Source organism: Fundulus heteroclitus, chromosome 21 (genome assembly GCF_011125445.2).
Source record: "Fundulus heteroclitus isolate FHET01 chromosome 21, MU-UCD_Fhet_4.1, whole genome shotgun sequence".
Classification (NCBI taxonomy): domain Eukaryota; kingdom Metazoa; phylum Chordata; class Actinopteri; order Cyprinodontiformes; family Fundulidae; genus Fundulus; species Fundulus heteroclitus.
In genome coordinates, this window is record NC_046381.1 from 6,570,680 (window position 1) to 6,714,858 (window position 144,179).

Below are 144,179 nucleotides of genomic sequence, written 5' to 3' on the forward strand. Positions count from 1 at the left end.
TGTGAAGATGATCAGAAACAGAAGTCTCCATTTTTTCTTCACCCTTCTGCAAAATGCACGTTTAATGGATGCAATGCAATTTGACTTTTACAAGATGAAGTATTCCCAAAACAGATCCAGAACTGCGTTTTACAGTGAAACGCTTTGGTGAGGCCACACACCGCGATTTAATACAGTAAAATTCCCCAAGTAAAATAGACAAAGCTTTATCAGATGGCATCAGCCATTTCTATTACTCATTAATGCCTGAAACAACAAAAAATGACCAGCAAAGGATGAGCTAAGAAGACCTCAGCTTGCTCAGCTTGAACCGATTCATGGGCCTACCATTTTCACCAAACCCAACCCCCACAACACTTACCATCCCATCAGAATTCATGAAGGGGACAAATGGAAAACTGCATTCAAAACTCCTTTATGGCATTTTGAATATCTGGTCATCCCCTTTGGGCTGACACACAATGCCCACAATTTTTCAGTCGTTGGGCAACGATGTTATACAATATTTTCTGAACCAATTTGTTTTTGTGTATCTTGATGTCATCCTAATTTTTTTCAAGGAATCTGTTAGAACAACACGTATAACAGGTCCTCCAACACCTACTTGAGAACCGTTTCTTCCTTCACATTTCTGGGTTTTGTTCTTGAGAGCAGGCAGGTGAAGAGTGACCCAGCCAAGAACCAGACCATCCTCAACTGGCCCACTTTATCCTCTAGAAAGGAGCTCCAGCGCTCTTCGGGCTTCGCCAACTTTTATAGAAGATCTATTCAGAACTAGTCAGACAGCTACTCCCCCACAAGTTTAACACACAACAACAACAAAAAAATTCTGGACACCAGAAACAATGCAACATGCATGACTGTGCAAGCAAACAAAAAGAATAGAATATATACATATTACATATATTAGATATACATATCCTGCGACAGACTGGCGACCTGTCCAGGGTGTACCTCGCCTCTCGCCCAGTGAACGCTGGATATAGGCACCAGCAACGCTCGCGACCCCATGAGGGATTAAGCGGTTTGGAAAATGGATGGATGGATATATAAATATTGTCAGGAACGGTTCTAAAGATGGACGCATGTGCAGACAGGCAGGCAAAAGCAGCAATGTGAATTGCAGAATTTAGTGAAAAACAAAAAGCAAAATTTACTGATGACAGCAAGGAAACAAAAAACAGCTGCATGAATATAAATCAGCTTGGTGTGGCATGGCCAAAACAGACATGGTAACACAAACAGTATAATCCAGCAATAGGAGTTTAAATAGCAAAGAAAACAGGACCTGTTGACAAGGCCACAGGTGAACTGAATAAGTTTAATTGGTTTGGGCTATAGCAGAAGCTGACAAACATGGATGGAGCTGAATAGATAGACAAGGACATAATATGACTGAAAACACAAGACTTTAAGTAAAAATTAATGCAAGAAACAACTAGACAATGCAGTAACTAGGAAAAACATCAACAATCTAAACCGTGAAGATGTGAACCTTATGGCAAAATCCAAAAGGCAAAAATAATAACTTAATATGGCGAAACCTGAAGAACATAAATAAATGACAAGAAAAACATAAATCTAAATCAAAACCAACCAGACACCTCCAAATCATGACACATATAGAAACACAGAGAATCCTCAAAAATAAAACAAAATTAAAACCTACTCACAGTTAAATATGGTGGTGGCAGTATCATGCCGTGGGGTTACTTTTTTCAGATGAGACTGGAGACTCAAACAAATATAATCTGTTTCCAATTTGCAGTTAGTTTTGACACAACCTATTCCGGTGTCTGACACACGGGACAAACGACGCCGACACACACTCATCCCTGAAGGCAATTTAGAGAGGACAATAACTCAAACCACAAAGTGCTTAACATGAAAAGTGAACCAAAATAAAGACCCAAAGCTAGCTTTAAAGAGGCTTGATGACCACTGTCTAAAACACCCCGACTGACTGACTTTCTAAGAGGACAGCAGTCTGGACCGTAGAAAAATCAATGATGGTGATAAAAGAGGGAATTCAGGTGACTAGAACAAAGCAACAGGTGATGAGCTAGACTCCAAACCAAGGTAAAGGAGGACCTCTGGTGGCAGTGCAAGAGACAGAAGGAAAACCAAACATTCTTGGCTTGTCTCAGTTTATGGGCTAGCCAATTACGGTAGAGCGGAGCTACAAGGGCCAATTCACCACTCCTTGAAATGTGTCCTTTTCTCCGATTTGAAGGATAAGTCCAGTGCTTCCTTCATGGCCCACCCTATCCCCATGATTCATTGCGGGTTTAAGAGAATTGTTCCTGTGGAAACAGCAATGGCAGAGAGGAGTGAAAAGATGTTAATAAAGTTGGATATATTATGCTTTCTGTGACTTTTAAAAGTAACTTTCAAAAGTTATTAGGCAGAAGTTCGCTATGTAAACCCTAAATATATGCTCGGTGTGTTGGCATGTAGCTTAAATCTTGCAAATTAAATTACAAAAACAAGGATGTTTGTGTGAAACCCACACACAAATCCTTGTTTTAAAGGTATACTATGCAACCGGGGTTGATTTTCCAGCGAGGCTCCCCCCAGAGGGTGAAAGTAAAAGTGCACTGTCGTAAAGATGCTCAGCTGTTCTGGTTTCTCCGTCAAGCCAGGCGCGGTTGTTTTGAGCTTAGCAGACAGGCGAACGCAACGAAAAGTCGAAAAAACGGCAGTACAAACAATGACTAACATAGTGAAAGTATGAACATCAGGGTTTACCGCAGCGCTATCTTGGCGAGGCGGCCGCCTCATGCGACCACCTCGCCAACATAAAAAAAAAATAATAATAAAAAAAAAAACCTCGATATGCTTGCATGTTTATTTGAAGTTAACACGCGGTTCTTTGTTGCTTTCGCGCGTGCATATAGCGAATAGCAGGGCAAAAACACATGGAGTTCTCGCCGTAAAGCAAGACCGACTCTCGCGATGCACCAGACTTCTGAGCCTGTGGGTGCGGGCCGAGGGCTCCTGCAATGGCGTACCGCGCACGTGACGTCACCGACTCAAGAGCAACGCCCCTTTTGCCGCTTAGGTAGGGCATACAGGTAGAGAACGCCCGTAGCAACCAGCTATTACACGCACAACAGAACCAGCGATATGACCGACTTTGCAGCCATTAAACTTTCCCAAGATGATGTCCCAGGCGCACGGTTTACTGGTCGCACTGTCAAAGAACACACCAACCATCAGCTCAAACGATGGCTTGAGTGTCGAGGGCTTAAAAAGACCGGAAAACGGGCCGAGTTGATCGAACGGTAAGCTTTGTTGTTTTTTTTTTTCCTGCGCGGCGGTCATGGCGTCATCGGCCGTTTTTTTTGTTTGTAATCACCGTCCAGGGATCGGTATGTGTTTAATGTTTGTCTTATTTGAAATGCTTTTGAGTAAGCTATCCTGGTAGCAGGGTATCAAGTTAGCGCCTGCTACCATGATAGCCTATATGCTATCATGGTGGCAGGCGCTTCATTATTAACATGTCGGCCACCGAAATACTCTTACCTGTTCACTACTTGATGTCGCTGGAATTGGGTCAGGATGTTCTTCGGTTGTGCCCTTTCCTCCAACAAAATGCTTGCTACATATGTAGGTGAATTTGGTAACTTTTTCTGGGTTGAACTGTTGTGTAGGCTGACCGCACCGGTGAACCCAGCGCACACATTTCTCCTTGGCAGTCTTGAAGAAAACATCCTTCATATGCGGCTGATCAGCGTACCTCGAGTCGCTGTTGCACGTTCCATAGCAACAATGTTTAAAAACCATGGTTTTAGATTTGGAAAAAGCAGTCGTTTACCGAGTAAAACCAAGGGTAACGCACGTCTCTTTTACAGCGACACAGCGGCGGACTATGCAAGCTTGCCCTACTGCGTACCACGTGATGTGACGTCATCGTGACGTTACGTTTCTAAAAATAGCTCGCTCGCGGTACGCCATTGCAAGTACGGTATTTCCCCCACAGACGACCAGGGCGGCCGAGAAAACCGTTGTTCGACCTGAAATGACTCATTTAATCTTCTAAAACGGTATGGAACACATTAACTGAAAAATGTTGCATAGTATGCCTTTAAATACAAAGTGAGCACCTTGCCTTGACTTCTATACTTTCATTCATTTTCAACCATTTCTATCACCTAACCCTGAACCTAACCCTACACCCACCCAAACCTTTACGCTGACACCTTAGTTCTAAACATAACCCCTGGCCCCCCAAAAAGTGAGGACCAAAAACAGTAATAACTTTACATCAAAATTCTTACCTTACTAGTAAATGAGCAAAAGTGTTCTCACTCAGCTGCAAGTACAAGTACTCACATACATATACACTGTCACGAACGAGAGATTGAGGATCCAGTATTCAGCCAGACAAGAGAGGTATAAGTAAAAAAAAAAAACAGGATTTATTAATAAACAGGGACAGGCAAGGCTCAATGGTCAAAAAGGCAGTCCAAAATCCGGTACACGAAAGGCAGTCCAAAACAGGCAAAAGTACAGACAAGGACAAGGCAAAACTCAAAATATCCCAAGGCAGGTCCAGGTCAGAGAAACAGGTAAGCAATCATACAGGGCAAGAAAATCAGGTTCAGGGATCAGGCTGGCTCAGAATCAAAAAGGCAATTGGGTCGGTATCAACAGTGCTATCAGAATTCAATGCTGGATAAGACTCACCAAGTGGCTCGAATTGATCTGGCCGATTGCAGAGGTTTGTGGCAGGACTATATAGGGGAGTGAGCAGGTGAACAGGAGTGAAGACTAATTACAAGTGAGCAGGTGGAACTAATCAGGGCAAGGGAGCTGACTGATTGCTGAGGGGAGAACAAAACCAAGCTGATAAAGTGACAGGTAAATAACAGTTAATCTAAACAGAACAACACGTCTAAAACAAAGCCAAAACAAGAAAGAACCCAAAAGCAGAAACTTAACTAATAAAACGGATAACCTGAACCAAGACAAAACCCAAATCATGACATACACACGCACATCCTTCTTTAATGTGCATAGTGAGGTCCGTGCCTTTTCTTCCATAGGCTTTTATTCATCTTCCAACCTTTTTATGGCCTGACCCCTTTACTGGTTTATACCTAACCTAAAGCTAATTTACACCATAGTGGTAAAACTAACCCCTAGCCCAGAATAAAGCGAGGAGCAACGACAGGTCCTCACTTTACTTGTAAAATTAACATAAAGTCTTCTCTCAGCCGCAAGTACAAGAACACAACACACAGAGAAAAAAACAAGAAAAAAAACAAAGGTATAGACAATGGGACAACTTAGTGTATCAATTGTATTCAAGCATCTAGCTAATTGCATGTGTTCTTATGTTACACACGTGCATCAACTAAACACATACAGCAGAACCTTTATCTAAATAAAAAAGAATGAAAAAAGAATTCCCAGCTACACCTTTTAATATCAAAAAGACATAATCTGTGTTGATCTGACCCACAAATACTAAAGGATTTTAAGTTTGGTCAAAAAAAAAAAAAAACAAGAAACCGAAACAAAACATGATAAACTGTTGCACAAGGGTGTTTTTTCAATATCACCAGCAGGCCCCACAGGGTTTCGCTGTGTCAGAGGCACACGCCATGAGGTGAGACCTGTAACACAAAAATGAGCAGAGCATGAGAAGATTTAAAGATGTTTAATCAGTTTTTATTAATCATATTTTACTCACTGAGTCACAGGCGAGCACCCATAACCGATCCCTTTGTCCAGCGCCATCTTCAATTTTCGTAAAGATTCATTTGAGCAGTTTGTCCTGAGAGAATATAACATTCAAACTTTTTTTTGTTTTTTTTATCTGTGTATCAGGATACTCAACAGGTCAATAATGTTAAATCAGGCAACCATATTAGATATAAAGAGAAAATCTTACTCTGAGTTCTCCTGGGTGACCAGAACAACAGTCAAGTGTGTCACTCTGGGAAACTTAAATCTTATCAACTCAACAGTGGCAAACATACTGAGGGCAAAAATAAGAGGAGACATTATTAAGAGTCGCACAGCATCTATCCATCCATCCATCCATGCTGAGACTCTGCAGCTATATTCTACTGCAAAAAAAAAAAGAAATAGATGAAGACCTAAGTTTTTGTTTTCATCACAGACTGTGTGCAGGCTTTCACAGGAGGTTGTTTTGGGGGAAGCCCCAACTTTGTGGACTTTTGCAGATCAAGACTATGTGCTGCTGCATGGGTGAAAACAGAATGAAAAAGGGCTTTATGAGGTTGTGAATAATCAGTTCTAACATCACCAACAGCTGGTGGAACAGAACAGGTTTGCTGTCCTTACTTTGATTGATTTGTATTCCTAAGTGAACACATTTAAAAAAATCTAATTTACTTGTAATAATTGTAATAATTGGTTTCAACTGCTCACTGATTAATTGCACCAAGCTTTATTTGGTGCAATTACTATTACTATTACTAGTAATAGTAATAGTAGTAATAGTAAGTAATAAAGGGGGTTGTGGCCGAATGGTTAGAGCAGCGCGCTTGCACTCAGAGAAGGATGCAAGTACCCGGTTCGATCCCCAGTGCCGGCACTCTGGGTCCCTGAGCAAGACCCTTAACCCCAGAACGCTCCCCGGGCGCCGCACATGGCTGCCCACTGCTCGCCACTGCTCCCCAAGGGTGATGGGTTAAAAGCAGAGAACAAATTTCTTTGTAATGTATGATTCAATGTATGTTTCAATGACAATAAAGATGATATTACTATTACTTTAATAAAAGATAATTCAGTGAAGGTCCATTTAACCTCAAACAATACGACTTTACCAATGCCTGTTGACATGTTACGTTAAGTACCTTTACTGAGAAAATCTTTGGTTGTACAACTAAACATCCAAAAATAGACAATCCCTCTATTGAGACTTTCAGACCCACCTTCGTTCATCAAACGGTGTTGTGCTCGAACCGTCTAGCATCACGGTGACGGCCCCGCAAGCAGAATCTGCAAACTGCGCACAAAATGTACTTTAGATTTACACAACACACCCTCTTCATAGTATTTTAGTAGCAACATTTTTAAAATAACATTGCTGTGTCTTCTTGATTCTTCTTGTAGATATTTCAATTTAGCAAGTAGTTATGAAAAGGGATACGTTAACAACATTGTCAAATTTATGTCACATTGAATTCTGACCATGTAACTGGAGGACAACTCAAAAGGGGTTTGTGAGCAAAAGAATTTCACACTTTCAGGCTGAGACAGCTTCACAGCAGGGGTGCCCCTGGTGTTGAGCTAGACCACTCCCCACAGAGGATCCCTTCAGACTGCACCTCTCAGCTCCCTTCACAGTCTTCACTCCACTTCTGCCTGGGACATCTGAAAGAGAGGGGCTGGGGAAGCCAGCCACGCTGACCAGGCCACCATGGGACCTCATGGGACCCGAAAGACCCACAAGCTGAGTAAAAATTAGCCTCTCTGAAACTTTACGCCACCGCGCGTTCTGGCTGGAAACGCGCGGTGGCGTAAAAAACGCGCGCTCGCGTAAAATACGTGCGGTGGCGTTAATAACGTTTGGTGGCGTTTTTTGCATATTATATCATCAGGAGGTTGTCTTTTATGTGCTCAGCCATTAGATTCAAAGGTGTTTTACCCAATAAGAGCACTGCAGCACCAGACACAACCAGGAGATCCCTGATCGTTGGGGAAAGGCAGAAAGAAGATGCACCTTTCTTTCTAATCCTGTCTAAATCCTGCTTAGTTCAATAATAAAGTCTGATATTACAAAAAACTCACTCTGCTTGTTCTCCCTACTTATGCCCTTGGAGCAGAAGATAGATGAAATCTTTAACAGAAATGTTATTAATTCTGAAAATATTATGTGAATAAAAATACAAAGCATACAGAAAATGCAGCTTTATTAAGTGACCTGGTTTATTTTATTTAGCTTTTAATTTCTTTTCAACATTTAGTTCTACTACTTAGCTTGTGCTTTGGTAGTTTAATGTTTAAAATGACAAAAGAAATATGAAAAACTTATGGTCGTCAAGTTGTAGTTACTCTCATATGACAGCAGATGGCAGTGAAAGCCCAAATTCATTAGATTAAATGTTTGAAATCAATTTTTAAACGTCTGTCTACCACTTTTTTGTGATTAGAATCATCAGTGGCCAGTCTAAACATATAAAATTTCCAAGAATGCAAAGTGAGCATGAAACCATACCATTTTCCACCGAATAAACAGTATTATGTGACGCTATCCCTGCGTTCAGCAGTTGTTGAGCACTATGTTTTCCACAGGTAACAACAACTACAAATGCAATAAAAATATTGAAGGAGATTTTTGTTTGTTTGGTTGTTATAATTAGAAAATGAAAAGACGAGTGTGTTTTTACACATTTTTTAACTTACAGATTGGCCAGCATGGTGAAACAATATATAAGTGGGTTCAACTCATGTGGTGGTTTCTGGCAGGTGGTGGAAAGACACTGTATGCAGTTTCTCCCTGTGTTTACAAACGTAGGTGAGAAACTTGGGAGAAGCTGCATGCAGTCTCTCTTCACCATAAAATGGAGTCCACCTGGAAGCAACCGCAGGGAGGCTGAAGAGCAGACCATTTTCTGGTGGGATTGGTGGCTGGTTGCTATTCAAGGTAATTTTACACAACTGTCCTTAATTTGCATTTGAATCAATGGTCAGGAACCTCTTCCTATCCTTCTACAGATGGAGAAGTAGACATCTCCTTTGAGCAAATACTTGTGTTTGTGTCAGGGGCGGATACCATTCCCCCGCTTGGGTTTTCACCAAACCCATCAGTTGAATTTTTTGACCAGGAACCAGGAGAGCAACGCCTGCCATACTCCCCTACCTGCAGCATCACCCTTTTCCTTCCAAGAGGAGTGGAGTGTGAGAAGCGATTTAAAGCCATGATGGAAATCAAGGGCTCACATGGCTTTGGAAAAGTCTGATAAAAAAACCCTGGTGATAATAAAAGTTTCAAAGGTTATCTGTTTTCTGACCTTTCTTATGGTTCTCTTAGATGTATACTGTAAACCAGTTTAAGGCTTTATATTATGGACTCGTTGAACCATACTATACAACATTGCTGTGCACTTAAAGATGGCCCATTGTTTGAGATGCAACATATTCAATTCAATTCAATTTAATTTTATTTATATAGCGCCAAATCATGAAACATGTCATCTCAAGGCACTTTACAAAATCAAGTTCAATCATATTATACAGATTGGGTCAGATTATACAGATTGGTCAAAAATGTCCTATATAAGGAAACCAGTTGATTGCATCAAAGTCCCAACAAGCAGCATTCACTCCTGGGGAACCGTAGAGCCACAGGGAGAGTCGTCTGCATTGTACAAGGCTTTGCTGCAATCCCTCATACTGAGCAAGCATGAAGCGACAGTGGGAAGAAAAACTCCCCATTAACGGGAAGGAAAACCTCCGGCAGAACCGGGCTCAGTATGAACAGTCATCTGCCTCGACCGACTGGGGGTTACAGAAGACAGAGCAGAGACACAACAAGAGAAACAAAAAAGCACAGAAGCACACATTGATCCAGGAATCTGTTCTACATTAGATGGTAGTAGCGGGTGAGCCGTCTTCTCTGGATGATGTCACAGTTAACAGAACGCCAGACCAGGTGTACCTACTATGAAGAAAAAGAGAGAGCAAAAAGTTAAAAGCTGAAATGACGACAGTCATTTCAATGTAATACAATGCAAAACTGGAGAACAGTAGACTGAAGAACAGTAGAAATCAGTAGAGTGAGAAAATTAGACCCTGATGTCCTCCAGCAGCCTAGGCCTATCACAGCACAACTATAGAGATAGCTCAGGGTATGAGCCACTCTAACTATAAGCTTTGTCAAAAAGGAAAGTTTTAACATTAGTCTTAAAAATAGATAGGGTGTCTGCCTCACGGACCAAAACTGGGAGTTGGTTCCACAGGAGAGGAGCCTGATAGCCAAAGGATCTGCCTCCCATTCTACTTTTAGAGACTCTAGGAACCACCAGCAGACCTGCAGTCTGAGAGCGAAGTGCTCTGTTAGGAATATACGGGGTAATCAGAGCTCTGATATATGATGGAGCTTGATTATTAAGGCTTTACACGTGAGAAGGAGAATTTTAAATTCTATTCTTGATTTAACAGGAAGCCAATGAAGGGAAGCTAAAATTGGAGAAATATGATCCCTCTTGTTGATTTTCATCAGAACTCTTGCCGCAGCATTTTGGATCAGCTGAAGACTTCGAACTGCATTTTGTGGACTTCCTGATAGTAAAGAATTACAATAGTCCAGCCTTGAAGTAACAAATGCATGGACTAGTTTTTCAGCATCACTCCTGGAAAGAATGTTTCTAATTTTGGCGATATTCCGGAGGTGAAAAAAGGAAACTCTGGAAACCTGTTTAATATGGGATTTAAATGACATATCTTGGTCGAAAACAACACCAAGATTTTTAACTTTATTACCAGAGGCCAAGTTAATGCCATCCTACGGAGCCCCTAAAGGGACATGGAGGAAAAAAAAACTATTGCGAGATCTCGCAATAATTATTGCAAGATCTCGCAATAGTTTTGCGAGATCTCGCAAAAGGTTTTCCTACGTCATATATATATATATATATATATATATATATATATATATATATATAATAATAAGGTCTGATGCCTTCACGGAGTAGATGCAAGTTTGGAGAGACTAAGTCACAAAAACTTGGACGTGTAGACCTGTATCTCTCTGTCTTAGAAAAATAACATTATAATATAAACAATATCTTTTAATCTTACTTGTGAAAAGTTAGCCCTCGAGCCCTGATGTCAATAGTCCGTCGATTTAAACAAAAATACGCCGCCCAGTGCTGAGGTATCATTAGTGTGTTCAACTTGAATCAGCAGGTTAGGGTAGCAGGTCGACTGCCCCAAGATGGCGGCCGTAATTCCTACGCCGCGACAGTCAGTGCGGGGTCTACTCTTATATTATGTCTATGGTTTTATCCTTTTTACTTTGCACCTCCGCTGTTGTGTGTCTGTTTTACGTCCGGTTCACTGAAGTAGGAAAACTTTTTCTTTTAATCTTTTAAAATGTCTCTCACTAATGTCAAGTCCATGTCTGTAGCCAAGTACGGATTTAATGTCTTTATATGTCAGGCCAGTACTAAAATAGAAATCAATAAACTTCTCCCATGGATGACGTGTTTGCGCCTCCATTGTTTTGTGTCTGTTTACAACTTCTTTTTCTATTTAATGGCGGTTGGCAAACAACTATGTGGTGACTAACCAGTAATGAGTGTGGATCAGGTCATTTGTTTTACTTCCGGTTCGCTGACATAGGAAAACCTTTTGCGAGATCTCGCAAAACTATTGCGAGATCTCGCAATAGTTTTTTTCCCCTCCATGTCCCTTTAGGGGCTCCGTACCATCCAGATTAAGTGATTGATTAAGAACTTTATTTTTTGAAGACTCTGGCCCAAAGATTACAACTTCTGTCTTGTCAGAATTTAAAAGCAGGAAATTCTGCTAAGGAGTAAAATTGAAGCATGTGTGCAAATTAAGCATACTCTACAATATAACTGAGGCTGATCCACAGGTTATGAGCACCAAATCAAGAAAAAAACATCAAGTATAGAGCAGTGCAGATTTATTTTTGCTCACACAGCAACATGCTTTGTAAGTTTGCATCAGTCTGATTTTGGAGCAACACTGTGATGATAGACACAGATCCTTCTTGCATAGTAATACATTAAATACGTTAAATGAACTAAATCTAATACATTTTGTTTGACAAATTGTAACAATCATATTGGTGAAAAAAATAAATGAAGCTTTCGATTGCAACCTGAACAAAAATGGCCTTAAGAAAGCTGGTTGGTAGAACACATGATGTGAAGGACCTGGAGTGTGTTAGGAAAACAGTAATTAGTCCACTCAAGATTTATCTTTGTTCACTCAGCAACTTGCTTTGCACATTTGAAGTCCGACCGGTTTTAAGCCATAGCCTTGATCTCCACTACAATAAAACAGTTCATAAACAAGTTAATGAATGCTATGTTTATGAGGTTTAAAATGGATATAAAGGAGGCAGAACTGAAATTCTCATTGAAACCACTGGAAACAAAATAAAGTTATTTGGACAAATTGAAACATTGAAACTATAATTTCATCATCCAAATAAAGTGTGTAAATTAAGCAGACAAGTGTAATTAAGGTGTAATCTGGACAAAAATGGCCTCAAGGATGTGTTCGATAGGTGAGGAGCAGCAGAGCTGGTTGGAGGAACACAGGAGGGAAGATCTTGATGACCTGGGGTGTGTGAAGGATTAGGGAACCAAATATTTGAGCTAGTGCTTACTCCTTGTCAATTTGTAAAACTTAAATTAGTTGGAAATTGTATTTTTTGAATATCAGCAAGCCATACAGTATTTGGTGTGACAATTTAATTCAGGATTCTGGCTTCCGGAGCTTTGTTAGACTAACTTACAGTCTGCAAAATTAGGTTATAATAAAAACAGTAGTACTGAGGCATTTAAAGAAAGACACGAAGATAATAAAACAGTACATACAGACAAATAAAAATGAAGCATAGCGTCACATAATACTGTTTATTCGGTGGAAAATGGTATAGTTTCATGCTCACTTTGCATTCTTGGAAATTTAATATGTTTAGACCGGCCACTGATGATTCTAATCACAAAAAAGTGGTAGACAGACGTTTAAAAATTGATTTCAAACATTTAATCTAATGAATTTGGGCTTTCACTGCCATCTGCTGTCATATGAGAGTAATTACAACTTGACGACCATAAGTTTTTCATATTTCTTTTGTCATTTTAAACATGAAACTACCAAAGCACAAGCCAAGTAGTAGAACTAAATGTTGAAAAGAAATTAAAAGCTAAATAAAATAAACCAGGTCACTTAATAAAGCTGCATTTTCTGTATGCTTTGTATTTTTATTCACATAATATTTTCAGAATTAATAATAACATTTCTGTTAAAGATTTCATCTATCTTCTGTACCAAGGGCATAAGTAGGGAGAACAAGCAGAGTGAGTTTTTTGTAATATCAGACTTTATTATTGAACTAAGCAGGATTTAGACAGGATTAGAAAGAAAGGTGCATCTTCTTTCTGCCTTTTCCCAACGATCAGGGACAGACCCGGCTGCAGAAACAAATTACAGGGGGGGCATTCCATTTTTTTAGGGTGGCACACTTTAAAAAGAAAAAAAAAATTATATATATATATATATATATATATATATATATATATATATATATATATATATATATATATATATATATATATATATATCAGTGTTCCCAACCAATTAGGCTTTTGAACACATTGAGCTGGGAAAAAATAGCTTATGGGCAGATAAAAAATTTCGGAACGTTTTCATAACATTTGTTGGGCTTTTAGAAAGAATTACTAACAAAATATATCAAAATAGTCATTATCTATTTTTTAAATAAGTTGAATCTGTCGATCTGACATTATCAATGATTAATTGTTATAATGAATAATATTGTTATAATAAAACAAGAAAAGAATAATGGTTAATCAAGTGTTTGGTCAGTGTAAACACCCAAGAGGGGTTTAGTTCTACTTATCAACTTAAAAATATTTCATGACTGCGTGTAAGAGAAATGTTTAATTGAGCTATACTGAGAGAAAGTACGTTTATATTAAGGTAGATTTACAACTCATGTTGGGAAGCTATTTCTAACTTATTTTTTTCCGGTTGATATATCCTGATTGGTAAAGAGATCTTGTGTTATTTGGTTGTCTGATTGTACATTTTGTTTGGAGCCCATATGCGCAGTTTTTTTCTTTGCTTCGGCGCAGTTGTGTGCTAATGGCATGTTCTTATGTGTTTAATAGTTCTGTGCTTTTAACATGAGAGAGTTTGAGATTTGGGCTTGTTTTTTATTTTAAGTTGGGCAAGTTTTATGCTGGTTTGGGTTAATGGAAACTAACAGTGAGATAGGGTAACCTGTAGTGCTGTGTCTTAACTTAAAAGTCCAGCATAAGCTACACGCTAATAAACATGAGCGCTGGTGTCAGGCTGAACACTGACTGAAGTAACAATTCTGACTAGAACAGGTTCTGTAATTACAGCAGCTATGAGAACAAGGACCAGAACAGCTTGTGCTCCTAGCTGTCCTAGCTGACCCTGCTAGCTGTCTAGCTAACCCTGCTAGCGTTAATGTTTACTCCAGTTTAGACTTCAGTGCTGGCATTTCAAACTGAAATTAATAACACTCCTTCCAGCTCCCGCTCTGCTTCGTTGTCACTTCTTGTAATTGTTTGGTAATCAGACCAAATTTTCATCCCGCTCTACCGACACCAACGGTGACCACAACCAAACTGCGGCGGCGGCCGGCGGTGACTGAAGGCTATGACTCGGTGTCCCGCCCCACTCCAGCTGTGATTGGCTAGCATGCTGCCGTCAGTCGTTGATTTGATTGGTTAAATTGTATGATTGGCACATCAAAGATAGTACTAAAAGGACGATGGCCACTCCGAGGTAAAAAAAAAAAAAAGAGACAGCTTCCAGTCCAGGGCGGGCACAGCTGTCTCACAGGGCGGGCACGGCCCCCCAATGCCCGCCCATGCCGCCGGGTCTGATCAGGGATCTCCTGGTTGTGTCTGGTGCTGCAGTGCTCTTATTGGGTAAAACACCTTTGAATCTAATGGCTGAGCACATAAAAAACAACCTCCTGATGATATAATATGCAAAAAACGCCACCAAACGTTATTAACGCCACCGCACGTATTTTACGCGAGCGCGCGTTTTTCCAACCCGTCTTTTACGTGAGCGCGCGTTTTTTACGCCACCGCGCGTTCTGGCTGGAAACGCGCGGTGGCGTAAAAAACGCGCGCTCACGTAAAAGACGGTTTGGAACCGCGCGTTATTGTACGGGCGAATATTGGCCCTTTGCGCTTGCCATACCCCTCGACCACGTTTCGGCTAGTTCATAGCCGCATAGCCGCATGTCTGCTGCTGAAATGACCAACGTTTTCCGCTTTCCACTGCTCTCTTCCTTCGGCCAAAGTGGACCGAACTCTCACGAGGCGCTGACAGGTTCAGTAGAGAAACCACAGGGAACGTTACATGGTTTGTTTGGAAAAGTTGTGTAATGCGTATATGGTGTTCTTAAACACAGAGAGCTAACGGACGTAGCTCATGCTAACATTCTGTATCAGGCCATTGCCGTTATGATTCAAGTGTGTTTTATGGTTATAACAAACGTTTTCTCCACAACGGGTTTCTTACATCGATATTAATGTTTATCTTATCCGGCTCACTCATTATGATAAGCATAAAGCTTGCTCATTTCGCTCCGCCATCGTTCGATAGTGCTATGAGCGTTATTACCGCATTAATATGAAATTGATGTCAATTTAAAGGCGTTTTGTTTAACTTTAGGATTAGCTGATTTTAGCGACTGATCGCTACAATGACCCCTAGCCTCCCGGAGGTATAATCGCATTAATAAAATCGAGCGTTTCTAAAGTAAATGATCTTAATGAGCAAATCATTCTTTAACATGTTATTTCCTCTAATAATGTTTTGTGTAACTCGGGATTTGCATTGTGAATGGGTTGAAACAAATGCCAAATGTGGTTCTGAATTAGTGAAGCTAATTTCAGCTCTTTCCATGTTCTTTAAGGTCAACCTTTGTTCTTTAACTTAGATAAAATATTATTTCATCAAATAATGTTTTGTTTAACTCAGGATTTGCATTGTGAATGGGTTGAAACACATGCCAAATGTTGTTCTAAATTAGTTAAGCTAATTTAAGCTCATTCCATGTTTTTTAAGTCAGATCTGCAGTGAACCAGGATTAATATAATAATTATTGAATTATTCTGATGATAATCAAACACTTTTTGTCTTTTGTGTTCTTTTGCATGTGCATAGTTCCTTAGCTTAGCTTCTTTCTATCTTCATTTTGCTTGGTAGTTTAGTTAAGTTTCACTAGCCTAGTAAACGATTAGTGTTAATTCAGATAAACAGCATTATACAGAGATGTTCTCTAGATGTTCATTTTATTTCAGTTAATAAATTCTTGAACTTGAAGAGAAGTTGTCACTCCTTTATTCTATATGTGTGCAGAGTTTGCTGTTAAAAGATCGCCAGTGCTCAAGTCATCCCTTTTAACTATTGTCCTGAACAGTTATTTAAAAGATCATGACATGGCAAAATGGACGATTTACTTTTAAATGAAACTAAACATGTAAGTATAAAAAACAAACCTATGGAGCCCCTCAGTCATGTAACATCTTTAAATAAAGAAGAAAAACCATTTGAAAGTTTTCAAAGAAACACAGTTTTATACAGAGGATCTCAACTGTCTTGAAAACACAGAGAACTCTGTTGCGTTGCATTGTGTGGGCTCGACACACGAGATGCGACATCTCTCACTCTCCATTAATTTCCTGTGGAACTTACGCAATGAGACGACAATCGCTTGCCCTCCTTCAGAAATTCGAGCATGTGACATTTCGAGCTCGTACACGTAGATGTGCATACATTGGCTTGTGGTGCCACATAAGTTGAAAAATATTCAACTTTCTGTGTCACTGTCATGTGGCACTGCAGCCAATAAGTGAGGGTTTTATTGATTAACCAATGAGAGGACAGTATGCTACACATGGCAGTCCTCAACCATTTTTATCATAGAAGAAAGCATCATTTTAGCTGTGGCCAACTTTCCCATTTTGGATGACACCTTATGCAGTGATTATCAAGATGCACATAAAAAAAAAATCTGGGAAAAGAAAGATATCAGTCAATTCCCGCTAATTTTCTGTCACAAACCGCTTTAATAATGTCAAATGTAAAGAGACTATTGTTCAAATTTGAGTGCAGGATATAGTATTTCCATTTAAAGCAACAGCTCTCACTCAAAACTCAAGAATCTTAAAATGCTCTGCTTGAAGGACAACTTTCTGATTCTCCTAAAAGATTGTGCAGGCCTCACCACTGACGTCTTTAGCCTGCCCTCCCAATTTTAAATGCACTTGAGAACAACATGCAACAACACAACATTTTGTCATGAAAGACATGAGAGACAGAGGGACCCAGTATTCAAGCTAGACAAGTAGGAGGTAAGATCCAGAGGGTTTAATAAAGCGATCTTGACAATAGAGAGGCAGGCAGGCTCAGTGGTCAGAATGGCAGTCCAAAAATGGTACACAAAATAGCAGTCCAAAATAGGAAGGAATACAGACAGGGATCAGGCAAGCTCAGATAATCCAGTGGCAGAACCGAGGCCCCGTTCTTCATACGTTGCTTAAAACAGTCCGAGATCAAATGACACATCCAAGGTGATTTCATCCGGCTAATCATGATCCGGCTAATTGGGTTCTTCGAACACACCTGTTGTTTATGATTAGTATGGGTGGATTGAGTTATCTGAGACAACTGCGCGTTCATGCGTTTGTTTAAAAGGGGAAATGTGTCGATAGTAGAAACAATGATCAGCAGCGCTGCTATTGGCTGTTCAGCATGGCCAAAGAACGCGCAAATTTTTTTTCCCAAGCAGAACAAGAGCTTTTAATGGAAGGTTAGGCCGAATTTGAGTCAATAATTAAAACGACAGGGAACACCTCAAAGTCTGCTAAAGCCAGGAGAGAGGGCTGGCAAAAAGTAGCAGACAAATTAAATGCATAAGTAGTGTCCATGTTAGATGTTTCGATCACTTTCTACAGTATGTATTTTTGCTTTTTAATAATTTCATATTTACTTTGTTCTTTTATGTCAGAGCCTCCACGGGACCCACTAGAACATGGGAACAAGTAAAAGTGAAGTACAAAAATGTTCTACAAAATGGTAGCCTTTAATTATTATACTTTATTTTAAAAAGCCACTTGTTATGGCAGCAGATCCAATATCGGTGTCATTCCTTAGACACTGGAAGTAAAGGACGCGTGCAAACCGGGAATTTTAACAAAAAATTCTTTATCTCTAAAAAATTAAGTTTTTCCTTTTCCAAGTCATCCACAGTTTATGCAGTCAAAAACTGTATTGCTCCGTGTCTAGATAATCCATCCATAGTTTTTTCTAATACAATATACGGCTCGACAGGAAGCAAGCCTTTCAAAGTAAAACTAAAATTCACAATAAAATGGCCTGAACAAATCTTCTTACTGAATATGATAAAAATAAAAAGCAAACCATCATACAAATAACTTAAATATTTTCTATTTATGGCCCTAACACAACTTTTTCCTCTTTAAAAGCCACTGTTAAATGATGTGTTTGTCTGTTTATAACAGCCACCAAGAAAAATCTCTCTACAATTACACTGTCGCGCTGCGCTGAAGGATCCGGTCTATTGCGCAATACGCGATTAATTCGAAAAGCTCTGAAAATATTCTTGCACCTTCCGCAACAGGTTGCAGTTGTAAAAATGGACAAGACATGGCTACGACAGACTTCCCTATCTCCTCCGCTTATAAAGCTACGATCTAATCTTGTTAACATGAAATAAGCCTGCTCGCGAGCAGGTTTAAGCTTGCGCACATGTTGCTATGACAACAAGTGCAGGATGTCTTTCGAAGAACCAAACGATCCAAGATCATGCCAAATCGTCAACAATCAAATCTAGCTAACTGAGTTAGCAACGTACGAAGAACGGGCCCCAGGTCGGCAAAAACGGGTAAGCAGTCATACAGGGCAGGAAAAACAGGTTCAGGATTCAGGCTGGCTCAAGGCAAGGCAAGGCAAGGCAAGGCAAATGTATTTGTATAGCACAATTCAGTACAGAGACAATGCAAAGTGCTTTACATGATTAAAATGTATGAAAATAAAACAGAATAAAAGCAAGTAGGAATAAAGTGTAGAAACAAAATTACAACATTAAAAACGGTTGGACTAAAAAAGTTGAACTAATGTTTCAGTAGAACTGTTTAACTAGAACAGTCAAAGGCAATCCTAAACAAATGTGTTTTTAATCTTGATTTAAAGGAACTCAGGCTTTCCACACTTTCACAGTTTTCTGGAAGTTTGTTCCAGATAAATGGAGCATATGAACTAAATGATGCTTCTCCTTGTTTAGTTCTGGTTCTGGTTCTGCAGAGAAGGCTGGAGCCAGAAGACCTGAGTGGTCTGGAGGTTGATACACTGATAACAAGTCTGATGTATTTAGGTGCTAAGCCATTCAGGGATTTATAGACTAACAGAAGTATTTTAAAGTCTATTCTCTCAGATACAGGAAGCCAGTGGCAGGACTTTAGAACTGGGGTGATGTGCTCTACTTTCTTAGTCTTAGTGAGGACACGGGCAGCAGCGTTCTGGATCAGCTGCAGCTGTCTGATCCACTTTTTAGGCAGACCTGTGAAAACACCGTTGCAGTAATCAATTCTACTAAAAATAAACACATGGATTAGTTTTTCCAGATCATTCTGAGACATTAGGCCTTTACTCCTGGAAATGTTCTTCAGGTGATAGAAAGCCGACCTTGTAATTGTCTTTAGATGCTTTTGGAGTTTCAGGTCTGAGTCCATCACTACACCCAGATTTCGGGCCTGATCAGTGTTTTTTTAGCTGAAGCAGCTGAAGCTGTGTGCTAACTTTTGATCTCTCCTCTATTGGTCCAAAGATTATTACTTCAGTTTTGTTTTTATTCAGTTGAAGAAAATTTTGGCACATCCAGGCATTGATTTCTTCTAAACATTTCCTCAGTGCTTGAACTGTTTCACAGTCACCTGGGGTCCGTTCTTCGTACGTCGCTAACTCAGTTAGCAGGATTTCATTGTTGACGATTTGGCATGATCTTGGATCGTTTGGTTCTTCGAAAGACTTCCTGCACTTGTTGTCATAGCAACAAGTGCGCCAGCTTGAGCCTGCTCCAGAGCAGGCTTATTTCATGTAAACAAGATTAGATCACGGCTGTATAAGCGGAGGAGATGGGAAGTCTGCCGTAGCTATGTCCATTTTTATGACTGCAACCTGTTGCGGAAGGTGCAAGAATAATTTGCAGAGTTTTTCGAATTAATCGCGTATTGCGCAATAGAGAGGATCCTTTAGCGCAGCGCGACAATGTAGAGATTTTTCTTGGTGGCTGTTTTAAACAGACAAACACATCATTTAACAGTGGCTTTTAAAGAGGAAAAAGTGGTGTTGGAGCCATAAATCTAAATTTTAAGTTATTTGTATGGTGGTTTGCTTTTTATTTTTATCCTATTCAGTAAGAAGATTTGTTCGGGCCATTTTATTGTGAAGTTTAGTTTACTTTGAAAGGCTTGCTTCCTGTCGAGCCGTATATTGTATTAGAAAAAACTATGGATGGATTATCTAGACACGGAGCAATACAGTTTTACCGTGTAAACTGTGGATGACTTGGAAAAGGAAGATTTTCATCTTTTATGGATAAAGATTGTTTTTTTTTTTTTTGTTTTTTTGTTAAAATTCCCAGTTTGCACGTGTCCTTTACTTCCCGTATCTAAGGAATGACACTGAAATTTGGATCTCTTGACATAACAAGTGCCTTTTTACAATACAGTATAATAATTAAAGGCTACCATTTTGTAGAATATTCTTGTATTTCACTTTTACTTGTCCCCATGTTCTAGTGGGTCCCGTGGAGGCTCTGACATAAAAGAACAAAGTAAATATGAGATTATTAAAATGCAAAAATTAATACTGTAGAAAGTGATAGAAACATCTACCATGGACAGTATTTAAGCATTAATTTGTCTGCTGCTTTTTGCCAGCCCTCTCTCCTGGCTTTAACAGATTTTTAGGTGTTTTAATTAATGACTCAAATTCGGCATAACCTTCCATTAAAAGCTTTTGTTCTGCTGGGAAAAAAAACTGTGGGCGTTCTTTGGCCATGCTGAACAGCCAATAGCAGCGTTGCTGATCAATGTTTCTACTATCGATACATTTCCCCTTTTAAACAAACGCATGAACGCGCAGTTGTCTCAGATAACTCAATCCAGTGATACTAATCGTAAACAACAGGTGTGTTCGAAGAACCCAATTAGCCGGATCATGATTAGCTGGATGAAATAATCTTGGATGTCTCATTTGATCTTGGATGTTTTAAGCAACGTACGAAGAACGGACCCCTGAAGTCAAAAAGGAGGCGATTGGGTTACGTCAACAGAACAGACAACAAGGACTGCTGGACTAAACTCACCAAGGGCTTGTTAAGACAACGATCTGGCCGAGTGCAGGAGACAGATGCAGGTATAAGTAGAGGAGTGAGCAGGTGAACGGAGTGAAACTAATTACCAGAAGGGGTGGGGCTGATCAGGAGGGAAAAAGTGGCTTTTACTGGAAGTAAACTGAAGCTTATTGGATGGTGACTGGTGAAGGGGAGTGACAGGCAAACAGACAGGTTGTTACTGAGATGTGAAACTGATTGACTGGCAGGTGAAAAACAGATAAACTAAAACAGTTTCAGGATAAATCAAGACAAACCCAACCTAAAAACAGAAACTAAACCTATGACAGAATTTGTTAAATGAAGAGAATCACTAAACCAAAACAAAAACTTAAACTAGACTAATCCAGAAACAAAATAACCATAAAGACCAAACCTAAGCTAGAAAACTAAACTAAGACACAAGCAAATAATAAAAACCAGAGCTAATACTAAAGACAGGAGAGAGAACTAATAATCAAATAATAAACATAAACCATAACAAAACCCAAATCATGACACATTTGAGCAGGTGGAGGCGGGCTTGGGGTCTTTTCACACCCTTGTTCTTTGGTTGCCATCCGGAATTTGAGGCCTGGAGGAGGAGTAGGCCACCTAGCCGCGGTCTGGGCTGGAGTTGGGTCCTGTGTGTCGGCTGGAGCCGGCACTTCTGCTCACCCCGGGAATAAGGTGTGGGATTCTGGCATGGACGGTTGGGTTGGATGGCATGCGACCTCGGTGGGGAGGCCTCCAGTGCCGTGTGGGGGAGGTGTGACGGCTGGTCAAGGCACCTCTGGCTCATGGGGTGGGCTCTGGGTAGCTGGCTCGTACGGATTGTGTTGGTCCCCACTCCGGATGGATATGTTCAGGGATTCTTGGAGCTAGGATCGGGTGGGATCGGGTGGGGCGTTGGGCTATAGACCAGGTATGCCCAGTTTGGGGCAGGCCCCAGAAGCTTTGGCACAGTGTCTGGCACAGTGCTGGACGACATCAGGGTCTATTTTTCTCACTCTGCTGAGTTTTCCTACTGTTCTCCAGTTTGCATTGTTTGTTGTTATTTAAACTTTTAACTCCATGTTGTCTCTATCTTTATTTTCTTGGTCTGGTGTTCTATTAGCTGTGACATCATCCAGGGGGGGATTGTATGAGGGATTGCTGCAAATTCATCAACAATGCAGACGACTGTCTACTGTGGCTCTACGGCGCTCTTTCAGGGGGAATGAATGCTGCCAAGGCTTGATGCAATCTGCTGGGTTTCCTTACATAGGAAACGTTTTGACCAATCTGTATGATTTGATTTAATTGAATTGAGTTTGTAAAGTGCCTTGAGATGACATGTGTTGTGAATTGGCGATATATAAACAAAATTGAATTGAATTAAAAAAGGAAATATTTTTTCCCAAAATTGTGAGAAAAGTTCAGTATTTTTTATTTCCATCTAGATACCCAGCTGCTCTCACTTAAACTCTGCCAACACAGTTAAGATATTATGTGTTCTTGAAAACCTGCTCCATTTCTATTAAAACTGTGTTATTGCTCTCAGATTTGGTATTGCTCAAATACATATACTAAGTTCAAACAGTGTTTGAATTCCACTCCTGTACTAACAGGTTTAATTGAGTTTAGTTTAGTTTAATTTATTCAGTTGACTTCATTAAAATAGAGCAATATTAACATTAGCATGTTGTTAGTAACAATATTATTCTGAAGTCACTTTGGCCTCACGCCACTCGGACATGTGAACATGGGCCCACTGATTGCAAGGCTGAATGCTGCGTAGAATGATTATTGTCTAGGATAGATGTCTCTGTTTTGTCTCATGCCAAGGCCACTGTGCAGTATTAGGGAAAGCCGAAAAGCGAGACAGGCAGAGACAGGGCGGACCGTGGGGTGCGATTACTTTCCATCTATGTGATCTCTGCTCTGTTTCTCAATAAAAGAGCTGGAACTTCATCACCACCGTCTCTTCATTTACTAAAGATGGGAATTCAGTTATTATTGTTTAGAATTTCATCCAAACATGTATCCTTCAGTTCCTTTGGAAATACTCATCTACTCTCAGTCAAAACTCTTTATACACTTTTTTGCAAATTTCAATGCTTCACCTCAAAAGTATGCATCTGCAACAAAGATTTACAGCTGCTCTCGCAAGTATCATATGCTCTGATTATAATACTGAGTACAAAGATTTGTGGCCAACAGACTTATCAAAAAAATAAAAAATAAATAGTAAGGGCTGGCACAGGCCATACATTGTTTCATGTATGTATCAGCATTAACAGTTTTCCCAATATACAAGCACTTATAGAACTTGGGCTAGTGACCTAAAATGGCAAAGACATATAAATAAATGAAAATGATAAATGATTTTATGATTAGTATTAAAAGGTTGTTGGGGGTAAACAAACCAGCCCAGAAGAATTATAATCCGATTTATAGAGTGAAGGCTCTCAATGTGACAACCCCAATTCCAATAAAGTTGTGTAAAATGTAAAAAAACAAAAAAACAATGATTTGCAAATCCTTTTAAAATTATATTCGATTGAAAAGACTACAAACACAAGATATTTAATGTTCAAACTGAAAAACTTCAACACGGTCCAAAGAATCTGGGAGAGTGGCACATTGATGACCGGTCGCCGCAGAGTGGCAGCCCACTGCTTCCTAAGAGGATGGGTTAAATGCAGAGAAAAAATTTAATTGTAATGTATTTTACAATGACAAAGATTATTATTATTATTATTATTATTATTATTATTATTTATTGTTTTTTTTCTCATGCAGTTGTTCACAAAGTGGTGACTCTCAATCTATCTTGCTTGAGAAGGGTTGAACCTTTCAAAGATGTTCCTTTTATACCCAATCCTGACACTCACCTGTTTCTAATTATCCTGTTCACCTGTGGGATGTTCCAAACAGGTGTTTTTTGAGCATTGCTCAACCTTCCCAGTCTTTAGCTGCACCCTGTCCTACTTTTTTGGAAGCTGTTGCAGGCACCAAATAAAAAATGATTCAACTAATGAGTGAATGTAAAATTTAGTTAATTTAATAACATTTTGACTTATAATTATACCCCTTGCTTGTTTTCAGTTTGTCTGAGGTAGATTATTGTTGTGTCTTCGCAGCCAAACCAAAGCAGGGCCCCTCTGAATGTGTGGGCTGCTGCTCACTCAGGAGAGAGCTGTGCAATGTGGCTCCATGGAGACCCAAACAAAGCCTCATTGATGAAGGCCTTTTTCTGTTCTCCTCTTCATCGTTATCAGGAGGGAACTGCAATGCCACGTTGAGTGAATGTGTTGTGCTCACCACCGATAAGCACTGCAGCTGTTATAGTTTTTTGAGGACTAAAAAGATGATATTTTTGACTCACCGCAGCTGAGGTTCTACTCCAAAATGAGCGAACAGGGTTCTTCACACACTCTGTCCAATTAGGGCAACCAGTGGTGAAAGTTTCTATAACAACAGCAACAATTTAGTCAGGTTCGGACATAAGAACAGACAACACAGAATTTAGCACCAAATACTACACAATGAACAGAAGTAGTGAAAAATATTAAATATAGAAAAACATTTGTTTAGGCTCCTCTTAGGAGCCTAAACAGTCCAGCAGTAGACTGTCCATATTTAATATTAAAAAAGGAAATAAGAGTATATTTATGCATGAAAGTTATGAAAACGTGTTTAAGCTGTCTGATAACATATAAGCACTTGTTCAACGGGTCCCCTAGAAAGTCATTTAACCACTCACTTGAAAATGTAACTTACAAGAAAATTACGGACATAATCAACTTGAACATGACATATTTGATGCTGCCAGATAAAACAACTGTTGTAAAAAAAAAAAAGCAGAGAGATATTAGAGTCACGAAAGCAGAGAAATAACAACAAACAAAACTGTGGCTCCTTCCTCGAAATCCTATCTCCCCACCAAACGTCAGTAGTCTTACCATTGCTGCCCTTCTTTCCACACCAGACTAGGTCATACAGGACCGATCCCAACAGGAAATCCTCCAGAGTCTTAAAACAGTTGTTTTTCCTAGTGAAGTCATGGACCACATCCTTTGTCTTGCTCCAGAACATGAACTATTCACAAACACAAACATCATAACACTGACTTACTGTGGCCAAGCTCTTATCAAGCTGTATTAGGATACATAGTTTCATCAGTTTTACTCTGTTGCAGGCAGGTTCCATAGGAGCTTCAGCAATGACGGGATCGTAAGCCTCTGGGGGAACTTCACAAGGATCTTTGTTAATGTAGGCCTGTTGAAATTTGTCCCATATGGTTTGACACTTGGATCTGGAAGGTTTGGATCTGGAAGGTAAAGTTCAGAGTTTAGCTTTTAAGTATCATGGAGACACATTTTCCAGTGCCAACAGAGGTTGGATTGAGTTGCACACCAAACTTTCAGATGTATATGTGGAAAATAATGTAATCCACACGTTGTTTTAACATAGAAAATAACAATAAAATACATTGAGGGTTGTAATGTAACAAAATGAGAAAAAGCCTATATGAATACGTTTGATGATACAAAAGATGATACAGACGGCTGAACAAATTGCTGTTCCATTTTATCCTTAAGAGCGTTCCTTTTCCATCTGTCATGGTCATGGCTGGGTGGAGAAAGGTTTGCAGTTTAGCATCTAGGTAGGCTTTGTTTACTCTCTAGGAAATACCCAAACTGTGGTTATATTTTGGCCTGCTACAGCACTGGCCACAAATGCAAGATCTTAAAGACAGTTTAAAAGTGTGCAGTCTGTGTTTATTATGTCTTTTTTTTTAAACAGTATTATCTGAGGATCTGAGGAGCTGCGTCTTCTGTCACATACTGTGAGAACACATGGGTGACGCCTCTGTTTAAATACACTGAGTTAAGAACCCAGAGAGTGAATTAATTATGCAACACTTCTAACAGAAAGTCTGAGCTTTCTCCCCACAAATATTTAGTTGGACAATTTGTATCCTAAAATTTAGATATTACAGCAGATAATTATGTTTTGAGGTCTGCATAGGAACATCAAACAAGGAGCAGTAATCTGATCAAACCCCCAGACTACATCAGCATACATCAGCCGATCCAATGTAATCTGGTGGTTTTCTTAAAGAGCCACGATTCCACTAATTGCGTTTTATGATCTACTGTAATCGGTTGCATTTAATTATAACTGGATGAAGCTGTGTTGAATGCAGCTGTGTTTTGTTATGGAAATATATAATCAGGTTTTGCATTAATCATGTATTTTTATTCAAGCAGTAAGAGTTATGTTATGATTTGGGTTTTGTCTTGGTTCATGTTATCTGATTTATTAGTTCAGTTTCTGCTATTGGGTTCTTTCTTGTTTGGTTTCGATTTAGACGTGTTGTACTGTTTAGGTCACCTGTTTCCACCTGTCACATTATCAGTTCAGTTTGGTCTCCCCTCAGCAATCTGTCAGCTCCCTTGCCCTGATTAGTTCCACCTGCCTTCTTGTAATTAGTTTCACTCCGTTTCACCTGTGCACTCTACTAGTCCTGCCTCAGCCTTCAGTTCTCTGCCAGATCATTAATGAGCCTTTTGGTGAGTTTTTGTCCAGCATTCCCTTCTGTAATCCTGTTGACGTTAACCCAACTGCCGCCTTTTTGACTTCTGAGCCAGCCTGATACCTTATTCTGATTTTCCTGCCCTGTCTGACTGCTTACCTGTTTTTCCGACCTGGACCTGCCTAAAGATTATCTGAATTTGCCTTACCCCGGTCTGTACTTCTGCCTGTTTTTGGACTGCTTTTCGTGTACCGGTTTTTGGACTGCCATACTGACCATTGAGCCTGCCTGTCCCTGTATTATCAAGATTTGTTTATTAAATCCTGTGTTTTCTCATACCTCGCTTGTTTGGTTTGAATACTGGGTCTGCCTGTTTCCCATTCTTAACAAGTTACCTACGTTTGAATTACTATTGTTAAACTTTGTGGCCTGGAGTCCACACCGTATGGAGTCTCTAAGGTCACTAACGGGCTATAAATACACCCAACCTTCTTGTGGGATACTAGGGCAAGTAAAAGTCACATGATGTTTTATGGTTGGTAGGCTTAACAAAGGTTTATGGTTTTAAAGCTTTACAATGTTTTGGGATGTTTATCCTAGAAACATCTGGCAAGTGCGGAGACAAGCACAGATAAAAAATTAGTGTGTATGCCCCCCCCGACATCATTCATTCACTTACTCAGTGAGGGGCCCGACTATTACTACATGCGCCCCAGGGTGGCTCTTCAGACACGCGCATGCAGCCGACGCAGGAAGGTAAACTCCTTGTTTTACTACATGGGGGCTTTAGGATAGAGTTGTAAGTGCGTGTCTCCCCTTGGAATTCCAATTGTAATTAAATATATGTATTGTTGTTGTCAGAATTGAACTAAACCCACTCCTCCATCCTTCTCTATTTTGGGTTAAAGCTCAGACTAGCTAGGGTTTTAAAGACCTCTGAATCTAACGAGTATTACCCTGCTTAGAGTTCCTGTGAGACCTTTTTAGCTAGACAAGTAATACACAACTGATCTGCTAACCACCTCCCTCCTAGGGCTCCACTCTTTTTCAGTAGACAAGCTTGGCAACCTAGTAGCGTGAGGCCAGATATTTCCTGTCCACCGCCCTGTCTACATGGAATATGGACGAGTTCCCCACACCACCGATTTGTGGCAACTTGACAGATGGAATGGGAGATTCGCACCATGGAAACCGACAAATCTGCAGTATTTGTGTGATGCTATCATGTCAATATTGACTAAACTCTCTCAGGAATGTTTCCAGTACGTTGTTGAATCTATGACATGAAGGATTAAGGCAGTTCTGAAGGCAAAAGGGGTCCAACCCGGTATTAACAAGATGTACCTAATAAAGTGGCTGGTGAGTGTACATAATGCTTTACAGATTTTTATTTATAGAATAAAAAAAACTCTTTTTTTCCTTCTACTTTACAGTTATGTGTGACCTTGTGTTGGTATTGCATACTCTCCCAATAAAACACGTTGTAATTTGTGGTTGTAATGTGTGGGAATGCACAGTTTAGCATAGATCTGTATGTTCTCTTGCCACTGCAATAACACCAGCTGAAGCAAGTCCGTTAACTTCAATATTACCCATTTATTTCATCATCAGTTACGTACCAAATATAAAATATTTGTACATTATTAATGGTTAACCTTTTACACAGGAAATCTGTCTGAGTAAAATTTACTGAAATGTAGGAAACGGATAACATTCTGTTCCTCTCAAAACAATTTTCTTCAATTTCAGTGAATTGTACTCGGACAAATTTCCTGTGTAGTGCCTTAGAATGATGTGCCATAAACTGATAGCAAACATTGGTATTTTTAATCTTAAATGAACACAAAGCACTGAGAAGTCTGGAAAATTAAGACTAGAAAATTAGTTTGTTTGCATAATAAACATGTAGGTACCCTGTTAAATGAACAGAAGTCTTGTTTGTAAAAGACACAATTATTCAGTTATTCTTTTTATTTTATTTTCTGTTGTATTGGATGAATTTGTTGTTTTAAATATCCTGGGAATATAATTTGAGGGTTTTCAGAGAATTTGAGAGAAGATTTATAACCTTCAGCATTGTATTATCAATATTCGTTTGAACGGCTTTGATTACGGATGGCTATTTCCAGAAATATCAGTTTTCTTTTCCGTTTTATTATATTCATTACGAACATTTTCCGTTTTTTCCCCCCTAAATGCACCAACTGACAGCATTTACTTTGAGGCACATTTTTGAGTTGAGCAAACAGCATATTGTTTTAGGGACATGTGTTTTGATGCAAAAAATAAACAAAAAAACAAGTTAACATTTATCCAGCATTTTTTGTTGGATTTAAAACAACATCCCCTGTTAAACAAGCCGCAGCACTGTACTATTAATTTTTAGTACAGGTTTAGTACACTATTCATTTTTTTATGTGTTACTGATCTTCAGGTTTGGAATCAGAATGGCAAAAAACGCTAAATCAGAATCAAACAGGAAAAGTCTGAGTGTATTCAATGCGTGGATCGGCTTAAGGCCCTACTTTAATGTATGCAAAGAAAAGAAAGTAAACCAAAGCACAACTAGCTCAATGAGGATATTCTGCACTTGGTTAAATCAAAACTTTTCTCAAAGGTCCCTCTGTATGTTTGTATATATATATATATATATATATATATATATATATATATATATATATATATATATATATATATATATATATATAACAAAGAAAACACCCCAGCATTGTTTATTCAATAGATAATTCCAGTCAGTGTTGCAGAGAAAAATAGCTTTCTGACATGGGGAACATTTTCATTGCATGTTGCAGTCCTGCAGGAAGAGCATGGAGATTTTTTTTTAACACTGTTGATCACAGTTCTGCTCAGACAAGATATCCTGCAGAAACATCTGAATTACTTTGAGCTTCTGTCGCAGCAGGTTTTTCACGAATGTGAAATGCAAGATGTCTCTGCCATGCATCCACGGATACTTCTCATGCCTTAAATAATATTTTCAGTCATCGCTCTACTACGGAGCCCGTCAAAGTGTCAGCAGGTTAAAAAATTAAATAAAGCGGGTAGAAATCCGTGCTCACCCTCCGTACTCGTGGTTCATGTTGAATGTTATGGAATAAAATGTGCAACTTAGTTTGCCCAGGTCTCAAGTTGCTTCCGGGTGTACCTGCAGAACTGCACATTCTGAACTCCAGCCACGCGCTCAGAAACAACACTCACCCATTGAACTTCTGACATCTCTTCATGAACGTGCCCTTAAAACCTTTCGGACTCAGAGTCACCCCCAGGGTAATGGCGATGACAACCACGACAAGCACTGCTAAGATAACGGCAATAATAACGTTGCGTCTCCCGCACTCCATGTCTTCAACCCTCTATAGCGACAACTTTCTGGGGGCAAAGGTTCACTTCTCTGTTGCTTTGTTGCTGCGGTCTGGGTGTCTATCGTGACGTCTGCGCTCAGGAGTGACGGTGATATGAAACTGAAATTAACCACTATCTTTTTGCAGAACGGCCTAATATGAATATAGGTGTTCCATGTGTTCTTACCATTAATATGTTTTACATTTTTCCACACGAATGAGCCATAATCGTAAAAGAGGCGACATTTTTGTATTAAAACTGTCCCATGTGGGATTAAAAAGAGAAATAACTTAACGGGATTTAATTTTTTTGAACTGTCCCATTTACAGATTCCATTTGTTATTGCTTATTTGTTACACAACATGTTTTAGATCCCAAACAGGACTAATCATATCTGATCAAGAGGGTTCTGTAAAATATTTTTGGACTGAAAAGTTAAAATACTAGGTCAAACGTTACTGGTCGAAAGTAACATTTGTGTATGTAACCTTTGGGGGGAAAGATGTTCAGCATAGCGGTGAGAGGACCTTTAATTTTTTGTTAAGATAGTATTTTTTTGGCACACACACACACACACACACACATACATATATATTGTAAGGCAGTTTAAGCTGTTATGAGCATAAAAGAATGTTTTTGTATTTTGTTTGATTTCTCCGAGCCTAGTGTTAAGTCAGTAAATGCAGCACAGTCATCTAGATAACCTGAGGTTATCGCGAGAGTTGTTATCTTTTGTTAAGTTGTAAAGGCACTCAATGCTCGCTGTATGGACACTGCTAAAACGCTGTCTGTGCCAGAGCGAGAGGCCAAAACAACGCAGTGTATCGACCGCCAGCTGTGTCTGTAACTCACCTGTTGCCGGAGCAAGTAAAGTTCAGTTAAAGAAGATTCCTTGTCGTGTTCTTCATCAGAACATCCACGCACCTCCATGCCACCGCAAGGTAAAACACGACAACTGGTGTCAGAAGTGAGATTTTAAAACTTCTATCTGTTAATCCAAAGAAAAAAAGAAAAAACTACATCCTGAGGCATTCTGAGCTAATAAGCCAAGTTACGCTACGACTTGTAAGGCAGAAGAAATAAGTAGTGAAGTTACCGAAGCGCATCCGCGCACAACTTCCGGTGCGGTCCTTTCACAATAAGAGCATAACAGGAAGTGCAAGAAGACCTTAAAAAAATAAAATAAAAAATGACAGAAGAATTGCAAGGCGCTACATCAGCCCCGGGAGAGGCAGAAACAGCTCCTAAATGGTTACAAGCTCTCTTGGAAAATCAAAATCAACAAACAAGAAACCTGCAAATGATGCTGGCCCCTGTCATTTCACACATTACAGGACAATCAGCTGCACAACAACCCACACCATCACTTATTACTGCCAATGGGGGGACAAACATAATCCCAACACAGACAAGAGAAAGGCATGCACCTGAGCCAAGTGTCTCTTTTGATGTGACTACTAGACCAAGGGATAATGTGTCCTTCGCAGCTGAACTGGAGGTCATAAATCAAAGATCTCGAAGCACAGGGCCGTCAAGGCGGACTATAGGTTCTGAACCTGACAGTAGACGCAGGGAAATAAGAGACTCTGAGCATGAAGCCCAAAACACACCTGCTTACCATGATGATAGGAGGCAAAATATTTCTGCAGCCCATTACCATACATTGCCAGAACCCCAGAGGCCTAAATTAGCTACGTTTGATGGAAATGAGGATTGGGACTCATTTTTGATGCCGTTTGAACGTCAAGCCAGGAAGTATGGGTGGAGTGCTGTGGAGCGAGTGGACAGACTACATGAGTGTTTAAGAGGAGCTGCAGTGCGGTACGTCTGCTCATTACCAGAACGCACAAGGGAAGATTATGTTCTGCTCGTGGAGCAACTCGCTCAACGCTTTGGAAAAAAAGACCCCCCAACCACCATAAGGAGGAAGCTTGGAGAACTCAGACAAGGGCGAGAAACATCAGCTGAGTTCGCAGAGGAGGTGAGACGCCTTGTCACACTTGCGTATTCAGGAGTAGACCTCCAATTACAGGACCAGCTAGCAACTGATGCTTTCCTCAAAGGCTTACGAAACCAAAAGGTGGCCTATGAAGTAATGAATCGTGATCCAAGTTCCCTTGTTGAGGCCCAAAAGTTGGTGGAGGCCCATGAGCATAACTTCAAAGCTACTGTAGGCCGTGACACTGAGATAAAGAACAGAGCAAGACGCATCTCGTGGGTTGACGAAGAAGACAGGTGTGAAGACACTGCTACAGTGTCCCGCAGGGTCCAGACCCCCCACTATGTTACATCTGACCAGTTTGCTGCATTAATGGAACAAGTTAAGACTCTTGTTAACACGGTTGGAAATCTACAGCTGCAGGTTGAAAGTCTCCAGCCTGGCAACACAAGAGCCCAACAGCCAAAAGCAGCCCAGAGCTTTGTACCAGAAAGAAAGCAAAGTTATCAACAGGTGCAAAACACCAGAGGGCGCTCTCAAACACCAAGCCCAAATCGTGGAGCAGCTGGCCCATGTTTTAAATGTGGAGAGACAGGACATTTCAGAAAAGACTGTGTTAGGCCACCCAGCCCTGTGGCTGCATGTAATCATAATGAAAAGCCTACAGACCACATGCTGCAGTCAGATGGAGCCCCTATCACAGATCCCCAATTACAAGGGCGGCAGATTGGCTGCACCAAGAAGAGAGGTGAGAGTTTACAAGTTCCTCTGATCATAAATGGCATTTCAACACAAGCCGTGGCAGACACTGGAGCTCAAACAACTGTGATATCGGAAGAGCTATACCAAAGTCTCCTGGAGAACAAAACAGCACCTGTAGACCTTCACCAGACCTACCTACTGAATGCAGGAGTTGGAGATGGCATGAAAGCCAAACATGGACTCACAGTGACCTTTCAAATCGGATCAAAGTCTTTCAACTGGGATGTGCATGTTGCTCCAATAAGAGACTCTGTTCTCCTAGGATTGGATCTGATGAAAGCCCATGATGTTGTCATCTATACACGTGGAAAGGTTTTTATTGGAAGTGAACAGGTGCCCTCAAAAATTATGCGTGACAATGGTTCAGACTACTGTGTAGCTAGAGTGACTCTTGGGGAAACCATCATCATACCAGCTTCATCTGAATGTGTTGTTTGGGGGGAAGTGGAGGACCCAAAGCCGGAAGTTACAGCTGTGCTAGAGCCTGCAGACATTGCAGAAAATGTGGCTCTTGCAAGTGTCGTTGTCACAATGAAAAAAAAGGTGCCAGTCAGGGTGTGCAATTTTTCAACCAAGAGAACAGCTTTACCAAAAGGAGCATGCCTTGGAGTCCTTGTTGAAGCTTTTCCTGAACCCACACGTGAACCGGAGCAAAGCACTGAGCCTAGTTGTGTGAAAGAGAATGCATCACCATTGCTGGTAGGAAGAGTAGCAACAATCTCTGATATTCCCGAGCACCTCCAAGGCTTGGTTGTTGCTTCAAGTGAAGCTCTAACTGAAGGACAACAACAGCGGTTTATTCAACTACTACTCTCATACCAGTCCATCTTTGCTAAAAGTGAGACTGATCTTGGTTACATGTCTGCTGTGACGCACAAGATTGACACTGGGTCTGCTAAGCCTGTACGCCAACCTGTCAGAAGAACCCCTCTGGGATTTCAAGGTGAAGAGGAAGCACATCTTAAAGCTATGCTGGAAGCCGGAGTAATCATGCCATCAGTTTCTGAATGGGCTTCTCCAGTGGTCCTGGTACGCAAAAAAGATGGAGGAGTAAGGTGGTGTGTAGATTACCGCAGTCTGAATAGTTTGACTATCAAGGATGCTTATCCGCTACCCCAGATTGAAGAATGCCTTGATGTTGTCGGTGGAGCTACCATGTTCTCTACCCTTGACCTTCAGTCTGGTTACTGGCAGGTTGCAGTGGACAATAACGATCGTGAAAAGACGGCATTCATCACCAAATGGGGCCTTTATGAATACACCAGAATGCCATTTGGACTCTGTAATGCTCCGAGTACATTTCAAAGGGCAATGGAGCTTGTCCTTAGAGGCCTTCAATGGGAAACCCTTCTCATTTACCTGGATGATGTCATTGTCGTTGGAAACGGAGTAGACCAAAGCTTAGATCGTCTCGAGCAGGTTTTTCAACGGTTTCAGAGCCATGGGCTCAAGCTAAAGCCATCAAAATGTCACCTGCTTCAAGAAGAAGTTCTCTTTCTCGGCCATATTGTGAGTGGAGAAGGAGTCAGACCGAATCCAGCTCTTGTCAAAGATGTACAGCTGTGGAAATCCCCTGACAATCTGCAAGAGTTACAAGCTTTCCTGGGGCTATGTAACTACTATCGCAAATTTGTCCCACGTTTTGCAGAGCTGGCAAACCCCCTTCATCATCTTCTCAAAAAGGGGACTGTGTTTGTATGGACAGAGGAACATCAGGCTGCTTTTACTAAGCTCAAAGAGAGACTGACTACCGCACCTGTGCTGGGATATCCCCGTCCTGAAGGCAAGTTTATTCTCGATACTGATGCCTCCAACAACAGTGTCGGTGCTGTCCTGTCACAGGTCCAGTGGGGAGAAGAGAGAGTTTTGGCCTATGCCAGCTGTCAGCTTACACCAGCTCAACAAAGGTACTGTGTCACCCGTCGTGAATTACTCGCTGTTGTGCGTTTCACACGCCAGTTCCGCCACTATCTTCTAGGAAGAAAGTTCCTACTTCGGACTGACCATGGCAGTCTCACCTGGCTTTTTCGGTTCAAGTGCCCTGAAGGACAGCTAGCTCGCTGGCTTGAGGAGTTGAGCCAGTACAACTTCCACATTGAGCATCGAGCCGGTAAGCAGCACGCTAATGCAGATGCCATGTCAAGGCTGCCAAAAGAAAATATGGAAAAATGTGACTGTTACCAAGCAGGGGTAAATCCTGCAGATCTGCCATGCAAAGGGTGCAAGTACTGCCAGAAGATTCATGAGCGGTGGGAAAAATTTGAGGAAGATGTGGATGATGTTGTGCCACTGGCTGTGCGTTGCATAGAGCCTCAAAGCTTTATAAATTGCAATGGTACTCAGTCAGTGGAGGATCAGCCATCTGCACCCTTCTCAGAGAACCCAGCGGTTAACTGGCTAGAGTCGCTTAGTCCTGAGCAGCTGGCTATACTCCAGAAAGCAGATCCTGTCCTCGGCACCCTTCACACATGGAAGGAAACAGGGACGCTCCCCAGCAGAGACGAAGTGATGCTTGAAAGTCCTGCGGTGAGAAAATTCTGGCGTTGTTGGCCCCAAGTTACACTGAGACAAGGAGTCCTCTATTACTCCTGGGAGAAAATTGGGAACCAGCCCCCAACTTTGCTGTTACTAGTTCCAACAACTATGCAGAAAGAAGTCATACAGTCATGCCATAACCCTCCATACTCTGGTCACCTGGGAGAAGCCAAAACCCTGGAGCGCGTGCGCCAAAGTTATCATTGGTATGGCATGGGTGGAGATGTTCACCTTTTTGTTAAAATGTGTCCACACTGCAGTGCATGCAAATCTACAGGACCGAAGAAAAGAGCAAAACTGCAAGGTTACCAGGTCGGCGCACCACTAGATCGTTTGCACCTTGATATTCTTGGACCATTCCCTGTGTCAAGCTCTGGCAACAAATACATTCTTGTCATTATTGACCAGTTCACAAGATGGGTCGAAGCCTTTCCTATTCCTGACCAAGGCGCGGAAACGACTGCAAAGAAACTTGTCTACGACTTCATTGCCAGGTTTGGGGCCCCCCTAGAACTACACACGGATCAAGGCCGTAATTTTGAAAGTTCGCTGTTTCGAAATGTGTGTAGGCTCCTGCAAATAACTAAGACCAGAACTACACCTTACCATCCCTCCTCTAATGGGCAGGTAGAACGGTTCAATAGGACCTTGCTGCAGATGCTGCGATGTTATGTGGACCGGAATCAAAAGAACTGGGATGAACAGTTACCTCTGCTGACTGCAGCCTACCGCAGTTCACAACACATGGTAACAGGATTCACACCAAACAGACTCATGCTTGGAAGGGAGGTCCACCAGCCACACGATATCCAGTGTGGTGCTGCAAGACTCAAATCTAATGCAATGGAAGTTGTAGATTATATCTACAAACTTGAAGAGAGCTTAAAGGAAGCACAGAGCCTGGCAAGAAGTCATCTTCGCACTGCACAAGAACGACAGAAAAAGGTGTATGACCTTCGAGCAAACGAACATTCCTACGATATTGGAGATCTAGTGTTTGTCAAAGATGACACAAAAAAGAAAGGACTAAGCCCAAAGCTTCAAGCGCTATGGAGGGGTCCCCTGATTGTTGCAGCACACCGTGGTCCTGTACTGTATGAGATCCAAGGCCCCAAGCACAGGACAATAATGCATCATGACAGGCTCAAGCCCTATAACAGTGATGTGATACCAGTCTGGATTTCACGTCAAAGGTGTAAAATACTGCAACAGTGCCAGGATCCAGATCTCCATCTAAATACAGAGGATGCTCCTTTAGCGCCGGTGCTACCATTGCCAGACGATCCGGACAAAGCATCACAGTCTGAAGGTCCAAGCGAGTCTTGCCAGTCTGACGGTTCAGGTCATGCGGTTCCACCCAGAGGTCCAGTGTACCAGCCGGGAAGCAGACAAGGTGATGAAGAATCTTCAGAAAAGGCTTTTAAAACATCAAGTGGTCGCATAGTCAATCGACCAGAGAGATTTAGACATTAGTTATAAGTTATACTGAGCTATGGTTGTTGGCTAAAACTTAAATGTTAAAACTAAAAGTAACCAGGGGATTGGTTTGTTTTATTGCCCCATGGTGTAAGTTTTTTCAGTCATTTCTGTTGCGTTTACCAGAGTTACATAAGTCCGAATCAGACTTCTTTATGTTATTGATACTGAAGGGACTCAGTAGTCCTGAAAAGGGGGGGTAGTGTAAGGCAGTTTAAGCTGTTATGAGCATAAAAGAATGTTTTTGTATTTTGTTTGATTTCTCCGAGCCTAGTGTTAAGTCAGTAAATGCAGCACAGTCATCTAGATAACCTGAGGTTATCGCGAGAGTTGTTATCTTTTGTTAAGTTGTAAAGGCACTCAATGCTCGCTGTATGGACACTGCTAAAACGCTGTCTGTGCCAGAGCGAGAGGCCAAAACAACGCAGTGTATCAACCGCCAGCTGTGTCTGTAACTCACCTGTTGCCGGAGCAAGTAAAGTTCAGTTAAAGAAGATTCCTTGTCGTGTTCTTCATCAGAACATCCACGCACCTCCATGCCACCGCAAGGTAAAACACGACAATATATATATATATATATATATATATATATATATATATATATATATATATATATATATATATATATATATATATATATATATAGATAGATAGATAGATAGATAGATAGATAGACAGATTCTCTGCGACAGACTGGCGACCTTTACAGGCCTGCAGCTCCCACAGCACTGCACCTCCTGTTTCTGAATACATAATGTATTGACTACTTTCAGTTTTCCCAGTATGACAAAAAGGGTTTATGAACAGGATTACCAACTATAGTTTTAAAGGGATGTTTTCCTTTCCACTGTCACCACATGCATGGTTTGTACGAGGAATTGCTGCAAAGTCAACGACAATGCTGACTGTCTACTGTAGCTCCACAATCTTTCCAGAGGAGCAAAGGCTACTTGTCAAAGACTAGATGCAATCTGCTGGGTTTCCTTAGACAGGAACCATTTTGACCAATCTGTATTAAGTAATTTAACTTGACTGTATTATGTGATTAAACTTGACTCAACACATTGAAATGCAACGTGTTTTGAATTGGTGCTATATAAATCAAATTTAATTGAAATCAAATTAATGTCAAATCATTACAATAGACTGGACAGATGAGGAACATTCATTTTTATCTGATTTATATGCATTTTCTATTTTTTTTGTAATTTCCCATATCACTATTCAGCACTTTTTACAATAACTTTCAGGTTGTGACCAGATGACAAAAATAATCTTAAATTATTTATAATTATATATAATCTTAAATTATTCAATAGCTTTCAAGTTATGTAACAAATTGACACAAAACTAGAGTATAATTTTTCAAACCTTGGTTGCTTTTTTCTTTTTAAAGAACAAATATTACACGAGGAGGACGATCGAGCTACAACTGAAATGAATTTGTGTGACGAATACTCTGCTGAACACTAGGTGGTGTTAACCCACCCCTATCTTAAATGTCAATTCAAATGAATTTCTAAAGAAGAAAATTGTGTAAGAAAAAAGAGAGCACATGACAAAGCAGTTTTCCACTGTTGCTAGAAAACGGCAGACCTCCAGATTAAAAATCCATGGCAAAAAGCTGGGGGCAGTAATGGTATTATTGTGATGATCTTGCAGAGTGAGGACCCAAAAAAATAGAAGTAAACTGCATATTTAATTGTAATCCCAGGCAGGAAGACCCAACTAAAAAATGAATGGGCAGGGAGACAACCGGAGGCAGCAAACAGCAGTAACCGACGATAAGATTTTGAAACCAAACTGTTTAAATACTGGGAGGTGAAAGAGAGAGAAGGCATGATGGAGTAAGGCTGATAATGATTACTCAGTCAGATGAAGGCAGTCAGAGAGCTGAGGGAGAATGATAGACGAGGGGAAACAACATACAAACTAAATTCACATTAAAGGATAAATAACTAAAGACAACATGATCCAAACAGAAAATCAAAACACAAACACCCAATAATTATCCAGTTTTATTTCTCTGGGTTTTAGTGAGGCAGTTGTAACAAGTATTAGTTGTTCTTGCTGCGTTTAAAACAAACGGAAAAAAGTTATTTAAAGCTGCTGAAGGTCATCTGGTCTGCAGACCGACAGGGAATCTGGACAAAGGTGCTTAATGCAGGTACTGTTGAATTTTTAATTCACTAAAATGTTGCCGTTTCAAAAACAATGTCTATTTGAATATTATAAATCAAGTGATTTGCCTTAAAACATTGTAATCTACTACAAAACTACTAAATTATTTGATTTTGCTGAAATTGCTGTGAAGACAGGTTACGTTATCTAAAAACAGTTGCTGCTGTTACTGATACATGAAGGAATGCATATTTTGTTTCAGCTTGTTTATTACTTTGGTAATTAAAAGCTGATTACAGTTATACAACTTATTTTAATATTTTAGAATTTATCGGGATTGATGTTTTAAATGTGTACAAAAATAAAAATGTTTTACTAATATATTTCATTTTGGATATCTTCCTTATTAGGCAAAGAAATTAGTCAGGATGGGAACCTTGAGGGCTCCCCTTAAACCTTTTGCACACGATAATGTTCAGGTGAAAGGCACTAGAACTGAGTTGCGAATAAAATGAAGTCAAGAAGCAGTGCAGGACAAGAACTTCCAAGTGGATGCACAGAACGAAATACCAGTGAAGACAGAGAGAATTCACACGGTGACAGAGAGGTCTATTGAACACAGGTCAGAGCAGGAGTTATAAAAGAGGTCCAGAAATAAAGAAAAAGCCACAGAAGATGAGGGAAAGAGAGAGGCAACCACTTGTGTAGTCCAGCAAAGAGTATCATAAAGCAGTGCAGGAACCTCCAGCTTTATACACAGAAATACTGGGGAGACAGGGAGAATTCAACACAGGAGTCTGCCACAAATAAAAGAGAAAAGGTAAGAATGCTCTAAAAAGAAATGTAGTGAAGGAAAATGTTGAACAGCGCAGAAATGGAGATTATCGACATGAACAAAGTAAATACAGAAAGTGTGAAGCGAGGCCTAGAAAGTTCAACACTACCATGACAAACAGTGCAGAAAATTAAGCGTAAGCATGGACTGATACATTACATTATGGCAAAGAATTCATGTTGTTCACTTGCTTTTAAATACCAGCATGTGAAGATGAGAATGAAACAAAAGTCTAAATTTTTTCTTCACCCTTGTGCAAATTGCCCGTTTAATAGAAGCAATGCAATTTAGACTTTTACAATATGAAGTATTCCCAAATCAGAAGATCCAGAACTGCGTTTTACAGTGAAACACTTTGGTGAAGCCACACACCGCGATTTAAGACAGTAAAATTCCCTAAGTAAAATGGACAAAGCTTTATCAGATGGCATCAGCCATTTCTATTACTCATTAATATCTGAAACAACAAAAAATGACCAGCAAAGGATGAGCTAAGAAGACCTCAGCTTGCTCAGCTTGAAGCAGTTCATGGGCCTACCATTTTCACCAAACTCAACCCCCACAACACTTACCATCCCATCAGAATTTGTGAAGGGGACAAAAGGAAAACTGCGTTCAAAACTCCTTTATGGCATTTTGAACCCACAATGCACACAATTATCCAGTCGTTGGGCAACGATGTTATACAATATTTTTTGAACCAATTTGTTTTTGTGTATCTTGATGTCATCCTCATTTTTTTCAAGGAATCTGTTAGAACACGTGCAACATGTCCTGCAACACCTACTTGAGAACCGTTTGTTCGTCAAAGCAGAGATATGTGAACGTCACGTTTCTTCCTTCACATTTCTGGGTTTTGTTCTTGAGAGCAGGCAGGTGAAGAGTGACCCAGCCAAGAATCAGACCATCCTGAACTGGCGCACTTCATCCTCTAGGAAGGAGCTCCATTGCTCTTTGGGCTTCACCAACTTTTATAGAAAATTTATTCAGAACTAGTCAGACAGCTACTCCCCCACAAGTTTAACACACAACAAAAAAAAATAAAAAATTCTGGACACCGGAAAAAATGCAACATGCATGACTGTGCAAGCAAACAAAAAGAATAGAATATATACAAATTGTTAGGAACGGTTCTAAAAATGGACGCATGTGCAGACAGGCAGGAAAAAGAAGCAATGTGAATTGCAGAATTTAGTGAAAAACAAAAAACAAAATTTACTGATGACAGCAGGGAAACAAAAAAACAGCAGCATGAATACAAATTGGCTTGGTGTGGCATGGACAAAACAGACATGGTAACGCAAACAGTATAATCCAGCAGGGAGTAAATGAAAAATGGGAGTTTAAATGGCAAAGAAAGCAGGACCTGTTGACAAAGCCACAGGTGATCTAAATAAGTTTAATTGGTTTGGCCTATAGCAGAAGTTGACAAACATGAATGGAGCTGAATAGATAGACAAGAAAATAATATGACTGAAAACACAGACGCAAGACTTTAAGTAAAAATGAATGCAAGAAACAACTAGACAATGCAGTAACTAGGAAAAACATCTAACAAATCTAAAACATGAAGATGTGAACCTCATGGCAAAATCCAAAAGGCAAAAATAACTGAATACGGCAAGACCTAAAGAACATAAATAAATGACAAGAAAAACATAAATCTAAATCAAAACCAACCAGACACATCCAAATCATGACACATATAGAAACACAGAGAATCCTGAAAAATAAAACAACAATAGAACCTACTCACAGTGAAATATGGTGGAGGCAGTATCATGCCGTGGGGTTACTTTTTTTCCGATGAGACTGGAGACTCTGTTAAGTTATATAAAATATAATATGTTTCCGATTTACAGTTAGTTTTGATACAAGCTATTCCGGTGTCTGACACACGGGACAAACAACCACGCCGACACACACTTATCCCTTAAGGCAGTTTAGAGAGGACAATAACTCAAACCACAAAGTGCTTAACATGAAAAGTGAACCAAAATAAAGACCCAAAGCTAGTTTTAAAGAGGCTTGATGACCACTGTCTAAAACACCCCGACTGACTGGTAGACTTTCTGGGAGGACAGCAGTCTGGACCGTAGAAAAATCAATGATGGTGATAGAAGAGGGAATTCAGGTGACTAGAACAAAGCAACAGGTGATGAGCTAGACTCCAAACCAAGGTAAACGAGGACCTCTGGTGGCAGTGCAAGGAAACTGAAACAGAGACAGAAGGAAATCCAAACATTCTGGGCTTGTCTCAGTTTATGGGCTAGCCAATTACGGCACAGTGTAGCTATAAAGGCTGTCCCAATTCACCACTCTGTGAAATGTGTCCTTTCTCTGATTTGAAGGATAAGTACATCCTTCATGGCCCACCCTATCCCCAGGATTCATTGTTACAATGGAAACAGCAATTGCAGAAAGGAACGAAAAGATGTTAATAAAGTTGTATATATTATGCTTTCTGTGACTTTTAAATGTAACTTTTAAAAGTTATTAGGCGAGACGTTAGCAATGAAAACCCAAAATATATGCTCAGAGTGTTGGCGTGTTCCTTAAATCTTAGAAATTAAATTATAAAAACGAGGATGTTTGTGTGAAACCAACACACATCCTTGTTTTAAATACAAAGTGAGCATCTGGCCTTGACTATACTTTCATTCATTTTCAACCATTTCTACCACCTAACCCTGAACCTAACCCTAAACCCACCCAAACATTTACGCTGACACCTTAGTTCTAAACATAACCCCTGACCCCCCAAAAAGTGAGGACCAAAAACAGTAATAACTTTACATCAAAGTTCTCATCTTACTAGTTAGTAAATGAGCAAAAAATGTTCTCACTGAGCTGCAAGTACAAGTACTCACATACACATACACACACACATCCTTCTTTAATGTGCATAGTGAGGTCCGTGCCTTTCCTTCCATAGACTTCCATTCATCTTCCAACCTTTTTATGGCCTGGTCCCTTTACTGGTTTATACCTAACCCTAACCTAAAGCTATTTTATACCATAGTGGTAAAACTAACCCGTAGCCCCAAAAAAAAGCGAGGAGCAACGACAGATCCTCACTTTACATTAAAGTCCTCACTTTACTTGTAAAATGAACAAAGAGTCTTCTCTCAGCCGCAAGTACAAGAACACAACACACAGAAAAAACCCCCCCAAAAAAACAAAACAAAGGTATAGACAATGAGACAATGGTTATTGTATCCAATTCTTTTTATAAAAAACACCAGATTCACATTTACCAAAAAAATATGCAATAACTTTTATTTTACAACTTAGCTAATTGCACATGTTCTTATGTTACACATGTGCATCAACTAAACACATACAGCAGAACCTTTATCTAAAACTACAGGGCATGTTATAATAAAAATAATGAAAAAAAGAATTCCCAGCTACACCTTTTAATATTAAAAAGACATGATCTGAGTTGAACAGACCCAGAAATACTAAAGAATTTTAAGTTTGGTAAAAAGAGAAAAACAAGATAGTGCTGGTGATAGTGAAAAAACGCCAATGTGAGAGTTTCACTGTGTCAGAGGCACACGCCTTGAGGTGAGACCTGTAACACAAAAATGAGCAGAGAATGAGAAGATTTAAAGATGTTTAATCAGTTTTTATTAATCATATTTTACTCACTCAGTCACTGCCGAGCAATTATAACCGATCCCTTTGTCCAGTACCTCCTTCTTCAATTTTTGTAAAGATTCATTTGAGCAGTTTGTCCTGAAAGAATATAACATCCAACGTTTTTTTTTAACCTGTGTATCAGGATACTCAACAGGTCAATAATGTTAAATCAGACAGCCATATTAGATATAAAGAGAAAATCTTACTCTGAGTTCTTCTGGGTGACCAGAACAACAGCCAAGTGTGTCACTCTTGGAAACTCAAATCTCTTCAACTCAACACTGGCAAATATACTGAGGGCAAAAATAAAAGAGGAGACATTATTAGAGTCACACACCATTTAAAGCAGAAAACAACTGCACACATCTACCCTTAGTAGCCAACGGCACATTTGATTATTAATGGTAATAAAAAGAGAGGCAGACTTGGACAAACAGCATAGACTCCTAAGCGTCTCCAACAGATATTCTACAGGTTTAGGTCAGGGCTTCCCTACCACCCATCCATCCATCCATCCTGAGAGTCTGCAGCTATATTCTACCACTACAAAAAAAGAAAAAGATGAAGACCTAGGTTTATTTTTTTCATCACAGACTGAGTGCAGGCTATCACAGGAAGTTGTTTTGGGGGAAGCCCCAACTTTGTGGACTGTTGCAGATCAAGACTATGTGCTGCTGCATGGGTGAAAACAGAATGAAAAAGGGCTTTATGAGGTTGAATAATCAGTTCTAACATCACCAACAGCTGGTGGAAAGGAACAGGCTTACTCTGATTGAACTATATCCCTGACCTTAAGTGAACAACATTTTTTAAATCTAAATTACTTAAAATAACTAGTTTGAACTGCTAACTGTGATTAATTGCTCCAAGCTTTGAAAAAGGAATACAAGGTTGGGTAAATCACAAACTGGGACACAATATGACTTTACCGATGCCTGCTGACATGTTCGAAATGCCTTTAATGAGAAAATCTTTGGTTGTACAATGAAAAAAAAAAACGACAATCCCTCTATTGAGACTTTCAGACCCACCTTTCATTATCAAACGGTGTTTGAAGCGAACCGTTTAGCATCACAGTGACGTTCCCCCAAGCAAGTTCTGCAAACTGCGAACAAAATGTACTTTAGATTTACACAACAAACCGTCTTCATAGTATTTTAGTAGCAACATTTTTAAAATAACATTGCTGTCTCTCTTTGATTCTTCTTGTAGATATTTAAATTTAGCAAGTAGTTATGAAAAGGGATACGTTAACAACATTGTCAACACGATGTCAAAAAATACTGTTGAGCTGTCATAATGTTGTGCCATGATGAGAACTTTTATGTCACATTGAATTCTGACCATGTAACCAGAGGACAACTCAAAAGGGGTTTGTGAGCAAAAGAATTTCACACTTTCAGGCTGAGACAGCTTCACAGCAGGGGTGCCCCTGGTGTTGAGCTAGACCACTCCCCACAGAGGATAACTTCAGACTGCACCTCTCAGCAGTGTTGCCAACTCAGCGACTTTGTCGCTATATTTAGCGACTTTTCAGACCCCTCCAGCGACTCTTTTTTGAAAAAGCGACTAGCGACAAATCTAGCGACTTTTAGAGACTCTTACATGAAAGCACGTATCGTTCATACTCTTGTCCTCCAGCGGCAGGTACTGCCGTGGGGCGCCTCCCCCGTTCTGCCCCTCCCGCAGGAGTCCGTCTCAGCGCTGCAGTCAGAGACACAGCATGTTTACCCTCAGCGTCCAGACTGCAAATAAAGCGCACATGCGCCGGGATTGACGGCGCAGGTTGATCATAAATAACTGAATTTGAAATATTTTATCTTAAATAAATAACGGCATTTGATTCACACAGCCAGATGTTCATGTTTTACCGTGATTTGTAGGCTCCTTAGTGGACCACAAGAGAAAAAAGAAAATGTTGAAAAAAAGTTGAAAAGAAAAAATTTGTAACTCCGCCATAGTTTCTCTTTATGGTTCATTTTGCCGGTCTCAAACCCGGGTAAAGGAGGAGGGTTAGTATTGTAATAAAATAAACATTAATAAAAATAAATAAAAAAAATAAAATAAAATAATAATAATAAATAAACATTAATGGACAGAAAAAAGTAGCTCTATATATATTCTGAGTGTTTTTACTCACTTTTTGTCTCTCTCTAACGACGTTATTTCTCACACAGCGTCAATAATATGCACATCACATCATGTGGCAGATTATGCAAATTAGGCGATGACGTCATTCAGCGACTTCTAGCGACTTTTAGACCAGCCAATAGCTACTTTCCTTACTGAGGAGTTGGCAACACTGCCTCTCAGCTCCCTTCACAGTCTTCACTCCACTTCTGCCTGGGACATCTGAAAGAGAGGGGCTGGCCACGCTGACCGGCCACCATGAGGCCTCATGGGACCCGAAAGACCCACAAGCTGAGCAAAAATTAGCCTCTCTGAAACTCAGTTCCTGCTGGCCTCGGAGAAACTGCCAGCCAAATCAAAGATAAGTCTCTCACATCTGCTTAAAACAGATGCCGAAGTGAACAAATCCATCTATGCCAGCTATGTTTTGCTTCCTCAGTGGACTCCAGATAGAGCTGAAAAGCCGGCATAGGACCCACTTTCCAAAGCTGAGGGCAAAATCTGCTGAAATCGCCTGCTGCATGCCGGGACTTGACTGCAACCGGGTCAGAGACTGCATGCAGGACCTCTGGCCAGGCCTCCCCTCGACAACGTTACGGCTAGCTCATAGCCGCAGAGCCGCATGTCTGCTGCTGAAATGACCAACGTTTTCCGCTTTCCACTGCTCTCTTCCTTCGGCCAAAGTGGACCGAACTCTCACGAGGCGCTGACAGGTTCAGTAGAGAAACCACAGGGAACGTTACATGGTTTGTTTGGAAAACTTGTGTAATGCATATATGGTGTTCTTAAACACAGAGAGCTAACGGACGTAGCTCATGCTAACATTCTGTATCAGGCCATTGCCGTTATGATTCAAGTGTGTTTTATGGTTATAGCAAACGTTATCTCCACAAGGGTTTCTTACATTGATATTAATGTTTATCTTATCCGGCTCACTCATTATGATAAGCATAAAGCTTGCTCATTTCGCTCCGCCATCGTTCGATAGTGCTATAAGAGTTATTACCGCATTAATATGAAATTGATGTCAATTTAAAGGCGTTTTGTTTAACTTTAGGATTAGCTGATTTTAGCGACTGATCGCTACAATGACCCCTAGCCTCCAGGAGGTATACTCGCATTAATAAAATCGAGCGTTTCTAAAGTAAATTATCTTAATGAGCAAATCATTTTTTAACATGTTATTTCCTCTAATAATGTTTTGTGTAACTCGGGATTTGCATTGTGAATGGGTTGAAACACATGCCAAATGTGGTTCTGAATTAGTGAAGCTAATTTCAGCTCTTTCCATGTTCTTTAAGGTCAACCTTTGTTCTTTACCTCAGATAAAATATTATTTCATCAAATAATGTTCTGTTTAACTCAGGATTTGCATTGTGAATGGGTTGAAACACATGCCAAATGTTGTTCTAAATTAGTTAAACTAATTTAAGCTCATTCCATGTTCTTTAAGTCAGATCTGCAGTGAACCAGGATTCACTGAATTATTCTGATGAAAATCAAACACTTTTTGTCTTTTGTGTTCTTTTGCATGTACATAGTTCCTTAACTTAGCTTCTTTCTATCTTCATTTTGCTTGGTAGTTTAGTTAAGTTTCACTAGCCTAGTAAATGATTAGTGTTAATTCAGATAAACAGCATTATACAGTGATGTTCTCTGGATGTTCATTTTATTTCAGTTAATAAATTCTTGAACTTGAAGACAAGTTGTCACTCCTTTATTCTATATGTGTGCAGCGTTTGCTGTTAAAAGATCGCCAGTGCTCAAGTCATCCCTTTTAACTATTGTCCTGAACAGTTATTTAAAAGATCATGACATGGCAAAATGAACGATTTATTTTTAAATGAAACTAAACATGTTAGTATAAAAAACAAACCTATGGAGCCCCTCAGCCATGAAACATCTTTAAATAAAGAAGAAAAACCATTTGAAAGTTTTCAAAGAAACACAGTTTTATACAGAGGATCTCAATTGTCTTGAAAACACGGAGAACTCTGTTGCGTTGCATTGTGTGGGCTCGATACACGAGATGAGACAGCTCTCCCTCTCCATTCATTTCCTGTGGAGCTTTCGCAATGAGGCGACAATCGCTTGCCCTCCTTCAGACGAGCAACCGGCGAAAGTCGAGCATGTGAAATCTCAAGCTTGTACACGTAGATGTGCATACATTGGCTTGTGACGCCACATAAGTTGAAAAATTTTCAACTTTCTGTGTCACTGTCGCGTGGCACTGCAGCCAATCAGTAAGGGTTTCATTGATTAACCAATGAGAGGACAGTATGCTACACATGGCAGTCCTCCCTCAACCATTTTTATCATAGAAGAAAGCATCATTTTAGCTGTGGCTAACTTTCCCATTTTGGATGACACCTCAAAAAGTGATTATTAAGATGCATATAAAAAATCTAGGAAAAGAAAGATATCAGTCAATTCCCGCTAAATCTTCTGACTCTTCATCCTTATCTGTCACAAACTGCTTTAATAATGTCAAATGTAAAGAGACTATTGTTCAAATTTGAGTGCAGAATATAGTATTTCCATTTAAAGCAACAGCTCTCACTCAAAACTCAAGAATCTTAAAATGCTCTGCTTGAAGGACAACTTTCTGATTCTCCTAAAAGATTGTGCAGGCCTCACCACTGACGTCTTTAGCCTGCCCTCCCAATTTTAAATGCACTTGAGAACAACATGCAACAACACAACATTTTGTCATGAAAGACATGAGAGACAGAGGGACCCAGTATTCAAGCTAGACAAGTAGGAGGTATGATCCAAAGGGTTTAATAAAGCGATCTTGACAATAGAGAGGCAGGCAGGCTCAGTGGTCAGAATGGCAGTCAAAAATAGGAAGGAATACAGACAGGGATCAGGTAAGCTCAGATAATCCAGTGGCAGAACCGAGGCCCCGTTTTTCGTACGTTGCTTAAAACATCCGAGATCAAATGACACATCCAAGATGATTTCATCCGGCTAATCATGATCCGGCTAATTGGGTTCTTCGAACACACCTGTTGTTTATGATTAGTATGGCTGGATTGAGTTATCTGAGATAACTGCGCGTTCATGCGTCGCTTTAAAAGGGGAAATGTATCGATAGTAGAAACAATGATCAGCAGCGCTGCTATTGGCTGTTCAGCATGGCCAAAGAACGCCCACAGTTTTTCTCTCAAGCAGAACACGAGCTTTTAATGGAAGGTTATGCCGAATTTGAGTCATTAATTAAAACGACAGGGAACACCTCAAAGTCTGCTAAAGCCAGGAGAGAGGGCTGGCACAAAGTAGCAGACAAATTAAATGCATAAGTGCTGTCCATGGTAGATGTTTCTATCACTTTCTACAGTATGTATTTTTGCTTTTTAATAATTTCATATTTACTTTGTTCTTTTATGTCAGAGCCTCCACGGGAGCCACTAGAACATGGGGACAAGTAGAAGTGAAATACAAGAATATTCTACAAATATTTTCCTTTTCCAAGTCATACACAGTTTACACAGACAAAAACTGTATTGCTCCGTGTCTAATCCATCCATAGTTTTTTCTAATACAATATACGGCTCATGTTGCTATGACAACAAGTGCAGGATGTCTTTCGAAGAACCAAACGATCCAAGATCATGCCAAATCGTCAACGATCAAATCCAACTAACTGAGTTAGCGACGTACGAAGAACGGGCTCCAGGTCGGCAGAAACGGGTAAGCAGTCAGACAGGGCAGAAAAAACAGGTTCACGGTTCAGGCTGGCTCAGAAGTCAAAAAGGAGGCAATTGGGTTATGTCAACAGAACAGACAACAAGGACCACTGGACTAAACTCACCAAGGGTTCATTAAGACAATGATCTGGCCGGGTGCAGGAGACAGATGCAGGTATAAGTAGAGGAGTAAGCAGGTGAACGGAGTGAAACTAATTACCAGAAGGGGTGGAGCTGATCAGGAGGGAAAAAGTGGCTGGAAGTAAAACTGAAGCTGATTGGATGGTGACTGGTGAAGGGGAGTGACAGGTAAACAGACAGGATGTTACTGAGATGTGAAACTGATTGACTGGCAGGTGAAAAACAGATAAACTAAAACAGTTTCAGGATAAATCAAGACAAACCCAACCTAAAAACAAAAACTAAACCTATGACAGAATTGGTCAAATGAAGAGAATCACTAAACCAAAACAGAAACTTAAACTAGACTAATCCAGAAACAAAATAACCATAAAGACCAAACCTAAGCTAGAAAACCAAACTGAGACACAAGCAAATAATAAAAACCAGAGCTAATACTAAAGACAGCAGAGAGAACTAATAATCAAATAATAAACATAAACTATAACAAAACCCAAATCATGACACATTTGAGCAGGCGGAGGCAGGCTTGGGGTCTTTTCACACCCTCGTTCTCCGGTTGCCATCCAGAGTTTGAGGCCTGGAGGAGGAGTGGGCCACCTAGCCGGGGTCTGGGCTGGGGTTGGGGCCTGTGTGTCGGCTGGAGCCGGCACTTCTGCTCACCCCGGGAATAAGGTGTGGGGTTCTGGCATGGACGGTTGGGTTGGATGGCATGTGGCCTCGGTGGGGAGGCCTCCAGTGCCGTGTGGGGGAGGTGTGACGGCTGGTTAAGGCACCTCTGGTTCATGGGGTGGGCTCTGGGTAGCTGGCTCGTACGGATTGTGTTGGCCCCAACTCCAGATGGATATGTTCAGGGATTCTTGGAGCTAGGATCGGGGTGGGGCGTTGGGGTATGGACCAGGTATGCCCAGTTTGGGGCAGGCCCCAGAAGCTTTGGCACTGTGTCTGCTGGGGTTTTCTGGGGCTCTCCTCTACTGATCCCTGGTGGGTTATTAAATAAAAAAATTTAATTCCCCTTCTCACGTATCAAGACCTTAATAATCAGGCTCCATCATATATCAGAGGTCAGATTATCCCATATGTTCCTAACAGAACACTTTGCTCTCAGACTGCAGGTCTACTGGTGGTTCCAAGAGTCTCTAAAAGACTCTAGGAACCACCAAGACTCTAGGAAAAGACTCTAAATTGCTGCAAATCCATCGACAATGCAGACGACGCTCTTTCAGGGGGAGTGAATGCTGCCAAGGCTTGATGCAATCTGCTGGGTTTCCTTAGATAGGAAACTTTTTGACTAATCTGTATGATTTGATTTAATTGAATTGAGTTTGTAAAGTGCCTTGAGATGACATGTGTTGAATTAGTTGAATTGTCGATATATAAATCAAATTTAATTGAATTAAAAAAGGAAGTATTTTTCCCAAAATTGTGAGAAAAGTTCAATATTTTTTATTTCCATCTAGGTACTCAGCTGCTCTCACTTAAAACTCTGCCAACACAGTTAAGATATTATGTGTTCTTGAAAACCTGCTCCATTTCTATTAAAACTGTTTTATTGCTCTCAGATTTGGTATTGCTCAACAACATATCCTATGTTCAAACAGCGTTTGAATTCCACTCCTGTACCAACAGGTTTAATTAAGTTTAGTTTAATTTATTTAGTTGACTTCATTAAAAATAGAGCAATATTAACATTAGCATGTATCCTTCAGTTTAATTGGAAATACTTATCTACTCTCAGTCAAAACTCTTTATACACTTTTTTTTGCAAATTTCAATGCTTCACCTCAAAAGTATGCATTTGCAACTAAGATTTACAGCTGCTCTCACAAGTACCATCTGCTCCGATTATAATACTGAGTACAAAGATTTGTGGCCAACAGACTGTTATCAAAAAATCAAAAAATAAATAGTAATGGCTGGCAAAGGCCATACATTGTTTCATGTATGTATCAGCATTAACAGTTTTCCCAATATACAAGCACTTATAGAACTTGGGCTAGTGACCTAAAATGCCAAAGACATAGAAATAAATGAAAATGATAAATGATTTTATGATTAGTATTAAAAGGTTGTTGGGGGTAAACAAACCAGCCCAGAAGAATTATAATCCGATTTATAGAGTGAAGGCTCTCAATGTGACAACCCCAATTCCAATAAAGTTGTGTAAAATGTAAAAAAACAAAAAAACAATGATTTGCAAATCCTTTTAAACTTATATTCGATTGAAAAGACTACAAAGACAGGATATTTAATGTTCAAACTGAAAAACTTCAACACGGTCCAAAGAATCTGGGAGAGTGGCACATCGACGACCGGGTGGCGCACAGTGGCAGCCCACTGCACCCTGAAGAGGATGGGTTAAATACAGAGAACAAATTTCACTGTAATGTATTTGACAATGACAAAGATTATTATTATTATTATTATTATTATTATTATTATTATTATCATTATTTATTGTTTTTTTTTCTCATGCAGTTGTTCACAAAGTGGTGACTCTCAATCTATCTTGCTTGAGAAGGGTTGAACCTTTCAAATATGTTCCTTTTATACCCAATCCTGACACTCACCTGTTTCTAATTATCCTGTTCACCTGTGGGATGTTCCAAACAGGTGTTTTTTGAGCATTGCTCGACCTTCCCAGTCTTTAGCTGCACCCTGTCCCACTTTTTTGGAACTTGTTGCAAGCACCAAATAAAAAATTATTCAACTAATGAGTGAATGTAAAATTTTAATTAAGTTAATTTAATAACATTTTGACTTATAATTATACCCCTTGCTTGTTTTCAGTTTGTGTGAGGTAGATTACTGCTGTGTCTTTGCAGCCAAACCAAAGCAGGGCCCCTCTGAATGTGTGGGCTGCTGCTCACTCAGGAGAGAGCTGTGCAATGTGGCTCCATGGAGACCCAAACAAAGCCTTATTGATGAAGGCCTTTTTCTGTTCTCCTCTTCATCGTTATCAGGAGGGAACTGCAATGCCACGTTGAGTGAATGTGTTGTGCTCACCACCGATAAGCACAGCAGCTGTTATAGTTTTTTGAGGACTAAAAAGATGATATTTTTTACTCACCGCAGCTGAGCTTCTATTCCAAAATGAGCGAACAGGGTTCTTCACACACTCTGTCCCATTAGGGCAACCAGTGGTGAAAGTTTCTATAACAACAGCAACAATTTAGTCAGGTCCGGACATAAGAACAGACAACACAGAATTTAGCACCAAATACTACACAATGAACAGAAGTAGTGAAAAATATTAAATATAGAAAAACATTTGTTTAGGCTCCTCTTAGGAGCCTAAACAGTCCAGCAGTAGACGGTCCATATTTAATAAATAAAAAAGGAAATAAGAGTATATTTATGCATGAAAGTTATGAAAACGTGTTTAAGCTGTCTGATAACATATAAGCACTTGTTCAACGGGTCCCCTAGAAAGTCATTCAACCACTCACTTGAAAATGTAACTTACAAGAAAATTACGGACACAATCAACTTGAACATGACATATCTGATGCTGCCAGATAAAACAACTGTTGTAAAAAAAAAAAGCAGAGCGATATTAGAGTCACGAAAGCAGAGAAATAACAACAAATAAAACTGTGGCTCCTTCCTCGAAATCCTATCTCCCCACCAAATGTCAGTAGTCTTACCATTGCTGCCCTTCTTTCCACACCAGACTAGGTCATCCAGGACCGATCCCAACAGGAACTTCTCCAGAGTCATAAAACAGTTGTTCTTTCCAGTGAATTCATGGACCACATCCTTTGTCTTGCTCCAGAACATGAACTATTCACAAACACAAACATCATAACACTGACTTACTGTGGCCAAGCTATGATCAAGCTGTATTAGGATACATAGTTTCATCAGTTTTACTCTGTAGTGGGCAGATTCCATAGGAGCTTCAGCAATGACGGGATCGTAAGCCTCTGTGGGAACTTCACAAGGATCTTTGTTAACGTAGGCCTGTTGAAATTTGTCCCATATGGTTTGACAGTTGGCCCTGGAAGGTTTGGATCTGGAAGGTAAAGTTCAGAGTTTAGCTTTTAAGTATCATGGAGACACATTTTCCAATGCCAACAGAGGTTTCTATCTACATTTTATTCCTACTTGCTTTTATTCTGTTTTAATTTGCTATATTTTAATCATGTAAAGCACTTTGCATTGTCCCTGTACTGAATTATGCTATATAAATAAATTTGCCTTGCCTTGCCTAACGAGTATTACCCTGCTTAGAGTTCCTGTGAGACCTTTTTAGCTAGACAAGTAATACACAACTGATCTGCTAACCACCTCCCTGTTAGGGCCCCACCCTTTTTCAGTAGACAAGCTTGGTAACCTAGTAGCGTGAGGCCACATATTTCCTGTCCACCGCCCTGTCCACATGGAATATGGACGAGTTCACCACACCACCGATTTGTGGCAACTTGACAGATGGAATAGGAGATTCGCACCATGGATACCGACAAATCTGCAGTATTTGAGTGATTCTACCATGTCAATATTGATTAAACTCTCTGAGGAATGTTTCCAGTACCTTGTTGAATCTATGACATGAAGGATTAAGGCAGCTCTGAAGGCAAAAGGGGTCCAACCCGGTATTAACAAGATGTACCTAATAAAGTGGCTGGTGAGTGTACATAATGCTTTATGGATTTTTATTTAGAGAATTAAAAAAATATTTTTTTCCTTCTACTTTACAGTCATGTGTGACCTTGTGTACCAGAATTGCATACTCTCCCAATAAAACACATTGTAATTTGTGGTTGTAATGTGTGGGAATGCACAGTTTAGCATAGATCTGTATGTTCTCTTGCCACTGCAATAACACCAGCTGAAGCAAGTCTGTCAACTTCAATATTACCCATTTATTTCATGATCAGTTACGTACCAAATATAAAATATTTGTACATTATTAATGGTTAACCTTTTACACAGGAAATCTGTCTGAGTAGAATTTACTGAAATGTAGGAAACGGATAACATTCTGTTACTTTTCAAAACAATTTTCTTCAATTTCAGTGAATTGTACTCGGCCATATTTCCTGTGTTGTGCCTTAGAATGATGTGCCATAAACTGATAGCAAACGTTGGTATTTTTAATCTTAAATGAACACAAAGCACTGAGAAGTCTGGAAAATTAAGACTAGAAAATTAGTTTGTTTGCATAATAAACATGTAGGTACCCTGTTAAATTAACAGAAGTCTTGTTTGTAAAAGACACAATTATTCAGTTATTCTTTTTATTTTATTTTCTGTTGTATTGGATGAATTTGTTGTTTTAAATATCCTGGGAATATTATTTGAGGGTTTTCAGAGAATTTGAGAGAAGATTTATAACCTTCAGCATTGTATTATCAATATTCGTTGATAACGGCTTTGATTACGGATGGCTATTTCCAGAAATATCAGTTTTCTTTTCCGTTGTATTATATTCATTACGAACATTTTCCGTTTTTTCCCCCCTAAATGCACCAACTGACAGCATTTACTTTGAGGCACATTTTTGAGTTCAGCAAACAGCATATTGTTTTAGGGACATGTGTTTTGATGCAAAAAATAAATAAAAAAACAAGTTAACATTTATCCAGCAGTTTTCTGTTGGATTTAAAACAACATCCCCTGTTAAACAACCCGCAGCACTGTACTATTAATTTTTTTATATGTTACTGATCTTCAGGTCTGGAATCAGAATGGCAGAAAACGCTAAATCAGAATTAAACAGGAAAAGTCTGAGTGTATTCAATGCGTGGATCGGCTTAAGTATGGAGCGATATTTGTGCCTTCTGATTGAGCGCGCAGGAACCAATCCGAGGGCGCAGTAAGACAACACGGGCGCGCTCAAAACCGGTCTGGCGGTTTTGAGCGCCAGACCGGTTGTCTCACTGTGCGCTCGGATTGTTTCCTGCGCGCTCAATCAGAAGGCCAGCTGGTTGAGCGGAGTTTTTCAGAGTTGAGCGCGCGCCAGACTGGTTTTGAGAGCGCGCGTGTTGTCTTACTGCGCGCTCGGATTGGTTCCTGCGCGCTCAACCTGAAGGCACCTTTGAGAAAATCAAAACTTTTCTCAAAGGTTCCTCTCTCTCTCTCTCTCTCTCTCTCTCTCTCTCTCTCTCTCTCTCTCTCTCTCTCTCTCTCTCTCTATATATATATATATATATATATATATATATATATATATATATATATATATATATATATATATATATATATAAAATAAAACACCCCAGCATTGTTTATTCAATAGATAATTCCAGTCAGTATTGATGCAGAGAAAAATAGCTTTCTGACATGGGGAACATTTTCATTGCATGTTGCAGTCCTGCAGGAAGAGCATGGAGATTTTTTTAACACTGTTGATCACAGTTTTGCTCGGACAAGATATCCTGAAGAAACATCTGAATTACTTTGAGCTTCTTTCGCAGCAGGTTTTTCACGAATGTGAAATGCAAGATGTCTCTGCCATGCATCCACGGATACTTCTCATGCCTTAAATAATATTTTCAGTCATCGCTCTACGGAGTGTAGAGTGTAAAGTGTCAGCAGGTTAAAAAATAAAATAAAGCTGGTGCTCTATAAATAAATCCATGCTCACCCTCCGTACTCGTAGTTCATGTTGAACGTTATGGAATAAAATGTGCAACTTAGTTTGCCCAGGTCTGAAGTTGCTTCCGGGTGTACCTGCAGAACTGCGCATCTGAACTCCAAGCACGCGCTCAGAAACAACACTCACCCATTGAACTTCTGACATCTCTCCATGAACGTGTCCTTAAAGTCATCGTCAGTCTGACTCGGAGTCACTGCTAGGGGGGTGGGGATGCCGGTGCAGATGGCTATGCAGATGATAACCACGACAAGAACGGTTGCGATAACGGCAATAATAACTATGCGTCTCCCGCACTCCATGTCTTCAACACTCTATAGCGACAACTTTCTGGGGACAAAAGTTCACTTCTCTTTCGGTTTGTTGCTGCGGTCTGAGTGTCTATCGTGACGTCTGCGCTCAGGAGTGACGGTGATACGAAACCACTATCTTTTTGCAGAACGGCCGAATATGAATATAGGTGTTCCATGTGTTCTTACCATTAATATGTTTTACATTTTTCCACATGAATGAGCCATAATCGTAAAAGAGGTGACATTTTTGTATTAAAACTGTCCCATGTGGGATTAAAAAGAGAAATAACTTAACGGGATTTAATTTTTTTGAACTGTCCCATTTACAGATTCCCTTTGTTATTGCTTATTTGTTACACGACATGTTTTAGATCCCAAACAGGACTAATCATATCTGATCAAGAGGGTTCTGTAAAATATTTTTGGACTAAAAAGTTAAAATACTAGGTCAAACTTTACTGGTCGAAAGTAACCTTTGTGTATGTAACCTTTGGGGGGAAAGACGTTCAGCATAGCGGTGAGAGGACCTTTAATTTTTTGATAAGATAGTATTTTTTTGACACACACACACATAGATAGATAGATAGATAGATAGATAGATAGATAGATAGATAGATAGATAGATAGATAGATAGATAGATAGATAGATAGATAGATAGATAGATAGATAGATAGATAGACAGATTCTCTGCGACAGACTGGCGACCTTTACAGGCCTGCAGCTCCCACAGCACTGCACCTCCTGTTTCTGAATACATAATGTATTGACTACTTTCAGTTTTCCCAGTATAACAAAAAGGGTTTATGAACAGGATTACCAACTATAGTTTTAAAGGGATGTTTTCCTTTCCACTGTCACCACATGCATGCTTTGTACGAGGAATTGCTGCAAAGTCAACGACAATGCTCACTGTCTACTGTAGCTCCACAATCTTTCCAGAGGAGCAAAGGCTACTTGTCAAAGACTAGATGCAATCTGCTGGGTTTCCTTAGATAGTAACCATTTTGACCAATCTGTATTAAGTAATTTAACTTGACTGCATTATGTGATTAAACTTAACTCAACACATTGAAATGCAACGTGTTTTGAATTGGTGCTATATAAATCAAATTTAATTGAAATCAAATTAATTTCAAATCATTACAATAGACTGGACAGATGAGGAACATTCATTTTTATCTGATTTATATGCATTTTCTATTTTTTTTGTAATTTCCCATATCACTATTCAGCACTTTTTACAATAACTTTCAGGTTGTGACCAGATGACAAAAATAATCTTAAATTATTTATAATTATTTATAATCTTAAATTATTCAATAGCTTTCAAGTTATGTGACAAATTGACACAAAACTAGAGTATAATTTTTCAAACCTTGGTTGCTTTTTTCTTTTTAATGAACAAATATTACACGAGGATGACGATCGAGCTACAACTGAAATGAATTTGTGTGACGAATACTCTGCTGAACACTAGGTGGTGTTAACCCACCCCTATCTTAAATGTCAATTCAAATGAATTTCTAAAGAAGAAAATTGTGAAAGGAAAAAGAGAGCACATGACAAAGCAGTTTTCCACTGTTGCTAGAAAACGGCAGACCTCCAGATTAAAAATCCATGGCAAAAAGCTGGGGGCAGTAATGGTATTATTGTGATGATCTTGCAGAGTGAGGACCCAAAAAATAGAAGTAAACTGCATATTTAATTGTAATCCCAGGCAGGAAGACCCAACTAAAAAATGAATGGGCAGGGAGACAACCGGAGGCAGCAAACAGCAGTAACCAGCGATAAGATTTTGAAACCAAACTGTTTAAATACTGGGAGGTGAAAGAGAGAGAAGGCATGGTGGAATAAGGCTGATAATGATTACACAGTCAGATGAAGGCAGTCAGAGAGCTGAGGGAGAATGATAGACGAGGGGAAACAACATACAAACTAAATTCACATTAAAGGATAAATAACTAAAGACAACATGATCCAAACAGAAAATCAAAACACAAACACCCAATAATTATCCAGTTTTATTTCTCTGGGTTTTAGAGAGGCAGTTGTAACAAGTATTAGTTGTTCTTGCTGCGTTTAAAACAAACGGAAAAAAGTTATTTAAAGCTGCTGAAGGTCATCTGGTCTGCAGACCGACAGGGAATCTGGACAAAGGTGCTTAATGCAGGTACTGTTGAATTTTTACTTCACTAAAATGTTGCCATTTCAAAAATAATGTCTATTTGAATATTATAAATCAAGTGATTTGCCTTAAAACATTGTAATCTACTACAAAACTACTAAATTATTTGATTTTGCTGAAATTGCTGTGAAGACAGGTTACGTTATCTAAAAAAAAGCTGCTGCTGTTACTGATACATGAAGGAATGCATATTTTGTTTCAGCTTGCTTATTACTTTGGTAATTAAAAGCTGATTACAGTTGTACAACTTATTTTAATATTTTAGAATTTATTGTGATTGATGTTTTAAATGTGTACAAAAATAAAAATGTTTTACCAATATATTTCATTTTGGATATCTTCCTTTTTAGGCAAATAAATTAGTGAGGATGGGAACCTTGAGGGCTCCCCTTAAACCTTTTGCACACTATAATGTTCAGGTGAAAGGCACTAGAACTGAGATGCGAATAAAATGAAGTCAAGAAGCAGTGCAGGACAAGAACTTCCAGCTGGATGCACAGAACGAAATACCAGTGAAGACAGGGATAATTCACACGGCGACAGAGAGGTCTATTGAACACAGGTCAGAGCAGGAGTTATAAAAGAGGTCCAGAAATAAAGAAAAAGACACAGAAGATCAGGGAAAGAGAGAGGCGATCAGTTGTGTAGTCCAATGAAGAGTATCACAAAGCAGTGCAGGAACCTCCAGCTTTATATGCAGAAATAGTGGGGAGACAGGGAGAATTCAGCACAGGAGTCTGCCACAAATAAAAGAGAAAAGGTAAGAATGCTCTAAAAAGAAATGTAGTGAAGGAAAATGTTGAACAGCGCAGAAATGGAGATTATCGACATGAACAAAGTGAATACAGAAAGTGTGAAGCGAGGCCTAGAAAGTTCAACACTACCATGACAAACGGTGCAGAAAATTAAGCCTAAACATGGACTGATACATTACATCATGGCAAAGAATTCATGTTGTTCTCTTGCTTTTAAATACCAGCATGTGAAGATGATCAGAAACAGAAGTCTCCATTTTTTCTTCACCCTTCTGCAAAATGCACATTTAATGGAGGCAATGCAATTTAGACTTTTACAATATGAAGTATTCCCAAAACAGATCCAGAACTGCGTTTTACAGTGAAACGCTTTGGTGAGGCCACACACCGTGATTTAAGCCAGTAAAATACCTAAGTAAGATGGACAAAGCTTTATCAGATGGCATCAGCCATTTCTATTACTCATTAATACCTGAAACAACAAAAAATGACCAGCAAAGGATGAGGTAAGAAGACCTCAGCTTGCTCAGCTTTAACCAGTTCATGGGCCTACCATTTTCACCAAACCCAACCCCCACAACACTTACCATCCCATCAGAATTTGTGAAGGGGACAAATGGAAAACTGCGTTCAAAACTCCTTTATGGCATTTTGAATATCTGGTCATCCCCTTTGGGCTGACCCACAATGCACACAATTTTCCAGTCGTTGGGCAACGATGTTATACGATATTTTTTTAACCAATTTGTTTTCGTGTATCTTGATGTCATCCTCATTTTTTTCAAGGAATCTGTTAGAACAACACGTGCAACATGTCCTGCAACACTTACTTGAGAACCGTTTGTTCGTCAAAGCAGAAATATGTGAACGTCACGTTTCTTCCTTCACATTTCTGGGTTTTGTTCTTGAGAGCAGGCAGGTGAAGAGTGACCCAGCCAAGAACCAGACCATCCTCAACTGGCCCACTCCATCCTCTAGAAAGGAGCTCCAGTGCTCTTCGGGCTTCGCCAACTTTTATCAAGTACACCTCGCTGCAGCCTGCGGAAAGGGGGCGGGGACGGACCACTGTCAGTCTCATACCTTATATGGAAATGGGACCATTCCACTCCGGAAATTAAGGGGGCGCCAGTGACACTATTTCCTGTACCAGCCGTGTTATAATAATTATAATATTAATAACGCCATTTGTTTGCCAACCATAAATCAAATTAATATTTTAGAGACAAATGTACATTACATTTACAACACATTTATCCATCCACACCTATCCCTATAGTGGGATCGTTAGGGCTGCTGCGGTGGATCCTGGACAGATTCCCAGTCCATCGCAGATTAAGAAAACATCCATCCATCCATTTTCTGACCCACATCCCTTATGGGGTCGCGGGGGTGGTTGGTGCCTATCTCCAGCGTTGAGTAAGAAAACAGATATAACCAAATACTTGCTAGTGCTGAAGTTCGAATAACAGATTTTGATGTTTGAATGGTACTCTTAAAATAAATAAATTCATAAATTCATAGAAAAGAGGTTTGGTCGGTAAGACATTTAGACAACAATTTTGTCCAATTTAGTATGTCCATTTACAGTGCACTTTTGTTCTGTTTATTTGCCAAATATTTCTCTTATTATTCACATTGTGAATACAATTTACAAACAAACCAAATGACTTTTGAACTTCTAACAAGTGGCATTCCGAAAACTAAGATATACTTCTTTGCAGGCGACCTGGCTCAACTATTATCATTGTTTACCATAATGTCTCATTGGAAACTTTTCTACATAAAACTGATTGGTGTCCCACTATTCCATTTAGAATTTCCACATCAATTCTACCAATTGCAATCGATTCATAAACTGCGCTCCAAATACCTTAAATATCCACTTTTTGCTAAACCAAAAGGGATTCATTTGAAACTTTAAATGTAGCTTCAACCTGGAAAGACTCACACAGAGATAGGTTTTAGAAAGTTTATTTGACAAGAAATAATCTTTGGCGCTCGGAATCCGTCAGTAGACATGGTGCTGGTAACCGGCAGAGAGAATGATCCGCTGTGGATGAGGGGTTTTTTTCTATATGAAAACCTTTTTGAATAAAGTCACTGGATACATAAGTTAAACCAATGTGTAAATTCTAACTATAACTATCTTCATCTTATCTGCTCAGCGAATCACTTGATCATGCACCTCTGTCCCAGCCTAACGGCGGCGGTCTCATCTCCTCCACCCTTCATAAAGTCCGGCTTGATGTGTGCAATTGCTCCTCACCTGAGCATTCCTCACCTCCATCTGGTCTCCACCTTTGTTCAGCATACATTAATCATATGTTTGCAATATGACTATGTAACCGAACAATGTTTTTCTCTGTGCTTGCTTTATTACAAAAAAAAAAATCTAATTCTGACTGGTAAAACATAAACAACTTAGCTGTATGTCGGATTTGTAAAGAAAATTTCTATTGATTCCAGTCATTTTTCAAAGATTTTAGGAAACATTTTATTTAAACATATAAAATATTGCAAGTTATTAACTTTGATTGTATGTCAAATTTTTAAAACAAGATTATCAAAATGTTAAACAATGCTGTTACAGTATAGTTACAATAACTTTATTGGTTCTACTCTCTTTAGAACATCTTACAGCCACAATGTAACTTTTTCTGGAACCGACAATATTTCTATGAAAACTAAATGAATGAATGAGCTACAACAAAAAGAACATTCAAAAATGTACATAATATTGAAATAACTCAAAACGAATGACCGCACAAGTTAAAAGGCAAATGTGCTTCATCAGAAATGTTTTAAAATGGCATGTCACACACACAAAAAAAAAAAAAACGAACAATGTGTGACAACAGAAATATGGAAAACAACTGATTCATTCATTATTGACTTTCAGGGCAGCGTCCGGGTATGGCATCACAGTAGTAACGAGGGTACTCCCCTTCCATTTCTGGTGAAGCCCACACAGTCTTTATATGGCCGGTTGCAGGAAGAACACGTTTCGACCCCAAAAGGAATCCGATTTTCTGCTTTGAATGACTCTTAAAATTTATCCCAGTGGATCTCACCTGTTAATAAAAAATATATTTCACGTAGTTCAAATCTAATTTTGCATGTTTAAAGTGAAAATATTCAAAGGTCCTTACCATCCAGCCAAGCAAAGTGAGTCTTCTTCCCGGAAACTGGGTCAGACACAATGGCTTCAAAGCACTTGAAGGTCGATGCCAAGGTGTGTCTTGGCATGCCAGGGTGAGGTAAGCTGTGTCTCCCTGTGCTAGTACCACCTCCTGGAGAACAGCTTCAAGTCCATTCAAAGGCATCTGAAAATAAAAAAAATAAAAAAACAGGTGCATTGCAAGACAGTCATACCAGAAGAATAGCTATGACACGTGATTATGAGTGAATCTTACCTGTAAGATTGGCGATATCCTTTGCACCTGCATGGTGAAGAGCATTAAACGCTAGTTAATACTTTATATCGCTCAAGATCTTATCCTTTCCATCTCTAATGGTATAAAAAATGCTGTCCAAATAATGAATTTAATTTTTGTTTTAAATCATTTAGGGTTTTAGTGTCATTTGCACATTGTAAATTTAACTTTAACGTAAATTTAAGGACAAATCGTAATAGCTACTGACATAAAAGGAAAAGGTTAGTACTCATCAGGAAATATACAAATGATTGGTATAAAAAAGGCATGTTTGAAATTAATCACTGTAGATTTTTTAACTTTATTGTTACTGCTTTGTAGGATTTAACAATTAATTTTAGAAGTCACAATGGCTTCCAGTTAACAGATATATATTCTGCAAAAAATTAATTGAAATTGTAAAAGTGATATTGCTCAAACAGCCAAGGGCAGGTATTAACTAATTAGATTTACTCAATTATTCTGTAACGTTTGACAAAAAAAATAAAAAAAATAGGTCTATTTTTCCTTATGTTGTAATCTTGAGTAAATTTGTTGATACGCAACCCAATGCGTGTAATTTAACTGAATGAAGAACACATTTTAACCTACAAAAAAATAAAACACGATACACAGATAAATGTTGTTCATGCTAGGTTTCTTCTAACCTTAATTTGTTTTCATTTTTGGTTAGAAAATGCCGAACAGTGTACATAACTTCATTTTTATTCATGTCTGCTAAAATAAATGGGCAATATTACATCGCACATTATGATCAGTAAAACAGGACTTAATAATAGCCATCTCACAAAATACTTTGTTACTCTTACTTGTGTGTATTTTTGTTTTTGTTTTTTTGCACAGTTACTTATTAAAAATATATTGAAGCAGTGCTACTCGTTATTAGAGCATCACATCTGGGTACTACACCCACATATGATGACAGCTGTTAGTTTATAAAAAATATTTGACTTTCCAGAAATGTAACATTCATGTTCCAAAAACACATTTAAAAATAAAAGAAAAACACTTGAAAACTGATAAGCATGTAAAAAAAATATTTTATATTTTTCAAGTGTTACTTTACATACCGTTATGTTGAGCCATAGCAGCTTTTGCTATATGGTTCTGTACCTTGTGCGACTCATCGGCATTGTATGAGCAAGGGGGACATCAATATGTTGCAAATAGATAGATGCGTGGATCTGTGTGATTAAAATAACAAACAAATTCCATCTAATGGTGCCCTGCAGGAAAATAATTATCTATGCTACATGTTAGCCTTCGCTGTATAAATTACGAATTTCACTTGTCTACAGCTGTTAATTATATTTTAAACCTAATCTAAAAAATGATTTACTATGTGAAAACAAGTTTTAAGAAGGTAAAAATACCTTTTGCTGACTTCGTAGGTTTTGCATTATGGATCGTGTGCCGAACATCAGTGGAAGAACCTCTACTTCTTTTAATCGACTTCTCAACTCCGCTTCTTTAAGGTACTAGTGATAATGAAAATAGCGCCCCCTTCATTTCCGGAGTGCAATAATCCCATTTCCATATAAGGTATGGGACTGACAGTGGTCCGTCCCCGCCCCTTTCCGCAAGGCTGCAGCGAGGTCCTTCTCACTTTTATAGAAAATTTATTCAGAACTAGTCAGACAGCTACTCCCCCACAAGTTTAACACACAACAACAAAAAAATTCTGGACACCAGAAACAATGCAACATGCTTGACTGTGCAAGCAAACAAAAAGAATAGAATATATACATATTGTTAGGAACGGTTCTAAAGATGGACGCATGTGCAGACAGGCAGGCAAAAGCAGCAATGTGAATTGCAGAAATGAGTGAAAAACAAAAAGCAAAATTTGCTGATGACAACAGGGAAACAAAAACCAGCAGCATGAATACAAATTGGCTTGGTGTGGCATGGCCAAAACAGACATGGCAACGCAAACAGTATAATCCAGCAGGGAGTAAATGAAAAATGGGAGTTTAAATGGCAAAGAAAGCAGGATCTGTTAACAAAGCCACAGGTGATCTGAATAAGTTTAATTGGTTTGGGCTATAGCAGAAGCTGACAAACATGAATGGAGCTGAATAGATAGACAAGGACATAATATGACTGAATACACAGACCTCCAAATTATGACACATATAGAAACACAGAGAATCCTAAAAAATAAAAACAACAATAAAATCTACTCACAGTGAAATATGGTGGTCGCAGTATCATGTTGTGGGGTTACTTTTTTCAGATGAGACTGGGGACTCTGTTAAGTTATATGAAATATAATCTGTTTCCAATTTGCAGTTAGTTTTGACACAACCTATTCAGAGTTTAGAGAGGACAATAACTACAAAGTGCTTAATGTGAAAAGTGAAGTAAAGACCCAAAGCTAGTTTTAAAGAGGCTTGATGACCACTGTCTAAAACACTCCGACTGACTGGTAGACTTTCTGGGAGGACAGCAGTCTGGACCGTAGAAAAATCAATGATGGTGATAGAAGAGGGAATTCAGGTGACTAGAACACAGCAACAGGTGATGAGCTAGACTCCAAACCAAGGTAAACGAGGACCTCTGGTGGCAGTGCAAGGGAACTGAAAAAGAGAAAGAAGGAAAACCATACATTCTGGGCTTGTCTCAGTTTATGTGCTAGCCAATTACAGCAGAGCGTAGCTGCAAGGACTGTTCCAATTCACCACTCCTTGAAATGTGTCCTTTTCTCCGATTTGAAGGATAAGTCCAGTGCCTCCTTCATGGCCCACCCTATCCCCATGATTCATTGTTCCAATGGAAACAGCAATTGCAGAGAGGAGTGAAAAGATGTTAATAAAGTTGGATATATTATGCTTTCTGTGTGTTTTAAAAGTAAGTTTTAAAAGTTATTAGGCGAGAATTTAGCTATGTAAACCCAAAATAAATGCTTGGTGTGTTTTACACAACTTGGCATGTTGTGTAAATCTTAAAAATTAAATTACACACACAAAACGCACACAGAAAAAAAAAAGAAAAAAAAAAAACTTCCAATGGTATAGACAATGAGACCCAGGTTGTTGTACTCAAAGTTTTTATAAAAACACCAGATTTACATTTACTAAAAAAATATGCAATAACTTTACTTTACAACTTAGTATGTCAATTACGCGTTACACATTGTGCATGAACTAAACACATACAGCCGAACCTTTATCTAAAACTACAGGGCATGTTATAATAAAAATAATGAAAAAAATATTCCCCAGCTACACCTTTTAATATAAAAAAGACATGATCTGTGTTGAACTGACCCACAAATAGGATTTTAAGTTTGGTTAAAAAAAAAAAAAAAAACAAGAAACTGAAACATAACATAATAAACTGCTTGACGAGGCTTTTTTCCCCCCACTGTCACCAGCAGGCGCCACAGGGTTTCTCTGGGTCCGAGGCGCACGCCTCTAGCTGAGAGCTGTAACACAAAAATAAGCAGGGCATGAGAAGAATTGAAGAAGTTTAATTCATTCTCATTGCTCATATTCCACTCACTCAGGCACTTCTGAGCACCCGTAACCGATCCCTTCGTCCAGCCCCATCTTCAAATTTTGTAAAGATGCATTTGTGCAGTTTGTCCTGCAAGAATAGAACATCCAAAAATATGATACTCTACTCAAACAGGTCAGTAACGTTAAATCAGACCGCCATATTAGATATAAAGAGAAAATCTTACACAAAGTTCTCCTGGGTGACCAGAACAACATTCAGGGCTTTCACCTTGGAAGACGTAAACCTCTTCACCTCAACGCTGGCAAATATACTGAGGGCAAAAATAAAAGAGGAGACATTATTAGGCTTACACAGCATTTATAGCACAGAACAACTGCAAACATCTACACTTAGTAGCCAACCATACATCTGATTATTAATGGTAATAAAAAGAGAGGCAGACTTGGAAAAACAGCATAGACTCCTAAGCGTCTCCAACAGATATTCTACAGGTTTAGGTCAGGGCTTAATCATTCCCAACTTTTTAAAAGTTGATGTCTTTATGTTACCTTAAGGGTATTACAGAAGTCCCTTTCTCTTAGTTATTTGTCAAAATGGTAAAAGATAATAGAACAAGTCATTTGGGTAAGATTTGTGGTATCTTCATAAGTTGAGGGTTGGCTATGTGGAAATCTTAAGAGTGTTGAGAGTCTGCAGCTATATTCTACTGAAATAAATAACTAAAAAATGGAGGTTTATTCTTTTCATCACAGACTGTGTGCAGGCTTCACAGGAAGTTGTTTTGGGGGAAGCCCCAACTTTGTGGACTGTTGCAGATCAAAGACTATGTGCTGCTGCATGGGTGAAAACACAATGAGAAAGGGCTTTATGAGGTTGAATAGTCAGTTCTAACATCACCAACAGTTGGTGGAAAGGAAAAGGTTTGGTGTCCTTACTTTGGTTAAATTGTATCCCTAAGTGAACACATTTTAAAAAAAGATCTAATTTACTTGTAATAATTGGTTTCAGCTGTTCACTCTGATTGCACCAAGTTTAAAAAAAAATAAAAGTCTGCTGAACCTCAATCTGGGACACAATACGACTTTACCGATGCTTGTTGACATGTTAGACGTACCTTCGCTGAGAAAATCTTTGGTTGTACAACTAAACATCCAACAATAGACAATCCCTCTATTGAAACGTTCAGACCCACCTTTCATTATGAAACGGTGTTTCAAGCGAACCGTTTAGCATCACGGTGACGTTCCCGCAAGCAGAATCTCCAAACTGCGCACAAAATGTATTTAAGATTTACACAACAAACCCTTTTCATAGTGTTTCAGTAGCACCGTTTTTAAAATAACACCACTGTCTCTCTTTGCTTCTTCTTGTAGATATTTCAATTTAGCAAGTAATTAAGCAAAGAATGAAAAAGGATACGGAAACAACATTGTTATTTTTCTCTCTCTCTCTCTTTTGGGAACCATGAGGTTGAAAGCAAAATATTAAGAAAGTCTAGTTTGTTACATTATTTTCACTATAATGAGATGTTAACAAAAATACTGTTTAACTGTTATAATATTATTTAAAAGATCATGACATGGCAAAAGGGACAATTTATTTCTAAATAAAACGTAACCTAACAGGTAAGTATAAAAAAAATATGGAGGCCCTCAGTCATGTAACATCTTTAAATAAATAAAAAAAAAACATTTGAAAGACTTCAAAGAAACACAATTTTATACAGAGGACCTCAATTGTCTTGAAAACACAAACTCTGTTGCATTGCATTGTGTGGGCTCGACATACGAGAGGCGACACCTCTCCCTTCATTTCCTGTGGAACTTATGCAATGAAGCGACAGTTGCTTGCCCTCCTCCAGCAGAGCGACCGGCGAAATTCGTGAATGTGACATTTCGAGCTTGTGCATGTAGATGTGCATACATGGGCTTGTGATGCCACATAAGTTGAAAAATTTTAAAGTTTCCGTGTCACTGTCGCGTGGCACTACAGCCAATCAATCAGGGTTTCAGTTAATTCAATTCAATTTTATTTTAATAGCGCCAATTCATAAAACATGTCATCTCAAGGCACTTTTCAAAGTCAAATTCAATCAGATTATACAGATTGGGTGAGATTATATAGCCTCGTGAGACCATCCTGATCAGTTCAGTCTAAAGAACATGGCGGCTTCAGCCGATGAAACTAGCGTTAGCGTGGCTATCGAGCAAGTTTTATCGGAATTACAGAGTATTTCTTTGCTGAGCCAACGAGCCTTTACCTGCAGCAGCAAGAGCAGCTTGGCTTGTGGTTGTGTTTTCGTCGTCGCTCTGTTAGTACGTCATACGCTTTGTTAATCTGATTGTTTTATTTGGCCCATCTATCACCAACATAGACCAATCAGCTAACCAGTATTTTCGCCCCTTCCCAAAATAACTTCAATGGAAGGTTTCCAGATGGATTTGCAGAGCAAATCCATCTGGCGGAGTCAGGTTAGAGATTATACAGATTGGTCAAAAAATGTCCTATATAAGGGAACCCAGTTAATTGCATCAAAGTCTTGACAAGCAGCATTCACTCCTCCCGGAGAAGTGTAGAGCCACAGGGAGAGTCGTCTACATTGTCCATGGCTTTGCATGGACAAAGCCATGGACAATGGCTAAGCAAGCATGAAGCGACAGTGGAAAGAAAAACTCCCCATTAACAGCAAGGAAAAACCTCCAGCAGAACCAGAACCAGGCTCAGTATGAACGGTCATCTGCCTCGACTGACTGGGAGTTTGAAAAGACAGAGCAGACAGACAACAAGAGAGACAAAAAAGCACAGAAGCACACATTGATCCAGTAATCTGTTCTACATTAGATGGTAATAGCGGGTGAGCCGTCTTCCCTGGATGATGTCATAGCTAACAGAATGCCAGACCAGGTGTACCTTCCATGAAAAAAAAAAGAGAGAGCACAAAAAGGTAAAAGCTGAAAACAACAAGCAATGTAAATTGGAGAACAGTAGGAGAACTCAGCACAGTGAGAAAAATAGACCCTAATGTTCTCCAGTAGCCTAAGCCTATAGCAGCATAACTATAGAGATATCTCAGGGTAACATGATCCACTCTAACTATAAGCTTTGTCAAAAAGGAAAGTTTTAGGATTAGTCTTAAAAGTAGACAGGGTGTCTGCCTCACGCACCAAAACTGGGAGTTGGTCCCACAGGAGAGGAGCCTGAGAAGCAACCTGAGGGTTTCACTGCAGTAGCGATGACAGCCATCTGTTGCTGTTGTTTGTCACTCCCCGTGTGTAGAGCCCATTAGATGTAGAAGTATTTATGTTTTGCCTTTCTATTATTTAATTTGAGGGTGTGTGGCTCAGACAAGTAGGCATAAATACTGGAAAACTACTATTCTGTACATAAAGAGACTATTGTTTAAATCTAAGTGCAGGATTTAGTATTTCCATTTAAAGTAGCAGCTCAAAACTCAAGAATCTTAAAATGCTGTGCCTGAAGGACAACTCTCTGATTCTCCTAAAAGATTGTACAGGCCTCACTCCTGATGTCTTTAGCCCGCCCTCCAAATTTTGAATGCACTTGAGAACAACATGCAGCAACACAACATTTGAGCAGGCGGAGGCAGGCTTAGGGTCTTTTCACACCCTGGTTCTCTGGTTGCCATCCGGGGTTTGAGGCCTTGAGGAGGAGCAGGCTATCTAGCCGGGGTCTGGGCTGGGGTTGGGTCGGCTCGAGCTGGCACTTCTGCTCTCATAGGGAATAAGGTGTGGGATTCTGGGGTATGGACCAGGGCCTGCTTCTGCAGGTGAAGAAGCAAACTTTGAGGATGTTATCTTGTTCTCTTTTCCCCTGGTCTATTTTTTTTCACCTTTTCTCACTTTTTAATGTTTAATGTTTTTAATATTTTCTCTCATCTTTTTCTCTTCCTTTCTTTCTCTTGTACCTTTCTGTTTCTGTGTCCATTGAACTTGATATAATCCCAAACAATATCCAATAAAGATTTTTGCATCTATATTAAGCAGGGCACTATAACGAAAACAGTAATGCGGCAATTATGAAAGTAAATCTGTTGTGCTGTCTTTGGCATTAAGGCAACAATTATGTGCAACACAGCTAGATAGGACAGCTTAAAACAAGTACTTTTTTTAAAATTGTGATTTTTTTTTTATGTTTGAGTAATATTTCTAATTTCCATCTTGATACTCAGCTGCTCTCACTTAAAACTCTGCCAACACAGTTAAGATATTATGTGTTCTTGAAAACCTGCTCTATTTTTATTAAAATTGTGTTATTGCTCTCAGATTTGGTATCTACGGTGGCCCTGAGGTGCAAAGCGCTACAACTTTAAGGAAAGCACTCCAACATTAATGAAAGCGCTACAACAATAAGGAAAGCACTCCAACATTAACAAAAATATTACAACATTAACAAAAGCACTTCAACATTAACGAAAGCACTCCAACAATAACAAAAGCGCTACAACATTTAGGAAAGCGCTGCAACATTTAGGAAAGCGCTACAACATTAACAAACCGGAAGAGGTACGTCCCAGTGGGAGACCTAAGAAATCGCTGATTGGACTACAGCTCGTTTTTACTTTTGAACCGAAAGTATTTCTGGCTTTACTGTGTTTTATAAAACCATGAATGTTCTCGGTGATCCAAACCATAAGATGCAGTCTAAAACGCCACTTAGTCTGTTTATAAGTATCGTTTTTATTAATTCTGCTTTTTTTTAACTACGTGCGCTGTGTTTCTGTGCATCAGCGCTCTGGTCTGCTCCTCTCCCCTCCCTCCCCTCGGACCCAGGGGCTTTTATCAGCGGCAGCCTTATTACTACGTTTAATGTCTTTCCACTCCTACCAAAATGTCCTAATTAAAATCAATAGGAGAGTCCGTAGCTGTGTTTCATGCTATTTTCTTTTTAACGACACAGAACCAGTGGCGCTTCGGTGGGCGTGCTGCCTTGGCTTGAATTCAGGTGCGCAAAATTACGTTACATATAATTTAGGTGTGCACTTTTAAGGGTCATTTCAACAAGCTTGTAACATCGGAGCTTCAGTTCAGACCCAATATTCATTCTCTTCCCTCTAAAGGAGCCCTATACAGTCTTTATTTATGCATTTCCCCCACTGTTATCCCTCGCGCGCAGCGCACCAGGGTAAAATAAAGCAGCTGCGGATCATGCGTAAAGACCACCCCCAAACAGATTTTATGTTATCGTAGTTGATAATGAAACTACAGCTTATCATTAATCTATCCATGTTGGTCTCATTTGTGAATGAGGCGGAGTTTGATCAAGCCTAAAAGGTCCAACATTTTCCAGTCAGCTGTAACCCTTAAAGCATACAGGGCTGCGTCGTTCACGCTGCGTCTTTACGCATGATCCGCAGCTGCTCTATTTCACCCTGGTGCGCTGCGCGCGAGGGATAACAGTGGGGGAAAGCATAAATAAAGACTGTATATGGCTCCTTTAGAGGGAAGAGAATGAATATTGGGTCTGAACTGAAGCTCCTGATGTTACAAGCTTGTTGAAATGACCCTTAAAAGTGCACACCTAAATTATATGTAACGTAATTTTGCGCACCTGAATTCAAGCCAAGGCAGCACGCCCACCGAAGCGCCACTGGTTCTGTGTCGTTAAAAAGAAAATAGCATGAAACACAGCTACGGACACTCCTATTGATTTTAATTAGGACATTTTGGTAGGAGTGGAGAGACATTAAACGTAGTGATAAGGCTGCCGCTGATAAAAGCCCCTGGGTCCGAGGGGAGAGGAGCAGACCAGAGCGTTGAGGTACAGAAACACAGCGCACGTAGTTAAAAAAAAAAGCATAATGAATAAAAGCGAAACTTATAAACAGACTAAGTGGCGTTTTAGACTGCATCTTACGGTTTGGATCACCGATAACATTCATGTTTTTAAAAAACACAGTAAAGCCAGAAATACTTTCGGTTCAAAAGTAAAAACGAGCTGTAGTCCAATCAGCGATTTCTTAGGTCTCCCACTGGGACGTACCTCTTCCGGTTTGTTAATGTTGTAGCGCTTTCCTAAATGTTGCAGCGCTTTCCTAAATGTTGCAGCGCTTTCGTTATTGTTGGAGTGCTTTCGTTAATGTTGAAGTGCTTTTGTTAATGTTGTAATATTGTTAATGTTGGAGTGCTTTCCTTATTGTTGTAGCGCTTTCCTAAATGTTGTAGCGCTTTCCTTAAAGTTGGGGTGCTTTCCTTAAAGTTGTAGCGCTTTCATTAATGTTGGGGTGCTTTCCTTAAAGTTGTAGCGCTTTCATTAATGTTGGGGTGCTTTCCTTAAAGTTGTAGCGCTTTGCACCTCAGGGCCACCGTAGGTATCGCTCAACAACATCTCCTAAGTTCAGAAGGCTTGAACTCTGCTCCTGTACAAGCAGGTTTAATTGAGTTTAGTTTATTTAGTTCATTTTAACAAAATAGAGCAATATCACCATTAGCAGGTGTCCTTCAGTTCAATTGGAAACATTCGACTACTCCCAGTCAAAACTTATGGACTGTAGATGATGAACTCTCTAAATTCCTTGCATCTGTATGTTGAGGAGCATTCTTAAACGGTTGGACTATTTGCTCAGGCAGTTGTTCACAAAGTGGTGACCCTTAATCTATATTACTTGAGAAGGGTTGAACCTTTCAAAGATGATCCTTTTATACCCAATCCTGACACTCACCTGTTTCTCATTACCCTGTTCACCTGTGGGATGTTCCAAACAGGTGTTTTTTGAGCATTCGTCAACCTTCCCAGTCTTTAGCTGCAACCTGTCCCACTTTCTTGGAACTTGTTGCAGGCACCAAATTAATGTAATGTAAGCTTGAGCTAATTTAATAAAACAATTACTTGAAATTATACCCCTTGCTTGTTTTCAGTTTGTCTGAGGTAGATTACTGTTGTGTCTTCGCAGCCAAACCAAAGCAGAGCCCCTCTGAATGTGTGGGCTGCTGCTCACTCAGGAGAGAGCTGTGCAATGTGGCTCCATGGAGACCCAAACAAAGCCTCATTGATGAAGGCCTTTTTCTGTTCTCCTCTTCGTCGTTATCAGGAGGGAACTGCAATGCCACGTTGAGTGAATGTGTTGTGCTCACCACCGCTCAATAACACAGCTGTCATAGTTAGTTTTTTTAGTACAAAAAAAATTATATGTTTGACTTACTGCAGCTGAGATTCTATTCCAAAATGAGCGAACTGGGCTCTTCACACACTCATTCCATCCAGGGCAACCAGTGGTGAAAGTTTCTATAACAATAGCAACAATTTAGTAAGGTTCTGGCATAAGAACAGACATGAAACTACAGAACTTCACACCAAAACACTACACATTGAAGAGAAGTAGTACAAAAAAATTAAATGTAGAAAGACATTTGTTTTTTGCTCCTAAATTTCTGCAGTAGACCATATTTATGTCCATATTTAATATAAAAAAGGAAATAAGAGCATAGTTTATGCATAAAAGTTATAAAAACCTGAGCACTTATTCAACGGGTCCCCTAGAAAGTCATTCAACCACTCAAACGTAGCTGACAAGAAAATTACAGATGTAATCGACTTGAACATATACATATCTGTCGCTGCCAGGTAAAGCATGTAGTGGAGTGACATTAGGGTCACGAAAAGCTGAGAAATAACAACAGACAAAATTGTGGCTCCTTCCTCGAAATCTTAGCTCCACACCAAACTTTAGGAGTCTTACCATTGCTGCCCTTCTTTCCACACCAGACTAGGTCATCCAGAACCGATCCCAACAGGGAGTCCTCCACAGTCCTAAAACAGTCCTTCTTTCCAGTGAATTCATGGACCACATCCTTTGTCTTGCTCCAGAACATCAACTATCCACAAACACAAACATCATAACAGTGACTTACTGTGGCTAAGCTATGATCAAGCTGTATTACGATACATAGTTTCATCAGTTTTACTCTGTTGCAGGCAGATTCCATAGGAGCTGCAGCAATGACGGGATCGTAAGCCTCTGTGGGAACTTCACAAGGATCTTTGTTAACGTAGGCCTGTTGAAATGCGTCCCATATGGTTTGACAGTTGGCCCTGGAAGGTAAAGTTCAGAGTTGAGCTTTTAAGTGTCACACAGACACGTTTTGAAAATGTACTTATTGTGTATTTAAAAGTGTTGACTATCCATCCATCCTTCCATTTTCCAACATGATTATCCCCTGTGGGGTCATGCGGGGTGCTGGTTCCTATCTCCAGCTGTCAATGGGCGAGAGGCGGGGTACACGCAGGGCAAGTGTTGACGAAATGAGCAATTTTTTTAAATTGAGAATTATCTTGCTACTCAATCACAAACATGGAAAAATAATATTTTTCATTATTTGCTTTTTTATGTAAAAAAAAAAAATGCAAATGTCCTATATATATTTACAGCAGATATAACTGTTGTTGGGCTGCAAATAAAAAAAGGTTTAAAGAACAATAAATCTTTGGAGAGTGACTAAAAAGACAGCAAAGCACAGCGCCTGTGTTCTTATTTCTATGGCCTACATATCGCAGTTCACAGTTTTACCATCAACGATGCGCTCACATGTGGAACATCTGTTCATGAACCATGTGACCAGGAGCACAAATGCATGTGTGCTTACCAGGAAAGCTATGCCTAGAATCGTCCCTGAGCTGTGTGCTGTGTTTTCTGGTATTCATGCTGCTCCTTGTTCTCTAATGTTCTCTAACAAACCTCCAAGGCACACACACACTTTGACGCCCTTTACCAGTTAGGTGACTTCTGAAGGCAATTTGGGAATTATGTAAGGGAATCTGAGGAACGGAAGCCTGATTCAGACGCACGCCACACTTTCAAACGTCTGTGTTAAAAAACAAACTTATTCTTTCTAACATAGAAAACAGATACAATAAAATAAATTGAGGTTTGTGATAGTAAAATGAGAAAAGGCTTATATGAATACTTTTGCAGGACCCTGTATATATAAAAGATGACAAAGACGGGTGAACAGATTGCTGTTTGGCTTTTATCCTTAAAGTGCGTTCACACCAAACGCGAATAAGGCGAATGAAGCGAGTGATTTACAGGTTTTCCCCTATGTACAGGTGCGTCCAGGAGCAAATTAATGGTCCACGATGCGAACAACGCATTTAAATCGAGTTGAATGACTTGAATTGGGCAAATAGACAATGTGAACTTTTCTGTCAATTAGCGTCACGATAAGCGCCTTCCGCCTCCATTTATTTAAGCACGAAAATTTTTTATTTATATGTTTAGATGTACAATTAGGCTATATTTCTATTGACGCAGGGCAGAAGCTCCTCCTGAACGTTTACTGCATTTTGCACCATTTACTTTGCACTATAAACATGGTTGAACATTCTTCTGCACGCTTTTTTAAAAACTGCTTTTCTCTTGCACTGTTACATTCTTATCACCGCTGCACTCTACATTGTAAGGTTGTTTTTATAACAACTGCACTACGCTGTCGTAAGATGCGTGTAACCAAATTTCGCTTTGTAAGCACTCTGTGGATACAAAAGGACAATAAAGTTTGTCAAAGTCTAAGTCTAATGTTGTGTCCGCTGGAAGCGACCATCATCCAGACTCAGCTCCAACTCCAGGTGGTGGTACTCTTTCTCTGGAGTGTCTAGTGGACCCAGAGGAGCCAATGCTGTTTTTCAGCTTGTCACATTACATATAGCACTGTGGTTCCCACGGTAAAATCCATTGAGCAGACAGGAGTAACCTGTAAAGGTGGGGGAAATATGCTGCGTTGTCTGTGCGTTTGCCTAAGACAAATGGCGAGCGACCAACGGCAGGCGGTCAACGCGACGAACCCGCCGTGTTCATGTTCCTTGTAGGGCTGGGCGATATGGATTAAAAAATAGATCTCCGATTTTATCATACCAAATCAGATTAATCGATTTTTTTTCCTCCTTTTTTTTTTCATAAAAAGAAATTATTTTAAAACCTTGCTTTTATGTCAAGCATTTCGTCAGGGAGTTGACCTGAATTCAAAGTGCAACTAAAAACAAGCTGTGAAACAAGCTTGTAAAACAAGATGGTAGCCGTGTCATTAAAAAACAATGGAAATATAACAAAACATTTGCTGCTAGTGGTATTACACATTGAGCTAAGAACAGGCTTCACTGCACTTGTGAACTTCAAACTAAGTAAAACAAAAAAAGTAAATAAGTAAATGAAGTACCTCGTATTATGGTAAAAAAAAAGTTTCTACTTAACAATATTTTGACAATACATTTGCCTAAACATAAATTCAGCATCACATGCTGTTCTCTTCATGGAAACACAATGAGTGTATTGGCAAAATAAAATCCAGATTTTCCAAAAATGAAATCTTAAAGAACTGTAAATTCAAATGAATGGATTAAATCGATTTATCGCCCAGCCCTAGTTCCTTGTGAGCACACCTCTGCAGTTTGGCCTGCTAAAAGCATCGACCACAAATGCAAGATCTTAAAGACAACTTAAAAGTGTCCAGTCTGTGTTTATTTTGTCTGTTTGTTTTTTTTTCTTAAATAGTACAATCCGATTTTACCATAGAGCTGAATCCTTTCACATACACCGAGGTAAAAACCTAGAGTGAAAACCTAGAGAGTAGTTATGCAACCCTCCTTTTTATCCTATTTAAGGGAATGTGAGGAACAGAGGTTGGATTGAGTGGCACGCCACACTTTCAGATGTGTACTACGTATGGGAATAAAAAAAATGTAAACCACATATTCTTTCTAACATAGAAAATAGCAATAAAATACACTGAACGTTGTAATGTAATAAAATGAGAAAGAGCCTATATTAATACTTTTGCAGGACTCTGTAAATACAAAAGATGATACAGACGGCTGAACAAACAGCCGTTCCATTTTATCCTTAAGAGCGCTTCTTGTCCATCTATCATGGAGCATGCTGGGTGGAGAAATGTTCCTGTGTAGAGCCTTTTACTGTGGAATGATCTGCCATAAACTGATGGCAAACATTGGTATTTTTTGTCTTAAATTAACACAAAGCACTGAGAAGTCTGGATATTTAAGTCTAGAAAATTCGTTTTTTTTGCATAATAAACATGTAGGTACCCTGTTAAATGAAGTGAAGAAGTCAGTTATTATTTTTATGTTATTTTCTGTTGCATTGGATGAATTTGTTGTTTTAAAGATCCTGGAAATATTATTTTTTGGGTTTTCAGAGATGTTGAGAGAAGATTTATAAGCTGCTGCATTTTATTATCAATATTTTGTCATGATTTTAGGTTCTGTCTTAGTTTTGATTCATGGAATAGTTTGAGTTTTGTTGTGGTTTGATTTTGTTCTTTGTGTTATACTATCTGTTAGGGTTCTGTAAGCTTTTAGCTCAGTTCTGTTCACCTGCCAGCTCACTCCCCTGTCAGCAGTCACCAACCTATCAGTTCAGTTCTCTGTCAGTCACTTCCCTGCCTCTGATTAGTTCCAGCTGTTTCCCGGTAATTAGTTTTCACTCCATTTCACCTGTGCACTTCACTATATAGTTCTGCCTCGGTCTTTAGTTCTCCGCCAGATCATTAACGAGCCACGGTGAGTTTAGTTCCAGCATTCTATATTCTGATTGACCTGTTGATGATAACCCGAGAGCCTTTTTTGATTCTGAGCCAGCCTGTTCCCTGATCTGTTTTTCCTGCCCTGTCTGACTGATTTACCGGTTTACCGACTAGTTTCTGTCCCATGGTTATCCGAGCTTGCTTTGCCCTGTCTGTACCTCTGCCTATTTTGGACTGCTTTTTGTGTACCGGATTTTGGACTGCCCTTTTGACTATTGAGCCCGCCTGTCCCTGTTTTCATTATTAAAATCCTGTTTTTTGCCTTAACCTCACTTGTTTGGCTTGAATACTGGGTTTGCCTGATTCACGATCATAACAGAATGATCTGGCCCGGCTAAAACCTATCGCCCAACAAGTTTTTAGAGGTTTTTTTTTTCCCCTCCACACGCTATGGCTTGGGAGGGTTCCAGATTGGCGTTCTGTCCCCCTGGTATCGGTCCCAGACGCCATCTCTCCAGCAGCCGCAGCAGCAGTAACCCGCTGCCTGCTCCGAGCTTACGATTGGGAGGGCTTTTTGTCACTAATTCAGGTTCTGCTCAGAATAGAGGGGATCACTCACCCAGCGACACCGCTGTCGGCTCTGCCCATGGGTTTTATCCAGACCCAACTTTGTTTATGGAGGTCGAAGCGGAGGTGGTGCGGGATCTTCGCCCGGATCTTTTTCTCTCTCTCCCTCCAGAGGAGGAGATGCAGGGAACGCTGTGGGCTCCGCCGATCCCGGCTCTACCGACAGGATCAAACCTCCAGCAAGTCCTGCCGTCCCGCCGTCGGAGGAGGGGACGGAAACCTGTGGGTCGCTCCTTCACCCGTTCTGTTCGGCCGACAGGCGAGTCAGTACCGCGCCCGTCCGTTGCCACTTCCTGCCCAGTGGATCGGAGTCCGGTGCTCCCCAGAGCTGAGCAGCCCACAGCGCCTCCTGGTGGCGCCCGTGATGCTGAGGATCTGGCTCTGGAGGACCAGTTAAGAGCTTTTGCCCCTATTATTAAAGACCTTAGGGAGGCTCTTTTCTGCCAGTATTCAGAGGAGCTGGAGGCAAAATTAAAGGAGGTCGAGGGGCACTATAGAGCGGCTCTCCAGGGTTTCTATAGTGGACTCAATCCTGTCCCCAAGGGTCCAGCCGACGCCCCGGCACCTGCACCTGTCCCAGAGGACCCGCCTCCTACCTCAGCTCCAGTGCCGGCCTCCGGCAGCTATAAGGCAGCACTGTCTGCGCAGCCGGCCCAAGACGCTGCAACCCCGGAGGGTCCGCAGCCGGCCCAAGACGCTGCAACCCCGGAGGGTCCGCAGCCGGCCCAAGACGTTGCAACCCCGGAGGCTCCGCAGCCGGCCCGAGACGCTGCAACCCCGGAGGCTCCGCAGCCGGCCCGAGACGCTGCAACCCCGGAGGGTCCGCAGCCGGCCCGAGACGCTGCAACCCAGGAGGGTCCGCAGCCGGCCCGAGACGCTGCAACCCAGGAGGGTCCGCAGCCGGCCCGAGACGCTGCAACCCAGGAGGGTCCGCAGTCGGCCCGAGACGCTGCAACCCAGGAGGGTCCGCCGCCGGCCCGCGACGTGGGAACCCAGGAGGGTCCGCCGCCAGTCTGCGACGTGGGAACCCAGGAGGGTCCGCCGCCAGTCTGCGACGTGGGAACCCAGGAGGGTCCGCCGCCAGTCTGCGACGTGGGAACCCAGGAGGGTCCGCCGCCAGTCTGCGACGTGGGAACCCAGGAGGGTCTACCACTGGCCCACGATGAGGGGGTTCAGACGAGCCCTCTTTCAGGCCGCAACTCGGGGGCTCATCGGGACACTGGGCGCCGTGGCCCTCGCCCAGACGACAAGCGGCGCCGTGGCCCTCGCCCAGACGACAAGCGGCGCCGTGGCCCTCGCCCAGACGACAAGCGGCGCCGTGGCCCTCGCCCAGACGACAAGCGGCGTCGTGGCCCTCGCCCGAACGACAAGCTCCGTCGGGGGCCTCGCCGAGAAGACAAGCACCCAGAGCCCCATGGAGACTTAGAGGCCCCTGGACCTCTTCTGAAGCTCTTACCCCCTCATCTTTGGCTTGACAGCCAATTTCCCAAGTGGCTGACCAAACTGTCTTTGTCGGAGGTTCTGGAAGGGTTATTGATGAGGTTCTGGGTGTTAAAGGGTCTGGGAGCGTCTGAACCTGTAGCCTGAAGCCAGGTCCCGTCTGAACCTGTAGCCTGTAGCCAGGCCCCGTCTGAACCTGTAGCCTGTAGCCAGGGGCCGTCTGAACCTGTAGCCTGTAGCCAGGGGCCGTCTGAACCTGTAGCCTGTAGCCAGGGGCCGTCTGAACCTGTAGCCTGTAGCCAGGGCCCGTCTGAACCTGTAGCCTGTAGCCAGGTCCCGTCTGAACCTGTAGCCTGTAGCCAGGTCCCGTCTGAACCTGTAGCCTGTAGCCAGGGGCCGTCTGAACCTGTAGCCTGTAGCCAGGGGCCGTCTGAACCTGTAGCCTGTAGCCAGGGGCCATCTGAACCTGAAGCCTGTAGCCAGGGGCCGTCTGAACCTGAAGCCAGTAGCCAGGGGCCGACTGAACCTGAAGCCAGTAGCCAGGGGCCGACTGAACCTGAAGCCAGTAGCCAGGGGCCGACTGAACCTGAAGCCAGTAGCCAGGGGCCGACTGAACCTGAAGCCAGTAGCCAGGGGCCGACTGAACCTGAAGCCTGTAGCCAGACTCCTCCTGAACTCTGTAGCCAGGCTCTTCCTGAACTCTGTAGCCAGGCTCTTCCTGAACTCTGTAGCCAGGCTCCTCCTGAACTCTGTAGCCAGGCGCCTCCTGAACTCTGTAGCCAGGCGCCTCCTGAACTCTGTAGCCAGGCGCCTCCTGAACTCTGTAGCCAGGCGCCTCCTGAACTCTGTAGCCAGGCGCCTCCTGAACTCTGTAGCCAGGCGCCTCCTGAACTCTTGAGCCAGGTGCCTCCTGAACTCTTTAGCCAGGCGTCTCTTCTAGCTCTTAGTCCGGCGCCAGGTTCTGTTCTCTCTCTCTCCAGGCGTCGGTTCCTGAGGGTCCTGTTCTGCCGCCGGCCTCAGAGGTTGCTGCTCCGCCGCCGGTCTCCGAGAGACATGCTCCGCCGCCGGTCTCCGAGAGACATGCTCCGCCGCCGGTCTATGAGAGACCTGTTCCGCCACCGGCCGGCGGACATCTTTGCTAACCGGGGCCGTCCTACAGGACACCCGCCGGATTACCTGTCTCACAGGGGTCGTCCGCCGGGACGTCCGCCGGAGAACCTGACACGCCTAGGACGTCCGCCGGAGAGCCTGACACGCCGAGGACGTCCGCCGGAGAGCCTGACACGCCGAGGACGTCCGCCGGAGAGCCTGACACGCCGAGGACGTCCGCCGGAGAGCCTGACACGCCGAGGACGTCCGGCGGACAACCTGACACGCCGAGGCCGTCCTTCGGGACGCCCGCCGGAGAACCTGACACGGCTGGGTCGTCCTCCTGGACGCCCGCCTGAGAACCTGACACGGCTGGGTCGTCCTCCTGGACGCCCGCCTGAGAACCTGACACGGCTGGGTCGTCCTCCTGGACGCCCGCCTGAGAACCTGACACGGCTGGGTCGTCCTCCTGGACGCCCGCCTGAGAACCTGACACGCCGGGGTCGTCCTCCTGGACGCCCGCCTGAGAAGCTGACTCGCCGGGGTCGTCCTCCTGGACGCCCGCCTGAGAACCTGACTCGTCGGGGCCGTCCTCCTGGACGCCCGCCTGAGAACTTGATTCGTCTTGCTTTGTTTTAGTTTGTATTTGGACATTTGTTTGATTCTAGCCCTCCGTCCTGCACCTCCCTCCACCCACCCGATCTAGTCTGTCTTTTTTTTTTTTGCTTTAGGCCGTCTGGAATCCGGCCTTAAGGAGGGGGTTCTGTCATGATTTTAGGTTCTGTCTTAGTTTTGATTCATGGAATAGTTTTGTTGTGGTTTGATTTTGTTCTTTGTGTTATACTATCTGTTAGGGTTCTGTAAGCTTTTAGCTCAGTTCTGTTCACCTGCCAGCTCACTCCCCTGTCAGCAGTCACCAACCTATCAGTTCAGTTCACTGTCAGTCACTTCCCTGCCTCTGATTAGTTCCAGCTGTTTCCCGGTAATTAGTTTTCACTCCATTTCACCTGTGCACTTCACTATATAGTTCTGCCTCGGTCTTTAGTTCTCCGCCAGATCATTAACGAGCCACGGTGAGTTTAGTTCCAGCATTCTATATTCTGATTGACCTGTTGATGATAACCCGAGAGCCTTTTTTGATTCTGAGCCAGCCTGTTCCCTGATCTGTTTTTCCTGCCCTGTCTGACTGATTTACCGGTTTACCGACTAGTTTCTGTCCCATGGTTATCCGAGCTTGCTTTGCCCTGTCTGTACCTCTGCCTATTTTGGACTGCTTTTTGTGTACCGGATTTTGGACTGCCCTTTTGACTATTGAGCCCGCCTGTCCCTGTTTTCATTATTAAAATCCTGTTTTTTGCCTTAACCTCACTTGTTTGGCTTGAATACTGGGTTTGCCTGATTCACGATCATAACATATTTGTTTGTACAACTTTGATGGGGATGGTAATTTGCTGAAATAGTTTTCTTTTCCGATTTATTATATTCAGCATTTACTTTGAGGCACATTTTTGAGTTCAGCAAACAGCATATTGTTTTAGGGAAATTTGTTTTGATTAAAGTGAACATTTATCCAGCATTTTTCTGTTGCATTTAAAACGACGTCCCCTGTCAAACAACCCACAGCACTGTACTATTTATTTTTTATGTGTTACTGATCTGCAGGTCTGGAATCAGAATGACGGCTAAATCAGAATCAGACAGGAAAAGTTTGATCAGTGTATGAATGCATCAGCTCAGCAAGGCGTGGATCGGCTTAAGGCCCTACTTTGATGTAATTAAAGAAAAGAAAGTAAACCAAAGTACAGCTTGATGCGGTCCATGCTCAATGAGGATATTTTGCACTTGCTTAAGTTAAAACTTTACTCAAAAGGTCCCTTTGTATCTTAAAAAATAAGTTAAAAAAAAAGGAAAAAAAAAAGAAAAAAAAACACTCCAACATTGTTTATTCAATAGATAATTCCAGTCAGTGTTGATGCAGAGAAAAATAGCTTTCTGGCATGGGGAACATTTTCATTGCATGCTGCAGTCCTGCAGGAAGAGCATGGAGATTTTTTGTTTAACACCGTTGATCACAGTTCTGCTAAGACAGGATATCCTGCAGAAACTACTGATTTGCTTCGAGCTTTTGTTGCAGCAGGTTTTTGACGAATGTGAAATGCAAGATGTTTCTACCATGCATCCACGGATACTTCTCATGCCTTAAATAACATTTCCAGACATTGCTCTACTATGGAGCCCGTCAAAGTGTCAACAGGTTAAAATAAATAAAATAAAACAGGTGGAAATCCGGTCTCACGCTCCGGTCTCTCGTGGTTCCTACTTTTTTTTTTTTTTATCCAATGTGGCAATAAGAATTGTCGTCTTAAAGCCAAAAAGAGCCCAACAGTTTTTACTTTCACTAGCGGAGCCTTACTGCTTTCGCCATAGTGCTCCGCTTGATTTATATATGCAAGAAGCTTTATTATAATTTATGCAGAAAATATTTCATATTTGGACACTGAAACAAGAAGGTAGAAGAGGGGGAAAAAGGAGAAAAAGTGAAAGAAAGATGACAGAAAAGGAAGTGAGCGACACAACATCCTCAGTGTGTTTCTTCACCTGAAGAACTGCGCATTTCAACTCCAAGCACGCGCTCAGAAACAACACCACTCACCCTTTGAACTTCTGACATCTCCCCATGAACTCGCGCTTAAAGTCATCGTCTCTCCGACTCAGAACCACTGCCAGGATGATGGCGATGACAACCACGACAACCACCGCTAATATAACGGCCATAATAAGTTTGCGTCTCCCGCGCTTCCTTTCCAAGCCGCTCTCCATGTTTTCAACTTTCCGGGGGCCAGAAGTTCACTTCTCTGTCGGTTCGTTGTCACTGATACGTCCCTCGCGCTATGACCGCGGACAAGTGAGCCGCCGCTTCGGAAACGGCAGTCAAGTCAGCCCTCACTTGACTGCGCTGCTGTACTGGAGGTCTATTTATAGGCGCGCCGCGCGTGAACCACTGACGTGACGTCAACGATCAGGAGTTACAGACGGTGATATGAAACTGAAATTCCGAATATGAATACAGCTGTACGATATAAATATAGGTGTTCCTTGTTGTTGTACTTACTAATAATATGTTTTACATTTTTTCCCACATGAATGAGCCATAATCTTAAAAGAGGCGACATGTCAAAACTGTTTCACGTGGGACTAAAGAGAAATAATGGGAACCGATTATTATTATTATTATTATTATTATTATTATTATTATTATTATTATTATTATTATTATTAAAACGCTCCCATTTACAGAGTTTCATTGTTATTGCTTATTTGTTACACATGTTTCAGACCCCAAATAGGGGAGGTCAGTGTTGGTTGTCACACTCCTCATATCAAGCAAAGGGCTTTGTAAAATATTTTTGGTGTCATAATGCACCTTTTTCTGGACTTCTGTTTCCCTTGAGCCAGTATTCTTCCAGCCCAGTTACAGCCATCACCTTTCCCCCGATCGTCTTCACCTGTTGTTCCTTATTAAGTTGAATCTGTCCACCTGTCCACCAGCATACTTGAACCGTCCAGTCAGCTCTTCACCGCCGGAAACTCTCTCTTACCGACAAGGAGACAAGCCACGCTGTTGTATTGTTAGATTTTTAAATTTGCCTTTATATTTAATATATAAAATAGACAAGACAACTGGGTCTGACGATGATAGTGACTGAAGAACGCAGTTGTATAAAGTAATGTTGCATGTTGCACTTGTTGAATTTGAGCTTTCTGTGCCAGCTGTGAAAATCCGTGCTAATGTTTTAAACATGGCAATTATTTAGTGTTCAACTGCTTTGTTAAAACACAAATACGCTGAAAATTAATTTCTATAACTATATTCAATTGAACTTGACAATGGAACATTATGCAATGGGATATTTTAAAGCAGGTTTCTTTACAAGTTTTTTTATTGAGTTTTCAATGAGTTTTTCTTGCAAATGAAAATGATCTTAATTCTACATATATGTTGCATTGGTAAATTAAAACAATATTAAACATTTAAAAGTTAAGCCAAAGATTGATTGATAGCCCCCCGCCCCCCTTCTCATGCTGACATTGCAAATCCAGACTTAAACAAAAATCTTGAGTAAAACCGATGTATGTGAACACCTTAAGCTGTGCATCAAAAATTATCCTTGGCAGCAACAGCTGAACACCACTGAGGCCCAAATGAACAATATTGGAATTTATCAACCCCCAAAGGAGAAAAAAATTCTTAGACAGCTACCCTTTTTATTGGTTACTTGAAGCCAAGCCAAGATTTGTCCCAAAGTAAAAAATGTACAATAATGACCTACATCTAAAAATGATCATACAGCACACACATAAAAGAAATCAGGTCTCTGTTAAACATCCATGTGAAACAAAGCATTGGGCATGTTCCTTCCAAAGGTTTAGCATTGTTTTTGCTGCATCGCTATATATGTGCGGAGATGAATGTATGACATCATGATCCGAAAGACTTTTGGATTAAAAACATATAACGAACCTGTCACCAGTCTGCATGCTGAGTAATGTTGGAAAGCGCAAACAGGTGTATGAAAGGCAAAGGCTACCCATTCCAGAGAACCGGTTTATCTGTGATGAACCACTAATCTGCCTTTTTTCTCACATCACTCCTCTAAAGAGTAGAATGGTGAATATGTTCACAAGCATAATTATGGTCTCAAGATAAATATTTGATTAAAGCGGGAACAAGGTAAAGAGTTCACATGTTCTTTGTTCGACGGTAGCACTGTGTTTGCATGGGTGTGTTAAAGATCAAGAGATTACTTTCAAAAAGACCAAGTGCAAAGAGAAAAGATAACTGCCGTGGAAATATGTCATTATTAAAATAAATCAGTCTGCTAAGCCATTCTGAAATTAAGCAAATAAAATTGGCCATCTGACTCTGATTACCCCCTAAATAAAGCATTTTATAAATGTGCATCAAAAGCTTTGCATGCTCTATTATTGGAAGGGTGGCACATAAAAGGTTAACCAATAAATAATTTTCGCTCCCAGGCAGGAATGTTTGTAAAACTTGAAATACCAACGTCCGGGTATAAAACACGGCTCTAGAAGATGATTCAAGTTGATGTAAGGTCCTTCTGCTGCAACAGATTGTTTGCCAACATCTGGCAACTGGGATGATTTAGGTCCTGGACACACTGAAGGATCACCAACGCCCTGTAAAAAAGTGATTTTGGTTCATTTGGGTTATCACAACTAACAGTTTGGCTCAACATCCTTAGAGCTGCTTAGATTCTATCAACTTGTCTTTCAAACTAGATGATTCATAGGCTAAAAAAAAAAGGATCCGGTTAAAACACCTCAGTTTTGCCTCATTTATATGCTATAGTGGCTCAGTGGTTTGTGCATTCCAATCAATCATAACCTTATGATAATCTGACTATTGTTGGTCCCCATTTTGCTTCAAAACAACCCCCATGTCTCAAAAACACATAACCCCACTCTGTCTGGTACCCAGATGTTAGCAGTAGATTACTTTAAGGCCAAGAAGTTGCGAGGTGGGGCCTCCATGGAACACATCCTACAAACACGATTGGACAGAGAGCTGAAAAATTTGGAGGCCAAGGCAACACTAAAAACCTGATGAAATAGTTTTGATTGGATCTAACAAACACAATTTATATTGTAGATTAAATATTTTGCTCAGCTCCTCCTTACAATCTCCCAAATTCTTTCAAAGACGAAAAGTCTTCAGATGTCACTTACAAGTCACTGTCTGTGCAGGTCCACTGGAAACCTCGTGACAAAAGTATTTGGATGAGCTCCAGGATCGATCCTTGACTGCATGATTCTCTGCAAAAAAGAAAAATAATGTACAAATATTTTATATTTGGTAAGTAACTGATCATGCAATAAAGGGGTAATATTGAAGTGAACAGGCTTGGTTCAGCTGGTTTTATTTCTATGGCAAGAGAACATACAGATCTATGCTAAACGGTGCATTCCCACAACATTTTGTCACATTACAACGTGTTTTATTGGGAGAGTATGCAACACCAACACAAGGTCACACATGACTATAAAGCAAAAGGAAAATAAGAGAGGTTTTTTTTTAAATTTTACAAATAAAAATCTGTAAAGCATAATGTACACTCACGGGCCACTTTATTAGGCACACCTTGCTGGTACCGGGTCGGACCCCTTTTTGCCTTCAGAACTGCCTTAATCCTTCGTGTCATAGATTCAACAAGGTACTGGAAGCATTCCTCAGAGAGTTTGGTCCATTTGACATGATAGCATTACGCAGATGCTGCAGATTTGTCGGCTGCACATCCATAGTGCGAATCTCCACATCCCAAAGGTGCTCTATTGGATTGAGATCTGGTGACTGTGGAGGCCATTGGAGGACAGTGAACTCATTGTCATGTTCAAGAAAGCACTCTGAGGTAATTCGTACTTTATGACATGGCGCGTTATCCTGCAGGAAGTAGCCATCAGAAGATGGGTACACTGTGGTCATAAAGGGATGGACATGGTCAGCAATAATACTCAAGTAGGCTGTGGCGTTGACACAATACTCAATTGGTACTAAGGGGACAAAAGTGTGCCAAGAAAATATCCTCCACACCATTACACCACCACCACCAGCCTGAACCGTACAAGGCAGGAAGGATCCATGCTTTGATGTCGCAGCAGAAATTGGGACTCATCAGACCAGGCAACGTTCTTCCAATCTTGTTTTGTTCAATCTGGTGAGCCTGTGCAAATTGTAGCCTGAGTTTCCTGTTCTTGGGTGACAGGAGTGGCACCCAGTGTGGTCTTTCATCCTTGTTGTCCATCTGCCTCAAGGTTCGACGTGTTGTGCGTTCAGAGATGCTCTTATACCTTGGTTGTAACGGGTGGTTTGTTGAGTTACTGTTGCCTTTCTTTCTGATCGAACCAGTCTGGATGTTCTTCTTTTACCTTTGGCGTCAAAAAGGCATTGGCGTCCACAGAACTGCTGCTCATTGGATATTCTCTCTTTTTTTTCGGACCATTCTCTGTAAACCCTAGAGATGGTTGTGGGTGAAAATCCCAGTAGATCAGCAGTTTCTGAAATACAGACCAACCTGTATGGCACCAACAACCATGCCACGTTTAAAGTCACTTAAATCACCTTTCTTCCCCATTCCGATGCTCGGTTTGAACTGCAGCAGATCGTCTTGACCATGTCTACATGCCTAAATGTATTGGGTTGCTGCCGTGTGATTGGCTGCCTTTCAAATCTGCGTTAATGAGCAGTTGGACAGGTGTACCTAACACTGGCTCGTGAGTGTATAATCATGCATTCCCTCAGAGCGCATAATTTATAGCCTCACAATTGGTGCAGATCTTTTTGGGGTTATTTAGGTCTGTACCAGCTTTGCACATCTAGAGACTGAGATTTTGGCCTGTTCTTCTTTGTAAAGTAGCTTTAGTTCAGTTTATTGATGAGGAAGCATCTGTGGACAGCACAGTTTCAAGTCTTGCCTCGGTTTCATGGGCCTCTTGGCTGCTTTTATAGTTTTATTACGCTCGCTTCCTGGCCTGTCAATTGGAAATGGATGGTCATGAATTTCAGCAGTTGTGCCAAGCTCATTTCCTCACAGATGCTGAATTTAACAGAGCTCTGTGAGATGCTTAAAGCTTGGTGTGCTGTTTAGAAGCTATCCCTGCTTTAAACTTCCCCATAAATGAATTTCTGACAAGCCTGCTATTTGAGCTTCATGACACTGTCTGTTGACTAATGTTCTCTGACTAAGAGTCTTAGAACAGCCATAGCTAACCTGAACCATGCCATAAGAGTTACTACCCATTGGAAAATATGCAATATTTCTTCCAGGACTAAAAAAATACCAGAATAATGTGGCTGGGTATGCAAGCTATCACAGACTAGAGCCTGCTTCTCCCTCCTGTGAAACCAACATTGCCCGATTGCACTAACCCCCCACCCCCCTCCCCCCATTATGATCAAGTGCTTTAAGACCTCCCACACACCTAACACCCCCCACATTGGATCCATACAGGTTTGCCTACGACTCCCATCACTTGGACGTCTTGCTAAAGATTACTTTGTGATCTACTGATCATAAGAATATATTCAACATAAATGTCCAACACTGCTAGAATACATGTATGTGCTCACAATTTATATTTTAAATCTGCTAGAACATGCACCTTTCGCAGTGAATCATTATCTTCCTTTGACAAAGTCAGCTTGTGCATTTTGCACCAATTGCAACGTGCTTGAGGCAATATTCCATATGAAAACTGTTGGTTGCTTTTATTCTTACATGTGCGGTCCCTCTGGATTTGTCACCACCTTGATGTTGACATAGTTCACTCTCTGAGGATTCAGGCTGTCCAGTTCAACACTTCCAAACATGCTGTGAAAAAGTGTAAAAAAGAAAAGAAAAACATTTAAGTTTAAAACACATTTGTAGTAACTTCTTCCTGTTGTTCACTGTTCCTCACCTTTTCCTGTTGAACGCATTCACGACAGACCCATTGAGCAACACAGTGATGTTCCCGCAGGCCATCTCTGCAAACTAACACATGAGAGAAGCGAATCCAGTGAGAGCACATCTGCAGGTAATTTTCTAAAGGAAAGGTTTTAGTATGTTGAAGAGAAAAGAAATAGAAAGTGAGACAATTTTGGTGAACTGAACTTACGTTTTGCGAGGCCCGCTTCCACAAGGAGTAAACTGGATGGGTTCTGCATGTTGACCACGCTGGACAAACGTTGAAATCAAAGTCTGTATCAAACAGATGTTTTTTAGGTCATATTTCAAACAAAATGCCCATATAATAATTTGGAGTATTATTCTAAATGGGTATAAACATGCTTGAATGTATTTACTGCTTAACAAGACATCATTAAAGGTGTGCTGGAAGAAAGACTTTTACCTGGACAGGAACCAAAGTATTAGTAAATCTTTTAAAGCTAATACCATGAGCTACAGTGAATTTCTTCAATTCATAGAATTTAATTTAATATCTGTTTTAATATTTGATATTTGAAATCTACTTTTTGCTTAACTTTGTATGTTCCAGTTTATTGGTGCCCTTATTATGAGAGGTATACAGTGCCTTGAGCTATTTATACACCTTAAATAAAAGCCAACTATTTATTTGGATTTAATGTGACAGAACAAAATAAAATAATAGGTTACTGAGTTGGAAGGGAAATGATAATGATTTTCTGAAGAGTGTGGTATGTATCAGTACCCAGCTCCCTTTATTTTGATACCCTTAAATAAAGACCTCAGAAGTTTACTATAGAACAGCAGGGAAGAAGCAGCATCATGAAGCCTTGGACACTTCAACATCTTCAATGGAAATAAAAAGACTATGACACAACTGACGGGGTACAAAGATGTGGTTATTCACATAAACAGATGTGCTGGACAACTAAAGAGGTCCATGGTAACTCTGGAGGTGCTGCATAGATGCAGAGCTCGTGTGGGATTATCTGTTGACAGGACAAATATGTTTTATGCAATCCACAAATCCAGCTTTTGTGAAAAAGTGATGGGAAAAACTGTTGAAATAAACCCAGACATGGTTCTGTTTGCAGATTACCACAAGCCATAAAAGGAACACAGTAAATATATGGAAGAAAATGCTGATCAGATCATGTCCATTATAGATACTGCAAAACAGTATGTAAATGGAAAACTAACACTACAAACCACCTTGAATGGACCACTGACAAGGCAAAACATGGTAGATGTTTTTGTACAGTATGGAGAGAGGGAGTCTGCTTAGAGTTGATGGTAAAATGAATGGAGCTTAATTCTGGGTTATCCTGGAAAAAAAATAAACTGTTACAGGCTGCAGAAGAATTGGGACTGGAGCAGAGATTTTACTTCCAGCAGGACAATGACCAAATACATAGAGTTCAAGTAACATTGGACTGGTTTAGCTCAAAGCATATCCATAAATAACTTAGTCAAGTCCAGACTAACTAAGAATCTTTGACAAGACTTGAAAAATTGGGTTTACTGATAGGGGCTGAATCATAATCCTCAAAATTATCTTTTTAAAGACCTGTTCTGTGTAATGCATAAATAATGACCAACCAGAGTCTTCCTCCTGGCCACACCAGACGAGGTCGTTGAACAGGTAACCAACCAACGTGTCTTCCAGAGTCCAGAAATGACGAAAAACAGCCGCATAGCTGTGCACCAACACCCTAGTTTTACTCCAAAAAAGAAACTGAACAGAAAAACAAAAAGGGAAAACTTGGTTCACCAAATAATTTAAAAAACACCATGGATTAAAATGCAAGTTTCAATAGTGCTCACCCTATCACATGGCCAGATTTCTGGCATCATGTTAAACATCTCAAAATAATGCTCCTCTGTCACATTACAAGAAGACTGCTGGACAACCGCCTTTTCAAACTGCCTCCAGATCTCCTCACAGTCATACCTAAATATGAGACAGCGATGGATCACAAAAAAAAAAAACTGCTGGTGGAGGGTTTACAGAGGACTCATACGTAAATTAGAATATTATCAAAAAGGTCATTCATTTTAGCAATTTTAGGAGCTGTTACTTTAGATGATTATGGCACACACTTTTCTGTCAGACCTTTTCCTTCCCCTTAACTTTCCATTAACATGCTTGAATACAGCACTCAGTGAACAGGCAGCTTCGTTATCAACAAGGTTGGGATCTTTACCCTCCCTGTGGAGGCTGTTTACTTGATAAGTGTCAACTTAGCAGTCTCCCTAACATTTTCGAAAGCAATTCTTGACTTTCCGTGTCCTTGTAGTAAGAATGTGATGTGTTACAGAGGATTGTTTCTGTTAAAAATAGGAATAACAAGATAACATGTAATTTAGGTATGGCATGTGCATCATTATCTCCGTATGTAAGGACATACAGACAATATAAAATAAAATCCATCTTCGTAAACTTGTCTGATCTGAAGTATGAGCCATGATTAAGAAGTTTAAAACAAGTGGAACTGTAGCAAAACAGGCTCACTCTAGCTACCGTGCAACCTGAGGAGGCTGATGAGCGGGTTAACCCCCCCCCCCCCCTTCAAAGTTCACTGTCAGATAATTACCGAAAAGTGGATTTGACCCGGGTTTGACCTACATTTTTTCTGCATAGAGTTTGCATGTTCTCCCTGTGCATGCGTGAGTTCTCTCTGGATGCTCTGACTTATTCCCACAGTCTAAAACCAAGACTGTTAGGTTAATGGGTTACTCTAAATTGCCCTTAGGTGTGAGTGTGTTCGTGGTGGTTAGTCCTGCGTGTCTCTGTGTTGCCCTCTGATGAACTGGAGACCTATCCAGGGTGTAACCCGCCTCTTCCCCAATGACCGCTGGAGATAGGCACCAGCACCCACCATGTCCCCCCATCCCCACGACCCTGCACAGATAAATGGGTATAGATAATGGATGGATGCTGTTACTCCAAAGTCTTCCAAAGTGGCTGAATTGCAATGCCTGCATAGAGGAGTTGATTCAATTTCAACCACAGCTATTTAAATGACTAATTGGCATGTCATTGCATGTACTGGATGGCAGTTTGTCACCAAGAGTGGCGAATCCAGTTATTCGGCTCAGGGAGCAATTATTATTTAACATATGCCAATGTTGGTTTGGACAACATTTTTTTGTTAATAAATGAAAGTGTCTGTTAAAAACTTTTTATGTTGTTATTATATTAAAATTTGTACGATGATCCAAAAAATGGAGGTGTGGCAAAAAATGAAAACAAGACATTGGTTTTGTTGCACTGTAAACATAAAACGCTCGTTGAATTCTAATGAAAGATTTATTTATTTTTTTTGCCATATAATCCTCAGCTGTACTTTGCTTTGTTTCATACCAACCACTTCAAGTTTTTTTTTTTTTTCCCATTCTTCACACGGGAGCCAAACCAACAAAATAACCCATTCAACAGCCTGTCTTTCGTGAGAACTTGTTTGATAATTCACCACAGCTGTTTCCAACCTGATATTCTGTTTTGCTTTCGGCCGTAGAAGGAAATCAGATAATCTAGGATGTGTTTTCCAGGATCAAGCCGTGACTTGTGATCTTACACATGCCGTTTGTTTACAGTACCTTAAACCGGGCTGAACCAGTGTGGTATAAGTGAAGCATCTTCCTATCACAATGTGTTTAATGTTGGGGGTTGTCCCGAACACGGCTTGTGCTGGACCGAAGCAGAGCTGAGGCACGCTGATACCTTTGAATTGGGCACAAAGGTGAAATAAAAAGACATTGTCTGTTACATTTAGGAGTGGCTCGCTGTATGAAAGAGTGGCGTATGAGAGTTGGAGGGAATTACTTACAAATCGTGATGCCGATTATGGCAGAGCAAGCCGATTTAACAGAAGGCATAGTGGTGGGACGTTTGATCAAACTGTGGTTTGAAAAGAGGCTTGTTTTAACTTGCTATTCAGTTGGTGAGCCAAAAAGAAAGAAAGAAAAAAAAAAAACCTGCACACACAAAATACAGGTCATTTCTGAACATGGCTGCAAGATTAAAAAGGTAAATTTTTTTGAACAAAAAATCTGTCTGTAATTGGCAACCATCCAAGTATCTTTATTGCTCAGCTTACAGGTTTAAACTCCTTTTTGAAATGCGGTTTCACTTTTTGTACCGGGGCAACGGCTATTGTCAACAAGCATTCACAAAAGCTAAAAAAATTAAAAATTAATAAATCACAATCTATTAAATGAGTAAAATATACAAACAACCTATTTTGACTCAGTCTTGAATTAGTACATGCTGCTAAAAATATTGTAGAACAATTCCTGAAAACATGCCAAGCTTACCACCTTCCATTTGAAATATTACCCTGCAAAACGCTCCCACAGTTGCAAAGGGAAACAGTTGTTTCCAAGCGCCGTAGATTTCCAACTTATGGGTCTCCGATTGCCTTGACCAGTGCTGCGGTTTCCTCTCAGCACTAAATGTTGCAGAAGTATTTTTCTCCAGTTAGCAAAAATGTTTCCTTACTCTGACCAAGACATGTTTCAAAAACAAATGAGAGTTTTTTTTTTTCTTCCTGCTGCCTCCTTTTCCAAAAGAAGATCCGCATGACTCCTATTAGGAAGCTGGTAGGAATCTCCCTAAACAGTGTCTGCTGTTCTCTGGAAATTGTACCATCATTTCGTAGATAATCGACACAAAGTCCTAAAACAGCACACACTTTTTTATTATCCAGTTTGTGAAATGTCATCGTCCTTTCTCTGCCGACAGGATATGTTTTATACTATGAAGCTTCTCTATGTCAGTTTCTCTGAGTCTAAAACTAACATGCAAGAGTGTTGTTAATGTGGATTTTCACTTAATAGAACCAGCAGGTCTCATTACGATATCTGGTAGCATTACATGCTGTGCATAGTACACTCCATACTTTCTAAGGAATTACTTTTTCTGAATTTAGACATGGTTTTCCCCAACATACCAGAACTTGCTGTAAATCCATGTCATGTATTTTATTTTTTTGCAGTTTTAGAGGCTAAACTTAGAGGCTACTTTTTAAAACTGAATAGGTAAGGAAGGAACAAGATTAGGTTCTGGTGGTTTAGCTGTAATTTTCACACCAGTTATGTAATTATCTCCAGGTGTTAGGGTTTTAATTCTCTCTTGTGTATGTGGTTTTTGATTATTTCTTTGCTGTTGTGTTCTTTACTAATGTTAATTATTCTTACATGTTTAAATTTTTGTGTTTCTGTTGTTGCAAGGGGAAAAACTAACAGTAAGACTCTAAAGTAGCCACAAGAAATGTATTGCACTGCTGCAGTCAGTCCCTTACATTTCCGGTCTGCCAGCTGAACCAAAATATAACTTCAAAATCCTTTTTATGAGATCTGAATGTCCACTGGGGCGACAGTGGTGCTGGAACTAGGATGATCGAACCGGCACTGTTTGTTTGTTTTTTGCTGTGAATTTTTCTAGTTGCTACCATTTTGGTAGCTTTGCTCCACGCAGTTCATCTGTTTTCTTTGGTCTCAGCTGTTCTTCGTCTCATCCTGATTACCATCACCTGTTTTTACCTCACTTTCCCCCTTACACACTCCTTTGTATTTAAACTTGCTGGTTTTATTTCTTCTTGTTGGTATCTTTCGTTGACTTTATGCTCCCTGCTACTCTCTCCTATCCCAATGTTCCTTGTCCTGAGCTCAAGTGTAAGTTTACATTTGAGTTTATATTAAATCCTTGTTTTTGTCATGCCGCTTCCGAGGTCCTGTCTGAATTTTGGTCTGGCGAAAACCTCACAGTTCATGACAGGTTCTGAGATTATACCGATAAGCTGTGGTAGGGTAATCAGTAAGTAAAGTTGAGTAAAAGGAACGTCTAAGTTGTGCAAAAGTACTGGCTGTATTATGTAGTGCTACAGAATATTTTCATCCTTTTTAAAGAGCATATTGTGTGGCTTTTAAATTATTTCCTTTAAATTCTCTGTGGGGTTTTGACTTGGCTACTTATATTGATTTCCATGGCTATGGCTGAGAAGTATTAGAAAACAAGGCAGGGGAGCCTACAGCCAAAAGTTGCATAACAGAGATTATGTTACATAAAAAAAAATTAACTCTGGCTAAACAAAATGGCCGCCTACGACAAAAGTAGTGTTAGGAATGCCTTCATGGTCAAACATGAGTTCGGAAAGTTCAGTTTTCTATGGTGATTTTTCCAATCAGAAAGAGAGGAGCTGTAATAAACTTGCAGCCAACTTATGGATTCAAGGGCTGTCTGAGGAGAATCCAGTCTGTCTTTAATTCACCATAATTCACCACACTCACAGTCTGTCTTTAATTCTGCCTAAGGACAAGGGCAGACTGCAGCGTGTCATCCGGTCTGCAGTCTTCCATCTCTCCAGGACCTGTACGCCTCCAGGACTCTGAGGTGTGCAGGGAAGATTGTGGCTGATCCCTCTCACCCCAGTCAGAAAATATTTCAGTCACTTCCCTCTGGCAGGAGGCAGCGGTCCATCAGGACCAAAACCTTACGTCACAAGAACAGTTTCTTCCCATCCGCTACCAGCCTTATCAACAAGGCCAGGAGCCACCCGTGACACTTGACACTGCCTCTCTCCCTCCCCTGTTCAGGACTTACAAGCTATAGATTCTGTATATATATGTATTTTGTTTTGTCTGCACCATCAACACTAAGTCAAATTCCTTGTAAGTGCAAGCCTATTTGGCAATAAACTTGATTGTGATTTTGACAACATGACAAAAATTCCCTCCCCCAAAATATGATAGCAATTAACTAGATATAATTTCTGATCTGGTTCTCATCCGCATTATTACACTGTCTCACGAGAATAGTTTAAATCAACAAGCCATGCGTAGATTGTGTGTGTCAAGTTAAACAAGGAAGTTGCAAGTTTGACAGTTTCCAATGTCCACCCGCCTGGAGTGTTTTTAACATGATATCAAGCGCTCCTTGGCTATTTCCCTTCTCAAGCCAAACTCCTCATCTAGAAATAACCCTGCTCACTTGGGTTTCACAGAAGGCATGCACAGCAAACAATGAACCCTATCTCCAAGCTTTAACAAAATACACCACTGGTAGGAGCTAATGTGTACATTTGAGGATTCAAGTGGACAGTATGAAATTAAATGTACATGATTCATATTTTATGAGAAAACCAAGGGAGATTATATGTTTTGTTTGACAGTATTTCTCAAGTCCACTTGTCTTATGGACATGGTGGTATGCATTGCTTGCAATATGCAGTTTATTGTTTGTTGATTTCATTTACAGTTAAGTTTTAAAGACTGATTGAAGATCCAAAACATTGAAGGGAATTAAATACACATTACAACTCGATTGTGTTACAGGTGGGAGAGTGGTCAAAATGAGCAGGAGGCAGGCAGTGTTTAAACAGACTGAACAGGCGGATGACCGAGAGCAGAATCTTCTTGCAGGGGTCATGAAAAAGTCAGATGGGGTCCAAACGGGGTCAGGCAGTAAACTAAACCAAAAAACAGTCCAAGATCATGTCCAGAAGTCTTAAGCCGAATGAGGTAATCAGCGAGGGCAGGGCAAGCAGAGAGTCTACTCAGGAACAAAAGTGGTCAGAGCAAGAGTGTCTGGACTGCAGCTCACACACGGCAAAGGAGATGATCTGGCAGAGATCGGCTGCAAGAGGCAGGTATACAAAGGTAGAGTTCCAGGTGAAAACAATTGCAGGATCATTAGGAGGGCAGAAGGTGTAGCTTTTCAACCCATTAGCCATGTGGAGCAGAACAGGAGGAGGTAAACCAGCCAGCCAGTTCAAAAAACAACAGAATAGCTGTTTGTGTGCTGCAATAATATATATTCTCTGCTGATTCTAAAAATAGTTTTTATGTGAGACGTCTACATATGTAGATTTCTCACATCAAAATATATTGAGATATGCCCTTGGTTACAACCTGGGCTGTAAAATCATGCTCAACAGCAAGTGGACTTGAGATTAAAGCAACATCAATATGCAATACAGTATTGCAAAAAGGGACATTTTGCAACTTCACTGATATTGCTTTGTCAAATTTTAAAAAACAAAATTATTAATCTTAGAAAAGTTATTTTTATATTTAAGCCTCCTTCGAACCTCATTCTGTATATACACCCCATGGCTTTTGTATAATATACCACATTTACCACAATATAAAGGATTTTAATGTAATTTTAAAATCTATTTGGCCTGAAAGAACAACTTGCCATCCAACACAAATTAAGTGAATGCCTGAATTTTTCCTCAAGACAGAAACACAAGACAGAAAGACTGCAAATATTTAGGAGATACTCACTTCTATGACATCGTTAATTGTGTCATTTTTTTGTATAGCAGGTTATTCTTTGTATGGGGTTAGCAATATTTGTATAATATTACTATAGACTAAAGTAGCAGAAATGTGCAGCATGTAGATCTTAATGTTTTTTTTTTTAAATTCATCCCAATAAAGATTTTTTGTGCTGGTGAACTATAACAGCAAAAAAATAAAAATAAACTCTGTGTAAAGAATGGCTCCAGCAGTTATAAGTGAAAAAAGGGAGTGCCAAAAAAGCTGAACGCAGCTGGAGAAAGACTAGACTCCAGGTTCACTATGACATCCATAAAGAGAGACTTTACAGACATAACCTACAGCTGAAAATGGCAAGGGGATCTTTCTTCTCTGAGATCATCAACAAAAACAGTAAGAATGCTCAAGCCTCATTTTCTACGGTCGACTGGTTATCAAATCCTCCTGTGTCCGTAGCTTCTGAACTTCACTCCCCCAGAGCCTGTAATGAATTTTCTAACTTCTTTACTGAGAAAGTCCAAATTATTAGAGGATCTGCCTGTACATGTCAAACTGCGTACCAAAGCTGTCTCCAGCTAAAACTGATCTAGACAAAATGTTCTAATTCAGACAAATAAACTACAAACACTTTGAAGACATTATTCGGCAGGTAAGTTCCTCCTCCTGCTGCCTCGATGTTCTGCAGCTTTCTTTAAGAAGGTTTTACCTGTCATAACATCTGATTTAACTCAGATAATAAACACGTCCCTTCTGTCAGATGTTTTCCCCCCAGTCTCTAAAAACAGCAAATATCAAACCACTGTGGAAAAAGAACAATTTGGACAAACTACTTATGCAGAACTACAGGCCCATCTCAAACCTCCCCTTTAACAGTAAGATTATTGAAAAAGCTGTGTTTCAACAATTAACAATGAGCAGCCGCTCAGATGTTTTCCAGTCAGGTTTCCGTGCTCACCACAGTACAGAGACCGCCCTTGTCAATGTGTTTAATAGCATCAATATAAATGCTGACTGTGGAAGAATCACAGTGCTGGTACAACTGGACGTCAGTGCACTGTTCGATACTGTCAATCGCTCCATTCTGTTAGAGCGTGTGGAAAACTGGGTTTAAATCCTACTTAAAGGACAGGAACTTTTTTTGTGTCACTAAGTAACTTTACATTTCTCCAATGTGAGATCAATAAAGACTATCTTATCTTACATACGAGAAAACAAAAAACAACATGTGGGGTTCCCCAAGGGTCCATAATGCATCCCTTCCTATTCAATATCTAGCCTCACGCCCCATCCGTTTTGTGCTTACTACACCTTGGTAGTAAGCACAAAATCAAACTGATTAATAAACAATCTTGCGTTAAACTATTAACATGTTCTCCTTGCTCTGATGGCTGACGCAAAATATCAAAACATATTAACTGCATGTCTAAAATCTCCCAGCAAAAACAGCAGTGTTTTTTGGGAGCTCTAGCCGCTGTAGCTCCTAGCGCCTGTTCCTTGACCTTTCATGGGGTCAACAGTAAGAACTCTATCATGGGGAGGAAAGGAGCTTCAGACTGCTATGACGATTTTGGATAGCCTTGAATGATTCTAGTCAAATCCGGGCCTACAGCCTTCCGAAAATGAACTACAAAGCCTTTGCTCTCTTCTCTCTGTGTTGAAAACATAAAGCAACCCAATGTTTTGCCACTGTTAAAATGAACATATACGTCAAAGTCAGCGATGCTAAACCTGCCACCATGTATGACGTGTGGTATATTCCAAAGCTGTCAGGAAATCTTTTCTCAGTGGGAGCTGCTATGACAAAAGGAAATACGGTGACGTTCAAAAATACCCATTGCCACATACGTGGGAAGGATGGAACTCTTCAAGGAATGGGATCACAAAAATCTGATGGACTGCACCAGTTAGATGTTGATGGAGCTTCGGCTGTCTATCAAAGTGCATCAAATGCATCAGTAACAGCTGATCTATGGCATCAGCGCTTGGTTTACAACACTGAGCTTAAATAATTAGAAGATCTGGAGAATGGATCGAAATTATCTGCAGACAAAGAGCTTTCTTTCTGTGAAGCCTGTGTGGAGGGCAAGCTGACCAGACAGCCACATAAGTTAGTGGGAAAGATCCGTTCCAAAGGTAAGCTGAAACTGATCCGTAGTGATGTTTGTGGACCCATGCAGACTGAATCAATATGTGGATGAAAGCACTTTGTAACTTTCATTGATGACTTCTCCCGCTGCTGTAAGGTCTACTTCATGAAACAAAAGAGTGAAGTCTTAAGCAAATTCAAGGAATTTCAAATAACATTCCGCAATGAGTGTGGACACAAAGTTGCAAGAGTGAGATCAGATGATGGTGGGGAATACATTTCAAGTGAGTTTCAAGAATATTTGAAGACTCAAGGGATCCACCATGAGATGAATGTACCTCATCAACCCCAGCAAAATGGTGTTGCAGAAAGAAAAAAAACAGGACATTGATTGAAGCTGCTAGAAGCATGCTGTCACATGCTGAGTTACCAAAGATGTACTGGGCTGAAGCAGTAGCAACAGCTGCCTACATACAGAATGGGTTGCCCACATCTGTCCTGAAGCAAGAGACACCCAACCAAAGATGGTGTGGCCATGTAAAAGTGTTGGGTTGTGTGGCTTATACATATGTTCCAAATGCTGAAAGACGAAAGCTAGACAAGAAAGCCGTAAAACATTGATTTGTGGGCTCTGCAAACAATGCAAATGGTAAATGGTCTGAACTTATATAGCGCTTTTCCAGTCATACTCACCACCCAAAGTGCTGTACACTAGAGCCACAATCACCCAATCACTCTCACTAACTCGCACACATTTATACACCGAGACGCAGCTCGGTAGGCAACTTGGGGCTAAGTGCCTTGCCCAGGGGAACATCGACAGGAGGCAAGGGGAAGCCACGACCTTCTGATTGCCAAATGACTACTCAACCCATCCAGCCACAATCACCCTAGGGGCTAAGGCAACGCAAGAGGCTATTGTCTGTTTGATGAAAAGAGGAGAATTCTGATTCGAAAGGACGTCGAAAGGACTTTGATGAGTCAGACTGGAAATGTGAGAGGAAAGTTTCCTGTTGCGAGACTGAGGGGATCACCTCCACAGATGAAAAGGAAACAACAGCCGATGATGTCACTGTCGATAGAGCTGCTAAATCGGTAAACAGAATCAACAAGGGCTCCAAAGAGATATGGATATGATGAGTTTGCAGACATTGTGACTGTTGATCATTTTGCAAATGTGTGTTGTGTCACAGAATCGAGCATACTGAAGGAAGCATTAAGGAGTCCAAATGCAAAAGAATGACAAGAGGCAGCAGATTTAGAATATGAGTCACAGCTAGAAAATGAGACATGGGAATTAATGGAGTTACCAAAGGACAGAGAAGTCGTAGGGTCAAGATGGGGGTCTAAACTCAAGCATCAGAGTGATGGAGAAGTGGCGAGAAGTGCAGACTTGTTGCCAAAGGTTACTCACAGTTGTATGGCGCTGAGTACGATTAACGTTTTCACCTGTGGTACGTTTTAGCAACTCAACTCGTACATTGCTCTCCTTTGCCATCCAAAATAACCTACATGTGCATCAAACAGATGTTGTCACTGCCTTCCTAAATGGATACCTTGAATAAGAAATTTACATGGAACAACCAGAGGGATATACCAAACCAGGTCTGGAACACCTTGTGTGCAAACGGAAGAAATCAATCTTTGGACTGAAACAGTTTCTTCGTTGCTGGAACAAAGAGTTCACAAAATTCATGAAGGATCTTGGATTTTAACAGAGCACTTCAGATCCCTGCGTCGTATTCTGTTCTGTTTCTGGTCTGCTTCTCTTAATGGCTTCCATGTTTTCAAGCTGCTGCTTATTTGCCAAGATAAAATATGAAATTCTTCACTCTGTTTCGGAAACCCTGGAAACTCATATGATTGGCCCAGGAACCAGGAAGTAAACATGAGCTACACACTGCACCGAAATAGTTCTTGACCATGCTTCTAGGTTTGAAAGGAGAAAGATGTGACTAATACATTGTTGATGGAGAGGACTGATTGTTTATAGAGAATGCTATTTCCATCCCAGGAGAAAAATGAGAAAGATTTTGGTTAATCTCACAGTAAATTTCTTATTTACTTTCTCTATTAATGCAATATGATTGTCAGGTCAAAATGACACGAAGACAATATTTGCAACTTTTTTTGTACAGCTTACATGGTAAAGTGAAAAAAGGTAAGATTTTACCTTTTCAACTACTAGGGTCAATCTAGGAAAAGTCAAAAAATTTAAAAAAGAAAAAAAAATATCAATTTGTTTTTTCCTCCCTGGTTTCAAAGTCAGCTTTGGGTCACTATTGTTCAGGTTATTTATCCCAGAATATCTGACTTTCCTTTTGCTTCTTATTTTGTGCTCATGTGAAATTGATTATAATGTTGGTTTTGGAGAAGTTGCGTTATAATCAAGGGTAGAATAATATATCTTTAAAAGTTGATTTATGTAAGTATTTCTGATGGTCTTGCAAAACAGCAAACATGCTTAAGTAGGAGGCAACCGGATCGATCAGTTCTTTCTGAATTACTTCGTTATCAGAGGTCATTCAGAAAGAACTGATCAAAAGTCTGTTTGTCTCTGATTTAAGCTTGTTTGCTACAATAACTTGGATAAATGAGAATTTGCACAGGCGTCTTGCATAGCATTACATTCTAACATAACTTTGAGTTAAGAGTTATATTGCAGAGTATTTGGATTTGTTTATTGTACTCCAAATCCCCCAAGCACAATGATGCTGCTGCCACTCACTGGTTAAAAAAAAGGCTTACATTGTTCATCAAGATATGCATGTCATCAGTTTTCAATTATAGTGTCTAAATAATTGAATATTGCTTATACTCTCTCTGACCAGTAATCAAAACCAGCTATTTATTTTACAAAGTTTTTGAGAAGCATACAGACATGAACTACACTATCTCCATGAAGCTGGAAGACTGTAAATTAATTATTTGTTTTATAAACCTGTGTAAAATGTTTCAAGACACTAACTGGCAATGCAACTGCCATAAGTAGTGTAGACAGCACATTACAAAACAGGATGTTGTTGCAGGTTTATCTTTAATAAAGAGTAGACTGACACTGAGCTAATATAGAAGGACAACAGCCTAATTATTATAGTAATGTTAATAATAATAATAATAATAATAATAATAATAATAATAATAATAATAATAATAATAATAATAATAATACATCAAACTTATATAGCATTTTTTGTACACTCAAAGATGCTTTACAAAGTAAAATTTTTAAAAACACAGAAATATACAAAATAAATCATACTACAACAAAGCAAGCTAATTTAAGTCGGTTTTGAAATGTGATTTAAAGTTCTGTAATGAGTCTGAGTTCCTGATGTTTGAGGCAGTGAGTTCCAAAGGGTGGGGGCAGCAGTGAAGGCTCGGTTCCCTAAGGTCCGTTGTTTGGTACGAGATATGGTTGTGAGTCATCAGAGTCAGTCAGATATGAAGGGGCCAGATTATGAAGAGACTTCTAGGTAAGGAGAAGAAGCTTGTACTGGATATGTTATTGGACAAGGGATGATGTGATCTCTGGATCACATGTGTGATCCAGAGATCCAGAGGGTGTACCCCGTTTCTTTATCAAGAAGCGGGGTACACCCTCGACAGGTCACCGGTCTATCACAAGAAGAGGCATCGTGCACAAACACTCATAACAAGGGGCAATTTAGAACAGCCAAATTGCCTGTACAAATTCTCAGTTAATTTGGGTCATCGCAACAGCATACAGGCTTAGACATTTTTCCCTCCTTGTGCAGGAGGTTTTATTAATAGTGCATATATTCACCTGAGAACTGATGATGTCTGTGTGTTAGACACTGGTTGCGTGCACTGAAGTGTATATGACAATAAAGTAATGAATCTCAATCTATTTATTTTATTTATTGTATTTTAAATAGGCCTATAGGCTTATAGGTCTTTTGTCCAAAAATACCAAAAAAAAAAAAATTCACAGCAGCCCCTGTTCAAAATTACTTCCAGCGGTCCTGCTCCCCATGTGGCAAGAGTATGCAGGCTGTTCCAGGATAATGAAGAAAGTGATACTACTAACTGGCTTCCACACTCCCCTGACCTAAATCCAACAGAAAATCTCTGGGAGAATCTGTTTAGGTCCATTTGACACTACAAGGTTTTACCCGGGGCTCTCCAGTCTGACGCAATAACCTTGAGACACACACATTTTCCTGACTTCACATGCACACATGCCACACATGGCATTCCTCACTCAGAAAAAATAAAGCCCATAATGAATGAGCCTCACATGTTCTGGCCACGGAACTCTTCATTCAGAGCTCAGTATAAGACCCATTGTCTATGATTCTTTTACAGCTTAATCTCATGCTGAACTTTTCATAGAACTTGAGCTCTGGTTACACCTCATAACTGCCTATAAACTCAGGGATGTCCTAGTGAGGATTTGGGAGGAAATACCCCAGGACACCATCCATCATCTCATCAGGAGAATCCCCAGGCACCTTGTCAGGGATGTATACCATTCTGTGGGGGCCATACCAACTACTACTACCATGTCAAATTGCTGCTATGACATTTCAGCAAAATGTGGACTAGCGTGCCGCATCAGTTTTTCAGTCTCAGTTTCTCGATTACATTGGATTAAGCACTCTGTGGATTATATTGATAATCTTCATTTTCATTGAATGATAAACCAATTAATACCATTTCCACTCATCCCCACACTTGGCTGTGCCCATGTGTCCCTTGGCACTGCCCAGTTTGGTGGCGTTTTTCATAATTTGTCTAGGGGTGGGGTTATGCTTTTATATCAGGGACACATTAACTGTAAAACCTGCTCTATATCTTGCAGACAAAAAAAAAGGACATGCTGTTTGTTCCACTGTCTCTTACTTTCTCTAATTTTATTAGTACTTTGATATACCAGTTTGCTTATTGTCTGTTTATGATTGACCATATTGTACCTTATGATTGTGTATAGCACTTTGGTCCCGTGGGTTTTTAAAATGCTTTATAAATAAAATTGGTATGATATGCTGTTCTCATGCCTTTGCTGTAACTTAATATATTGAAGGTGTCTGTTTTGATTTTAAACAAGAATTTCATGATGGTATATGGTAAATAGACCCAAGTATACCCATTATTGATGTATATATAAATATAAAAGTATATATATTGATGTATATATAAAATGAACACATGCGGTTGTATTTAAAAAAAACTTAAGACGCCTGTTTTCGTGTTTCTGAAGGGAGCCTGCCACTCACAACATGGCAAATGCCCTGACGTGTTAGGGCAACGTAAATTAAGCTGTGCGTCAACGTCTGTCACATCGTTTACGCCAATGAGAGTAAGGGTTTGATACCTTTGAACAGCCAATGAAATGACGCGTTTCATTTTAGCTCCAGCCACCCACGGCTAAACGTCAAGTTGTGGCTTGTTACTTCCCTCATTCGGCAGGTTGGTTAAATTAGCTCTAGCCTGTAGCTCTTTCCAAGTGTCCGCACTTTCGGTCTTTTCATACAGCGGAAAATTAAACAAAACAAACAACTGCCTGGGAAATTATCTGACGGTATTTTGGTCGACTTCTATTTCTATGCATTAAATCTGTAAAGCTTATGCAAGCTAGCTGAAAGCTATCTGATGTTTTTCCTCATTTAGATTTTTTTGTTTGTTTGTAAAATGTTTCTAACCAGTTCGGCGAATCCGTTTTACGACTCCTGTCTTAAAGTGTTGTTAACTAGACGGACCGGATGTTGGTTTAATTGATTAAAGCCTCGCTTCATCTTCCAGATCGCGTTGATATATCCGCTCCTCTCCGTGTCAACATGAGCGATCCTTGGCAGGAATGTATGGATTTCTGTTTGGATGTCACAAAACGGGCAGGGAAGGTAAGCAAACTCCTTGTCAGGGCAATAAAGTCATACTCACACACGCACACAAACAGGTTTATTAATTTTACCAGAAGTTATTCCAATAAACTGACTTAAATAAGCAAAGCTGTTTTACTCTCAAAACGATACTCAGATTTTCCATAAAGATTTTTTTTTTAAAAGTGCCCTGAAAGCACCACCACCAGAATACAAATGCCATATCTGTTAAAGTACAGCAGAAAACCCATGTTTACATACACCATATAAAAGCATATAAAAATATACAATGACAATTTTCTTAACGCGGTCCACAAATCTGGTTCTCGAAAGTGTCCCATTGATCTGTTTGAACAACTACATACAAGTTAAACTAAAATACACCATGGTAATGTCCAGCCATCATCAGGATGGAGATGAACATGTGTGTACGAACCAAAATACCTGGAGAGGATGCTGGTGAAAAGTGTCCACCACAGCGGAACGAGTCCTGAACCAACATGGGCTGAACGGTCACTCAGCAAGGAAGAAGTCATTACTCCTAGAGCGACTGAAGATGTCAGGTGATAGTCTGCAAAAGCCCTTAGGGATATAGACCTTTATTTTTGGAAATATGATGAAACTAAAATTGAAAAAGGGGGGAGCTAGCAAGCCTGAGAACACCACTCCAGTGGTGAAGGTAGCTGCATCATGTTGCTTGGGAGACTTTTGCTGCCGAAACGATCACAAAATAAAGAACTTTATGTTCATATAGTTCAGAAACATCTCAAAACATTAGAAAGTTGACATGGGGCCTTAAATTGCCCCCCCGGCTGCAGTTTGGACGCCCGTACCACAATCATTTAACCCAAGTCATACAATTTAAAAGGCAATTCTACCATATACTAAGAAAATGAGTTCAAACCTCTAAAACAAAAGTAACATAAGATTCTCTGATTATTCCGCCATTTACCTGGTTGAAATAATTTAGGCAAGTCCTGCGTGGCACAGAACATGAAAAGTTTAGTCCAATTTAACTCCAGCTTACACGGGGTCTACAACATAGAACGACACGTGGAAAGAAAATATTAGCTAGATTAAAACTATCCATACAAATGCATTAATATAAAATTAATAGTCTTAACAGTTTAAGCCAGAATGCTGTGGTTGGTTTACATTTGGCTGAAGTCAGCAGCCCCGTCATTGTGTTGATCCTTATTAGTCTGGAAGGGGCTCCGAGAAAGCCCGCTGGCCTGAAAGTGCCCATATAGACTGTCAGGGGAAGTATTTTAGAAAATTAAAACAAGCAGAACTGTGACAAACAAGGCTAGAGGAAGACTTGGGTTTAGTTTGTTACAACACATGTAGAGGTTTGGTAAGGGGTATGGAAAAAAGCCTCCAAACCTTAAATGTTCAAGAGCTACAGTCGAGTGTCATCCTGTGTTTGACAGCATCAGGCACCGTCTCCATGCCGACCAGGTGTCTGGGAAGCATGTCAGGAAAAAAAGGCCTTTCTGTTCTACCGTCACTTAATGGAAACGTGTGGAGTTTGCTGAGCTCTGCTGGGATCTTTACTTAAGGTTAAGATTGAGCATTTCACCGACAAAACGCTGCAGGTGGGAGGGGCGTGAAACAAAAGTTTCATAGGTAGAAACATTGTGTTAAAGCAGACCTAAACTCTCCTCTTTATGAATGTTTGTTTTAAAAAGCCAGAAGATATTCAATTCAATTTTATTTATATTGCGCCAATTCATGAAACATGTCATCTCGAGGCACTTTACAAAGTCAAAATCAATCATATTATACAGATTTGTCAAAAATGTCCTATATAAGGGAACTAGTTGATTGCTTCAATGTCCCAACAAGCAGCATTCACTCCTGGAGAGGCGTAGAGCCACAGGGAGAGTCGTCTGCATTGACCATGGCTTTGCAGCAATCCCTCATACTGAGCAAGCATGAAGCGACAGTGGAAAGAAAAACCACCCATTAGCGGGAAGGAAAAACCTCCAGCAGAACAAGAACCAGGCTCAGTGTGAACGGTCATCTGCCTCGACCCACTGGGGGTTACAGAACACAGAGCAGAGACACATGTTTTTTTAAGAGGTTTTTTTAGCATGAAAGCACAACATTCCAAACATTCACTTTAAATTTGCAGAAAATGTTTGTGTGGCGGCATTAAATATGGCCTTTCGAAATGCGAAAAAAGTTCAGAATTTTAATATAAGAATTGTCAAGTCAATTTTATTTCCAGAGCACATTTCATACAGCAGTCATCAACTCAAATAAACTCAAAGCGTGTTGAATCCTGAGGCCCAGGATTGGCAAACTCTGTTTTCAGAGTCCAGTTCCTTCAGTCAGGAGTGACGTGATCTAGACCCCAGATGGAATAAATTCCTAAAACCAGAGAGCTCAGACGCCGTTGTCGTCTGTGGCCGACTCCCCTGCCAACAATCTGTCGCCGCGGCACGCATCACATCGGGCTCATTAGAGCAGCAGACGTCTTTAGTCACTGTTTTTGTTTCCGCCAGATGATCCGCGAGGCGCTCCAGAAGGACATCGCCGTCATGCAGAAGAGCTCGCCGGTTGACCTGGTGACCGAGACGGACCAGAAAGTGGAGCAGCTCATTATATCGTCCCTAAGGGAGCGCTACCCAACGCACAGGTACGCCGGCGTCACGGAAAATCTGTGAAGTGATACGTGAGGCGTTCTCATCCCAGCTGAGGAGCAGCTGCTTCCAGAAGGCGTGAGAGGCGGCATCTTGAGTGGATCGACGGGCATTTCATGCATCCAACAGTCAGTCAGCGGGTGTTGTCGTATCGGGCAATTGTCCGGCATATTGGGAGCACAAATGTCACACTAACAAGATGTTAGAACCACTGAGCTATATAATACACTGGAGTGCTGATTTTGCCGAAAAACTGAAGTCACTGGCCGCCATCTTGCTACTCCCTACTCTCACAGAATCCCACAGGATTTGGTTGCAACAACAGGCAGTTTTCTGGCTGTGTGAAAACGTTTCACAGGTAATTCTACAGTCAGTGGATGTACTAACACTATCAACTACTAGGAAATTAGATGCTGAAATATTTTACATGTTATTCATATTAAATATATATATATATATATATATATATATATATATATATATATATATATATATATATATATATATATATATGTATATGTGTGTATATGTATATGTGTGTATATATAAGTATATATATATGTATATGTGTGTATATGTATATGTGTGTATATATAAGTATATATATATGTATATGTGTGTATATATAAGTATATATATATATATATGTGTGTATATATAAGTATGTATATATGTATATATGTATACACATATGTAAATATATGTTTTTGTATATTGTTATTTATATATTTATAAATGTTAAACATATATATTTAAATGAATAAAATGCAAAATATTTCAGCACATGACTTTCTCAGTACTTGATATTTTTAGAACATAACATAAAAGTATATGGCATTTGACATTTTAAAAGTCTTAAGCCCCCCCTGAACATGAGAAAATCCTCGTTATTCGATGCACATATTCCCTAGTTACTGAGGGGAAATAGGGAGTACCAATATGGCGGCTGGTGGCTTCAAAGCGACTCGTTCAAACAGACGGTGATTAGCACTCCAGTGTATTATATAGCTCAGTGGTTAGAACCAGTGGGTACACGACTGTAAGAGCTAACTAAGCACCGCAGCGCCTCCCACTGTCATCAGTAGAAAATGTGTCACTGAAAATGTGAGACTAAAGACTAAGTGTGCAGCATTGGCAACGGCCAACAGCGTGTTGCTCAACCAGAGCTGCCAGCCCGCATGGCCTCCAGTGGCTGTTCTAGATGTGCCGGCTTCTCGCAAAAGATCATTTACACACCAATCGCACATCTACACGTGCAACGAATTATGATCAAATGTAGCTTTTTTTGTTTCATGTTTGTAAATCCTGGCTGGACGGATGAAATATTTGCAACAACGATACCCGTATAAATAAACAAATACATTTTATTCAAACAGGGACACAACCTAAGACATTACGTTCCTAACCTGGTGGACCAAACCCTCCTGGGCTTTGATGCAAAAGAGTTTGTCAAAGTGTTCACATATGAAAGATAAAAGGATAATCAAAAGGAACAATAAACCTTCAGAATACCTGCATCATATTCTGTTTTCCCCACATACGTCTGCCTATTATTCTAAGTTGAACTTAGACAACCTTTGTCATTTTTTGTGCAAAGAGTGCATACAAAACAACATTTTGACTGCAATTGAAATAAAATAACATTACATTATAGAGTGCAGCAGCGATAAGAATGAGAAAAACTGTTAAAAAAATAGTGTGCAGAAGAATGTTCAACCATGTTTGTAGTGCAAAGATAATGGTGCAAAAAAGGCATTAATATGAAAATGAAAAGTTCAATGTTGGGTGAAAAGTTCAATGTTGGGTGAAAAGTTCAATGTTGGTTAAATGAAGTTGAAATCAATCAAAAAAAACGCCACGTATGTTTGATCATTTCGTATCTTATGATTGTCTATAGCACTTTGGTCCTGTGACCGTTTAAAGTGCTTTATAAACAAAATTGTTATGGTATGAATTTTAATGGATTTTTGTTTTGTTTTAAATCTGGCAGTGTTGTGCTAAAAATGAAGCACATGCTCATTTTTATTTGCCGTTCATGCACATATGCACTGCAGTGTTGCTGGGGCACACAGCGTTTGTCTACACATGGTGGGTAGGTCTCATTTAAAGAGGAGTGGGGACCACTTCACTAAACAATGTAACCGTTAACCTATGAATACGCTTTTACTAAATGGTTGTTATTCAAAAGGTAAAAAAAAAAGCCCTCAAAGTACTAATTCACGTGTAAACGTGCACAAAGTTCATCTTACACCTTATCAAACTCCCTGTTAAACAAGCTAACAGCCATAGCTGCAGCTCCTCAGAGTTTCTCAAGCTTTTCCGGGTTACACAGTTATTCCAGTCCGACTTTGAGGAGCGTGGAGAACTGATGGGGTAGAAATCGCTGCATCATAATTTAAGCTTCTACCCTCTCAGTGTCCGTTCTACTGAGAACTTAAACCTCATGTTGAATATTTCTCATTATGATAGAGAAGAGGAAACACACGATGCATCGATGGGCGTCGTTCTTTCTGTAGATGTGAGAGGTGGTGTGTGTGTGAAACATCAAAACTGCTGCTTGTTTATCTGTTTCCTTTCTCTCTTTTTTTTTAATTTCATCTCAAAGCTTCATCGGCGAGGAGTCGGTAGCCGCCGGCGCCCCCAGCGTTCTCACCGACGACCCCACCTGGATCATCGACCCCATCGACGGCACCACCAACTTTGTGCACAGGTACCGCTAACCAGGCTGTAGAGTTCTCCTGAAACCGCTCCCGAATCTGTTTTTTTTATCTCCGTTCCTCCTTGACTATTTTTATCTTTTTAATTAGCTTCCTTTTTTTTTTTTTCCTCGGGTGGTGTCCTCTCTCGGATCGTCTTCGGGGATAATTAGATGGAACTGAACTGATAATAGAAGCTCCCTCCCTCAGAGCCTGATTCCTGTGGGGAGTTCATTAAACGGATGTTTTATTATTGTACGTTTCTGTTGGGTCAGGTTCCCCTTTGTGTCTGTATCAATCGGCTTCGCCGTGAAGAAAGAGGTAGGCCTTGATGTATGCAAATCCCGTGTTTATTCCCCCCCCCGCTGTGATTTCTTGATTATAATAGACATTAACCCCATTGTCGCCTTGTGAATCTCTGAATAGTGATGCGGAGAAGTTCCCCCTTGTTATGCAGCTGCTGCTCTGTTCTTAGCCCTCCTCCCACACGGCTTTAATCAGTGTGTCTCCTGCGCCGCCCTCCGCTCTCAGATAGAGTTTGGGATCGTCTACAGCTGCGTCGAGGACAAGATGTACACGGCGCGGAGGGGAAAGGGGGCTTTTTGCAACGGAGCCCCCATCAAAGTCTCCGGACAGGAAGGTGAATCCGTGACGACGCTGGATTTGGGCGTCGCAGTTTCAAATCAGTCCACTAGGTGGAGCTGGACATCTACTATTCATTCAGCTTGTTTGGAGACTGAGTTATTGAACTTTTTCTTGTTTCCCTCTTTTTTTTTTTTTTAAGATATAAGCCAGTCTTTGGTGCTGACTGAAATGGGTTTCAAGAAGGAACCTGAGCACTTCCAAACCATGTTGGCCAACATCAAGACCATCCTCACCATTCCTGTCCACGGGTAAATATCCGCCCGGAAGCAAGCTGCGACCTTAAAACAAACACCACCAGCTTTAGCAGAGGCCGTCTCAGCCGCTTGTAACGATGATCTGAAAAGATGTGTGACGTTGAACCTTTTAGAAAGATCCTATTTAAATTTGAGCAAATTTATTCAGTGGAGGGGAAAAAAAAAAATCCAACGTTGGTGAAGAATTGTTAATAAAATCCCTGGTTCAACGGTTGTTAAGGCAGCCCAGCTATTTTATGCAGCCTCCCGTTGCCAATGAGACAGCTCTTAATCTTCTATAACATTTTACGAGATCGGAGCTAAAAGAGAGAGCTATATTTGACAATTCCTCTTTCTGCAGTCTCTCTAAACCACCCAGTCCTGGGTCCTCTCTTATGCTCTCGTCTCTTCAGCTCCTCTTACGTTTAATTTAAAGGATTCAGGTCTGGGATGGCTGTGGAAAAAGTTTGCCCGGATATTTTGGATTATGGCTGTATAAAGTAGTATTCAGTATTATTAGGCTAAATGCCTGTGTTTCTTTTTTATAAAGTTGTTACAAAAAGGCATCTGTGATTCAAAGCTTTATCCCAAATGTCTCACATTTGGCACATTTTTTTTTAACAAACAGCTGTTGATAAATATGAGAAACGTCAGAAAAATAACCTACTGGAGTACATAAAAGTATAACTATGACGCAACCTAGACCATCTCGATATAAACGATAAAGTCTCACCTTATATCTCTTTTTAAAAAAAATATTGATATTTTTTGGTGGTGGTGGCCGAGTGGTTAGAGCACAGAGCTTCGGTCCCAGAGGTTCTGAGTTCAACTCCCGCAAGCTGCCATTCTGGGTCCCTGAGCAAGACCCTTAACCCCCAGGCGCCGCACAGTGGCAGCCCACTGCTCCCTGAGGGGATGGGTTAAGATGCAGAAGTGAATTTCTCCATTGTGAGATCAATAAAGTTCAATTATTAATAATTATTATTATTAAAATCTCAATATAACGGCCAGCTCTCTTTTGCGTCAGAATCTTTCTGAAATACCCGATAATGTCCAAATCTTTATTTCTCTAGTCCTCCGATTTATTTTTTAAATTAAATGTCCTGATATCTCGGAGAGGCAACGATCCCATACTCTCTAACAAGGTCCCCAGGATAAGCACGTCCTCCATCATACCTAAGGGTGGGCATAAGGTGTTTTTTTTCCCCCCACATATTCCTCCCTCATGTCATGCCAGACGCATTTTCAGAGACAATTGCTCTTGTCTTTCCTATCGTCAAGAGCGGCAGGGAGAAACGGTCAACGGCGGCAGTCATACCCCAGGAGAAGAGTAATATTAAAGTTCCTGCAGAGTCTGATCTGCTTTAAAAGCGAAGCCTCACAGTAAACATGAGGTGATTTCCAACGTATCTGTATCCTGATTTACGTGTTGCCAAAAGTCATAAGCTTCCAGGTACATCTAAAAGGATTAGAATGTCGCCAAAAAATATTTTTAATCACTCTTTTAAGCAAGCGAGAATCATACATTATGTAGATTCATTACACATGGAGGGGGTTGTTTCACCTCCTTCTCTCTTGTAGTTTAGATGATTATGGCTAACAGAAAATGAAAGCCCATATAGTGTCTCAAAAAATTAGAATATTGTGAAAAAGCTAAATATTCATAATGTATCGTATTTTTTATGTGTCCTGTCTGGTAATGTAGTATTAAAAGTCGTTGTCTTCATGCCAAATAGAGCCCATCAGATTTTACTTTCACAAACGGAGCCTTACTGCTTTCGCCATAGTGCTCCGCTTGATTTATATATGCAAAAAAAAAAACGTTATTCGATATTATTTTGGGACTGTTTTACGTTCAGTGGACACAAAAACGGGAAGATAGAAGGAAAAAAAAAGAAGAGGGAAAGATGAGGCAAAATGCTAAAAAGGAGAAAAGGACAAAAATAGAGTAGAGGAAAAGGAAAGATGACATCAACAGAACAAAGTGAAAAACGACTTTAATCACTCTTTTCAGTAAGTGAGAATCATGCATTATGTAGCTTTATTACACATACAGGGAGTTGTTTCAAGCCTTTCTTTCTCGTAATTTAGATGATTTTTGGCTAATAGAAAATGAAAGGCCAAAAATAGTGTCTCAGAAAATTAGAATATCGTGAAAAAGCTAAATATTCACAGAGAATCTCTGCCGTACTGTCAAGGGGAAGATGAGAGACGCCAGACCCGACGATGCAGGCGATCTGAAGGCAGCTATCAAAGCAATCTGGGCCTCCTGAACTCCTCATGCAGCGTGACATGGAGGCTGGAGCATGAGAATACTAATTAAAATGTTTCTAAACACTGTAAACGGCTTAGCAAAACCGACGTATAAATTTAATTACAAATAAGAAAAAAACAAAGTTTTTTGGGAGTCATCGGGGCTGTCAGTAATAACTTCAAAACTAAATATTTCTTAATAAACTTCTTTTTTTTTTTTTTTTTTTTTCAGCATGACATCATGCTACAGCAAAATAAATCTGGACTTTGTTGCCAGTGGTGATCGTAGATGTAGATGCCGCTAGATGTCTCCTCTTCTTTGGGTTTCAACATGGCTCCTCAGCTCTAAAAGGCGTGAAAAACGTTTTCGTTTTCTGAGCTTTGATCCATCGCTCCGTAAGGACTTAACGAACCAACAGCCCAAATTAGAGCAAGAAAGTACTACGGCCAACGTTAAAAAGGAGTCGTTCACACCTCCATACTGCGTCGCCTCACTCAATCAGTGGTGTGCACGTTTCTGTGCATAGAAAATTAGCAGCTCTTATTTTGTTAAATATGCTTTTACTGCCTTCCAGGTACTCAGTTGTTTGACTTTTTTTTTTTTTTTCATTTTTATTGCTGACCAGTCTCTGTGTCTCTCCGAAGGTTGGGTAAATGTCAGCGACAGTCGCACAAAGGATTTCTAGCGTTTTGTCGCGCATTCTTTAAATAACCTGAAAAGCTCCTGGAACCTGTTGTCCCAGTGGGATATGTGTATAAATAGGCTTATCCTCTTACTTTTTAAACGTTTGACCTGATAAAGATCAGTCAGCTGCTGCCCGCCACCCTCTGCATCGTTGTCGTGTGCACGTCTACCCGTTTTTTTTGTAACAGTGAAAGTTGTTACTGTTTTCTCAGAATGAGAGCGAGCGGTGAGGGCAGACTCACGTCAAAGAGAGCAGAAAAAAAAAAAGGAAAATATAAAAAGCAACAATATGCAACACCGAGGAACTGCTGTACGGCCCGATTGCCGCTCATTCGTATTTCAGCCTAAGAGCTGAAACTAAGACGTCCCGTTTCCGTCCACAGGATCCGCTCTCCGGGCAGCGCGGCCATCAACATGTGCCTGGTGGCGTCCGGTTCGGCCGACGCTTACTATCACATGGGCATCCACTGCTGGGACATGGCTGGAGGGGCGGCGGTCGTTACGGAAGCCGGAGGGGTTGTCATCGACATTTCAGGTGGGTCACTGAGAGACAACCCTCCCTGCTCCTGGGTGGTTAAGCAGGTTCTACACCGCTACTATGGAGCCTCATCAACACTCCCCCCTCCCCTAAAACAGGCACCATTTCAACTTTTTTACAGATTAACTAAGCGATTTGTCTGTATGATATCCAAAACCTTCTGCGGGCGATCAATTTTTGTAACCTGGCCAATAAGCTCGATGAATACTGCAGTTTGCTCTTCTGGAATATAGCCAAGGGGAGATTGTCAGAGGATGACCTTATCAGGGCCTACAAACCTCTTCAGGCTTTTCCTAGACAGACCCCTCCTCAGAGCTACCATACCCACAACTTTAGGTCATGGGTTAAAGTTCTCTGTCGCTGCGTAGGATTTCCGTCAACTGGAAAATGACAGCGAAAACTAGATCCATTTGATTCCATTTAGACTTTTTATTCAAGGTTTTGAACTGAAGCGGCTCTCAGCCAATGAAAACTGGCAGAGCCGAGACATTAGCCAATCAGAAAGAGAGTAGGTCAGGTCTTGGCAAAGGAGACGTATGCCAGTCTGAGGTTTGTCGCTGTTGCATCATTTTAACTTTTGGAAGAACATCTCAAACTGGCCACAGATGGCATGAATGAAAGCAGTGGTGGTCTAAGATTTTCTTTGGATTTATGTGAACCAGCAAGTCAGGAAGTGCAGCGGCTTAAACATCTGAGAACAACTCCCACGTTAAGGGTGTCCATCGCTGCTTGTCACTCTTCTTAAATTAACGAGTGGTATTTCCACCTGTGGCCACGTCATCTGTCAGCGTTTATTGCCTCGCTTCCAGTAACTTAGCTGATGAACGCGGGCGATGAACCAGGGATCTCCTCGTGATTCGCTATTACGTTTTTACTTAAAACACGAAGAAGAGTGATGCGCTAGCTCAGGCTAATTGAGCTTGAAGGCGCTTGCTTTTTCTTGAAGAAGGGTCGGAGATATCGACCGTTGACGGTGGCGTTAAGACTAAATAGAGACGGGCTTGGCTGAGAGAAACGGACCAGAATGGGAAGATTGTTGGTCGTGATGCGAAAAGCTTAACCTGCCAGATGTGTTTATGTGCGTGACATGTCACCAAATACTCCTACGTCTCCTCCTTATCTGTGAAACAGCTACAGAGCCGAGTCACCTGTGTCCATGGCCGACCGTGTGTGTAAGCAGAAACGTTGCACATGTGCGTTTATAGCCGAGAATGACCCCTGCGCTCACGATGTCCGCACCTCTCGTTTACCTGATCAAGTCAGTTGCTGAAGTTCAGAGAGCATTTTCAAGACTGTCGGTATCAAACATGCGTCTTATTCAATTCAGTTCAATTCAATGTTATTTTTATAGCACCAATTCATGAAACATGTCATTTCGATGCACTTTACAAAGTCAAAATCAATCATATTATACAGATTGGTCAAAAATGTCCTATATAAGGGAACCAGTTGATTGCTTCAAAGTCCCGACAAGCAGCATTCACTCCTGGAGAAGCGTAGAGCCACAGGGAGAGTCGTCTGCATTGTCCATGGCTTTGCAGCAATCCCTCATACTGAGCAAGCATGGAGCGACAGCGGAAAGAAAAACTCCCCATTAGCGGGAAGGAAAAACCTCCGGCAGAACCAGAACCAGGCTCAGTATGAACGGTCATCTGCCTCGACCGACCGGGGGTTACAGAAGACAGAGCAGAGACACAACAAGACAGACAAAAAGCACAGAAGCACACATTGATCCAGTAATCTGTTCTACATTAGATGGTAATAGCAGGTGATCTGTCTTCCCTGGATGATGTCACAGTTAACAGAACGCTAATCTCTCTGCGCTCACGGAATTGCTGCCCAGTACAAAACAGAACAGTCGGCCAAACCACAAAAAAGTGTTTTGTTTAAATGCAGATGAGTCGACAAATGCTAATGGATACAGAGTTGGTGATGAAATGGCGCAATACCACGATGACGGTTTGGGTAAAGTGTTGACTCAGCGTCTGGCCTTCAGAAAGGTCAATATTGCAGATGCAGTCACATGTTGAATGAAAATTAATATAGTCATTTGTATGATAAAATTATAAACTCTGTCAAACTAGGAAATAGATGATTTTTTTTTATTTGAACACATCAAAGGCAAAATTAGTTTTAAGTCATTCCCTGTTGTCTTCAGTATTTCAGTCGTGCAGATTTGTGGTCGCCTTTTATTGTGATATGACATTTTATTCATAACTACCTTAAAATCAGCCTATGGATAAACATGGCACTCAATAAAATAATAAAAATTCACATGGATAGATATGAAAGTCAGAAATTAACCAAAGGACAAGGTTGTGTTTGGCCTTTAATGTTCATGGGATTGATTCATATTGAAGGTAACAGGGAGCTGGTGGAGTTAATGTACAGGTGTGAAGTAGATGCAAGCTGCTGTCTTTTGTACTGGCTGCAGTTTATGGAGGGTTTTCTGGGTGACAGGGAGCTGACTTTTTTTGTTTTGTTTCTACATTCTATCCCTACTTGCTTTTATTCCTATATTTTAATCATGTAAAGCACTTTGCATTGTCTCTGTACTGAATTGTGCTATATAAATAAATTTACCTTGCCTTGCCTTGACTGTGGACCAGTTTGGCAAAAGAACTTGAAGAGTTTGATGCTGCAAAGGTGAAAGTAACTTAACCAGGTGATGTTACGGATGAGGAAAGTGAAGGAGAGGATGGAGAAGGCTGTCCAGGATAACGCCAAGGCTCTGAAGCTGAAAGGTGGGAGAGATTCAGGAATTGTCAATGCATGTTGTAAAACTGCCAGATGTGGTTAAAGTTGCACAACAAGCAAGCGTGGTACGCAATGTGGCACGGCGTCCACGGCCCCGGGGAGATACGGGCTGACTAGAAAACATTTTCAGTCAGATGCTTTAGGGACAATCACGGCAAACCTGTCACACAAGAAGGGGTGGACCCTCACACCAATTTACATGTCCTAACCTAGAAACTGAAACCCGTAGTTCCAACAAGGCCTGGGGGGTCTGTTTCGCTCTGAGGCGACGCCCTGATAGCCCACAACCCGCCGGGGGCAGCTTTTGCAGACGGCTCCTTTGTGGGCTAAAGGCACCGCTTCACTCTGAAAGCCCTCCCGTCTATAGTGCATGTGCTGTGCATCAAGGGGTTTGCTCTTTGGGAAAGTGAAAGCGACCTGTGCGCTGTGCCGAGCCTGCTGCGATGTACAGCCAAGCCGTAGACGCAGGAAATCTCTCGCTGCTCTGCGCTCAGCCAGACGCAGCCGGTCACTGTGGAAACGGAGCGCCGTCACGAGCCCCGAGCAGCTCGTAGCGTCGCAGCATTCTCACCTTTTGATTTTCCTGTTCGTCTTACTGGCAAAAGGCGTTCAAAGTTATTAAAAAGATAACTGTACCCCTCCAATCTTGGTACAACAAGATCTAAGTGCTCCCTTATAACCATAAATTAACACCTCTCTTTTTTTAAAAAAAAACTAAAGAAGCTAATTAATCACATGATGGTTTCTGAATGTATCCTAACATGCCATAGGAATGTTTTTGATGATTATTGTTCCTGAATGAGCAACCAAGTGTCATTCTATTATATAAGCAGCAACACACACCCTGAGTGTTCCTTCCATGCGAGCAGAAATGTCAAGATGTGAGGCGGCAGCAGCAGGTGTCGGGATATTCACACGCCCCCGGCTGAGCACAGCTGTGTTTGAGGTTTCAGCAGAATGGGAAATGTCACCTCGGAGTACCTGATCTTCTTTTTCTGTCAAAGTTTTTCACCGTCTTCTTCTATTCTTGTCTCCCGTTTGGTCCGTCCTCACAAGTACAGTCGAGGTAAAAAAGAAGGTACACCTCGTTTCAGGGCAGGTTTTTTTAAATATTGGGACAAAAAAAAACAAACATCTGGTCTTTATACCGGGGTTCCTGTACAGTGAGGAGAAACATCACATTTTTCTTGGAGCATTGTCCAGATCTGGATAAGTGTGGAAAACACAACACTGGATATATAAAAATATAGCATTTTATAGATTTTTTTGTTCTCTCATCTTTAATTTTCTACTGGACAAAAATCCAACAATGCTTAATAACAGTAGTGCTTTTGTGTAGATTTTTTATTTAAACGACTGACTGGGCACATTGGACATGGATTTGAACTTTATCCCATCTGCTGGTGAAGATTCTCAGTCATCCAGGTCATGGTCATTCCAAAAAAAGTAAAAAAACAAAGCAACTGGACTTGTTTTCCGTAGTTGAAGACGTTTCGCTTCCTCTCCAGGAAGCTTTCTCAATTCAAAATGTCTGGAGTAATGTGGAGTACCAAGCTTTATACTACTGCCAACAAAGGCCTTGTAATGGCTTAGATAACATGCAAATACAACAAAACCACCCCCTTAGTAATGGGCATTAAAGTCATTAAGCCAGCAGATTGAACCGAAACTTTATTCCATCACACTTTACACACACACACACACACACACACACAAAAACTACGTTTTGGACTTTTCTGTAACATAACGGCTAAAGAGTAAAGGAATCAAGGTTCCTGCACCAATTCAAAACAAACCAAAAAAAAAAAATTGTCCAGTTTTATCTTTTTTTTTTTTAAGACAGAACACCCGTATTCCTCATTTAACATACAACTTTATTTAATGATGATTTATTTATTGCTTTCAGATTTAGTACTTTTTGGATCATTTAATGGCTTGCAACATTGGGGGGAAAAGTGATTCTTTTTATTTCTCTCCCTCCCTCAACCAGGTGGGCCGTTCGATCTGATGTCTCGCCGGCTGATTGCTGCCAGCAGCAGGACGATAGCTGAACGCATCGCCAAGGAGATAGCAGAGTTTCCCGTCGGCAGGGACGACGCAGAAGGTCCGTAAACCTCGTCCGCCGCCCCTCCGCGGCCCGCTGAAAAGCCGCATGAAAAAAACGCGCAGGTGTTTTTCGGCGTAACAGGTGTGGAGTCCGTCTTTGCCTGAAGAAGCAAAACAGAGTAACCCCTGCACAGCGGCAGGCGAGGTTGTTCATCCTTCTGTATGTCAGTGATTCACAGATTACGTTGTGGAGTTGTTTGTGTTGCATTTTATCCAAATCACTCAGCCATTTAATTTTTTATTTTTTTTTTTTGGGCAAAAAGGAACAAGAGAGAGGGATTTTTATTTGTGAATGCCTCAAGGCTGCATCATTTCAGCCAAACTAAACTTGACCTCAAGGTTTAGCTATAGAGCGCCCGCCACACACACACTGGCGCCCTGCTAGAGATGTGGAAAACAGTTGTTTAGTTTAAGTTTATTTATTCAGCTTGGGGGAATCAAGCATATATAAATTGAATGTTATTAAATGTTTTAAACACATACTTTATACTGTTGCTGTTTATGTTGGTCATAGTATCTAAAAACCTTTTGATTAGCAATTAAACTGTATGTTTAGCTAAATCTGGTATGACATAGAGGTCTATTTCTCTTTATACTCCAAGACAGGAAAGAGCGGGTGGCCATTGGGTCTTTTTTTTTTTTACTATGATCATGATTCGCAACAGGACCAAATCAGCACAGAAATGCTCCATTGGACACAATTATTGGTCATTAGATGATGGATTTTTTTCCTCCTCTGAATAAATGCACTCAAATTAAAGGTTGGCTTTACCTAAACTGCTCATTGTGGGATTGTGCTACTTTGATAAATAGGTTTTAATTTCATGTAATTTAATGCTTTTTCACACATCTTCACCAGGGTTGCTAATACGTACATTTAGGAGTTCCTTTGTCATAATTTGCGCTATACACGATTAACTATGTGTATATAAGTAACTTCTGCACTGTCTGACTTGGTTATTTGTCAAGTCTAGAATAAAAAAAAGCTTGAACCATGTCTGTTTACTGTGTTGTTTTTTTCAAAGCATTATTAAAACAAATAAAGCTCTATAAGTATAGTTCCTATATTCTTGAGTTCCCCCGGGTCGATCATTTAACTGCAGCCCTGCTGAGGCTGGTGTCAACCTGCGCAGACATGCCTTTGTTGTAAACCACAGACATAATTAGACAACTGGCGGCAGAAAGGAGAGCCTGAGTGTGAAGAATTTCTGCAAGAAATGTGCTGACTGAGCAAATGGCAGGCTTCACGACTAAATGTGGGAGCTCGGTGTCATGACTCGTCCCTGCAGGAAAATGTAAATGAACCGTTGGTTGGGAGGGAGGCAAAAAAAAAGGAATAAAATCTGTCGAGACACATCTGATTTTGTGTTGCTTCATTTAAACATTCCCACTCATCCAAAGCCGGCTGTGTCTTCCCGTGTGTGAATCCAGTTCCTTTTTCAAAAGGATTTGCAACCCTTCAACTTCACATTTTGTCAGTTTTTCCAATTCCAATATATTTCACTGTTTTTTTTTTTAGTGCACAAGACCAACTCAAAGTAATGCAGAGTTGTGAAGTGAAAGGGAGCGTATATTCGTTTTTTACATCTTTTTTTATAAATAAAAATCAGAAGTGTTGTGTGCATCTTTATTTAGTCCCCCCCCCCCCCCCCCTTTTATAAAGCCAGAGCTTTATAAAAGGGGGGGGGGGGGGGGGGGTTATATATATATATATATATATATATATATATATATATATATATATATATATATATATATATATATATATATATATATATAGAGAGAGAGAGATAGAGAGAGAGAGATAGATAGATAGATTCACTGTATATAACTGAATGCACCTTCCCTACTCTGCACCTTCTTGTATGAGCCGATGTGACGAGTGAATTTCTCCATTGTGAGATCAATAAAGACTATCTTATCTTATTTATATATATATATATATATACACACTGTAAGGGACCAAGCCGAAAAAGCAGAGAAGCACATGGAAGTCTTTGATGAAAAATAGTAACAAATGTATTTACCACACAGGAACAGACTTTTCCTCCTTTTTCTCTTAAACTGACACACGAGGGAAACATATATACACTGGTTGATCAGACCATTTTGACACAACAGGGGAACATAAAATACATTTACCTAAACAAAACTACAACAAAAGACCAAACTAATCAGTACAGTACTAAAATCAGCAACCTATGAGGAAGAGGACTTAAATAATTAAACTTCCCAAATTTAATTACAAAAAAACAAAACCACATAGAAAAACCTAAACCCTTTCAACTCCCTTTCTAAAACTAAGTGGAAGAGTCCAACTAAGCCTCCTTTTCATTGAGATCTTTTGCAGCTAGGGGCTCCTTTCCTTTACTGGCCACACCCACACGACAGCCTCCCAGGAACTGGCAACTCAGATGAAAAGTTAGTTTAAAGTAAACCAAAAAACACAAGAAATGACAAAATGAGTCAACTAAAATGTGTGCACCCAAATAGTTAACCAATGTCAAATCAAAGTGAAAAAGTGAAATGCGTTAAAGTCAAATATATTTATTTAAATGAAATCATTACCAAATCATTTGTTGTGTGGTTGCACATGCGGCCATCACATACAGTATGTATATATATATATATATATATATATATATATATATATATATATATATATATATATATATATATATATATATATATATATATATACTTACATACATACATATACGTGTGGCCTAGACCTAAATCTAATTGAGAGGCACTGGCAATACGTGAAAATTGTTGTTTTTCTTTGCTACTCTTGCAGTTGGAGGTGGTTCTACGTTACATTGTGGCTGAATACCTGTACACTATATCCATCTTCTCATCAGCTCTGACTCGTGTCTGCCTGCTGCCACCACCATGTGTCACTGGGGGTAGGGGATGCACTAAAAACTGAGCAGGTTTCCCCAACACATATAGCTTTTTATACGTTTTTTATGCAGGGGGGAAGGGAATTACAAATGCATGTCAGACTAATGCCTTAAAACACAATGTGACATGTCAAAAAATGAAAAAAGTCGAAGGATTATTTACAGTTTTGCACTTACTTGAAGGCAGAGTTCGACGACTGGAAAATTCTTCCTGTATCTGAGCTCCCAAACCCCCCCATCGCGGCAGCCTGAATCCACAAAGTGCGTCTTTGACCTAGAAAAGTGATAAATCTATAAAGTGAAAGCACGAACAAGGAAAAAAAAAAAAAAAAAGAATGTCTCCAGCGACAAACTGAAAACAGGCCTCTGGACACGCAGTAAAAACAGTCACAGCTACTGTTGTGATTTAGTACAGAGATAAAAGCCATTACAGCATGTAAAGTTCTCTGCTGCATTCTCCCTGCCCTTTCAGTCCGAGCTGCAAACGGTTCCCCCTCGCTGCATCCCACCCCCCCCCGTCCCAGGCTGATATGCTCTATAAAATAAGCCTCCGCGGGCTCCTTTTTTTTCCTTCCTCCCCTTCAACTTCTGTTTGCTGATGACTAACAAATGGTTTTAAAACACTTTACTTGAGCAAACCCAGACTTTATATGTTCTGGGAGTCAGTGGTACATGCTCGTACGCAGGAGGGGTGTTCTGCTGAGCCGTTATTGTTTTTTTTTTTTTTTCCTCCAGCGGCTCGGTAGCATTCCTGGCAGATCTCTGCGTCCTTAAATTTAAATGCTCTCTTATTGTTTACCGAGTCATTAATGCCACAGCCAGCGACGTCCTCGTTGTCTAACTTTATGACCTGGTAACATCCAACAAGTAGTTGACACTGTTTATTTTGCAGAAGCTCTGATTTCCTGGCAAATTCTTCCCCAAGGTATCCGGGAGTTGTGTACTAAAGGGTATGAAGATAACAGGCCTTCAGCATGGGTCTAGTAATTTGGGGTCTTTAAGGACACATTTGAACTGTAGTTTTTTTAGCATTGTGTAATTATACAACCTACAGACTCAATGTATTGTAAAACAAGAATTGGGTGCACAACTTTATATTTAGTGTGAACGCACACATAGGATAAGATAGGCTCAAATATTTACATACATCAGCCAAATAATGATGAAATGACCTGTAGAGAGCTGAACCTGGGCAAAACAAATGGTAGCCATCAACAAGCTTCTGACCCAATACTGGCTGAATGTTTGACCATATTTCGCAGAATGGATTTAAATTGGCTGGAGTCAAGGCACAGGCTCAGCCGATAAGCTAATTGCAAAGATTTGTGATAGGATTGAGATTGGAGCATTCGGGAAGCTGTTCCAGAAACCCAATTTATCAATTCCAAAACCAGTTTTCATATGCGTCAGGGCTTGACATTTTTGTCTAGTCGCGACCCCAAAAATAACACCATGATCATAAAATGTTATCTTAACTTTTAAAAGGTAACAAAGTTAAAACCAAAAGCTAAAAACAAGAACAGGCTTGAAATTATTATTTTTTTTTAATTTTCTTAGAAATGTGCTTAAAATGCCCCAAGAGGGATCAAACAAGATGATTTCAGTTGTTGCTGTCGTGGATTTCATGATAATAGGAGAAGGCCATTTTCCCAACTTCTGTGTAAATGGAGAGGACACTGAACAAGATAAAATCTGGGAGCATAGGCTTTGACTGTACTGTCTTTGTGACATCTTAGAATATATACAGGGAGGCTAAATTCGTAAATGAATGTCTACCAGGATACCTGAGGTGGTCACGTAAACCCTCAGGGTATACTGGTGAAGATATTTGCAAGTCACAGGAGAAGGATATTATAAAAAAAAAAAAAATATATATATATATATATATATATATATATATATATATATATATATATATATATAGATAGATAGATAGATAGATAGATAGATAGATAGATAGATAAGATATATTGGATTGGATTCGAGCTCGGGACAACCACTGACTGAGACCTCTGAACATTGGTTGCGTGCTCTATCCCTGTGCCGCTGCGATGCCCATTTAAATAGTTTAAAAAATGAATATTTTTAGCTTCATTTTCTTATGCGGACAATGTAATGCTTGAGATAAAGCAGTACCAAGATGTTTATATGTTTCTTTAAACTCTATAGCTATGCCATTTATAGACCTAATTGACAGTATAGTTTATGGCAGTTTCTTTTTTTTTGTTTGCAAACAGGATTGCCTTTGTTTTGTCAGCATTAAAGGGTTGCTCACCCCTAAATTGATTTTCTTTGCTAATAAACTGCACACATGGATGTCTAATAGTGCTGTTTACATGTCCCGGTCATTATTTTTGACAAATTACTGCCCATTTGTTGAAATCCTGCTTTTGTGTCTAAAACCATCTGAGTCGCACGCTCCATGTGTTTAATGAGTGTACTACATTTGAATTTTGAATCAGCTTTAGTATAGGCTCAAAATATATACCTCTGCTGCTATGGGGTATGAAAGCGGTTCCGTCTCGTACATACCTCTGCAGCGAGTTGGAATAATGAAAATTGCTATCTTTGTATTGATTTTTAGGTTGGCGATTTATTAGCTTGGCATTCTGTTTATTTCGCATTTATAGACCTTGTTCTTACCAAGCCCCCAACGACCCCCCCCCCCCCACCCCCACCCCCACCCCGGCACGTTCCTTGGTCCGGTGCATTTTTCAAGCATTAGATGTGGGCAGGGTAAGGCTATGGTAAGGTGTTGAGTAACTCTTTCACAACACTTTTAAGTTTAAATTGATCTTATTGGAATCAAATGCATACTGCAGCAGCTAAAGAATCAATGTTACAGACTTTGCACCATAGTAAATCATTGTGTCTTCAGCATATAAACGCATACTGACCTCAGTTACATGTTGACCAACATTGTTTTTCATATAATCCAATGACAGACCGCTGTGTTGACGGCACACAGATTGAAACCATCTGATTGTTTGCTCTGAAAGACCAATTTCTGAAGACAGAAGATGGAATAATCCACAGTGTCAAAAGCCTTGGAAAGGTCGGTGAACCGGGGAACCACAGCAGTCTTTGGCATCCAGGGCTTCCACAATATAATTTAATACTTTAGTGATGACAGATACAGTGCAGTATTGTTAAAACCAAACTCATGATAAGATAAAAAGTTTGATAAAAGCAAAAAGTCTTTGAGCTGGTAATTAACTAAACTTCCCAGGACCTTAGTTAAAATACAAAGTTTAGAAATGGGCCAATTAGGATTTAGAACAGTTGAATCGCCACCTTTCTAAAGGGGGAGAACAAAAGATGCCTGACACATCTGAAATGACATTAGTTTGTAGTGAAAGGTTAAAATCCAAATGGGGCCCACGTACATGATAGTCGGGCTTTGACAAGTTTCATTTAATAGTTTTTTGCTATTCACCTGGCTGGTGCAAAACTGGGAACAAATTGCCTCTTTGTGACAAGCTGCTGTCAACAAAGCGCCTAATAATCCCATCTGAATTGTTATGTGTCGATAAAATGCTGGTTCATCATTTGATTTTAGGCTGAAAGAATTAGAGTTTGGAGTAAAGTTGTTTTACCAAGCTTAAAAAACAACAACCTTCCTCTGAAAATGGTCCTGTACTAGACTCAAAATAAACCGTCCGGCAGAGAGTGCAAAACATAATTTAGTGTATATGAATCTGTATAGCAACAGATCTAAATTTAAACTGACCTACTAATTCACAACTTGTCTACCACCTTGTCCTTCAAACACATCCCCAAAGTTCCAACCAAGCAGGGCCGGATCTAGGCATGCATCTGAGGGGGCAGGCAGAAATTTGAAGAGGGCATCATGCATACACATTATGCTCAGCCATATTCATTGTTGTTGGATAGTATTTTCTTCATGGGATTGATGTAGTGCTGTGTACTGGTACCAGACTGGTCTGGTTTCTGCCCTACTGGGCTTCTTTTGAACACGTTAGGATGGAATAAAATACCTTTGGGCTGGTTGTTAAAATGTGGGCTGCCTTTCACAAGATCTGACAGGTGTTTAGAAAGAATTCATAGGAAAAAAATTACAATTATGTGTCAGAAAAGTTCAAACTTACATATCTCAACAAAATGTTAAGTCTTTTCACTCATATCAATAGTTAATTTATTGTGAAATAGAGAATCTGTCAAACTTGACATCATCAATCAGTAATGGTCACTGGTTAATCAAGTATCACTTTGCAGTGATATTGGACAATTGTTATTGCCCCAAATGCTGTTAAGAGTTCATCTAATATACAGTGACATGCAGTCTTTACTTTGTTAAGCTTTGACTTAATGTTTAGAGACAGTGACATACTAAATGGGGAAAATACAAATATATCCAAAAGTGAAAATCATGGATTGCCCCTGTCCTAGACCATGATATTACAATACCTGTAAACACGTTACAGGTATTGTAATATATAAATCTGAGCTCAATTTTATAGGAGATATATCCTGTTATCCCTATTACCATTCAAATCATTCAGTTGTGGTCTGTATAAAGTGGAACTGCTTGGTCTGAATTCCTTGATATTTACCCCGGTTACACTACCCTTTTTTAACCGTGCCGAGAACAGTCCGAGCTCGGTAACTGAGATAACTATCGAGTGTAAATGGATCGCTAACTGAACTGAACCGTGCCAGACACAACCGGACCGCGCTAAATCTAGACCAGTTCGATAGTAGGACTCGGCCCGGTTCTCTGATAACAAAGAGCGCATGAGCAAACCGCATCATCTACTTATCTCCTAATTTTCTTGTATCAAGGGTTATTGATGGTGGATGTGTCACCTGAAGGAATATAAAGTTAAGGATAGAAAGACGTAAATGTATCTTGTTGCAGGCAAATGTCAAATAAAGCTCAACTAAAGTTGGTCATTATAACTGAAAGACGGAAGATGAAACAGGGATTAAAAACTGGAATTAGGGGGATGGAAACCAGAGGCAAATTGAGTGTGGTAAAAGAAGGTGGTACAGTACAAATGTTATTTGTTGAATTCTTAAAAGAAACTGCCTAAAATAACAAAAAAGCCATAATCTACAGCTGTTCAGTGGGTGTAAAGCAGAATAACTAAGCAAAAAGTGAAAAAGAAGGTCAGATAAACAACCAGGTAAAAACATACACTCATTATGATTCATTAATGGCAGTAACTTCGGTTGTTTTTTTTTTTTTTTAATCAAGATGGGATAATAATGCAAAATATAACTTTAATTTTAAAAATAAGAATTTTGTGCACTGGGTTGAATTTCCCATGGATTTCTTTCAGCCACAGAATCAAAACTGTCCAAACAGTACACCCATAGTAAAGTTTGCTATAATGTTCCTTAGCCAGCTGCACGTTGAAGACAAATTTCTCTGAGCATCCAGATATTAGATCTCAATGGGATAACCAGTATATAAAAAAGGTTAAAAAAGAAGAAGAAAAAAAATTGTCGTTGTGCCAAACGACTTATCCCCAGCAGAATTTGGATCCCCTGCGTCGGGAGTGCATTCATCTGGAAGAATGAATCCAGTCACCTCCGCCTCATCTCCAACCTATTAGGAGTGGAAATGAAGATGTTTTACTTTTCTCAACAAAATATAGCAATGGTGTTGTTACATTATCGTTCAGTTAGTGTGAAAAAAAATGATATGTTAGTGATATCACAAGGGATTGCTATGCCGGTTAAAACTTGATTGATTACTCAATATAACACGTTATGAGAAAGAAAACGACTCAGTGGTCATTTCCAGATGTGTCACGAGAATATTAGCTTTACGTTATTAGATTGTCGCATGTCTGACACCAAAAGTCCACCTTCCTGAGTCCATCACAGCTGTCTGCTGGTTCTCTTTTTTTCTTTTTCTTTTTTTGACCCGCAGGAATAGATCATATAAAGCGGATTTCACTTGTAATCAAATGAACACTGAATAAAGGTACAGCCAAAATTATCAGATTTAATAAGACTTTAATTCAACCAAGAACCATATAGAGATATTAACCATATTAAGAAAAGGAGATATGTCGCTTTCAAAAATAGAACAATGTATTAGGAGTTTAAAAAAATGTATTTCATTTTATTAGAATTTGATGTTTAAAAATATTTAGACTTCACAAAGCTGGAGGTTAAAAGTTTTATTGATTTGAAACACTCTCCCGACGCAGGGGATACAAATGCTGGCGGGGATAAGTTGTTTGGCACAAAGACACCTGTCACCTGTGCTATCCTAGCGCAGCAGGTCTTGGTGATATCACAGTAAATTGGGCAAAAGTCTGGGCTATTTCTGCCCTGCGATGGACTGCCGACCTGTCCAGGTTGTAGGTGCCTCCCAATGTGCCTCCCAAACCGCAGGGAAGAGCAGAATGGAGCCTCAGGACCCCAGGTGAACCCCATCACCAGAGCCCACCCCACAAACTGGAGTTGTACCTGAATGACTGCTGATGTTGAACTTCCCTGGACCTACTCCCTAATAAATCTAATAATTTCACTGTTAAACATTCTCCTTTCTGTTGGAGCAGCGTATAGAGTCCAGCTACCCCTTGGTTTACACCTTAGCAACCTTCTCACACAAGAAGGACCAGCTTTGGGCACCTGCAAGAAATACTGGCTCCCAGGCTGATGTGTTGCATTATCAGCGATCACAAACCCAGTGTACAACAGCTATTAGAAAAGATAAACGAGACTATTCGTCTCAAACCACAAATTGCCTTAATGGACCAAATAGATTTTGGAAAGCTGTATAATACATTTCAGGACATTTTCATTCATCTGAAGTACCTCACCATTTAGCTGTCAACTCCAGGACAGCGTCAAACAAATCGGAGATGCTCAACTGTCTCAATGGAGACTTTATTGCTTCTGGATCGTTAGATACGTCCTCCCGGGATCAGCCTCCTATTACACTAACCAATCATGCCTTCAGCAGCCAAACATTCTCATTCTCTAATATACCCCCTAGTGAGGCTTGTAAGGCTTTGAAAGGATTTGATTTCAAAAATAAAATAAATAAATAAAAAAAACAGCAGGCCCTGATAGTTTTTCTCCATACTTCCTGCGCCTGGCTGCTGCCATGATGGCAGAACCAGTGTCACTTTTAAAAAAAAAAAAAAAATCAGTTTAGCTTGGGAAACACATCTAGGATCCATGTGGTTCCAAGTTTTTCCACTTTTCCTGCAACCAAACCCGTGTAGGACTTTAATTTGGGACTATAATGTAAACAATCCCCTCTGTGGCCCATTATCAAACCCATTTCTATCCATTTTGGGTCTTATATGTGAATGCCGGCTTGGACAGTAAATGATCACCTGAATCACATTCCAAGTCCCGTTTCAGGTCTTTGCTGGAGTTTCTTCCTATTTCTTGAAAAACAGGATTTTCTACTAATGTTCATGTGCTGTAAATAGGTTTTCATGGGCCTGACACTTTAAAAAAAAAAAATCAGCAGCCTGACAGAATTTCACCACAACACATAAAGCGCAAACTGCACAATCTGCTGTTGTGGTTCAGTACAAGGACTAAACTGAAACTGAATGGAAAAAGATAGGTCAAGTCCACAGAAAAAAAAAAGCTGCATACTTCTAGTACACCTGAAGAACTGTTGCTCAAGACAACTTGGGGAAAAAATGAGTAGGAAAGCAGGAAGAAATATGGAAGTGTTCAAATTAAATTTGTCCCTATCAAATGTTAGCATTTGAATTGTTTTAATGTTGCACATTCAGCGCCTTGCAAAAAGTATTTGTAAAGCTTTTTTTTATGCAGCAAACCATGAATTAATATTTGCCTTTTATTTCTGTTTTTACAAAAATATGTAGAGTGCAAATGCATTGTGTTCCCTTTACTCTGATACATCAGAAATAAAATCTAAATCTAAAGATAATCCCCTGCTAGGGCTAGACCACCGTTTCTCACTGACTTCCCCAAACTTTACCTTAAACCTGGAAATATTGCAGTTATACCTGGAGCAACTGGTGATTCTACAGAATTTCCTTAGATAAGAAATTTTCTGACCAATCTGGCTGTATGATTTTGATTTAATTTTACTTTGTAAAGTGCCTTGAGATGATCTGTGTTGTGAATTGGTGCTATATAAATTTAATTGAGTTCAATTGAAATGATTGAAATGCATGTTGTGCTTTTTTTTTTAGGTTTGCAGTTGAAATCATGTATCCCTTTCGTATATACACACATATATATATATATGGATATACATATATATATAGATATAGAGATAGAGAGATAGAGAGAGAGAGAGAGACAGAGAGAGAGATAGAGATAGAGATAGAGAATAGATAGAGAGATAGAGAGAGAGAGAGAGAGAGAGAGAGAGACACCACATAGAGATTAGCTAGAGACAACATAAGATGAGATGATAGAGAGATAGAAAGATAGAGAGGAGTACACAAACTAGATTCAGATTACACACACACATATTGATATATAGAGAACCCACACAGAGTATACATAAGTATGATATATATATATAATATATATATTATATTACTATATATATATATATATATATATTATATATATATATAGCTTTCAGATCTGTGTGATCTCAAGATTATTCTGAAACGTGTCATCTCCTAGAAAACGATGTTGGATTCCTCACGTCTCCTTCTTCCCTCTCGGGCATATGTTGGTCAGGATTGCAGTTTGAAATGCTCCACATCTTGAATTTCAGGAAAGTCAGGAAAAAAAGCAAAATAAGCCTGATCAGATTTGCACCCAGACAGGATAATTTATTTTTTTATTTTTATTTTTTTAAGGCAGAGACCTCCGAAACTAAGTTAATCTCCTAATCAATTTAAGAACAAATAAATATTTTATCTAGATCTCCATAGTTTATAGGAAGTCATCTACGTCTTGAAGAAACAGTCAAGTAGGCAGCTGAAAACACCCTTTAAATTTTTTTTTCTTAATTTAAAATGAAAAAATATAAAATGAAATAAAAATTAGAAACAAAAAATAATAAAAAAGCTCTCTCTCTCTCTCTGTCTCTCTCTCTCTCTATCTATCTATCTATCTATCTATCTATCTATCTATCTATCTATATATATATATATATATATATATATATATATATATATATATATATATATATATATATATATATATAACGCTGGAAATAGGCACCAGCAACCCCCGTGACCCCATGAGGGAATAAGCGGTTTGGAAAATGGATGGATGGATGGATGGATATATATATATATATATATATACACATATATGTATAGCTTTCAGATCTGTGTGATCTCAAGATTATTCTGAAATGTGTCATCTCTTAGAAAACGATGTTGGATTCCTCACGTCTCCTTCTTCCCTCTCGGGCATATGTTGGTCAGGATTGCAGTTTGAAATGCTCCACATCTTGAATTTCAGGAAAGTCCGTACAAAAAGCAAAATAAGCCTGATCAGATTTGCACCCAGACAGGATCAAGTTTTTGTTTTTGTTTTTTTTAAGGCGGAGACCTCCTCAGCTTCTGTGTTCAAAGAAACTCTTGAAATGTGAAATAGCAGAAAAGCGCTTTTAGAGCACATCTGTACATTTGTACGTGATTACCATATTGAAATAAAAGCGCTGCAGATATGCCAACACAGGTAGTTCTCTACGATAAGCAGAAACAAATGAAAGCAGACTCGAGTTGCTCCTAAAAAAAACCGAGTGACTGACAAGAGGCAAAAATAATAACAGCCAAAGATTTGTGTGTATAAACAGTCAATGACTGACTGTCATGTAATTTGCATTCAGGTTGGAGTCCTCCTCCTCATTCTTGTTGCAAACCCCAGAAAAATGCAATCTGTCAGAGTGTTGCTACACACACGTGCGTCCGGTGCTGGGAATACTTAATGCAAGTTTTGAACACAGAAGACGTCTATAAACAGTTTCAGTGAGAAAGCCGCTGTGTTTCACTGCCGACCCACATCTATGCGGGGCGTATAGCTGCACCCAGGGGGCGTCTGGTGTCTGGCTGCCCTGTTGCAAGCGTTTGCTCTGTCATTATAACAACTTTGCTCCTCCGGGTGACAGATTCGCACAACTACACACATCCACCCACCAACTGTGTTATATATACACATTAATTAAAAGCTGGGTGTTAATCCCGTTACTCTCATTACTTCCTGTATGTAATTATGTACACCAGAGGGTGTTTAGGTCGTGTCGCGCAAATATATGAAAGATATTCACCGCGATTAGTGATGTAAATTCTAAAAAAAATACTGTAAGGTCATCCAGTGTTTCACAAAGCTATTGCACAAAGATGGCTTTACTCAGGAATACTGTTGAGTAACCATGTAGCATAATATTGCTCAGACATGTTGCAAAAGTATACGGTTGCATGCAGGGGCGGTTCTAGACAGGGGCCAAATGGGGCCAGTGCCCCTGTACTAAAGACATGACATTAAATACATTTGTTACGATGACATTATGCTGACAAAGATACCGTAACTGATTGGTCACTTGGACCAATTGTAGTTTTTTTTTACCTTTACAGTTTTACTCTAACAATGATTTAAAAATTAAGCTGTCTCACGTTTAGCTCCAGCCGTATTGAGATAGGATCAGGGGTCTGCAACCTGCCGTTCAAGAGCCACAATTGTCTCTTTGGCTCACTTAATATATTAAACAATGAAGCATTGACCTGTTTAGTGTTTTTGCTCAATATTTTGTTCTGTTTCCCCATGAAAAAGCACTAGCCCCACCCTGGGCCCCCCTGCTAAATTTGGTGTGGAACCACCACTGGTTTCACAGGATCATTGTTTTACTTTGTACCTCCTGTTATGTAAGGGAACATGTAAAAATTAAGCCGTCACTTTCCGTCACTGGGACGCTTGGCGGACTGACACAATCGACGGTTTTGTGCCAGGGTCACTCTGAATGGCTTCACCTTCCTGTTGCATCTCGTGGCAGAGTGAGCCGCAGAGACGGCGTCACGTCAGCGCGCTGAAGTTCACATAACGCCCTAGAACAACTCCCAGAAAGTCCCAGCAGACCTGGAACTTTGCGTTAAATAACTCATCGGGGTTCTTTCAGAGACTATCTTTCAGAGTGAACCACTGACCTTCAGCAGTTTTACCCACCATCACACCAGCGCCTCAATTTTGCAGCTGTGATCTTGGGGAACCAAGGATCCAAAGCATCCGTCATCCCGGATAAATTATTCATAACGGAGCTGCCACCGAGACGGCAGGACTGATGCATTTGTTTTGCTTGTCCCATCACTTCCCCTCCGCACGCCTCTCAACATTTCAGAGACTCGTATATTCGGCGCACAACGGGGACAGCGGGGTGACAATGCCTCTCCCTGCTGCTTTCCTCCTTCCCTCCCGCTCTTTCTCAAACAAAACTTTCAACATGATAACCCACACTGATCTACTAAATCTAAACGCCGGTTTGTTTATTTCAGCTGCAGCCGGGCGCATCAGGATTTCCTGTAGATCTGGAACTTGTTTACGGTGACGGAGCTGCGCTTTCTGCCAGCTTTGCTGCTGTTAAACAAAGCTGTTGCCCACGAAATTCGAAACCGGGCGCAGAACTTCCTTCGGGAACGCTGTGACTCAGCCCCGCCGTCCTGACGTTACCAGCGCAACATTTAGGGCAAAACAGCCGACATGGACTTAACACGTTGGGACACACATGACGAGGAGCTATGCGAGGTGCGGCCGCCTTGCCCCTCGTGTCAGAACGTGTTGATCCGTGCTGTTTCTCACACACAGGGGCAGGATATCAGGCAGCGATGCATTCTTTCATGGAGCTAAGCATAGCTGCAGAGCCGTACGTGGAGCACTTGTTGAAGCACTAACAGAGATGCAGCATCGTTTTCTTGAGGCATGCGGCGTTTAGCACTAATTGAAAGACTTGTCCTGCAGCAAGGTGCGACTTTATATAGCTGTCAAGAGTTTCAGGAGAGGCCTGATGAGCCGGAAAATAGCCTCTTGTCCCCAAGGACTTAAGTGCTGCATGCATTTGAATTATAGAATGCAAACAATGTGACTTCCAGAAAAAAAAAACTTAAGTGAATACTCTCCCTGACTAATAATCTATTCCACTGCTTTGAGTGTGGGGTTGCTGTTGTGGTGATTCCCTCTTCTTGGAAGTAACAGGACTTGCAAAGAAGCGCAGCTTTTGAGATGCCTACACTCAAATGCGTGGCATATTTTACACTGTGTAGGAATCCGCTTGGTTTGTGAAGATGATTCTAAGACTTTATCTAGCTTCCAGCAGGCTCACTGAGAAACAGAGCCGTCTTCGACGTGGGCTCGCGTGGGGACCGTTCAAACGGTTTCCCTCCCCTGGAAAACAATGAAAGGGAACGGAGCAGGAAAGCTGTCAGGAAATATAAAACTGCCAGCATCTTTATTTGTCATGACGCAGCGCCTTGCAAGAGCATTCACATCGCTATGGACTTTTGTTTAAAACGTTTTTATCATGTAAACTCAAACTTCATTGTATTATATTAGGATTTGATGGCATAGACCGACACAAATACTGCACAGTTGTGAAAAGTCAATCAGTTTTTGAGAGTGAAATTGTAACATATACAAGGAAAGCCTGCCCACAGCGGTAAGCTGCCATCACTGTGTTTCAAAGCAAGCAAAGTGTACTCAGGGTAATGTGCAGGAACCTGCAGAGGAAGGTAAAAGGATATGGATGATTCACTGGTTTAATTTTTTTTTTCACAAGGAAAATCTAAAAAAAAAACAATGTGGTATGGATTTTCTACTCATTTTTCCCCAGGCGAATACTTGTAGAAACCTGCTGCTGTAATTAAAACTGCATTTCTTTGTAGGTAAGTTTTAACCAGGTTTGCATACCTAACAACTGATATTGTCTATTCTTTGCAAATCACACAGGCTCAGATCTAAACATCGAATTTCTACTATTTCTATAGCTCGATAATTGGCCCTAGATATGGGCTTTGACTAGGCTTTTAATTCCAGCCACTCCCAAACAAGAGGAAAACTCCCCGGCGTCCATTTCTATGCTGAAATAAAGCATCCCACAGTACAATGCTGCCACCTCCGTGTTTCACGGTGGGGATTTTGGATTTGGAATAGGGAAGCTAAAAAATACACACAAATGTTATTCTCCTTCCATTTCACAACTTATTGCTACTTTGTGTTGTCTACCCTATGAAGTTATTATATTCTTCTAAAACCCCAATAAAGTACACACAGGATGTACACTTTTGCAAGGCACTGTTGGTAAAATGAAACCTGTTGGTAAAATGAAACCCTGAAACATGTTGCGACACCAACCCTCAGGAATCTGCTCGTAATGTAATAACCCCTCATGTCAGCTGTTGCATTGAATTGTACAAAGCCGGGCGTGTCTTCCTGTTTCACCTCCACCGAAGTGAGAGAAAGACTCCCTTAAATTTTTCCATTTTCTTACTCAACCCTAGGTGCTCTCAGTGTAGAGCAAACGGGGCATCGTGCTGTTGCAGGCCTGCCTTTGTGAGGACAGAAAGCTGTTTTTTTCCTCTGGGCCGGTGAGAATGAAACTCCTGGTGGGCGGGTCTAGTACTTTTCCCCACCTTGTCATGCCAGCGTTTTGGGTTGCCTCATCTCCACGCCGAGTCGATTTAAAGGTCTGGGCCTTCAAAAGCAGCTGCACTAGGACCTGAAGGCTCACCCGGCAGCACATCTTCTCCCTCAAGGTGAGTTTTTCCTTTCACTATTTCTGCAGCTGCTTATCACACTGGAGAGGAAGGTTAGCCCAGATGGTGAGCTTTTCTGGTGGGGGGGTTCAGCTGGTTTACACATGGGGTCTCGCTGGAAATTACCTCAACTTTTAGCTTGTGATTTCCTTGCAGTGGTATTTATAACAAAAGTATCAGCGGCGTTTGACTCACCAAATTTTAGATGAGAGAAGAGAGGATAGGAAAGATGTCTTGACAGACCAACAAGAGCAATCTTTAATCACAGGAATGGACTTCTTAAGAGCATCACGGGACTACATTTCTCCCCTTAAGCCGGATATTAAACAAAAAGAAAAAATCTTAATGTGGATCGAAATTAAGCGTTACGCTGATACAATTCTCCTGAGGTCAGGCAGACTCAGAAAACAAACCAAATCACCTCTTAGCAGAGGTAACATCCACAATTACCTGGATGAGTGTCTTTTTTTTTTTTCCAGAATTTGGTCTCTCGGGGCATTTCTTTTCCACCAACACTCTAAACAAGGCAGGCATTGTGGGATACAGCCATGAAAATCATATCCAAGCTCATAACAAACTAGTTTTCCTGTTACCTTTATTTGAAAAGCAACAGCATGACACATTTCTACACATTATGTTGCAATCTTGTCTTGTGGCGGTGGTGCCTTGGAGCAAGGCTGGCAGGCCGTAACGCAAAGGAAGTCTTTCAAAACCTACGCCGCTGTAATGAAAGTTTGCCAATCGGGATGCGGGTTTGTGACGGCGCTGCTGTAATGACTCGCTCACCTCAGCTCTAGTCACTTATAAACCTTTTTACTGGCATATTTTTACATACATTAAACTGCATTTGCATCCTGTCCAAATAATGACCCGCATTTTATGGATGCTGTTGCAATTTTACAGCTGTTGTTTCTATTTTACAGACTCTCCTAAGCAACGTTGAAGCGGAAATAAAATGGCGGACCAATGGCAAAAGGCTTATGACTTTGCAGTAGCGGTGGCAAGGAAGGCAGGAGAGGTACAACTTCTTCATTTATATTTCTCTGTTAGATATCGCAACAATCGACGCACTGAAGAGCTGAAGTATGGCAGGCGTTTATGTGTAAGCCCGTTCTGCTACTATTCTGTGATGACAGGTAATTCGAAAAGCTGGAGAGAGTGAAATAAGAGTTATGACCAAGAGCTCCTCCGTGGACCTGGTGACCAAGACTGACGAGAGGGTGGAGAAAATTATCATCGGGTCCCTAAAGGAGGAATTCGGAGAGGGGACACACTGGTAAGCAATGCACAGAGACATATGCGGGTAGCATTAAGATTTAAAACAACACTATAATTTAATACTGGTCCTCTGCCTCCTCCGTGCTGCAGTTTCATCGGGGAGGAGTCTGTCGCAAAGGGGGAGCCATGCATCTTGACTGACAAACCTACGTGGATCATCGACCCGGTAGATGGCACCACAAACTTCGTGCATGGGTATAATGCCAGCTGCCAGCTGATTTTTTTTTTTTTTTTTTTTTTGCATAATTGAAACGCTGTTGTTTTGCAATTATGCAAACCTGGTAATAATACATGAGGGAAGAGAGTTGCAAGTAACCAGTAAGTCAGTTTTCTAGCAGTCTGATTGAATTTTCAATTTATTCTAGGTTTTTAAGTTGAACTAAAACATTTATTTCAACTTTATGATTGTTTTAAAGATTTAGTTTCTTGTTCTTAGAGTCATATCTTCTCTGGGTGTATTGTTTCATACAGTGCCATGAAGGCAAATGACCAGAGAAAAATGAATCTTTTATATGTGGCAAAGGTTGTTGTGGGAAGCAGTTAAAAAAGTTAGGAATGGACAAAGCCCATTTGCTGTATTTAGACATGTATTTCAATATCCTAATAAAAAATGTAATCCAAGATTAAAAAGACCAATTATATTGGGAAGACCAGATTAAAAAGACCTGGTTTTCAGATAAAAACAAACAAACAATGGCAATCTTTCAACAAGACAGTCAATTAACACTTGATTGTTTTTACAGCAATGTAATGACCCATTATTTGCATCTAAATGGTACTATTCCCTTACAGATTCCCATTTGTGGCAGTTTCTATTGCCTTTGCTGTCAATAAACAGGTATGTAAAAAGAACTAAACACCACATTTGAGTCACTTGGTGAGACACCTTAACGACTGATTTCTGTTTATAGTTGGAGTTCGGTGTGGTGTACAGCTGCTTGGAGGACAAGATGTATAAAGCCAGGAAAGGGAAAGGTGCATTCTGTAACGACGAACTCATTCAAGTGTCTGATGTAAAAGGTAAAAATATAATTCACATTTAATTATTTAGAGATGCCTTCTGCATAACAAGCAACATGTAAAACCCATTTGGCTTCCTGTTGTTGTAGATATCCACAAGTCTATTATCATTTCCGAGCATGGAACTGACAGGACTCCGGAGAAAGTGACCAAAATCTTCTCCACCATGCAAAAGATTCTCTGCATCCCAGTGCATGGGTAAGTTGAATTGCATAGATTTTCCCAGTTTATGCAGTTTAAAGCAATTTAAAGAAAAGAAAACCCAAATGAGTTAAAGACCCAATTTTGTCACAATTGACATTGAATCATGATATACAACAAAGGAACTAAAATAAGCCTGTTCAGAACAGATTTTTTACCCTTTGCCCTGATACATATTAAGGCTAAGAAAAATCTATGTATAATGTAAAATTACTAATTCTGAATTTATGCTTAAGCTAGCAAGTCAGTGGTAGTCACATAGTTTTTAAAACCATTGTATATCAAGACATAAGTCACTCTGGTTTGATTGTTGTGTATTTTTTGATGTGAAAAAATGTTCTCTTAGTTTCTTTAACATGTTTGAAAATGTTAATAAAGGTCAACTTGGTCAATAATGTCAATACTGAAAGCAAGCTTCCTGTATTTATGCGGCACTGTAATCTCAACAGACATGCAAAAAAGGCTTTAAACTGAATTTAAGTGAAGGAAACCTCAGCTAGCTAAAGCGCTACATACTTTTACTATATGGAGCCTTAAACTAGAATTTCATTGTAGTTTTTTTTAAACTGTGATGAAAGTAATAAAATTTTAGAAGTTTTGTTTACTGTACATAGTAAACACATAGCCTACTAAATATTTCATAGAATCTAAATGCTGTCTATCTAAAATTACAAGCAACACAGCTCATTGATGATCTAACATTTTGGGAGTGAGTTCTTTAACTGTTAATGATGCCTTAATGCTTCATTTTAAAATGAATATAATGAAACAGTAAAGTAGCCCAAAAAAAAGTAACCTAAAGCTAATGTTGTGCTAAGGCTAATTAGATTAAGCTGGATAGCAGTTCATGTTTTTTTGTCCTCTCATTAATCTATATTAGCACTGATATTGCCTATTGAAATTGACATATTGAAATGAAAGACATAAACCAGAATAAAACTATTTAAGAAATTCTGAGAGCTTAACACACAAAAAACAAATCCCTCTGAGAATGGATTGTTGAATATTTTCCCTCTTAATTAATATTTCCCATCTTCTGTGTTAACAAGGCTCCGAGGGTCAGGAACAGCTGCTACCAACATGTGTCTAGTGGCAACCGGGGCGGTTGAGGCCTTCTTTGAAATTGGGATTCACTGCTGGGATATTGCTGCTGGAGCAGTTATTGTCCAAGAAGCTGGAGGAATCCTTCTGGACGTTGATGGTATGTTTACTTTTGCAATCCTCCTACAAAGCAAAAGTATTTATTTTCTTTGTGGAAATATCATTGGAAAAACCAATAGAGCACTTCTTAATAAAAGCTTTGTTCTAAATTTAGGGGGACCATTTGATTTGATGTCTCGAAGGATGGTCTCTGCGAACAACGACGTCATTGCCAAACGCATCATCAAGGAAATCGAAATATTCCCATCAAAGAGGGATGATGCACCAATTGAGAAACACTGAGAACATTTTTAAAGGCCGGCTGCTCCGAATTTACATGTGGACTGGAAAACAAGAACAAGAAAGAAAAAAAAAGTATTTTTATACACTTTGTCTAAATTAAGTTACTGTGCCGCAATCATCCCTGATTGTCTAAGTGTGAAAGCTTAATGTGATTTGTTGGCGGCATATTCTGCCCATCCATATCATTTTACTGATCATTTCAAGCTTGTATTAAATTTGATTGCCTCTCTGTTTTGTGCGTTAAATATTTTGATTAAAGGAGGAAATTGTTGTCATTTTTGCTCTCCACAATCTGTCATTTAGCCTTTCTTTTTTTGGTCATTGGATAACCGTGTTTGCATTTACTTTGACAGTAAAACCTTTAATTAGCAAACACCTCCACAAGTTTCCATTGGTTAAGCTTTACCCTTACCATCAAATCTCCCTCCAAGACTGCTTTTGAGAATTAAACTGATGTTATTATGATTGTATTTGAGAATCGGTAAATGTTTTACTTCTGAATCTGATTTAGAGAGGAATTGTGTGAAATCAATTAGTTAACTTCTTGCCCATTTGCACTAAAAAAAACAACAACAAAAAAAACAATTTGCTTGCTTCTATTCACTTTACTTCCAAAACCAACCACTAGAGGTCAATCATGCATCAGACACAAAATATTCATGCTGCAAGTTTTTTTTTTTTTTTTTTTTTTAAGTTACATTGTTGTATGCTTTACTGTTTTCACGATGCTCTTGAGTGTTTTTTCACATTGTCCTTCACAAACACATTTCCTAGCCCATAAAACACCAGTCAGATCACTGGTATCTTTTAAATCATATTTCTTCCTGGTAATTCCTGAATGAACTATTGGCTTTGGCCACAACAGAGAGAAAGATGCAGGTGAGAGCTGAGAAAAGCAGCTCCAATGGTAAATAAAACAAGACACAATGAGAGAAAGCAGCAGCAACAATAAAAATACCAGCAGGAGGCCGGGTGAAAGGCGGCGGGGGCGATGTGCTTAAGAACATGCTTACGTTGCTGCCTTTCAAACAGCCTGATGGGACCTACAAGGATTCAGTGCCCATGTTGCTCCTGTGGATTTTAAGACGGCAAAACGTGAGTTACATTTCATCTTCTAATGTGTAATATTTGTAATAAAAAGGGAAATAGTCTGACATAATTGAGGCAGTGTGACTTTTGCTCCAACGTCCTTAACCGATGGTAGAAAAGCCCGGCTTGTAGGAGCTTGAAAGAAAGCAACAGAAGTCAGTCAGTCCCTGACAAATTCAGAAAACCAAAGAGTTTTGCGAAAAGGATCCGGAGGCCTTGGGTTTCTTTCACATTGTGTCACATTACAAGCTCAAATTTAAGTGAGTGTAATTATGGTTTTATGTGACGGAGCAACACAAGGTAATGCATGATTGTGAGATTTTTTTAATATTTTTTTTTTTTACAAATAACTATCAGAAAAGTGTGCCATGTAGATTTAGTCAGCTTACCAGGGTCACTGCTTTGTAAAATTAACATTGCACATCTAGATACTGAAACTGTTGCCCATTCTTCTTTGCAAAATAGCTCAAACTTAATCAAATTGGATACAGAGCACTCGTGAACAGAAGTTCTCAAGTCTTACCACAGAATCAGGTCTGAACTTTGACCGGGCCATTCTAGCTTTCATGTGAACTGGAGGTGTGTAACCTATCGAATCGCAAACGACATTACTTCTCGATGGATGCAATATTGGCCGGGTACAAAATTTCTAGTGCCACTCATTTAGACTGACTGCCAGAAATATTCGGCCAGGTAGATTTCCATTGCCTTTCTATGTGACACCGGTTTTTATGACCAAAATGCCAAAGCCAAAGGACCCTGAAGGGGAACTTTTGATGACAGGAAAACATGGGTTAATTGCATCATTATCTCAGTTTTAAAAAATGCCATCACATTTTCAAGTTTACCTAATATTGTTCAACCCTTTATCTAAATGTGCTCCACTGTAGCTCTGGCTGTATGTTTGCTGTCATTTTCCTGTTGTAAGGTGAAGTCTAAGTATTTTTTATTTTGTTTTTTTGCAGCTATTATCAGGTTTTGTTCAAGGGTTGACCTATATATAGCTCGAGTCTGGAAACATGCTGAAAAAAGCCCCCCACAGCATGATGCTGTTGCCTACTATATGTCACTGTAGGGACGCCATGTTCAGAGTCAAGTGTTTTTTGAAGAACTTCATATCGTCTCATTCAGTCAAATCACATTTTCCAAACTCCTGCAGAGTTTGTTGTCTCTAAAAGACACTTCATTACTTTCTCACTCCTCCGTTTTTGAAGGATGAATTGAACGGCGCTCTGTGAGTTTTTTTCAAGCATGGATTATTGTTTTCTAGCCTGACCCCCGCTTTACACCTCTCCGCAGCTTTCTTCTCGACCCATTTGCTCATGCTCGTTGGTCTTCATAATCCTGCATGTATATTGAGAATAAATTGCACATGGGTGGACTCTGTCTGCTATTTGGAAACTTCGGAGGGCAAGTGGCAGCACCAAATTTTATTTAGGGGCACGAAATGAATAGGGGCTAAACACATGCATGCCAGAGTTGCAGCTGTTGGTCCAATTTTAGGGATAACTAAGTTTGAAATTAATTTAAAAAAAAGTTCCAGTCTTAGTCTACATCATAACAGAACTACTTGAAGAAATTAGAATGAAACATCAGCTTCATGTTACAATGGTATTGTATCCCTTGCAATAATAGGCAGCGCTTAAAGAGAGATGAATGATTTATAATTCAGTGCAGTATTGCTGTAAGCAATTACACAGACATTAAAAAAGTCGGCCGCCATTCATCAACGTCGACGGACTCCTCGACTTCTAATGGGTGCGTGTGGAAAGATAATGAGTTATCGACAATGACATAATGTTGGATTCGTCAATAGCATAACTTGTCCTTAGAATAATCAACAATGGGATATACAATATCGCTCTGGGTACCTCAGCTTGTGAGTGCCAAAAGACAAACAAAAAGGCTTTAGGGGGAGATACATATTTATTGGTCACTATTCTCTAAATGTCCCATAAAAGCAGGACCAGGCACAGTTTCACGGCAGCTTTTTGAGCTACAAAACGTTTGCGAACAGAAATTATAGATCAGAGATGAGCAGGAGCATTTCAAGGATATGAATACACACTGCAAAAACTAAAAATAAGTAAAATTTTCTTGAAATGAGTGTATTTGTCCTTGATTTGAACAGGCAAATAAGATGATCTGCCATTGGAGAGAGTAATTTTACACCTAAAATAAGATAATTAGATATAATGCACTTTAAATAAGTTGATGGAGATGAGTTCTTCCTATTTTAAGTGCAAAAATCTTATTCAATTGGCAGATTATCTTATCTACCTACTCAAATAAAGTACAAATACACAAATTTCAAGAAAACTTGTAACTTATTTTTAGTTTAGTTTAGTCTGTTTTTGCAGTGCATCTCAATGTATTTCTGTTTTTCTTATCTGGAAATCAATCATTCAATTAATATTTTCAGATTTACAGATTGTCAAGCTACAGAATACTGCTGATTTGATTATGTTTCTTTTTTCAAATAATTACCAATATTATTTAAACAATCTTGTCAGTTCTTTAAACGGAAGATCCAATGAGAAGGTAGAAGGAAGAATTTCAGGATCTAGTTCATTGTTCATTAACAGTAAAATACATATTTTATATCCCCAATCTCAATGATCGTTAT

The 144,179-nt window shown here is 40.2% G+C and overlaps 5 protein-coding genes and 1 long non-coding RNA gene across 7 annotated transcripts; 3 read left to right on the forward strand and 3 right to left on the reverse strand.

Annotated features, from left to right (window-relative positions):
* Positions 1–7,986: 7,986 nt before the first annotated feature.
* On the forward strand, positions 7,987–8,977 carry LOC118556809. The gene is made up of 2 exons (XR_004927380.1): positions 7,987–8,623; positions 8,695–8,977. It is a non-coding gene; the product is annotated as an uncharacterized LOC118556809 (long non-coding RNA).
* A 33,965-nt stretch (positions 8,978–42,942) lies between these two features.
* LOC110367072 (ADP-ribosyl cyclase/cyclic ADP-ribose hydrolase 1-like) lies at positions 42,943–56,209 on the reverse strand. The gene is made up of 8 exons (XM_036125159.1): positions 56,036–56,209; positions 53,182–53,323; positions 52,956–53,091; positions 52,379–52,461; positions 44,380–44,453; positions 43,555–43,641; positions 43,358–43,444; positions 42,943–43,280 (listed from the first exon to the last, which is right to left on the reverse strand). Exons 1-8 carry the CDS (start codon positions 56,206–56,208, stop codon positions 43,178–43,180), a joined length of 885 nt encoding a protein of 294 aa, XP_035981052.1. The 5' UTR covers position 56,209; the 3' UTR covers positions 42,943–43,177.
* Positions 56,210–65,612: 9,403 nt separating this feature from the next.
* Positions 65,613–83,634, reverse strand: LOC105919001 (ADP-ribosyl cyclase/cyclic ADP-ribose hydrolase 1). Its single transcript, XM_012854209.3, has 8 exons — positions 83,338–83,634; positions 73,959–74,085; positions 73,733–73,868; positions 73,196–73,278; positions 67,229–67,302; positions 66,260–66,346; positions 66,079–66,162; positions 65,613–66,001 (listed from the first exon to the last, which is right to left on the reverse strand). The coding sequence occupies exons 1-8, from the start codon at positions 83,502–83,504 to the stop codon at positions 65,944–65,946; spliced, it is 816 nt and encodes a 271-aa protein (XP_012709663.2). The 5' UTR covers positions 83,505–83,634; the 3' UTR covers positions 65,613–65,943.
* A 1,301-nt stretch (positions 83,635–84,935) lies between these two features.
* On the reverse strand, positions 84,936–104,290 carry LOC105918994 (ADP-ribosyl cyclase/cyclic ADP-ribose hydrolase 1). Its single transcript, XM_036125737.1, has 9 exons — positions 104,217–104,290; positions 92,771–92,995; positions 90,995–91,121; positions 90,770–90,905; positions 89,361–89,443; positions 89,163–89,236; positions 88,982–89,074; positions 86,436–86,522; positions 84,936–85,886 (listed from the first exon to the last, which is right to left on the reverse strand). The coding sequence occupies exons 1-9, from the start codon at positions 104,288–104,290 to the stop codon at positions 85,787–85,789; spliced, it is 999 nt and encodes a 332-aa protein (XP_035981630.1). The 3' UTR covers positions 84,936–85,786.
* A 609-nt stretch (positions 104,291–104,899) lies between these two features.
* On the forward strand, positions 104,900–120,937 carry LOC105919005 (inositol monophosphatase 1). Of its 2 annotated transcripts, none has more exons than XM_036125312.1 (9): positions 104,900–104,972; positions 105,306–105,403; positions 107,890–108,023; positions 110,633–110,737; positions 110,999–111,044; positions 111,255–111,363; positions 111,508–111,616; positions 114,923–115,074; positions 119,825–120,937. In XM_036125312.1, exons 2-9 carry the CDS (start codon positions 105,341–105,343, stop codon positions 119,944–119,946), a joined length of 840 nt encoding a protein of 279 aa, XP_035981205.1. In that variant the 5' UTR covers positions 104,900–104,972; positions 105,306–105,340; the 3' UTR covers positions 119,947–120,937. The 2 variants fall into 2 exon arrangements, with proteins under 2 accessions (XP_035981205.1, XP_035981204.1); XM_036125311.1 differs by lacking the exon at positions 104,900–104,972 and adding an exon at positions 104,979–105,084.
* A 15,368-nt stretch (positions 120,938–136,305) lies between these two features.
* Positions 136,306–140,741, forward strand: LOC105915575 (inositol monophosphatase 1). Its single transcript, XM_012849736.3, has 9 exons — positions 136,306–136,522; positions 137,446–137,540; positions 137,659–137,798; positions 137,891–137,995; positions 138,593–138,638; positions 138,712–138,820; positions 138,910–139,018; positions 140,071–140,222; positions 140,337–140,741. Exons 2-9 carry the CDS (start codon positions 137,478–137,480, stop codon positions 140,462–140,464), a joined length of 852 nt encoding a protein of 283 aa, XP_012705190.2. The 5' UTR covers positions 136,306–136,522; positions 137,446–137,477; the 3' UTR covers positions 140,465–140,741.
* The last annotated feature ends 3,438 nt before the right edge of the window (positions 140,742–144,179 follow it).

Excerpts from the sequence above, each read along its gene's own strand:
- LOC110367072 (XM_036125159.1), bottom strand. The coding sequence starts at position 56,208 with ATGGAGTGCGGGAGACGCATAGTTATTATTGCCGTTATCGCAACCGTT. Across the intron at positions 43,642-44,379 it reads ACACCGTTTGATAATGAAAG|TATATTTGCCAGTGTTGAGT; the intron begins GTGGGTCTGAAA and ends TTTTGCCCTCAG. Across the intron at positions 43,281-43,357 it reads AATTGCTCGGCAGTGACTGA|GTCTCACCTCAAGGCGTGTG; the intron begins GTGAGTAAAATA and ends TTTGTGTTACAG.
- LOC105918994 (XM_036125737.1), bottom strand. The coding sequence starts at position 104,290 with ATGAAAAACGCCACCAAACTGGGCAGTGCCAAGGGACACATGGGCACA. Across the intron at positions 91,122-92,770 it reads CTGGTTCAGCCCGGTTTAAG|GTATGACTGTGAGGAGATCT; the intron begins GTACTGTAAACA and ends TCTCATATTTAG. Across the intron at positions 90,906-90,994 it reads AAATCTGGCCATGTGATAGG|TTTCTTTTTTGGAGTAAAAC; the intron begins GTGAGCACTATT and ends TTTTCTGTTCAG.
- LOC105919001 (XM_012854209.3), bottom strand. The coding sequence starts at position 83,504 with ATGGAGAGCGGCTTGGAAAGGAAGCGCGGGAGACGCAAACTTATTATG. Across the intron at positions 73,869-73,958 it reads TGGAATCTGCCTGCAACAGA|TTGATGTTCTGGAGCAAGAC; the intron begins GTAAAACTGATG and ends GTTTGTGGATAG. Across the intron at positions 73,279-73,732 it reads TGGAAAGAAGGGCAGCAATG|AAACTTTCACCACTGGTTGC; the intron begins GTAAGACTCCTA and ends CTATTGTTATAG.
- LOC105915575 (XM_012849736.3), top strand. The coding sequence starts at position 137,478 with ATGGCGGACCAATGGCAAAAGGCTTATGACTTTGCAGTAGCGGTGGCA. Across the intron at positions 137,541-137,658 it reads TGGCAAGGAAGGCAGGAGAG|GTAATTCGAAAAGCTGGAGA; the intron begins GTACAACTTCTT and ends CTGTGATGACAG. Across the intron at positions 137,799-137,890 it reads TTCGGAGAGGGGACACACTG|TTTCATCGGGGAGGAGTCTG; the intron begins GTAAGCAATGCA and ends TCCGTGCTGCAG.
- LOC105919005 (XM_036125312.1), top strand. The coding sequence starts at position 105,341 with ATGAGCGATCCTTGGCAGGAATGTATGGATTTCTGTTTGGATGTCACA. Across the intron at positions 105,404-107,889 it reads TCACAAAACGGGCAGGGAAG|ATGATCCGCGAGGCGCTCCA; the intron begins GTAAGCAAACTC and ends TGTTTCCGCCAG. Across the intron at positions 110,738-110,998 it reads ACCACCAACTTTGTGCACAG|GTTCCCCTTTGTGTCTGTAT; the intron begins GTACCGCTAACC and ends CTGTTGGGTCAG.